The sequence below is a fragment of the Gavia stellata genome, chromosome 19, assembly GCF_030936135.1.
Source record: "Gavia stellata isolate bGavSte3 chromosome 19, bGavSte3.hap2, whole genome shotgun sequence".
Classification (NCBI taxonomy): domain Eukaryota; kingdom Metazoa; phylum Chordata; class Aves; order Gaviiformes; family Gaviidae; genus Gavia; species Gavia stellata.
Window position 1 is genome coordinate 16,372,140 of NC_082612.1, and position 144,179 is coordinate 16,516,318.

General features: G+C 36.7%; 1 protein-coding gene across 1 annotated transcript; it reads right to left on the minus strand.

The window, feature by feature from the left end:
* Positions 1-17,530: 17,530 nt before the first annotated feature.
* TTC29 (tetratricopeptide repeat domain 29) lies at positions 17,531-106,502 on the minus strand. The gene is made up of 11 exons (XM_059826738.1): positions 106,493-106,502; positions 97,436-97,532; positions 93,526-93,609; positions 79,071-79,294; positions 67,532-67,717; positions 48,667-48,879; positions 43,831-43,916; positions 29,200-29,291; positions 23,521-23,644; positions 18,613-18,844; positions 17,531-17,610 (listed from the first exon to the last, which is right to left on the minus strand). Exons 1-11 carry the CDS (start codon positions 106,500-106,502, stop codon positions 17,531-17,533), a joined length of 1,428 nt encoding a protein of 475 aa, XP_059682721.1.
* Positions 106,503-144,179: the final 37,677 nt, after the last annotated feature.

Here is a 144,179-nt window from a genome sequence, read left to right on the forward strand (position 1 = left end):
ATTATTCATATGGGCAGGGATTACTCACATGAGTAAGAATCACAAACGTATTTCCTAGTACATTTACTCCACAAAAAATTGGATCAATTTTTCTGCATGTTTCATGGATGCAATATGAAACAATGAAGAAAAGGCTTCAAAAGTCATCTTATTTCTGTTTATCTCAAGTTGGAAAGAAAACAAATTAATAATTTGCAAACCAACAGGAATTCAACCTTGAAATGCCTCTGGTCATCAATTGTTGCAAGAAAGGAAAAAGAAAATGCAAAAGAAAACTGAGGATTACATTTTAAAATAAAGAAAAGCACAGCTTCTGTACAGAAGAAATGTTTGCTTTATACTCTGCACAGATGCTGTACAAGCAAAATTCTCAGTATATTAATATAAACTGTCTGAAAACATTCGACCCGATTTCATAACACCAGCAAAAACAAAACAAAGGGAAGCATGACGTTTATAGGCTTTTTCCTCTAGCACAACCATGCAAGCTGAGCTGTGAAACTGTGATGGAAATATTAGAGCTGTTGTGCCTGAAAAAACGCAGTGATCATTTCATTCTTCCTGTCTTTTAATGCTCCAGGGTTTTGGAGACGAATAGGAGCAATAAGTTCACTTTGCAGAATTAATGCTGTAATTCTTTATCATAAGAGCGGAGCATTACCTCAATCTGATTTTTCTACAAAATGGTTCAAAGTCTATTTTTAATGATGGCCCTAATTTGTTAACACCTTTTAAATTATTAATCCCCTTTATATTCAAGTAGTTATTGCATGTCATAACAATGTATCTATGCAGGGAAATTTAATAGTATTTTCTGCATGTCAAGAAAAGGCTTGTTCTGCAAAATGCTATTAAAACTGATAATGAGCTAAATATTTGCCATAGCAAACACTGAAATTACTATATCAATCAACTTTGGGTTCTCTTATTCAATAAACAAAATTTAACCTATTAACTTTGCCTAATTTTAGGCAGGAAAATGCTTGTTTTCAGGCATATCTTGCCCTTGACTTCATATCTTTATCATCTGATAACTACATTTTCCTGGCCAATTAAGCCATTGTTTTGAATCAGATGTAGTAATATAAGCCTTTTATTCTGTCTTGAATGCAACTATATTACTAGATCCTGAATGCGTTTTTCTCTGAGCAAATTTAGGCTACATTTTAAAGCACACATGTATCACAGGAAAATGATAAGCTATGTTCCTGAAGACACCTTTCACATTAAAGGGAAAAAAAAAGGATTTATAAGGAAGTCAAAGGGTGAAATAAAACCTTATATTGCAAATCTCTTAACTCTTCAGATTTCAGTATCTCCACAGATTTGTCTACATGGCAGGATGTTTGTGTTAATATTTTAAGAAAATAACTCCAAAAATATAAAACCTGCATGCAAGCATCACCACTGACAGGCACATGAAGGAAAGCATCCTCTTTCGTGAGCGTCTCAAGCATAAATCTGAATGCTGATTGAATACCTAACACCCAATTCAGTGAAAAAAGAGGCAGGTTCCCTCTCTGAAGAACCAGATAAGCTGAAGTGGCTTATTGCGTAAGATGAGAGCCTTGCCTCAACAGTGTCTGCTGGTGTGTGATGTTGCTGTTCATGCGTGAGTGGCTATGTTCACCCGCTCACACTTGCTTTTGTCACAGCAAATTGTTGTGTGACCAAGAGGGGTCAAAGGGCACCCTCTCAAGGCTAATCCCAACTCCTGGCACCATGGCAAGCCACCCACTCACCTCGGCCCCCTACCTCAGCATTGTATTTGGTCCTAGGTCACCTCTTGCAAACAAAACGACCATAGATGGTCATAAAAGAGGTATTAAAAATACCAGTTTTGCATTAGTGTCTTGATGTAAAATGCTAGAAAGGAGTGTTTTTTGCAAGTGCATCCTGCATAGCATTGCTGTCCAGGGTAGTATGGGTGCACAAACAAAATGAAGAATAAGATTTTGTTAGCCCTGCCGGCAGTAAGGGCCACGTCTTGCTCACGCTGGACTCCATCACGGAGCTCGTAATAACTTCAGAGAAAAACGTACCCTATGCTTGTGTATCGCAGGGGAAGCAAAGCGCAGTCAAAAGGCATGCTCCCTCAGTTTTGAGGAAAAAAGGTGTATATACTGATTCAGTAACCTGGGTTCTTTCTCAAAGACAATTCCTTAACACAAAATATTTCCAATGAAATGATGCAGAGCCAATACCGAATGGAAATTAACTGTGCTGTGTCATTTAGGTAAGACAAGGCTACATGTAAAGGCTCATGCTTGTGGACCTTGTTCCTCAGCTTACAATGAACTTACTTCTTCTTTTCTCATATTTCACATCCTGCTATACCTCACTGCTGCTAAATAAAGCACCTGTGTGAAAGAACACCGATGTCATTTAATTAGGGGCAACAACAGTATTAAGCTATTTTTTCTACAGAAATTACATGAAGAGTTGACCTAAAAGTACCAAAATTCCCCTCAGAACAACGTCGTGTTAAATCTCTTACACTTTGCTCTCCAAGACAGTACTCTGTTCATTAAGAAACAATTTTCTATTAAGGATCTTATTTTTCATAATGATTAATAAAAATGGTGATTTTCAAAAGGATACCATGGATTGGTCATAAGTACATGTAATGTCTTAAACTGCTTCATAGTTTTCTCTGGTTATCAAGATAGACCCAATTTTCAGGTACAAGTTTGCAATCATTCATGTATAAAACTGCAGTCGATGTAATCAAGGCTGAGTTCGTATCAGGAATTTGTGTGTAAAAACAGTTAAATGATAACAGCAATTATCCCCCCCAGTGAGCATAATAAAGCCAGGAAATTCAGAATTACCTTAAAGTTAAATTTAAAAGAATCTCAAATTTACAGAAAGATTGCTGTTGAAGGTTCTCAGTTTCCTTGTAGTGACATGCAATACATAAAAAAATTACCATTAGTGGCTGCAGTTTCAGTTAAAACTGATTTAAAAAAACATACTTTGTAGTTTCAAGTATTTCTGCCTACAATACCACTAATACGACGGGAAAATGAGGAAGAAAGAGTGACTTTGCAACAGGGGAGTGTTGCTCACTTTATCTCATACCGTGCCAACACAGAAGTACACCATCGGAAGTACGCCATGCAGAGACACGCACCATCAGCCAGCCAAACCCAACCCTTCCAGGCAGCTACTGAGGCTGAGCCACTGTGGCTTAACTGGAGATTGTTCTAAGGGCCAATTTCTTTAGGTGATTACATTAACATGATTTGATAATCTTACTTTTAGCATATAAAAAGTTGGCTAGAATCTCAAACTAGAGAAATAAAATTGTGCATAGCAAAGCAAACATGAAGGAACCTGATGGGTCTCAGGTAGGTATGAAAAACAGGAAGATTACCACATAGACAATTACCAAACATACATACATACATATATATATGGTGCAGTCTGGAGGCACAGCCTGGAGAACTGCACCAAAATCAGCCAATGGAGAAAATTTTGGAATAAGGAAAAAACTATGAAGAGTTAGGATTAATCCAAAAACCAAACTGAAGTTATTGGGGGGGAATGAATAATCCATTTTTTAATCAAAACTGTCATTTAAAATACTAAATAAAAAAATAACGTTTTAGCTAACTTTTGCAGCAACCAAACACTTATCAACCGCTAACACCTCAGAATCACAATCAAAACAACACTGATGGAGGGAAACTTTTTTCACTGTTTCCAAGAAGCTGTACAGCACAATCCTTCAGTCTTCTTAGTAATGATTACTTCAGAAGCTTTTAAGCCCTTGTTCTATCCATGGAGACTGAGATTCTCAGGCACATAGGAAACCTCAGTCTAGGCTAAATAAAATGCAACAGCCTCCTTAATATCTAGACCACAAAGTTCTGTGTGCACAGAAATTACAAGGTCAGGAAAAAAATGTTCTCCCCTTAACTAAATGTGACTGTATATGTTGGACATTAGCAGGTCCCACACATGCATCCTTAGAGACAAATACTTGAAAATGTTTACAGCTAGAGAGGCACTGAAGACTCAATGATTATGCGAACTTGAACACAAAGCTCAAGTTTATGGAAATCAATAATGAACAACGTATCTCATTTTAAGTCTGACAACAGGCAGTGTTCATAGAAAATTTTCTTCTTTCTTTCCACTTGGAACATCCCTCTCAAACACCCGCAAACACAGTGGCATCTTACAATATAAAAGACAAACCAGTATGTGTCTCTGCAGTGCTTGGCGTACACGTAAGTAGGGGAAAGAACAATCCTTGTTCTCCAGTGAGGCTCCATCTATCAATCTGGAGCCTTCACAGCAGAGTGAGATGACTGAAATTGGCAGAAGAAAATCAAACACACCTCCATTTCACATGGAGTGAAAGAATGTGTGGAAGACCAGCTAACTGCCTGGCCGTAACTGCTTCCACAGGATGCCCTTTCTGTTCAACTATGATGAAGCCATTTTCCTGAAGCAGTGTCTCCTGGAGCAGAATGCTTGCTGGATGCAATTTGAGTGGGTTTTATTGATCATTTGATCTATTTGAAGATGGATGCTTTTTGTACTCTCTTCCCTTAGTTATAACTTCTGCAGAAGACAAATGTAGCCTCAGACTTTTTTTCATAAGTCCTATGCAAACAAAAGCTTTGCCAGCTTCTAACTTTGGGAGAAGCTTTTCTGTAGGAAGCTCTTACTAACAGAGGTCCCTATGGTTAAATCTTAGAATAGAAAGAGAAGTGACATTTAGAAAAGAATTTGACTCGAGAACCTGGAGCTAGGGAACTACTGCAGGTAAGACTATTGGAAGGGGCTCCAAGATCAGAAAAAACCTGCTTTAATTAAGTTGCCATGGGAGGAAAAAAAAAGAATTGATGAAAAGGGAATAAAAGCATTTGATAAGGACTCAAAATATGAGCCATTTGGCTTGTAAATATTTTGATTTCTCTTTACAAAACACTGGCAAAACAGGACTCAGTACAGCTTTATGAGAATTGAGAGCTGTGAAGGCACACAGCAGTACTGTAATTTTATTTATTCGAGGATATGGATTCAATTACTGAACTCTGAACCTGGAGAAGAATCAGAGTCTGGTTTTTGAAGTATCAAAACACACAGTCTAGAATGGATAAAGAGACTGTTCAGATCTCACATCTGGGTTTCCAGAAGAAACATCCTCAATCATAAATAAGGATCTAAAGCCTCAAACTCTCATTTGAGTTCAGTTACATCTCTACTAAGAGTTGAAGTATGAGTGGATTAACTCAGACAGATGAATTCAGAAATCTAGCTGCTTTCCTGCTTTAGAAACTTATGTAAGGAGAAGAGTCCTGAATTATGCAAGAGACTTTGAATAACAAAGCTTCCCAGCACTTAGAAAGACCATTTAAGAATTAGCAGCAACCCCTACCTCTGCATTGGTCCATTTCCTGCTGGTGAAGCCCTTATTCTTCCTGCCCTTTTGAAGCGGATACCAATCTATTGTGCTTAGCTAAGTGATATGGACTAGTCCTACTGGACAATATAACTGGAAAATAAATAAAAGCAGGATCCTTGCATCTTCTTTCTACCTCCTTCCACCAGTCGTGTCATAAGAAGGAATTACATTCCATCATATCTAATTAATACTTAGACTAAGTAATCTTTATAACCACCCTTTTCAGAAATCACTATAAAATTTTATTCTAAACTCCAGCATGTGTCAGATAATTCCTTTCTCCAAGGTTACTGCAAAGATGGAAGGAATGGATTTGAAGTCCTCATTGGACAGAATAGATACAGAGTTTGAATTACAGACAACCTTAGACATAAAGGAAAAACTTCCTAGTTTTTTCCTTTTCCTGCATCATTTTACCCTTTAGAACAGATTGTCCATGGATGCTGTGGAAGGCCCATTGCCAGGTATTTTTTCAAAACAAGACAAACTTCTCTTAGAAATTATATAAATAGAGTTGCTCCTACATTGGGGCTGGAGAAGATTATTTCTTAAAGTCCCTTCCATTACTATTTTTCTATGATCCTATGTTTATTGTCCTGGCTCATTAAATTCCACAGTTCTGGAAAAGACTAGAGATGATGCTGCCAAGGTGATTTGGGTATCTTCAAATTAACCCCACAGGCTTTGGCACTGGGAAACAGAAAGACTGCCAACTGCTCTTCACGCTTTCCCTAGCCTGCCTCTGATCCTTCTAACTGGCATCTAGTCAAAGTAAGACTGAACTTGTACACTTCTGTGTTTAAATGAATCAAAGTCCCATAGTTTACAGAAACAATTGTTAGAACCAGGTTATTTTAAAAAGCAGATTGTACCTACGTGGAATCTAAATGTAGCTTTGATTGTCCTGGCCAAGTATCTCTAAGTAAATAAAACCTCTGTCTCCATGCCTTATCATATTCAACTCCTATGTCCTGGGTACTTGCATCTTCACAAGTGGTGAAGATTCCAGCTTTCTCCATCAGAAGATGATTCTTTCGTCTTTACAGACTGTACTGAGGGCAAATCTTCTATGATTGCCAGTAACATATATCAAAAAGAAACCCAGGGAGCATACACAAAGAGGGTGGCTGAGAGGTACTTTACGATATTGGGAAACAAATGAATTGAGTGAAAATTCATGATAATTACACTAATAAGCTTAAGATATTATCATACAACTGGAAAGAGGCAACAAAGTAGAAGTATGTTGTTATTTGGCTTACAATTTCAAAAGATGCAAAACATTTGCTACTGTGTCAGCCTTATTGACTATACTCTGCTTTAACTGTCCTTACTCAGATATAGATAAGCTGTGAAATGGCGAGAGCCTCAAGTAGTAGGCTAACTTATTGCACATACATAATGCCTAACTCAAGGGTTCAAGGCTCAGTTAGGCAAGTTAACAGCACGTTATACAATTATGTACGTAAGAAGTACTTTAGCAAACAGCATCTGAAAAAATGCCATACTGCAAATGCCACAATATTATTATGACAATGAAGAGCACACATGACGGTAGTCTCTTTCTGCAAATATCAGATGTCACAGTACGCAATTTATCTGCATCGAAAAGATGGTTTCAAACTTGGACTCTAAGGAATCTAAGTTCCCGAATTGATACTCAGTTCACTTCGGAATGGAAAGGGATGGAGAGATGTCATGTGTTGCATTGGCACCTCCTTCCAGCACTTCCAAAAGACTTACACTGATGTCTTCTTCAGTCTAACCAAGGAGGGAGAGTAACAGTGTCCTGCTGTTTTGATTCTGTGGTGACAAAACTGGCATGAAGAAGGAATTATACTGCAGTCTGCATGGTATTACTTTACGCTGCAGATTGTGCATAGTATTACGAACTCCAGATGGCTCAGGGAACAAGGGATTTAATTGGGAAAAAAAAGGTGCAAGAATCTAAATGTAGAACTTAAATGTAAGATCCTAATGATCGAAATGTAAGATCCTGGACCTGCTGCACAATGTACTGTTGTGGACCAAACTGTACATTTTAAGGTAACCCCTAAAAATCATAGTAGGACTTAAAATGAAATAAAAAAACCAGCCTGAGTATATGTAGCCTACAAAACTGGGGGGGGGGGGCGGGGGGGGGGGGAAGGCAAGCAGCTGTAAACACTTTTAAAAGGTTAGGGCTGCCTCAAAGCCTGTGAGATGTATTGATACAGAGATGTATTGTTGCAGGTACATAATGATGCGCATATGTATTCTGTAGGTATAACCAAGGATCAGAGTTCAAAATGCCCTGGAAAATCTAAACATCTGGGTGCAAAAACCCTAGACCTCTTACACAAATGGGAAAAAACGCTCTGAAAATAAACACTTATTGTCTCTTCAATCAAAGGTTAAAATGGATTTATTGCTGACTTCGTCCATTTGCCAATTGTTGACAGCTGTCAATATAGGGATTTGATTTCTTTATCCAAGCATCTCAAACACTACATGAGTATCTTCAGAGAAAGATCTTGACTGTGAGCTGCAGTTTCCCTGCCCCAACTCAATTACTGCATTCTTGAACTGCAATGTATTCATTTGTGGGCAGTGGGGCAGCCGGTGGGAGGGTATTGATTGGAGTATAATGTCATGTGTAGCAGCCAGAGTAAGATGAAAAGTGTTTTCTGCTTAATGGGTTGGTATTAAGTAGGTGGGAATGGCTTCTAATTAGCCAACAATTGCTGTGTTTCTCAGTTTCCCTCCTTTCCCTCCTCTTGTCGGTCACCAGCTGCCAATCTCTCTCTCCTCTTCCCTTTTTGTGTGGAGTTCATTGCTCACTGCAGTGAAAGCCTTTGTTTAAAAAAGAGGGCTCCCAGGGTCTCATCTGCCAGGGTACAGCTTGCTGCCTGCGATGAGTAGCAACTGTCAGTTTATTTTATCTCAACCTTTTCATCATTCTGCTGAAACTGGTCGAGTGAAACCACCTGAGAGACCTGAGGATTCAGTACCTACAAGTCATTAGCCAGGACTGCTCAGTCTCTCCCCACACAGCAAGTCAACTGAACACTGCTTAAAATATAGTCCACTTTAACCCCATATTTTCCTATGGACGTATTAGAACTCTTCCTACATCTTCTGGATTTTAGTTTCACGATCATTTCTTAAACATAGTACAACTATGATTAGCGAGTAATATATTTTCCAGTGCTTCTCAACACAAATGCTCAAGCAACACTCTTTAGAAATACAAAATATAATATACTAAAATCTATTTATTAGAATATCTTCCATCAGAACCTCCCGCTTATCTAGGTTATGTTCCCCTGCACGAATATCATACCTAGCAGTTCCCCCAATTATTTGAACCTCTGCTTACCTAGAAGTTTTTGATAATGCATCTCAGATAAAAGGGACAAATTCTGCTGATAGTTACGCTTGTGCAACCTGCCTCAAATTAACAAGATTTTATGGGCATAACAAAAAGCAGTATTTGGTCCATAATTTTTAGCATATTTGCAACATTGTCCTCTCTTTGCCATATAGTTTCTCTCTCTGTATGCATGTATATATACACATATACTCCACATGCATATCCACCTTCCAAACAGCTAATATAATTGCAGTATAGTCATTAAAAACTTATCAAAGTATGTCAGAGAAAGAAATATTTTATTTTGAACTAAAACCAAATTTCAAAGTCATTAGCCTGAAAAATCTTTTTCTGGTAATCACAGCTAACTTGTTGCAGTTGTTACTATCAGTTTTAATACAGCAACTGAACTATTGCTTTCCCCTATGTAAACAGTGAGCCATTTCAAGATGCATAAGAGATGACAAGAGCAGAAACCCAGTTATCCTCCAATATATCAGTTGATTTCCTAATGTTTAAAATCGTCAAAGTTTCATCTCAATTCTCTTCTTACTGCAGTGTAAGTGTGCATACTCGTATGAATATCAACAAAATAAAATATAATTTGCTTTGTTATCATTCTCAAAACTGAGCCAAAGGTACCAGTGAGGATAAGCTCACTCTCAGGGAATTACACATCTCAAGATGCTGTTCAGCAGATTGAAAGGTTCTGGAGTCAAAGGACTGGACTCCACAGCACCCTGCAGTGACATTTTCCACCAGGAGAACAAACGTGCAAGGTAAACAGAGGGCTGCAGTCAATGGATAGCCCAGAACTATCAACACCATGCAGCATGCATCCCTCTCCCCTCCTGTTTCTTACCAACTATAACTTTCTGATTTTCCTTGACACCAGCTACTGGGGCATGATCTGGAGTTCCTATTCCTCAGATTCCTTGGGTGCACATGAGCTGAGCAAGGCTACTATATGGCATACTCATCCTCCATTTTTCAGGTTCAATTTTATATCAGCCACGAGTTGAATGCACAGCGCTATCACTTAGATGCCCATTTGAGATGTGTAGACACAATCAGATGGCTTGATGTCTATGTTCACATGATCTGTTAATATCAGACAGTATGAAATACACCTTCACAAAAAAGACATTGTTTGAGTATCGGCTTTCACAGACATTATCATTAGCATATGAATAAGCATAAGGTTTAGAGATGAGAGGTGCTGGGCACTTGCAGTTTCCATTTCAAAAACTGCTGCAGAAGATTAATTCCCCACAGGAGCTGACACCAGCTACATTGTTTTTGACTAACATCCGTAGCAGCTACATGTCGAAAATTAAAAAATATGCCAGAATTTTTAGGAAAAGAAATTGTACTAAAACACTGTAGCAACCATGGAAAAATATGAAAAAAACCTTTGATTCAGAACAATTTCAAATTGGCCTCCCCTGATCAGTTACTCTATCTGATACTTAATAACATCTGTATTATAGGACAATAGCTACATGTTCATAATGATGTACTTGTATGACACACTATGGAAAATACTGTATAATTACTCGGGTCTGTGGCAAGACTTGTATGAGCCCTTGAATGGGAATATTCTGTATTACAGATAATATTGGATGCTTAACTGAGTGAGTAGAAACAAGTGGATGAGCCTGGGGGCATGGTCATCTACTTAAGCATGCATTTGAATCTTCAAGCTAATTAATCACCTAGTTGTATACTTAAACTTAGTCAATCCATTCACACAGGTGATTAAGATCTCTTTAAAGGCTATTTTGATACTTCACAAGTTTCTATTAACCAACTTAGCAAGATACTCAATATGAAGTGTGATTCTTTCCAGTGTATTCTGTGATCACAACGTAACAAAAACACAGAGCATGAAGAACAGTGCCAAAACGGTAAGTATGAAAAAACTGAAACACCACTCTTAAAAACCCCCTATTGATTCTACTACAAGCACAAAAGATATACCTAATTAGGTGTAGGTTGAGATGCTAGCTACTGGGTATAGAGGTAACTGACTTACGCTCCTTAAACATTGACTGGAAACATACATAAATTGGGGTTTGGAATGAAGATGTGGGGCCGAAAAAGGAAAAAGAATAATTTGCAATATAAAAGTGAAGAACAGGAGAGAAAACAAAAGAGAAGCAGGGCACAGAACAGACAAGGAAGGAGGAGAAACAAAAAGAGAATAACTGTTTCAGAAACGTTCAAAAAATCAAAATATTCCTGATGATTACAGAAAAGAATAAAAAGAGAGGTGGATTTCTGGGCAAAAGAAATATGGTTTCATAAATACGTTAATAGTAGAGATATGACACTTCACTTTTTAAAATAGATTGGCTCATTCTAAATGCACATCATTTAAATCTTGACTATCTTCAGACCACAGAGTCTTAATAAAAACAGCAATTTGTTACTCAAACATAAGAGGAATGTAAAAGGCTATGTCTAGGCAGTGGAAGGCATCTCAGAAAAAAAACCCTCAAAGATGCAGAAAAGGAAGCTGGCTTGGGAGACCAAGGAGAAGGAAGGTGTTTGATACACTGACTGTGACTCCTGAGATGACCTAAGGGTTCTGTTACAGAAAATATTCACTGGGTACAGATTCCTTGTCTTGTCTTTGATTTTCTGTGTCCAAAGATTGTTGAGGAGCTTTTGGTAAGGAAGGGTTTGCAGCAGAGAACTGTTTTCATGTTGGCCTGAAGTCAATCTCTCTCAGCTGGCATGTTTGTAAACAGCACCAATAAAAGGTTCTTTATGAAGTCTAGATGACAACAACATTCTCAATATTAAACCAAAACAGAAAAGTCTGCTCTTCGGTTCTTTCTGAGGATCAATTTTCCCTTTTGAGAACACGAGCATAAAACCACCAGAGACATCTCCGCTTGTGTATGCAGCAAAGGGGCTTATGATGGGCACGTGTGGAGAAGCCCTAGGGCCAATTCAAGGTATGCCAACTGGTTATTCCTCCTTTGGCCCTGCAACCATCAGGGGACTGCCAGAGCACAGCAGCTGCCAGCTGTTCTGCTTTATGACTCTCCTCTTTGTCAAAGCATTTCTCATGCTCTGGACTGCAGGCAAATGCAAACCTTCTAGGTGTCTCCAAATCAAGGATTCCTCCAGAAGTGACCTAATGTTGGGCAAGAGCTTCAATTTCTCTTACATCGTTCAAGTGTCCTACAGAATCAGAGCAGGACAGAGCTTCTGCCCTGAGAATTTTCACTTTTTAAACTGGTAAGGAACTCCACTTTTGGTAGTACTGACAGTGCAGTGCATGAAGCTACACTAGTTCAGTGCATAAAGCTACACTAAAGGGTCTGTCTGACAATATACTGTGGTTTGAACACCACTTCCAACTTTTTTTTTCCACAAGGAAGAACAATTCATCTTATTTAGGGAATCATTTTCTGCTGATCTAGAAAGCTTGTCTGAGAAAACACAGCTGGATGCCAACAATGTTTAGCACAGGATGTGTCTAAAGCAAATGCATGGTGATATTTAGACATTTCCATAGGAAGTATCAGATGGAAGAAAAATCTAGATGAGATCCAAATTCTCCTCTGGTTAAGGTGTTTTTATATAACTGTAGATGACAAGAACACCCACAATCACATTAGACAAGATGATAGTGAACTTTTTTGAAGTTATAACACCACTTAGACATACAAGAACTGCCAACTCTTGGCAAAGACTATGAAGAAACTTCTCCTAACACATTATTCCACAGTTAAACATTAAAATATTCTGCAAACTCTCCTCTCAAATCTGGTACTGCCAATCCACAGACCTGGCCTAGATCTGATCCTGTCTAGCAATTCCCAATTATTTAAGGCAGTATTTAAAAAGAAATCACAGGAAAAAAACCTGGATAGTGCATTTGTACAAAGCACAAGGACACTGAATATCAGCACTCCCCTGCCATGTCTTTTCAGACAAACTTCAGCCATCAGCAGAAAACAGAACAAGCTACTGCACTCGTGGCAAAACTGACAGGGATGTTTAAACGGTGTTCTCAGACTCTTCATTGAGAATCTGGTGTGTCCGCCACTGATCACAATGCGCCAAAAAACTTCCCTGTCGCCCTCAGGTCTTTTCTTCACGCTTGATTCTTTCTGTAGTCCAAGCAATAATCACTCTCACTTTCTAAAAACATCAGAGTATATCACTACGCAGACTTAATCAAATACTTAAAAAACAAACCCCAATTAATAATAAATAACATAAGATATGTGAACCACATAAGCTGATTTTCTGAAACACACCTGTTCCATGTCCTCAACATCCATATGTAAGCATGCTGGTTTTCAACATTTACTTAAGGTATTTTGCATTAATATCAAAGATACAGCAGTATAAGAAATGGCTGAGATTTTTTAAAATTAAAAGTGAGACAGCTAAAATTCAGCAACTAATGAGTGCTAGGTGATGCGAAGAGGCAATACAAGTTTAGAAAATTTTAAGGAAAAAAAAATGACGACAGAACCACCTCTAAACATTATTTTTTTTTTTGCTGATCGTTTTCTTGAATGTATATATTTTGGCATTTCTAACCACTGTATTTTTCCAGAAGTGAGCAAATTATTCTATTTGATAAAGCCCACAAAAATGCGCAGATGCCATCCTGTGGATTTCAGTAGGGACACTGAAGCATTTGAGCTACTTTTGAAACATGCTTATTAAGAAGTGAGCCTTTGTGCCTCTGGCACAGGGACAGCCTTGGAGTCTGTGCTTGGTCACACACCTCCTTTCTGTATTTTAAAATCATAGTTCTTATTTAACACTGTGAACAAGTGTATAATTCCCTCATTTCATGTTCAGTTGCATTTTCTGAGCAAACACCAAAATCTGTCTCTAAAATCCTTTCTCATTAGTTTTGGTCATATTAACAATATATTCTGAAAAATTAAATAAACTCTCAGTTTGTGTAACTTGCTATTGACATAAATCATAAGCATTTAGAGCTTGAAGCAGAGTCCATTACAGATCCTATCTCCAGACTCTTGCGCAGTGGACAGACTGGTGAGAGGGAGGAGGGGCCCAGAAGGTCTCTGGGAGGGGTGGGCATGCTCTCCCAAAACGAGGGTCTGAATCATTCCCATCTTCTTTACAGCAGTGATTGGGAAGAAAACCATAGTTCAGCCTGTTCAAATTCAGTCTAGCTACTTTGTCACTGACAGCATATACATTTAATGATCTTTACTCAACAAGTTTGTTACAAAATCCACTAACATACTATCAAAAAGAAACACAATAAAAGAAAATATTAAGACTGCATGCTAATTTCCATCACCATACCAGTCTATATATTTGCCTTCTGTACATGCTAACTGCAGAATAGACCTTATTAAGTAATAAATGAGCCAAACAATGTAACAGACACAAAAACAGTGGCGTTGAGGGAGCAAGCGCGTGCATGTGCTCAATTCCGGTAGTCCCAGATCAGTGTCATGGTAAGCCAAAATCTATGACAGAGCTTTAGATATGAAATATGCAGTGAAAGGAACCTGCTAAAACAAGCCTCTACCTTTCCACTGACATCATATAAGAACTATTTAATGGATGTATATCTGTGTAAGGTACAAAGACTTGCTATTTTTGTAGTTTTGATCAGTGCACCATATCTTTTCTTTCTCTTAAATGTTCTCAGATCAAAAACTCTGCTACCACGTATGAACATTTCCTGGGCAAATACAAAGTATAATTTATAATGCATATTCCTGACGAAGATTGGTTTTGATTTGCTAAAGTACAGTCAAGCATTTTTGGGTACAGTGCCATGGCATAGCAGTTTTATTTAGCATGCATTTGAGGTAACTAACATAATTTATTAATGGAGGAAAGACAAGATTTGTAATGTTAGAAGTTTTCCTGGAACTAGTGTACTTCAGCAAGAAGAGACAGTAAAAAAGCAGTTTATCACGTTATGAACCAGACTGTTCTACTCTTGGACTCTATTACCAAAATGGCCCATAAATTACATGGCTGTGGTAAATTACAGTAGAGAAATGTTAACAGAATTTGTTTAGTAATTTTTGTAATCTTTGATCCCATATCTCACTTCTGACTTTACCATTCTTTAGGGATAATCCTTTTATTAATGAATGACAAAGTCACACACAAGCTCAATCTAAAATGCACCTGGTAAGATCTCTGTTCTTCAGCACATTAACAATTCTGTGCTAGCCGCATCTTTCACAAAAAAATGACTATAAAACATCTTAAACAGCTTTTAAAAATGTGAATTGGTAGGATGACAATTTAACTTTTTACACAACAAAAAGCACACAATTCACATTATCAAATATACCTTTCCATACATCTATGAGAGGGAGGTGGAGAAAGAATATTGAGGGACTACATATTTGGGAGTAAGAACAAAAGCTCATTGGATTGTATTTTCCAAGCTATAGTTTTAGCTGGTGGATGCATTTTAAATCATGTTGAAGGCTGCTCGGGTGTGGAATGCTAGAAATAGTCCTGATCACGCTGGAGTTGATGGTACAAGATAACTCCATTGATCATAAGACTTCACAATTGATGATATGGGTAAGACAATAATTTATGCTGCATCTGTAGCTATTATAAAAAACCCAACAAAACAGACACAGAAAAGCTATGGTAAAATGTGTCAATTTTGAGAAGTTCTCCAAAGTCAAGAAACGTAAATCTAAATTTTGGTTAAAAGCACATAACATTTCTCAAGAAAATAACTGAAGACTTTTTAGTATGAGAAAACAACACATTTTAAGTCTACTCTTAAACATGTTTAGATGATTTCAAGCATCCAAGGTCTCTTGCTGAGGCACAGCCCTGCCAGATGCGATGACCTGGACTGAGAGTTGCCAGACTCACAGAAAACACAATTCCTGGTCAGCATTTCATGTAATCAATATCCAAAATCTGATCCAAAGTTTTCCTGCCTTCAGCACCTTTAATTATTCTCCTCCCTTCTAGAAGGTGGCAAGTCAGGAGATTATTTATTGAAAGACCTGTGAAATATTTTCTCATCGGACAATGTTAGTCATGCTGTAGGTTCCTTTTTAGGCTTTAACATGGAGTCACAAGCCTTTTAGCCTACTGATTCTGCTGATAATATTTTTTTTATACGTTTGACTAAACATAAAAAGATCAATAAAAACGTATTTGTTCTTGCAGTGGCATCTCACAATGGCATAAATAACTCTCTTGTAAGTGAATTCAGCTGACTGAGTCAAATGCAGCAGATATAAATGCAAAGGAATATGTGTTTCTAAACACTGTTTTCTGACAAGCCCATCCCTTTTGTCCATGACAACTTTGGTCAAAACATCCATTTTATTAATAAATGTTGAGGTAAATTGAGTAATTAATGGTTCTTCCTGCCTGGTTATTGAAATGATTGATTTAGAAAATAAGCCTTGGTTGAAAGACATAAGGTATATGGCAGTACTTGAATTTAAATGTCATTGTTCCTCCACTAGCCTAAGTATTTCTTTTGCCAGGAAGACAGAGACTACTCTTATTTTTTTGTCACAGAAAAATTATTCAGTCAGAACAGTTAGAAATAAAAACTTATTACCTTCCTTCTTCCTTTCATTAAATTCCCCTACGGATTAAGAACTACCATTGTATCTTGTCTTTAGCTGTTTTATCCTCAAAAAGACTGAGAAAAATCTAGTAGATTATCGATGTTGAGCTGTTTGAAAGAGCTAGAAATACTGTTCTATTATCACAGCAGGAATTTCCAAAGTGATGAGTTCATCACAGACATTCTCCTGGAAGGTAGAATAAAGGCTGTACCTGAAACTGAAAGCCAGTGAATCCTAATATTGAATTGGTGCCAGGTCATGTTTTGCCAGACAAAGATATTAAAAATGTAATGCCAGTACTAACGAGAGATTTGGCACACAAAACATGAAGAATGTTACAGATTGTGCTGACAGTGTGACACTATGTTTTCCTGGATGTAATCTGGGTATCATGAGAGTAAGCTGGGAGCACTAATGAGAAGAATGATATTGAACTGGAAGAGCTGCTAAATATGCAGTAGCCACAGGGTTCCGGGAGTTAACTGGAACTAAAACGAAAACTGTAATATTGAAAGTAACAGAGGGTAAACTAGGCAGAAATACAGAAGGAAGAGAATCTCAGCAGGCAAAACTTGTTTCTGGTATCATGCTTGCCAGGACATAAAGGGCTTTTCTAATCATACTCTTTTTATCCCTGAAGTACTGTTAAAGAGGAGCATGAAGCTCGAGCTTAAAGGGGCACATATCGTTTCAGGATATAAATGAGTTTCACAACTGGCTGGGGTAAGGATGTATAAAAATTGAACAGAAAACCTCTTTAGGTGCAAGAGGTAAAATACATGTTGAAGATACAAACATCATCCTATCTCTTCGAGGCTCCCGTGTTTTTGCTGTTGCCATTGTTGATTTTTGTTGGCCTCCTATTTACACCAGCTACAGCTAATGATTCGCATATGAAATGCATATAAAATTGCTTGACATTGGATTCTTCTGTGACCATCTCTGTTGGAATTCTTGGCATCTGCACTACAGGTCTAGAAACTTACTATCCCTTGCAGGAGACATTGCACCCAATTAACTCTGCCACCCAACAAAATCTGTGAGTATGCTGGATATTCACTTACTGAGGCAAAAATCATAAATATATGTAGTCATTGAAAGAGAAACACATTATCATCAAGAAAGAGCTGCCCTGTTACCATCACTGGAACTCTAAACAGAGTGCTATCTAATTTGTTATCTCTTCAGCATGCCAATGAATGTCCTTGTTCCACAGTTCTCAGTTGCTTCCAGTGTTGCCTCTGATATCTTGGCTCCTGTTAAACCGCTAACATGTTCAATTACCAGGCTATTAACCACTTATTTTATATATAAAATTCACAATTGCAGTTATACTTAATTGTTCCAATTCTATGAAAGGAAAAGATACACAAGAAAACAGCAGACAAGCAGTTCTTTGTCTTTGAGAGTATGATAACTAAGGGAATTTGGACACACTAACTCTGAAGCTTCATATTATGGCTTTGCCCCAGATGTCATTTATTTCCACTGTACTCCAGATTCACACTCCACTCTCCACAGGAATGCAGAGGAAAGCTTTAAGGTGGAGTAGACTTACCCCTTTTCCTTCCCTAGTACAATACAGTTTAATACTGTCAATACTTGGAGATAATGCATAATTCAGTTTGTCTTGTATTAACATATAGTACAGGGGGAAAAAAGTAAAGAAAATTTAACCCACGAAGAAAGAGGTCTATTCCACACAAAATCCTCCTCTACTCTTTATCTGAGACAAGGAAACACAGTGAAGAAATTATAGTGTTGCTTTTTTTTTTTTCCCCTTCACTGCCAAGTATAAGGATGCCAAAAATAAAACAGCATGTTCTTCTGAATTCAGAACTATGTCCATTATGTCAAGCAAAAATTACTTCTTACTTTTAGTAACAGGGAACTTATTTTTGGATGCACTTGAAAAAATGACTGCAAATTAAGATTATTATTTTTTTTTTCTTTACAGATTAAAATAATGATATTTGACTAAACGAATACACCACTGTTTGCCTGTAACTGTGATGCTTTGGAAAACAGCACTGAAAAAAGGAAGTTACCATCCATAGCATCTACTACTATCTGCTTCTCCCTGCTATATTGTATTTAAACCTATTTAATTCAGCCTTTAAGCACACAACGGAGTAAATCTAACCTCCATTCAGTACAAGGATTAAACCCAGGAAATAATTTAATAAAACTCTACACGAAAAACGACTTAACTGTTGAGGACAATGCAGCACTAATGTGTTTCATAACCAATGTCTTACCGACTGTAAGAGGGTCAGTGCACATGTCACTTCTGTTCTCCTTCCATGCCAGCAGGTACTTGAGGCTGACGGGATCTTCTGCTTCTATACGGCTGTTAAATGCCACCATCAGTTTATGAGCCTTCGCGATGCCACAGTAAGTCTTTGTTTCGTCCACTAAGGGCAAATTATTTAAAGTTTTTGCTGCCTCAGAAGCCTGACTGAAATATTCAAAAGCTTCATTATAGTTCCCCTAGTAAAGAAGAGAAAAAAAGAAAAGAATTGTAAAAACTACTTGTGGTCACCTGTATTTTGCCTTGACATTAGAGCCTGCTCCTCTGGCACCTCAGAGATGTTGCAGCTGAGAGGCCAGCCCACAGAATGACTCATGGCATGGTACTAAGCAAATCACTCTCCCTTGCTGTTTCCTAACCTCTAAAATCCAGGTAACACAGCTCATGACTTTCTCAGGAACTGAATTGGTTTTTGGTTGTCTGGGTAGTATTTTGAACACACGAATCTGAGTATATCAATGCTCAGTATTAATACTGATTCCAGCCAGGCCATTTAGAAATTATCGCTATTGTTTCATTAAGTTTAACATCTCTGTGGGAGGAAAGGTCCCAATTTACTACTGTGATACTAAATTTTAGAAAAGAAATTGTAAAAATGGAAATAGGAGGATACTGAAATGATGGACCTAAAGCACAGAAAAGAACAGAAATTAAAACCTACAGATTTATGGGAGAAGAAGGGGTATACCAAAACCCAGGGATATTCCTAATCACAAAAAGAGAAACAGTAGGAGAAATAGAAGCCAACTGTTGCTAAATAGAAACCCCAAATAATTTATCTCTTTATCCTGCAGAATACAGAAATCCAACATTCATGAATCCAGTAAAAAGGAGTACAAACTACAGCAGATAATACATTAAGAGGAAATAAAGAAAGTATAACAAGAACTATTTCTTATGTGAGCTATGGAAAGAAAACTCCTCAACTTCTTGACCAAAGAGGAATAAAGAGAAAACTAGGGAAAATCATGATAGGCTGAAGGATACTGCTGAAAAGCTAAAATATTTCTTGGTATATTTCTTCATCTTTTGCATATCTCTTCTTTGCCATGAAGCTACTTTGAGTTACCATCAGAGATGGAGTCAAAAGAAGAGTTGCAAGAGCAAGCTTCTAATTTAAAAAGTAGCATACCACCAGACCTAAACAGAGCATAAATAAAAGATTTGAAGAAATCTAAAGACAAAGAGATCGAATTGCTGGGAAATAAATGACATCTCTCATTGAAACTAGGTAGTATAATCCAGGCTTGAAAGGTAGTACATTTTGTGTTGGTATTACACGTGGCAGTGTGCAATACCTTCATGCTCTAGTATAAGTATGTCTAATGTTTAATTATTATAGTAAAAGAATCAGGTGACAATTTTGCCAAGATTGTTGAAAAAGGTAAAAAAGGAAGGTTTTTTCAAGGCTTTCAGGAATTTCAAAGGGACCTGATAATACTACCTGAGTGGTTAAGTGATAGCAAATGAAATTAATTCTTTAGAAAATGAGAGGTAATTCACACTGCCTGAACTATTTGTAACTTTTAGTGGGTTCTAATTAACTCAGGCTCAGGAAGGTGGCCTTGAAATAACATGGGCAGCTCTGCAGTGGCTTCTCCTAAATGCAAACCAGCTCTAATATCTAGTAAGGTCAAACAAAATATTAGGATGCATCAAGAATACAGTGGAGAAAGCTAGAGTAGATACTATCTATGTAAATAAACAGTATATTACTAAAACCAGACAAAGTAAACATATGCCAAACAGCAAATATAAACCAGGAACAGACTGAAAATTGCTACCAACTACAATAGAAGAATAGGGATGAATTGAATATAGCTGAAGAGCAAGAAATTTAAAAATAATTACAGATAGCTCTCGCTCTCTCCTCTTAATGGATTGTTTATGGCGACAATCTTGAGCACAAGCCTACTAAGAAGAAAGTTAAAAATCCTTGTGAAAAAAAAAAACCAGCAAACAAGACAAGGCAAAAAAAAGTCTTCCTGGGAGCAAGTGATTATGGAACTGTTCATCCTTTGCCTTACTCTGAAGGAATTAGTTCTGGCTATTGTCAGAGCTAGACAAACTTCTTTTGGCAGTTTCTATACGTCTATCATTAACACTAATTACAGCCTGCCTGCTCCTTGGAAGACGCCTTCCATTTCTCCTATTGGTGTGGAATTCTACTGCCCTGACGGCATAAACTTCCTGACTGAAAACATTTTCAGAGCTGTCTTACCCTTTCACTCTCAGCTTGATCTCAGTAAGATTGAAATTCCCTTCTGCATAGAGTATAGAATCCAGGAGGAGAGACTCCAATTGATACCTGTTGCACTTGCTACCACTTTGTGGGATCAAAATTTGTATAACTGCTAAAATGTGCCTGTAGTTAAAAAATGAGAAAAGAGTCACAGAAATTCAGGTAGTCTTTAGGCTTTGTTTAACACAGCAGGAGAGCAGAATTAGGCCGGTGATGACACAGCAATGAATAAAGAATGATAAGCAGTAAGATAAGAGATAAAAAGCAGAAACATCTACCTACCGTACTCATGAGAACTATAATAGGTTAAGTGATGCAATTAGTGAGAGAAATGCAGCAAATCAGACTAAGAAACTTGAGAAAAGTGAAATGAGAAATGACAGTGTGTCATGCTAACTCCATCAGAGTTTGCATATTAAGCGAGCAGCCTGCTTAACAAACTGGGAGAAATTAGACCTAGTACTCGCGTGTAACACAAACCCAGGCATTTTAGGAAACAAGAAACATATGGGTAAAACTATCATGACTAGAAAGCAGGAACTGAGTGTACAGCATTAAAGAAAGACAGTGATGGTGATGGAATAGTGAGATGACAGAACTGTAAAGATACAGCAACAGCATGGACAGAACAAAGTGAATTTGGTCGAAGTCTCTTGGAGAAAAACAGTTTACTAAATCCCCAAGGATAGATCTGGATATAAATAGAGATATTTTTAATTCGATGAGAAGGACAGTACTACTGCAAATTGTATCACTGGGGGAAGTACAGAGTTGAATAAAAATACCCTAATAATGACTTAGAGAACACTGGCGATGACAGCTGACACCAAGCAGGCAGTGATCCAAGAGAGGAAATGTTAATTTAGACTCAGTTTTGGTAAACATTGCTGACCTCACAGAAAAAATGGTATAGAAAATAGGGAATTATAAAACTTTAAGAGACTTTTTTTTTGGTATGTTTAAATTACATATTTTATGCAAGTTAATAAGAGTAAGTCACTACATTTCTTCCCTTCTACACCACCACCCCAGTTCAAGGCAGCACATTCTGAACTGAGAAAGAGAATTTAGAGAATAACCAAAAAGAGGTTAACTCTTAAAATATCAGTTCTCATAGAATTGATTATTAGCAATGGTGGCAGAAGCAGTGAAATATAAAAGTAGTTAAACAGAATTTAGTTAATTATTTTTCAAATTTGGAGTAGAATAATTAAACACAGTGTCACATCACCCTACTTTCTTCTAAGTTTCAGATCCATTTTAAAGTTACTTCAGCAAGTTCTCAAAGACTTTCAAACTTAGTTTTCAATGGGAAATTCGGCATTTATGTTAAGAACGTAAGTAAATAGGAAACTCTCAGGTTAATTTAGAGATTACAGAGTAAGAAATTTTTCTACCGCTTATGAAACAAAAATGGGCCAGCACCTTCAGTAGTGGGATTTCTCTGTAAGAGGAATCCAGAAAAAAAAAAAAATAAAAGGCATTTGGGGGTAGTGTAAGTGAAAAGGGGCAAGTAGCCTGTTCAATACATTACACATAGAAAAAAAATTCTGACCAAAAAACCAGGCAACAGAAGCTAGAAAGGGTGATTTTGAAAGTGTATTTCTATTTTCATTTTGTTCATAGTGAAAGTGTTTCCTACTTTTCACATTGTCCAGTCTGCAGAACGAATTCTTTTTATTACTTATTGCATCTAAATAATTTCATGTAGCATTTCAGCTCTAAAATAGGTGTTAAAGGGCTCAACATGAATCTTTCATGTCTGCAGCAATGTTTTTAACCCTTCTGATTTCAAAAACCAGGTGCTACTGCAGTGCAAGTGCTGCAGCTCTAGATGCGGTAAGGGACAGAGCAAGCATGGAAACTACTACCCAGACAGGCAGCCAACAGACCTGCTCACTTTGCAGGGTCCACCCCAGAGAAACAATTCAGAGACTGGCACATGGGTCAGAAAGAAGGACTTCAAAAGACCTTAGAAACTATGATAAAGGGAGCTTCTTAGTTATCTCTAGCGTAATACTGTCCGTCACTGCCTATTGATTGATTTAAACAGGCCACATCAAAGCCATCAGGCTGGATGGAGGAATATAGAAGAGAAAGCCCCTCCACTACCAACACAAACCTTTGCCAAACTATTTGCTGCTAGCACCCATTTCACAAATATGGCTGAGAGAATGTGAAGAAGAAATCAAGCTAAGATTAAAAACTGCTTATTAGTATGCAATATAGTATACATTCATTTTAAAAAAGCGCAAATTTCAATGTATAGTACAATAAAATTTCATTTGCATTAACTGATGACTCTTTATGGGCATATGCGACCCCAATGGTAATTTGGATGCAGGTTTTTCACAACACTGAAAGTTTGCCATGATCTGAATTTGGAGTTTTTATTCACCCATTCTAGAACAAAACCCTATGCATTAAATATGGTGTGAAATTTTCACCTTTCCCAAAAAATTAAGGCACATTTTATTTAGTCAAACAGTGTCTTCTCCTTTGGTAACTCTTGTAAGATACAATACCCGGATCAAATAATCTCATATGCAAAACCAGATTTTTACAATGAATTAATCCCAATTGTTTGATATCATTGCTACAAACAGTACTTACTCTTTCATTGTAAATATTCCCAAGTAACACACATGCATCCACCAGGCTTTGGCTTAGATGAGCATTCTCAGCAGCCTTCATAAACTCTCCCAGGTACTTAATGGTTTCAGCCACTTTTCCCTGACTGAAGCAAAGGACAGGGACAAAATTAAATATTTACTCAGATGGCTCCTCCAAATGATGAAGATCTATCCCCCTGTTCTGAAGTAACTTTACTTTGTGATGGCTCATCCACGACGGGACTTTATTTCCAAAAAGGTTGTCTAGGCACTACCTGTGCTGAGACCAGTGAGACTAGTCCACACAGAACCTCTGAGGGCAGAACTGGATCCTTTGAGTGAAATAAACCAAAATTCTTCTTTGGAATTATCATGCCAAGAATGAAAATGCAGGTGATGATTTTACAGGGGTTTTGGAGTTTCTGTTATTTTAATATTTTTTCTACTGAGCAGCTGATATAATTTTCAATACAGCTGGCCCTCACATCCTGACAAAATAGGGGAAGGAGGTAAGCAGGCTAGTTTTTCAGTAAGACTTTTTGTGCTCCTGCCATTCAGAGCTGCCATTTCTTGCTCTAGAACCCGGGTGGTGCAGCAGCAGCTCCATAACGGTGCCGTCTCTCAGTTCTGGGGATGACAGCCTCTGCCCGAGTGTAATACTGCACTTTGGCTGGGTGGATCAAAGGTTGCTGAAGTCACACAGGCAAAGCTATAAACTGTGGATTGCAGGTGTCACCCCCAAATCCCAGTGAGATCAGAGCAACCTGAGGTCACAGCTAACATCTAAGTTGAAAATTGGCTAAGGTACTTCGACAATAACATTTGCAGATTTCCTTTTTTTAATAAAGCCGGTCATATTAACAACATAAGATCTCTGCAGTATGATTACAAGATATAAGATAGACATCTGGGTTTGCTTGTGGGTAAGGCACTGCACTCTTTTTTCCTTTAAGGCTGAAGTGTTACTGCAGCTGACCTCAATATTAGCCATGAACTTGAGTCACTAATGTAGGAGTGTAGTGTGCTAAATGTCAAGCCACCAAGCAAGACAGAAAATCCAATCTTAATTAAGAAACTCACAGAAATAGAAGTTCCTGTAAGTGATAAAGAATTGTGATTTATTTTCTCACCATTTTAAAACACCTTCAAGTTATATTCCTGCAGCAAATGACTGACTGGGGTTTATTTACATTACGGTTTTTATTATAAACTATATTAGGGATCCGTGCTCTCAAAATCTGGCAGAAGTCCGCAATTCCCTGTCTTATGCTATCAGAGTGATTATAACAGGGTAGAGCCTGCCACGGAACAGGAAACACAGCAGAGCATGGCTGCAAATTTACAATATTGCAGTGATTATATGTATGTGACTGACATGAGCTAGATTGCTACAAAAGAATGCTAGAACACTGCAAACTGACATGCTTGAAATGTTCAAGTATATGCTACTGTAAAGCTTAGTTATCAGTAAGCAGAGTTGGATTTACTAGAGTTTCCTAATTTAAGTATTTTAATATCATGAGAATATTAAATATACTGTACTGTAAACATTTGCCAAATGTCAAAAGGCTTCTCAATTTTAGAATTAGAAACACATTTTTTTAAACCTTTTTTTTTTCCCAAGAAGAGAAAATCAAATGTTTCCCCACAGAAATACAGCATATGATTTATATAAGTTAAAGGACAAGGTTAAAGTGTTAGACAAATATTAATTCCAGTTTTTCTAGTTTTCTATATGCAGTGCACAGGTGCAACTTGAAGAGCATATTATATGGTATAATCATTAAATCCATTCAACCAGACCTTTGAGAGTTAAAAACATATATTCTGAGGAAAAGGACTCCTCGGTCCAAGGAATGAGAATGAAACAGTGCAGAATATTTGTGTATCAAGGTGATTCCAGTTTCCAATTGGGAAAACAGGACTGTTAACACCCACATCCCCTGACAACTGTCCAATTATGTATATCACACTTGGCCTACTGTTTGCAGTAGAAGTAATCAATAAAGGATGTGGTTGAGTGAACATAGATTTTGGTTGAACCAATGCATGAAAACTTAATCATTTACTCAGAGTGGAGAAATCAAATAGAGCAGAGATGAAACAGCCACTAAGGGGTTTGTTGATTGTGCCACCAAGTTTGTGGGCTAGAGGCTGAAAGTAATAAAGCAAATGGAATCAGTGACAGGAGAAAATGTAAAAAGGTTTTCTTAATTTCATGAATTAATAGAAATGTTTTGATGTATTTTTGGCCATTTTTTATATTTCACATAAAAAACCTATGCTCCACATATAAAAAATATGAAAATTGCTAGGGCATATAATATCTTTCAAGCAAACAGAAATCAATTTGATACATATCAGAAAGATATTTCTCACTGTGAGAACTTCACTTACGCCAACTAGCAATTGGTTGGTATGGTTTAACAATTTTTCAAAGGAAGTACTTTTAAAAGCACTACAGCTTGAGATATTTAAAGTATGCTAGAAGGATTACTGAAACACTTTATCCTGCACAAGACCTGGTAACATTATAAACAGGTCTTTCCTACTCAAAGGGCTAATATTTTATAGTTCCTTCAAAAATCTACATGTTATTTTATACAGCCATACACTTTCTATCTCCTTAGACATAACCTTCCTAAATGCATAAAATGTAATTTCCTAAAGATATAGTCATTCACGATCCCACAGAACAGTTATGATGACTTCAGCAGAAGAGATTACATATCTACAGCAACTAATTTTCCAGTTTCATGCTAAAATGCCCTATGAGATTTTTACCCCTATTAGACTTTTATGAAAATATGCACCTTTTATAGGATTGCTCATGTGATTGAATTGGATGTATAAATCATGTGTCCACAAGAAGTCATTACCATGGTGGACACTGGCAGAATAAGTCAAGAACATGATGCTATTATGTCAGATTTTTCCCTGGAAAATGACATGCCTAAATGCACATGATAGAGATTTTCAGTTTCCCATGGTCTGTGGAAACATCTGCAGCAAAGATTTCGCAAAACATTCCAAAGCCATAGACAAGTTCTTGAGCCATTCGGGAGGGCTCAGCCACTTTCTCCAACCTGTCACAAGGCAATCAGTGCAAATTCTCACAGGCATTATGGTTATCATGCATTATTTTAGGGAAATAGTCATCTTTTCTTTGTAAAAACATTATCCATCAAATTTAAAATGATTTGCACAAGTCTAGCCTAGATCAGGTAAAAACAGAAGTAAAGAAAAAGTGATCAAGCTGAGTGTGGAGATTCTGTCACCAACAGTAATTATTCATGCATTTAGCTAATACTTTCTAAACAAGGTTGCCAGAAATTTGCTTGTTTGCTATACATCAGAGAAGCAAATATCCAAAAAGTTTGGTGTGAGAGTAAACAGAAACTTACGATGTTTTTTTTAATGTCTCTCTTTACATTGGTGTTTCAAACCACTTTTCTATGCCCTTTCTTCCTCCAAGGAAGAACCAGCAGAGCTGGACCAGCATGATTTTGTTAATGAAAAATTCTGTTATTGAATTTTGAAAAGTAGGTTTGTCTGAAATATCCATCATACTGGCTTACAGAAAGTGTTCTATTAGAGAGCATTACATGGCAAAAGGGAATTTATCTAGAAGGACTGCTTAAGACAAAGATCAGAGAATCACAGTACAGTTAAGGTTGGAAGGGATCTCTGGAGATAAATCTCCATCTGCCTTGCTCAGAGTAGGGTCAAACAGAGGAGGCCTGCATCCCGTGGAGTTTTCAGTGACTTTTGAAGGATGGAGACTCCACAACCTGTTCCAGCATTCACCCTCACAGTAATTTTTTTCTTCTTCTTGTGTTTAAATGGAATCTCATGTATTTCAGTTTGTGCCCATTGCCTCTTGTCCTGTCACTGAGCACGACTGAGAAGAGCCTGGCTCCCTCTTCTTTACTGTTGCCTAAGAGGTACCGATAAGATTCGCCTTGAGCCTTCTCTTCTGTGGTCTGAACAGTCCCAGCTCCCTCAGCCTCTCCTCCTAGGACAGATGCTCCCAGTCCCTTAGTCAACACCCATTTCAAATGTTGCCTATGCTGTTTTCTCATGTCAGAGATACTTTATGGTCTACTCAGGTATTTTTGCTGCTTGTGATATAGTAAAAGTAATAATGGAATTTATCCATTTGTATCTAAAACAATAAATAAATGGGTTTTATGGAAAGGTGTCTCCTGATCTGTGAGTCCCCCTTGCAAAGTTGCCCCATGAAGACAATGGATGAAAACTTCTCAAGTCTCTATGACCCTCAGTCATAGAGTTCAAGCGTTCAAAAAGACGTAAGGGCCACAAACGGACCCTGAGACATTTTTAAGGTTTTGGAGCATAAATCCAGACCTGTGATCCTTTGAATTTTTGGTCAACTGAATGTCAGAATTCAGTTCTGACTCAACTCTAGTAGCCATTACTGAAACTTGGTGGGATGAATCCCATGACTGGAGTGTGGCTACCGATGGCTACAGGCTGTTCAGAAGGGACAGGCGAGGAAGGAGGGGTCGAGGGGTTGCCCTCTACATCAAGAAATGGATAGGGTGTGAAGAGCTTCTCTGAAGAATAGCCACGAGCAGGTTGAAAGCTTATGGGTAAGAATTAGAGACCAAGGCAACAAAGGGAACCTTGTGGTCGGTGTCTACTATAGGCCACCTGATCAAGGGGAGCCTATTGATGAAGCCTTCTTACTTAAGACAGTTTTGAAAATGGGGCCTGGTATTCTAAGTCTGTTCTGTGGCTTTTTGAACATCTTATCCCATGTGCTTATTTAGGATGCTCAGTACATGAGTAGCCATGAATTATGTATCAGAGAGCTGAAGAGAACTGTGATTGTGGCTGGTCCCTTTATGCTCTGAAAGGCCAAGAGACAAGGGGTCTAACTCAAACAAGAGAATTTGCTCCGCACACTGAAATAAACCTGGTGACAAGTCCTCCTCCATAAACAATTTGCCAACCTCTATCATGTGTCATATGCACTGAAGTCCCCAAACATGGGATGAATCAAGGACAAGCTGCAACCTTCACTTTAATTTCTTTTTTTCCTACTTCATATGATAAGTGCATTAGACTATGTCAAAATTATTTGTGTAAGAAGTTGAAGTAGTTTCAAACTAATTCACCTGGAAGAAGATTTTAATGCTAGATGCTGAAACGAAAACATTGAAGACAAGCATCTTATTTGCAGCAAATTTATATCTAGTTACACATGCACAAAGCAGAAATCTCTCCAAAGAAGAAGTGAGTGCAATAAATAGAAACTTACAGTTCAGAAAAGATTACACTGAGACACCTACTGAAGCTTGCTACATTCTTCAAGGTTTTCTGCCTTTTTTAACCTGGAAAATATGCCTGGATTTCTATTTTCCAGTAAGGTCCCTCCCCAACTTGTGAAAAGAAATAAATTTAAAAAGTCCCCAAAATGGGGGGGGGAAAAAAGGACATACTACAGTTTACAGGTAAAGAAAAGCTTAGATCATACACTTTAAAAAAATGTGTACCAGTTTAAAATAACTTTCGATGAAAGGGTCACTTACTGCAAGAAGGGCACTGCTTAAAATTTAAGCAGTCAGTAATAGGAAGCGACAGACCTCTAACAATTTAAGTCTTTCACAGCTGAATGAATCTGCACTGACAGTCAGGCAAGGATGTGCTAACCTACCTTACCAGGATCTCGGCTATAGCTGCATATGCTCTGCCTAGGCCAGCAGAATCACAAAGTGCTGTGAAGATTTTAACAGAGGTGTTCAAAATCTGTGAAACAGGAAAATACAACCCAATAAATACAATGCTAAGAATTTCCACCTTTTTTTTTTTTTTTTTGCAGTCACTGTCCATATGAAACACAAAATTAAAGTTTTCCCACTTGTACATTTCTTCTTTAATTAGCTGTAATGGGACCAGGTTTTTGATCATTATTTACAGTTGTTTGAAACTACTCAATAATTACAAATTACAAATACATAACTTGCATTTAAATCCCTGTATTTCAGCACTTTGCAAAACCAGCGAGGTATTACCTGATTTGCAATATAAATTTCCTTATCCATAATTCAAAAGATTTTAAAAGGCTGTGCTTTTATGAATTTCTGATACTATCTTAAAACGGTATCCTTTGCATTCATAGTGTTTTAGAATGATATGCTGAAATACAAGTTATTATTTTTCTTTCTTTAAACTGGCACTATGACAACTTTTCTTAGTACAATTCAGATGCCCAAAGAATGAATAAGTTATAGGTTAGACATTTAAACTATGTTGGCTTAAAATACCGTGGATAATGTTGTTATTTTTATGACTAATTATTCGCGCACACAAGCAATTTGTTAACATTCCTTTGGAACGTACTCTAGTATCATGACCCCTCCTATAACCGAAGGCTTACAGCTGATGCATAAAAACATATGATCGTAATTTAATTTAACACTGACATCACCTGTATTGCATAATTTCTCTTTTCATCTATTTTTTTTCCAATGGTGATGATGGGAGAGTGCATATAAAATTAAATCCTATTCTTTCCTCCCTCTTTGTTGCTTGACCCAACCTATTACACACATGAGAAAACAGGAAATCTCCAAAGACTATCTATGGAAATCCTTTTTGCACGTTTCCAAGAAAGGAGTAGTGACTGTCATTTACCAGCCCTAAAGGGGGATGGGAGATGCCCACGGACATACGACAGTATCCTGCATGCCCCAAGATGCCGATTTATATTGAGGTATAAGATAGGGCATTTTCTTTTAAGACTGCATCCCCTGTCATTGGCAAAGTGCCTGGTTCAAAAGATGACAACCCGTGTGTGCTCATGCTATGGATGGCACCATCTCTAGCACTGTCTCCACTACTCAGATTTCCTAGTTCTTGAAAGAGTTTTACTGCATGTCGGAGTATCCCTGAACAAGGCTCTTATTTTTTAGTTATATGAGCTCCGTGTGCACAAAAAGTAGCATTTATTAATGTGCATTGCACTGTTTATCATCCCTCAAGTACTTTCTTATCAGTTATGTTCTCATCCACATCAGCATTGCCTCCTATACTTGCAGGTCATTGTCAATTGAGTTATCAACGCATAAGATATGACAAAAAGAGTATAAAGGCACCTCAGTTAGGAAGTTGTCACATCAGTTCAGAACTCGCCCTAAACTGAATGCATACTCAAAATTGTTGAGGCCTGCAATGCATCCTTCTAATAATCCAGGATGGTAACAGAAACGCACACAAGCATCCAAGAAACAGTTCTTGGTTTTTCATTTAACTCAGAAGACCTACAACATTTGTTGTAATAATTGTGCCCATATCAGAAAACCTGCCATAAGAGTGTCAGGAGGTTTCCAAAATTTTATGTACTGGACTGAAATCACTCCTACATTAAACTGGCCTCTGCAATATTAAACCAGGACACAGGGTCTCTAGTGGTTACTATCTACCACAGAAAGGTTACTTAGGCACCTAAGGCTTAGGCTACTATACTTTTTTTTCTATCAAAGATATCACAAAGCCTCAAAAGGACAGATAAAACCAAGGAAGAACCATAGCCAGAGTAGCTAAAGTAAAAAGTTGGTTCACTGCGTCTCTACAACAGCTGCTAGAAAGAAATAAGTAAATACATAAAGCCACTCATTCATATCGATGAAAAGTGCTCATTTTGGTCCAAGGTTACTACTGCTCTACAAAAATCAGATGTTTCATTCCAAGTAATGGTGAAATAACAATAATTAAATCATCTACGTGAAAGGGAGGAAATCTTGATAAATTACAATAGAAAATATACTCTTTATGTCTGTATTTCAAACAAATCCTCCAGCTTCAGATACTATGTAGGGACACAGAGAGGGACACATTCTTGATGGAAAGGAGCTGTGTCGTGCCCCTGTATGCTACAATTGCTGAGTATCCATTTACATGGAGGAAGTGAAGATGGGCCTCCTCACCTACGGTGCATGCCTTACCTTCAGCATTCACGAAAGAAAAAGAAGAGGAGGTAGGGCTGGATAAAATGCTGGATTAACACGTAAGCATTAGAGGATTTCACCCAAAGTCTCTTGCAATTTCAGCACACTTTTAATTTTCATTTAAAAATTATAAAGCTTGCATGCTGGCAAATCAAGTGGAATTGACACAGTGATGTCTGCCAGAATCTGTAAGCAGCCTGAAAACAACAAATGGACATGAAAACTTTCCCGTTTATTATCATGGGATATGAAGTACCAGTCCATCTAAATGGGTTCCTATGAATACCACGTAAGAGAAGACATGCATGTGGCAACAGCGTATTGAGTGGGCCTGGCTGGGCCCATCATCTATCAGCTCTCTGACAAGTGGGTAAGTATTGGGAACACATATCATTTGGATCTAATGGAATTTCTAGGCTCCCATGAAAGTTTTTCTACCTTTAGAGAGAAGTATAGCCAGAAACAGGTCTTTTATATATATTTTGGCTAATCTGTGCAGAGGACAGTGACATCCAAGGAAGAGGTGGAATATGTCAATAGTTAGTGCTGAAAACTCCTACACAAATGTGCAGTTTTGCTGTATTTGTGGTCTTAGAGAATACAACTGTCATTACACAAACAAAAAGGATGGAAAAATTGTTTTAGACAACAAAACAAAAGTGTTCTGATTAAGGTAACATGCTTCTGCTTCAGTATTCTACGGTAAATATTGTGCATTAAAATGTCATCTTGGTAATTTTCTTCATGTTAAAGAGATGTAAATATAAATATATAACATTGCATAAAGAGATACCAAATAGGACTACATAAGAATCTATACTGGTAATGTACATTAAAAAGAGTGGGTTTGGGTATTATATGAATCTGGCTGACTTTCCTTCTCAAAACTCAGACAAAGTTTTCAGAGATTTAGAGTTACTGAAGGGGCAAAATGCCTTGGTGTTGGTTTTTTTTTTTTTTAATTTGCTATGTGCAAAGAGTTCTGAGGAAGGAAGCTCATGCAATAGATTTATCCTGATCATGCTACGCTCTATCATAAAATTTCCATACAGTTTCAAAGAGCATTTGATACTCCTAGCAACTAGTGGAAAAAGATTACTGTATATGCAGTTGAATAGATTCAAATAACATACAGTTCTTTCTACCTCTAAAAAGAAAATGTAAGGTAAGTTTAACAAAATAAAAATTATAAAACTGCACTGATTCTGGTCACAAATTAGTTTTTGGCTCCATGTGACCAAGCACACTGACTGTCTCAAACGTCCTACTTCTGTGGAAATACTGGTTAAAAAAAACGCAAAGAAAATTAAAATCAAAGCCTAATACAGAAATGAACAGTGCGTTTCAATCACCTGTTCTCATTTGTGCAGGATGTGGGAAGGTGGCAGGGTGAAGACTTCAACTTTGTCTTCCACATTACAGACAACTGTCCCACGTGCCATCCACTATTATTTTGGTGTATGCAGAAAAAAAAAAAAGAAGTAGCTTTTATGGCTCCAAAATAGAAATAAAATAAAAATCAGGATGCATAGTACAATTTCCCTTGTTGTCTTGCTTAGCACTAAAAGCTGGATGCAGGCACACCTGGAAGGAGGATAGCTACCACGGGAGCATCTATTTACAAAATCAGCTCTCTTCCTGGGCCTTTGTAAGTCTATTGTGGCTACAATTAGTTACAGCACAAAAATAAAGTAAAGTAACAAGCTCTGCTTAAATCCTTGAACTAGAGCCTATTTGTGGTATAGTTCTTGCACTAATTCTCTAGGTAGTGGTGAATTTCATGTTTACCTCCTTTGCAAAGAAAAATATTAGTCAGATCTCAGCCTGGGTTTGCTTCTTGGTTATCTCAGCATTATGCCAGCGTGACCCTCCTGGGGTTATTCCATTAATATAAAACAGATACACCAGCTCCTCCCCCAAGCCTCCCCCTCTCCAAAATCCCACCCTTGATTTTTTTTATTGTTGTCACCCCCGTACTTCTTTTAGACGTACATAAAAACATGCACACGCCTCATTGGCATACAGTGAGGACTCAGACAAAAGGACATAGGCTGTGCTAAACATTGATACATCCGGGTATGACGGACAAAAGAGTAAAAATCAAAGGTATGAATTTATGTTGAATAAAGAATGTCTATCCAACTCAACACAAGATTAATGTTACTACCAGAATTTCATTATTTTGGTAAAATACGTTACTCTGACAAAACCATGATGGGATAATATTGATTTATAATACTAACTTTAAAAAACACAAAACCATAGTTCTGCTCTCAGCTTTACACTTGATAGTGTTGTCAAACTTTATTGGAAACACATTTATTTTGATTTCTGAAAATCTAGCTGTGTTTAGCCATTTCACAGCTGGTGAGCAGTAAAGATGCTTCTGCCTCATTTACAGATCTTGAACATGAATCAGACAATCAACTGGAACATTAGTCAAAGAGATCACTAGCTAATGATTTCTGACAGGCACTGCAGTAAGAGGCTAAGGCCCAGCCTGGCTAGCAGCATCTGACAATATTTTTCTGGAGCCGACAATAGGTGTTGGTAGACAGACAATGCAATCAAGTGAGACTGCTGGCCTCATACCCCTTGGTACCTGTTAAATACTTTCAGAAAAAACACATAGCTCTGACAGTCACTAAATAATCACTTCCACACAGTCCAATGAAAATAAAAGACAACAGAACTGTATGCATAGGCATTTTGCAGTTCAGTGAACTCCTTCCCATTGCTCCCCAAGAAATGCGTATTTAAAAATGCCTAAAAAGTACAGTCTTTATTGCCATAATTTAAGTGGTTACACGCCTGTGGCCTTCCTGAGTAAGGTCAAAGAAGAGTTTCACAATACAAACCCAGACGTATTCTTATTTTGGCCAAAACACAGCGTGAGTGAGGTTGGACAGCAATAAGAAAATTGCATTGTTCATGTAACGTATTGATTACAATGAGCAGAGCTCATTGATGCCAGGAAAATAATACACCAATATCACCTGAATGGCAGGCTGCACCTTGTTAAATGCTAAATGTATTCAAGCATAGCAAGCATCCAGGGTAGCAGCAGTACAGCATTCTGTCTGCATGCTCACAATGAAGGGATACTGAAACTGCGTGCCATGCTGAGGAAAGAGGGAGTAGTCCCTGATTTGCCAGAATTGTTAGTTCTCCCTCTTTTCCCACAACTGAAATTCACCAACTCAGATTCTGTAAATGTGAATGCTAAGTCCTTGACCTTAGCCACATCCCATTACACTGGACTGTACTGTTTTGATAAATAAACAGAAAAAAATTAAACCAGAAATGTACAAACTTTGTCACTGTTCCTTCAGAGACAGAAGAATTTGCCTGGAATTGGCCAATCTGGTCTGTTCCAGAACTGGTATTCCAGGGACTCTAATGTGGGTATTTGGATAACCCACAGCATAAGCGTGCATCTTGGAGCAGGGAATGATGAGGGATGTAGAAGAATCCACTCAGATGTCTGGCCAAGTCAAACATCAAAGTAGAGCACCCTTGTTCAAGACCTTTCACAGGCTCTTGCTAGGACATGGCTATCACTAAGGCGTTGCTTGGGTGACTCTCTCCCTGAGGGGTAACAGCTCCGTCCAGTCCCCACTCTTCCTTCCCCTGTTATACCTGGCTATCAAGTGCAATGTTTACCTTGATGCTCTATAAACTTGCATGGCAATACATGCTTCAGGTTACTCGTGTCTGCATCTGTTTGAAGGATTAGAGAAGGGAAGACAGACATTTCACTCATTCTGTAACAGTCTATCGAGATAAAGACCTAGGGTTCTTTGCCTGTATCAAGTCTTACTTGTATGCTTTGCATAACATTCAGAGTATGTACGTTTTCTGCTTTGATACTGAATGGATGATATGTAAATACAAGTAACTAATTGCAAAATTCCATTCCCCAGAGTAATTTCAAATGTCTGTCGGCTTCCACGAGGTCAGTTCGCCCTATATGCTTCATTTTGCTGCACAGGAAACTTAAGAGATGGTATGTACAGATGATTGAATAAGCGTTAACTTTTGTTCCCATCCTTCTTATTTCTTCTGTATGAGCTTCTGTATTACTGTTCTTAATTCTGGCCTTCTGTGCCACTGAATTATATTAATTCTAGTTCGCTACACCTACAACTTTGTAGGAACGCAGTCATCATTTTATTATTTACTATACCTCATAAAGGGTTTTATCAAAATAAGTTAAAAATAATAAAAAAAACAGCCAGGTCCTTCAGTGCAAAAACCTATGCAAATGTTAAACCCAGGTATTTTAGTTTGTTATTACTGTAGAATTTGAAATCTTTACTGCACGAGACATTACTCTAAGTAAAGGTTGTTGCAATCTTTATTTAGTACGGGAATGTAATGTTTTCCAAAGCAGCCATTGTTGACATATTTCTTCAAAATAAAGCATGGCTTAACAGTCTGGAGTGAAGAAGCTTCATCTGTTACCCTTTAACAGCAATATAAGAGGAAAAAACAGTTTATGTATCCTTTCCATCCTGACAGATGTGACAATAGCTGGAAACACTGTGCCTGCCAAGAGCTTTTATCAAGTATGTTATAACAACTAGTAATAAGTGTAAATAATAAATGGCTACGATCTTATGGGAAACGGTGGCAATACTAAACAATTTTTGGTGCTTGCTGATGGGAGTCTGCTAGTCTTGGAATTCCCTGGCTTCCCAGTAGAGTTTTGGCCTGACAATAAACAACAGTTTAATACTTTATCTAATCCCAGCCAGGAGGTAAGTTCAACAGCAAGCTTTTGCAGATGTTCACATCCAATAATCTATTCATAATTGATGAAACAGGGAGGTCAGATGTAATGGTTGCTACTATTCCAGCAACAAATAAATGGTTATTGACAAAACAAGGCAGTGTGGCGCTGAGTGCTGAGCAGTGACAAGCATGAAACAGTGCTGAGACAGAAGTAGTGATGTGAATACAGCCCTTCATCTTGAGAATTCCTTAACGTGATGTGTGGCACGAGGGCCACTCTGACACATAAGCAGATGGAGGTGACTTGTAAAGGAAAAATGAGATTCCGCAAGTACATCAAAGACAAAGGCAGAGGCGGAGAAAGAAACAAGGAGAAAGGGGTGGACAAGACTGGAAATTTGGGTAAGTGCAACAATGTGAATTGTTCAGAAATGTTTTTGTATAGCAGCACTACAATCCAGATGCCTGGACTGCTTTTATCACACTGTTGTGTCTACATGAATGTACCTGGCTGTCAGATTGCTGTAGCCTCCTAAGACGTTAGTATCATACTATATGCATATGCATGCTTAAATGCCCATTACTTCTTAGACAAAGCACCTATATTCTGCTACATGCTTATTAATATCTTTAGTCCACCCACAAACAGATATTTTTAATTACACAAAGTTTTGCTACCTAAAAGCAAGCAAACAAACCCTTAAATTTGCATAACATAATGGAAAAAACTGCAGAGAGAAATTTTTTGTATACCTTCCTAGTTCAAGTCAGTTAAAAATCATTATTTTTCTGCATACCTATATGGAAGTTAAGGAAAAGTTCTCATTCAGCTGAAAACCTCATATTCTTTAAGTTTTAAGCCATGTAAGAAATGTAGTAAAAGGATTAATAGACTGTTTTTATTGACTGAATAAAACTTGAGTAATTTACATGCAAATAGACACTTAAAATCTTTTGCATCCATTTCAGTGCTAAAAGATAGTATTTTTACAATGTTTATTGTGTAATATTCTAATATGAAAAAGAGCAGAATGAAATGGTGGCCATTATTGCTATATGTAGTCATAAAAAGATTTCAGACAGAAATATTTTAAATATTAATATTACTAAAATCACTTAAAGCACCAAGGAATGTTAAATCGATTTATTTAGAAGTACAATTTATTTCACACTTTGCTACCAATCCTTTTGATCAGCTCTGAAATAATACATAAGCTGAAAGCAAAACAGCAAAACAAATTGCTTCTAGCAATGAAGCAGCAAGCTCTAGGTTTTATACTGGCACGCTTCAGTGTTTTAACTTCTCAGGTTATTTATCTATCAAAGGATAAATTTAAAATTCCTTAAGATCTGATGCCTGAATCAAGACCTCCTATTCTCCAATCTAGCCATCAATGGTTCTGATCAAGCAAAACTGTTAAGCATTTGCTTACACCTGAATATGAGTTGTTCCCTTGAAGTCAATGGGAATAACTGAATTGAAATTTAAACACGTATTTAATAACTAAATTGCTGTAGCTTGAACTATACCAATTTGAGAAACCAATCTAATTTTAAAAGCCTTACTTTATAGAAATTTTTTTTAAAGCCTGTTCATTTGAACTAAACTATACAAAGGAAAACAAAACCTCCCAGATTATATTTGCATTTAAGTACTGAAATTCCTGAGTTTGTACAGTGTGGGTACAAACGTTTCATTTCTCAAAACACATAAAAAGTCTGACTTCTTTAAGTATATTATCTAACAGAATTAGAAAATTTCTTATACAGTTTTTCAGCTATTTGCTACAGCCCTGGGTATACTATTTGCCATTTCACTAATGGACATACTACAGACAGTTCTTAAGATCTCTCATGCTATTGTTTCTCAGATAATATAAGCTACGAACTAAGGCATGCTGCAGCTATCTCTTTCCCTCAATTACATACAGCATTTAGGTTCCAAGGTTTAGCACACCTAAGCTAGAAATCCAATATAGTCTAAAGTCCATAAAGTAAATAACCTCTATAACATACAGATGTACTGCTTTGTCTTTTTTGTTTCTAGCCTGTGGGAATGAAATGAGTGGAAACTTGTATATCAGCAGTTATTTTTTAAAAAAAAAGTATATTTTATTAGCTGCTCTAAAAAAAGTTTCAATACAGTAAGTAGAAAATGCCTGCCTAAATCACATCTTTTAACTGACAAAGACAGTTATTAGAGTTTTAGAAACCTCAGTCAGGGCAAGTGGACTAATTATGACCTTATATCCCATAAAACAGAGACTGTTTAGCTGTGGTCACAATCTGGCTCCTACCTTGCCTGGGAAAGCATAAGGAAGAGCCATCTCCACCAGCCATACCTAGCAGAGAACACGCAGAGAATAGCAAAGATTGTTCCATCCCATCAGCTATATCAAAAAGGTAGGACCAGAGCAAAGGCTCCATGATTGCCAACTACTCTGCCCTCCATGCCTTGATAAAAAAATAGATGCAAAGATATTTTTATTCCCTTGCAGAGCAGTTTAAGGAGTTTTTATGGCTTTGTCCTCAATGTTTCAACATATTAGAGCTAAGCAAACCTCCAGTAAGGGACAATTTGCTTCAAAAGGAAAATGATACCATGTTCCAAGGCAATTGTAGCAGACACGGTATCATAAACGTGCAAATCTGTGTGGTATACAGAAAAGTACTGAAGGAACTCAGGCTACTCAGAACATTTTCCCTGCTTTTTTCAGGTTTTCAAGAAACAGGCTAAGATAGAAAAATGATTATCTAAATTAAACCAACAGAAGAAATCCTTCCTTCACGAAGAGACTATTAACTTTCATATCGAAATAAAAAGTTAGATCTTTCTTTCACTTTAAGAATTAAGCGCTAAATTAACAACAACCACAGAATTGAATGATCAGACAATCACCTCTTCCCTGAGGTTTCAGGTCTTCTTTAAGATTCTCAACACAAATAATTTCTAATTTCTTAATTCCATCAGTATTTAGGCCAATATATTTTGTCAAGGCGAAGTTCACTACCAGTATTAATTGTTCTCGCATAATTTTGTTTGTACTATCTTCACCAATGCCTAGCAGCAGTGGGACCTTTCAGAAACATGAAATTTAATCAGTTTCAGAATTGGCTCACTAATTCTAGACTTTCAAGAAGAAAATCTTTCTCTATACATAATCCATTGTCAGTGCCAACATCAGTCAGAAGTGTCTACCTTCAAAGATGACTTGGAGTTTTGTCTGGCTTTTTATTCCTCAGATATGAAAAATACAAAATTTCTATATGAGTACAGTTTTAAGAATGATTTAAATATTGCTTCAATAAAAGTGAAGACTCTAGGAATGATGAGACCTTTTCTTAAACTGGTATGCTAAAATGTTTTTTCAAGCACGTGATGCCATTTGCTAGGCTGAAAACATTACACTTCATTACTAATGGCTAAATATCACTTATACATGAATAAAGGACAATCTGGCTGATTTAAAAGAAGGAAGTTTGAAATAATTTCCATTGAATAGTACCTTTTGATGTGTTTTGCGAGTCTCCATTTCTTTTTGTAGTAACAGTAATGAAAGCTTAAACCTAAACTCAGTGGTCTACCCAGACACCACTGACAGAAAAGCGTCTTGAAGTTCAGCCTTCTAGCAAAGCACTAGAATAGTAAGCAAATCTCAAAAGGAATGATGCTCATTCTTCTCAACTACCTTTCACAATGTTTGGGAGAAAAGAAGATAACATTCAGTCTACCTTTTGGAGTTCTTTTACTTGCTAAGATCCTCCTCGATTGACCAAATCCATACATACATGTGGGCATAATCTATATAATTAGATATAGTTAGATAAAACACACCATGCATACTAACTTCAGAATAACTGCATCTCAGATACTTTTACTTATATTCTCTCTAGCTGCGTAAGTTGAGACAAAATTTTCAGTTGTTTTGACACAGGCTTTTTCAGAAATTAACTTTACGGTCATAAATCACCTCTGATTACTTTAATAGGGTCATTTTGAATGTGAAGATGTCTTTGTAAGTTCATAAATTTTCTTGATAATTTTATGCCTGTGGCTTGTATATTGTAATTCTGACAATTCATGCACATAGCATTATGTCATAAATTACCACATTTATTTTGGCATGAGTCTCAGTACTCATGAACACTGCCTCTATTATTTAAATATGCAACATATCTGAAACACAGGATTCAATATCCAAAATAAAGGAACACTTAGAAAAGAACTAATGCTCAGACAAGGACTGGAATTTTCCTGATGATTTGGGATGCAATTCTAATTGAAAGAGAACAAACCCTTGATGCCCAGCTCTTTGAAGCATTCTTGAAAGCCCAGTTTAAAAAAACCCTCCCACATCAAGCATTAGATTACAATACCTTATGCAAGATTTCTAACGACACAGAAGTGTTTCACTTAATACTTAGCTTGCTATACAAGTCTGAAGAAAAACAAGTAAACAGTAACTTTTATTTTAAAAACAGATGGAGAACTCTCCCTGACAAAATCTATAATGTTTAAGATAAAATCTATATAATGTGAACTATTAATATTTTGTGTCGTATTTTGTGGAAAAGCCATTAGGCTTGATTACAAACCAGGTGATAGGAAAAATATTATGAACATACCACACTGCTATTGAACATAATTAGTTCTCAGGCTTTTAAACTTGCACACACTTATGTTCTTACATCTGAGTAGGTCCACTGAAATCAATCATATCTATCAAATAAAATTAAATCAATTTATACAGATTATAACCCAAATCAAATTATGTTAGATTATACACCAAATGCCTAGCAAATAAAAAAAAACCTTCTCCAACAAACCCAGCCCATTTGATACAAAGTGACTGCGTATTTTTGATATAATAGGCTGCAGCTTAATCATTTCAACCTTTAATTACTGCATCAGATAATGAATATTTTGAACATATGCTTCTCCACTCTGCTAGAAGACATGAATGAAAGAGAAACAAGTCTATATGCATGCTACTGTGTGTGCGTGTTGGGGGAGGGAGTAGCATGCTGAACAGCAAAAGGAACCAAGGGGCAACAATTGGAGGAAATGGTATCTGTAACAGCTGCTCCTTTCAGATTCCCCTAGAAGGAGACTGCCTGAGGTGGACCACAGCACAAAAGGATAAAGAAGATGAGAACTGATGCAAAGCAGGAAAATAACTGCTGAGACCCCTGAGCCTACACCCGAATAGTCCCAAGCTGTGTGGCAAGACCTCTTTAGCATGCTACAGAAGCTGGTGATGAACTACATATTACCATGAGGCAAACTGGCTCCTAGCAGTATTGTCTGCATGTTATGTGTAATGATAACCGGTGGTCCTCTGGGAACAGGATGCAATGATTTCATCTCCGTAAGCATCTGAGCTCCCCTTGGATACAGAGACCATTAAATTGAGAACAGAAGGGTAAATTTTAGGCAATGATTTCTAATTGGAGAGTGAAGACAACTTGTGCTCAACAGTACTGTCAACCACTAATGTTTTACTGCTGTCTATATTGATCACTGTTAAGGACAAAAGGAACTAAAATTTTACCCCTTTTCCTTAGTCCTGTAACACACATTATAGTTTTGGAATGAAAGTACTTCACAGGTTTCTTATATAATATTATTGGAAATGCCACTATATTAGGAAATGCCACTATATTATAATACAATATTATATTATTTACACTGAAAAGTATTAGTATTTTAATTACTGTTAAAATAACATTTTATACTCTTAACATAATGTATCATTTATGTTTTGTACTACAGAGACTTTTTTTCCCTTTTAACAAAAATGCACATTGCTTTCCTTACCTGTCATGTGTTTTTGTAAGACTAAAAACAATAGGCACAACCTATTACATATATATTTTAAATTAATAGTAGTACATTACAAAATTCAAGATTTCAGAGTCTTCCTTAAAAAACTAATAATTCTGCATGTGACAAAAAGAAATGGAACTTCCAAATGATTGCTGTAACTTTTTTGCAGGAGGCATGGGGGAGCAACAAAGGGAAAGGAGTAGCTATAAAATGTAAGCAAAATGGATCCTGAGGAAACAATGCCAGGACATCTAATATTTTTGACACTTTCAATGGTAGTTTGATCCTTTGTATATCATGGAGACTGGGCAGTCTTGTTCATTAATTAATTTCTCCTGTGATGGAGAGATCAAATATGCACGAAGGCTTCTTTAGTTTAGCACATTTGTTTATCTTGCTGCTCTTCATCATTCACACAGCTTATTGTGACTCTCAGAAACTTAACAGAAAAGTTGATCAGGTAAGAATGCTGGCACACTTGTCAGTCAAAAAACAATGCAGATAAACTTCAGTACAAAAAATTCTAGTCTAATCTGTCATACTGTATTCTTGGAAAAGATCAAATATCCTCTTCTTATTGCTGTTGCAACTATTAGATATAATTTTATAAAATTATATGTAGCTTTTTAATTTTGAAATATTTTCACATTCAGCTACAGACTTTGACTGCAACCGATGTGAGAACAGGCTCCCGCTTTCCAGCATTCAGTTGATTTATACAGATGATAGGCCTAGCAGCACTAAAGAATTATGTATAAAGATGGTCAATAACTTTTGGAAAAATTGTATCACAAATTGTTAAAAGCATGTAAGAGGATATTTCAAGACAGAAGTCTAGAATCCCTCCTACACTGCAGAAGCCAAGCAAGCAATACTGAAACCCACGCTGAATTCACTTTATGACGTCTATTGGTCTATTTCTGAAAAAAATGAGCCACCACAAAAAATAACCACAAAGAATGACCTCTATAAAACACGTTCATTAATAAAATACCAAGTCACTCTGCAGTTAAAGGAACAAACAGAAATAAAAATTGTGATTATCCAGCTGACTAATTGCAATAATAATGATCAAAATATTCAAGTAAATTAATTTTCCACAGAACATTTTTAAGAGGATCATGGAGGACTGTGACTTCTCTGATGACTGGCACAGGCAAATCAAGTTGATGCTGACCTGTGATGAACTAGAGGAACCCTCCTTCCAGACTAGAATTCCACACGTACAATTCTCATTGTCTTAGAATTATTATGTATGGGAGTCTCAAGGGAAACATGAGAAGAGGAGCTTGAACTCAAGTATCAACAGAAGGGATTGCATCAGCACTATGGCTTTTCATACCAAAGCCAATTAATAATTCTTCTAAATTCCTGATGTTCTGAAAAGCTCAACACGGGAATTGACTGCTCACAAATATGCTGTATCAAACCAGTTTGCAAAACTGGTGTTTTATACAAAAGCCTGACTAAATAAAAACTGTTTTATATGTGTATGAATACAGGAAAAGGAAAGCCAGTCACATATAACCTGAATTGTCAATTCATATTATTTCTACAGATCCAAGCATGGAAACTTGGGCTCCGTCGGTTCTGGAATTTATTGGAACCATAATTACTTAAGCCACACGGATCCCTGTCTACAGAACTAGATACAGTTATAAAAGGTCCACGAGCCAAGTCTCTTCAAGTCTTTTCTGCTCTCCAAAATGCCTAAGAAGATGCCAAGGAGGCAGAGAAAGGCATTGGGAAAGCTAAAGCAACTTTAAAATAAACTTACTGATAATGCTGTCTGTTGTTCTCCAGCAAACTGATATGCTAAACTTAAGCAATACGCAGCTTCTCCTTCCATCTTCATATCACCTCCTAAAGAAAGGATTAAAGTTACAGTTACCAGCATAATCTGAACAAAATTACAGTAGTACAGACAGTTCTTGCAGGTTCTTAAATAACATACAGGTGTTTAAATACTGTGGTAAGTTTTTCCTTCTGTTTACCCTTGCCATTTATCTCTTTCCAAAAATATATAGTGCTAATTAAAAATAGAGGCTATGGATTTAAACAAAGTTCAACAAGGAAGTTCAACAAAGTCAGAGAAAGTATCTTCCAGTAAGTAATGCAGCACAATCAATTTAACATGCTGTGATGTCCTCTGTCACAAATTGTTTAATAATACTCACAGTGTCCTCACATTAGAAAATCATAGTAGCCTCTCTCTCTCTATTCATATATAAAATAAAAGGAGCTACAAATATATAATACACCTTAATACATAAACACAAAATATGTTGACCCACACACTTCACTAATGTGAATCTTAGTGAAACGCTGAGAGAGACTTATCAGTAGACCAGGTTCATATTTCTTATTCTCATGGCTATTTTGCAAGCTACTGTGGACTAGAATAGCTAAAAAAAGGGAGAACTTATGCTTGCAAGGAGTAGTTGTAGAAGATTCTGCACAGACAGTTGCTAACTGAGGTGCATCACACTTTCCCATCCCAGGTTTTATTTCACTAATACTGATCTAACAACCACTGCTTTGCTGGCCTTTTTCTATTGCTCCCTCAATAGAAAATCATCCATTCGATACTGAAAGTTATATAAATTAATTATATAAATGCCTACTGTGCCACACTATATTTAAAAATTTTCCTCCAGAACATAAGTATCCATAAAAAAAAATTGTAGATGAAATTATATTAAAAACAGCCCAAAATCCAGTCTTTCTGTTGCTCAGTATCCACCTGCTCAAACACAATAAAGAGGAGAAAACCAACCTGAAGCATAACTTCGTATCAAGATATTTTGTAAAATGCATAAATAAATACAGTTCCAATGAAATGGAGATTATCTACTTAAAATTGTCAGGCTAATAAATTCTTTATGTCCAAACACACAGAAGCCTACATCTAGTTCTGGACCTATCTGAATGTTATAATTGCTGAGGCCATAGCAATGCTCTATCTATAGCACTTAATACATTACACAAAATTACGAAAAGCCTGTAACTCAAAAACCTGTTGGTCTTTTCCAATATTCAATATCCCTTAAAAGGCTTAATGAGGCAAAAGGATACAGAAATACAGTTTCTCAGAGGAATAAGAAGTGAAAAGTTGCTAGGGATATAAAAAACTTACTTCCTCACTTAAGAACAGTCTGAGAGTCTGAAGTGGGTAATATCTAATCCTAATTCATAAAATACATAAACATAGATGATGGTCCAGAAGATCAGAATGGATATTACAGATGGCAGCCAGAGCCAGCATAGGTTTAACTAAATTGTCACATATGGGCTTCATAGATAGAGGCTACGGTTCTGGAACGGGGACTGCAGAACTTGTCTGAAAGGAGCTTCTAAAGCTTTTAAAGAGAACAATCGCAAGTATACTGTGCATAGTGATATTTACTGCATGTCTCAGGAAGCTATGGAAAGTGATTGATTTGAAGTAAGGGCACTGGAACATCTGCCTCATCAAAGTAAGTTTTGGAAAGGCATCAGATCAGTTTTGACAATCTCCATTCCCAGCAGTTTTCACTCGCAATAGGAAGAAGTTGATGAGAAACTCCATCAGCAGTCCTTCTAGTTACTGCAGTAAACATTTGTAGCAGCAGTTTTACTGTAGCTGTGACTCAAGCATGTATTATAGACAGCAGCTGCAAAAAAAGCTAAAAGCCTGTATTTGATCAACAGATTCATCAGGAAAAGATGGAGAAGTTTTTGGGTAAACTAACTGATTGTATTGGCATTCTCAGTATTTGGGTACACACTCCCAAGAGAAAAGATCTAAACTGGCAACTCACAAACCAGATCTACTAATGTAAATTGCAGATAAAAACAAAATAGGTTATTTAGTGGTTTAATTAAAAGAAAAAAATAGCCAAATACAATCATATACCCTCACAAATAAAACATTTGGAATGGAAAGAATTGAATTCTAGCCCCCAAAGTCCTGTTTGGTTTATTCCCCAAAAGTTACCACATAAAAGCGTTTAGATTTCAAATAGTCTTTTAGAATACTACTCTTCATGAGATAAAGCAAGATGAGAAATTAGAATTAATATAATCAAAGACAATCTAATAAAAAACCTGAAATAGAAATAATTTTCTGGCATTTTTAAAAATAATAAATGGCAAATTTCACATGGGCTTAGATGCCTGAAACCTGGTTACTTTTTTCCAAGAGTACCTGCTGCTCTAATAAAGATACTTCTTTTTACGAACTTGCCTTGGCTTCACTGAATACATTTTATACTTTTCTATAGATCGCTGTTGTATACTATCTACCTGTATAATCATATATTTATTTGTGGCAACCTTATTTTTAAAATTTGGAAAAGATTTTCAATTTTTTGGCCATTTTTTATAGTTTAATTCTACCTATCCTGACTACTACTCAAAGACCGGATAACAGATTAATGTTGGGCATACATTATTAAATTTTAAGAAAACTAATGTATCTGGTGATAAATATTGAATTAATATTATATATTAATTGTATGTGCAAGTCATATGCAAAATATACCCCTTAAGGAATACCATGAAAGGCTCTTGAATTGCTGTGCATGGAAAAAGATGATTATTTGAGATCTCCTATCCTACTTCTGAGAAGCACTCCAATAATCATCTAGGATAATCATCTAGGAAAAGTAAGTTTGTAGAAGTGGACATTTAACAGCAACTTTTGAGAAACAAGCGTTATAAAGATTTCTGAAAAATCTGGAAAATTATGTGTATTTTCATAAACTCAATTTGTAAGATTTGTCTTCTCTTTGCTGTTCCTGCTCATGCGTAAGATATACTCCAGAGCACGATATTTCTAGCTGATCAACAACTCACATTATATATAACATTCAAATGCTATTCTAATTTTCCCCCAATTATAAACCTATCCACACACAGACAAAGCTTCATACAGCCATTATCTAGAATAAGAATGCAATCAGGAGTAGTCAGCATGGACTGATGACAGGGAAATCGCGTTTCACCAACCTGATAGTCGTCTAGGATAAGATGACTGGTGTGGTGGATGAAGGAAAAGCAGTGGATGTTGTTTCAATTTTAGCAAGGCTTCTGACACCGTCTCCCATAACATCTTCCTACACAAGCTGATAAAGTACGGCTTAGATAAATAGACAGTGAGGTAGACTGAAAACTAGAGAGCTGCTGGCCTTCAAAGGGTTGTAAGCAGCAGCATGATGTCCAGTGGGAGGCCAGTCACTAGTGGTGTACTCAGGGATCAATACAGGCACCAATACTAATTCATATTTTCCTTAACGACCTGGATGGTGTGACCAAGCATACACTCAGCATGTTTGCAGGCAATACAAAATTGAGGAGGAATGGTCGATCCAGCAGGTAGGTGGCCGTGCTGCCATTCAGAGGGACCTCGGCAGGCTGGAGAAATGGGTCAATGGCAGACTCATGAAGCTCAGGAAAGGGAAATGCAAAGTCCTGCACCTGGGGAGGGATAACCAGGGCGGAAAGGAGCTCGGCAGAGAAAGACCCGAGTTTCCTGGTGGACAACAAGTTGCCCATAAGCCAGCGATACACACTCATGGCAAAGGCAACCAACGGGATCCTGGGCTGCATTAGGCAGAGCATTGTGAGCAGGTCGAGGCAGGTGATCCTTTGCCTCTACTCAGCACTGGTGAGGTCACCCCAGGAGTGCTGTGTCCCATTTTGGGCTTCCCAGTACAGGAGAGAGAGGGACATAGTGAGGTGAGTCCCGCAAAGGGCTGCAAAGATGACTGAGGGACTGGGAGCATCTGTCCTAAGAGGAAAGGCTGAGGGAGCTGGGACTGTTCAGACCACAGAAGAGAAGGCTCGGGGGGATCTTATCGGTACCTCTTAGGCAGCAGTAGAGGAAGCCAGGCTCTTCTCAGTCATGCTCAGTGACAGGACAAGAGGCAATGGGCACAAATTGAAATTCCACCTGAACTCAACAAAATACTTCTTTATTGTGAGGGTGTTTGAACAGTGGAAAATGTTTTCCAGGATGGTTATGGAGTCTCCACCTGTGGAGATACTAAAAGCTTGACTGGATGAAGTCCTGGGCAGCCTGCTCTACCCGACCCTTAATGATCTCCAGAAGTTTCTCTTCCTACCTCAGTTATTCTACAATTCCATAAGTTTTTACTTTAAGTTTCAAAGTATTTACATCTATTAAGATATACAGAAGAAAGCTTGTTTGCTTATGATAGAAAACTGGTTTTCGCAAGTATTAAATAACTACGTAGAGTGAAAAGGTAGTGATCCAGCAGATAATATCACTCAAAAATTGCCAAATCAACAGTGACTAGCCAATCAAAATCAGTGAGCTGAGCTTCCATCAGTGACCTCACTTTCTGATTATGGGTTCACTATTTTATACTATTATTCCCACAAGGCTGGTTTTTTTGGAGATAAAGCTTTCAGAAACCTAAAAGATTCTTTGTTGTCAGCAAGAAGGCATTTCTGCTTTAGTGAGATCTGGAAGTGTATTGATAGCATTTGTCTTTGAATTTCATAGGAAATAATCACCCAGTCAAACACTTGACAATTTCTACTTTACTCTTGGGAAAATCATAGCATGTACATCAAATAAAGGAATGTGAAAATGTTATTTTCCACCTACCTTCTTTTGCCATTTTTAAAGCTTTTATTAGCGTTTTGATGGCCTGTTGGTGTTCTTTATTTTCCAGCATTTTGTCTGCTAGTAATGTATAAATTCTCCAGAGATGCTCACATGCCAGTGAATTGTAAGTATGGCCTGTCTCATCCTTCCATGTCGAACCCTCTGTTAGCTGATAAAATGCTTCATAATGCTCAGCAGCTTTCATGACATGACCTGAAAAATGTCATTTGTAATTACCATCCCTGTAATCAACAGAATTTTAAAAGTTATTAGTCTGTAATAATGTTCTCATTAGAAAGTAAGTTGTAGCCAATCATTTCACAGATTTTTCAAGAATCTTCAATATATAACTTACAGATCACTGGAAAATACTGCCAAATCTCAGAGTTACCAGTGATGCTGTAATTTAAACTTATCACATTTTAAATTAGCTTTCCTTTGTAGATTCACAATGTTGGGGGTGTGTGATCCAAAGGATGCAAAGTCAGAATTTTCTAGAAAATACATCTATTATAGATGCATTAATATAACTTTTGTGGATCTCGTATTTCAAAATTACATCTATGCATAAATAATCACAATTCAAACTGTTCCTCAAGTTTCTTTTTCCATAATGAAAACCTGTGCTGAAAGATTTGAAATGTAGAGAATAGAGGTATAAAAATTGTGTGTGTGTGTGGGGGGGGGAATCTTTATTCAAATAAATTAATTGATGAAAAAAGAATTATTATGCAAAGTAATTTATTCAACAGTGATTACTAGGCCAACATTGGTAAGTTTATGTAGTAAATTTACTGGAAGAGCATTAACGACTAATAGATTAATTATTGAGTCTGAAGTAATACACTTTAAGGTGTTCAAATGTAAGTTACTCAACCATCTCTAAGGCAAAGGAAAGTCTGAAGATAAAGTTCAATTCATTTTAACATGCAAGTAGTTCCTCCCACCCCTCTACCTTCAGCTAGATTTATCTCCGTGTATACATGCAATCTAGGAGATTTCCACACTTTCTGGACAACGGAAATTCAAAGCCCCTTGAAAGAACAGAAAAACTTTTCCTTATACACAATGGGTACAGAAAACCTGTTGGGAAGCAGGTAAGATGAGACCATTTACATACAACAACAACAACAAAGCACATTCTGGTCACACTACCTGGTTTTACAAAGAATGTTCTATAGCAGGGAGAACTGTGAATGGGACCCTTCCTTCATAAGTTTGTGTGTGTGTGATGGAGGAATCTTGTCCCATAGATCATCAATATATCAATTGCTATTTCTATTTATAGCTGAAACAAACCATAAACTAAGTTTGTTTATATGTTTGCAGTATACACCTCTCCTGAAACATGATTTATAAGGAAAAATTACTGTTTTGCAGGCCGTTTTTACAGCACCGCATTCAAATTACAAGAACCAGGAAGGAGAAAAGTTGTTTCCCAACTGTAGGAAAGGAAGGGAGAGAAGCTTGGACAAGGACCTTCTTTAAGCATTCCAAGAGAAAATGAGGCTAGTTCACCCGGCCTCAAGCCAACCTAGAGGCAGCAGAACAGCGATGAGAGATTCCTCTTATTAACTTAATTTAGATTTGTCTTTTGCATATGTTACCCTTTTATAACCATGCTTTCAACTTTGCAATATAAAACGTAACTCTTATCTTTATTAGAATTAAATTTATTTTCATATTAAGCTTCTCTGATGGTTAAAACAAATTCAACTAAAAACGACAAGCACAAGAAACTTGTCTTTCAGAGAAGCAACTAATTAAATGAGTTTCACCAACAAATCATTTTAAGGCTCTACAACCTATGATTCATTTAAGAGTCCCAGAGGGCACAACAAAAAGTGCTGAAAAATGAAGTGCCAGATGAAAGGGGAGACAGCAAACTTTATTCAGTTCCACTCTAGCTAGGGACAGGTATCTGAGAGATGGTCCCAAACCTTGGGGGAAAAAAAACCTTATTGCCAGAATGGCTATCAGATCCTGTAAACAGATGGAAAAATATCTATACATGCTTTCCAAAATATCACATACTTGACATCAGACTGAACGAACAGAAATGAAAAGTGAAATTATCACGACCAGTACAAGTTGTTTAAGGATTCACTGACAATACATGTAAGAGGAAAGAGAGATGTAGTCTTGCTAAACCCAGATGAAAACTTTTGCCCGTTCTAAAGAGGCTTCCAATTTGAATTTGAGTTTCTGCCTATCTGGTCCAGCTAACTTCTTAGGGCAAGTCCAACTCAGATGTCAACAGAATTCCAGTTATCCAAGTTGCTAAATGCGGATTTAAGATATTAATTGAAGTAGCTGGTGTTGGCTTTGTGACAAATAATGGAAAGTTGAGTTGAAATTTAACGTTAATAGCTAGATCTAGCATTTTATCCCCTTAGATACTCATAAGCACATACAGACTCCTCCTTGGAATTTTCCCCAAAGTTTATTAATCAACTGATCATCCTTTTGAAAGGATATTGCCATACATTTAAGTGATCTAGTTTCACTACACATGTAATGGATTCTTTAGAATAAAGTAACTTGAACTTCTAGTAAGAATGGGAAGCAGCGAACAAATGAATGGTATCACCTGGATACGTAATTTGAAACTGAACAGTCTCTGAGTTTCTCACAAGACTTTGTAGCATAATCTCTTAACAGGACACATAATTTAGGTAAATAGTACATGTAACGTTCAGAATTATTGTTTAGATTGTTAGAACTATCAGGTACGCTAATTCTTACCCGTGCTCCCTCACTTGCAGTATCCCCTTGAGAAAGTTTCTGTCAAACTAGAAATTGAACTCATATATTCCATGTACCCCATAGTTCTTAAGAGCTGATCTGACCGTAAGAGCTGTGACCTGACATCCTTTTTGCCAGATTTCAGTGAAACCTCTTTAGAAACAATCCATCTACGTCAAGCTTCAAAATACAGAAGCAAAATAATCTTTTTGGTATTATTCAAATGGAACTAAATTACATTTGGCTTCACTGAACTACTAAGAAAGAATATGAAGTAAAAAGTAATGCAATCTGCTCACAGAAATACCAAAAAGAAGATGCTGAACAAAAAAAAAAAAACCAAACCTGCTCGTTTCATAAATGAGGGAGAGATGGAATGCCTGACTCTTTCAAGTAATACTAGCTATTTGGAGACCTCTCAAATTCATGCAAGGTAAAACATTTTAGACTTTGGAATTCATTCCTCCATCAAAATAATCTGAAATCCCTTGTTCTCATTGGCAAATGACATATCAGCCTATTTCTTTAACCCATAATGTTTATGTGAACCTCAAATGTTGTGGAAAAATAATGTTGTGGAAAAATAATGTTTTCAGGGGGGTGGCAAGTTTATTCACTGTCATGAGTCGGTTGAGTTGGAATCAATCTGGCCAGTGCATTCCAATTTTTAAACACTGAACTACTGGAACTGTTAGGCACAGACAGAGGTAGATGCTGTCTGAAAATCTTGAAAAACATTAAAAGAAAGTAATAAGCCAATTACAGAACGCTTCTGAGAGTAAACGTATTTTTATCTCACCTGAGCAGTGACAAGGCAGAGTTTTAAATTACTTTTATTATTGACTGAAAGAAAAAAGCAAAAAAAAAAAAGAAAGCAAAATGAGAGGAAAAACAATGAGTAGGAAAATCACTTGGAATAGTTTGTAGAAATGTACCTTTTATATCTCTAGGAATTCAAAGAGAAAATCCAGAAGTGTTTCTAGGAAATATATATTTGAAAAATCTATTTGCAAAACGTTACACAAAGCAGCATAGCTATTTTCAGATGGCAACATTGACAGCAATTGCATATTTCTTTTCCCACTGCCATGCAGAAATTAGCTCAGTGGATACTAAATGGAGTTTTAGAATCTCTGATGTCTCTTCCCTGTTTATAAAAGGAATCAAAAACCAGAAATGTAACTCTTGCAACATATATACTACCACTACTAAATTGTTATAGTTTTATGTAGCTCAATGTGGCTCAGGGCATAACAAAAGAAACTCTATCAGCAATAGTTTAATCTTAAATATAGGAGGTAAACATTGTCACAATATGATTTTGGGAGTAAAGAATCAGTTTTAAACAATTATATAAGACATTACTCTGCCACTAACAGTATCAAATTTTAGAAATTACTCTTATTTTCATAGCAACTACGTATGTATGCAAAAAGATTTGTGCTACAGTTTTCACTGAGTTGCTTAGAAGTCAAAAAAATAAATCTATTCATTCAAGCAAAAGAACTCAATGCAATTTTGTAAATACTGAAGAGAAACATTTTTACATTATCTAAAGCTTCCTTTATAATTCCCCCTCTTAAAACGCACCCCAAAAGTATATATTTGTTATATCAAAATAGATATCAAACCAAAAGGGGTATATATGGAGACTACTATTTTGCCTTTTTTTTTAAGTAGAAAGATTGACTAGATATTAACACAAATGGGTTTAAATGTGAAGCTGCCATAAAAGCAGGCACATAAATGTAATTCTCCCAGCCGCTATTTTGATGCACATTTTTGATTCCATGAATATTTTATGAAATGGCCCAAACTAAAGCCATATAACATTCCTGCATTACTGATGCTTGCGCCCGTAAGCTACAAACATTAGAGGCATGATTGAGTGCATTAAAATGAACTCATTCAGCAGTGCATTGATTACTTGAAGGAGAAAAAAAAAAAAAGTTACTCCCACTTAAGAAAACAGCACACAAATCTGAAGTTTTCAATACTGAAATTAAAGATAGTGAATTTGAATAATGCGGTATTTAATAAATAAAGGCAGTGCAAAACTATCTAGAATTCTCTATATACAGTCCTGACATTAATTAGGTGAGATGTTAATTAGGCCCACAGATTGCTTCCAGTAGTGTACAGGTAATTTAAAATGTCACAATCTGCAAAATGCAGTGACTGGCCTGTTCTAGCTCCATGCCTCAGCAATACTGAGAGCACCTAATGATTTCCTTTTCTATCAGCTTGTACATTTTCCAATGAAAATAATGCCACTAAAACAATCGCACAAAGAAGTGACAGGTCTGTTAGGTACATTTCTTCAGCAGCACTAGTATAAGCAGAAAGCACACTTAATTATAAATTGTAAACAGTTGTTGAGGACTTAAGAAAATATTCCACTTTAGCTTAAAACAACAACCTAAAGGAACAATAAAGCTTTATGTATATTATAGTATATTTTAACCTATAACATCTTTTGTGATCAGTTATTTCACTGCACAACTTGGACATAAAATCTGCTTGAAGCAACAGTTAATGGTAGCAAAAAAAAAGTGTTATTACTATTTTAAAAGATTAGGCTTACATTTTGGTTTAACTGCTTGAATTACTTGTATTATTTTTGGTTTCCTATGATCAATTATGATAATTATGGCAGCACTAGTCACACTGAAACAGTTAAGAATCTGTCACAGTTTCCAATGTGAGCCAGTATCTACAGAGGTTGTTACAAGTCTTTAGCAGAGATGTGTTGGGAGGTGGTACAAAAAGCTCACAAGAATAATAAAACAAGGCTCTCGTTTAGTAAATAGTTGAACAACCCTGGACTCCCGAGGTAAAATTAATTGTACAGAAGTCACTGTGACTGATCTCAGATGCAAGAACCTGAGTTTATGTGCCATCTGCAAAGGCAAGACAAAAATTGTGGAAGAGATTTAAGATAAATTTTGCAGTTCCCAAACTCCACAAGACTCTTCTGAAATACCATCAATTATCAAACAACAATCAAGGTGAGTATTTTTAAGATAAAAGGATAAAAAGTTATGTTCATTTACTATACAGGAACTGATAACCTTTTCCAGAAAGATTCCACAGGGAGTTTTAGCAAAATGACATAGTTCATTAGAATATTGTAATGAACATGCTGGCTCATCATGGGGTATTCTGACAATTTCCCCCACTTGACAACACACCAGTGGATCTCTCCCTAGAGTCTAAGCTGCTCAAGGTCAACTGAAAGCATGCCCGAGAAGCAGGAGGCTTGAGGACATAAAGAAGGAAGGAGATAAAAGCTGAGCATCACACAACCTGAGATACAGCATTGGTGGGCAGACTGCAGTGCAAAAAGATGGTATTTTATGTTCCCTTGTCTGGGTCAACAACTGCTAGGCTAATCCTTGGTATTGCAGGTTAGAGAATGAAATATTCTGCTGAGATTAGTTAAGCAAGTATCTGTTGTCCGAAAAGAAAAACATACCTATAGGAACCCAGTGAGCATTAGATCGTATATAGTCTTGTCCTCTGAAGACCTAAATTACTTGCCTTAAAGCTCAAATACTCAAAATATACCTATACAAACCTAAAGGGCAGTGCATATTGTAGTACCGACAGTAGGACTGTTCACAGTATGTTATATCGCATCATCAACACATAATGATATTAAAAATGCTCTAGAAAGATGTTGCTTAAAGGGTTCTTTATGAGGCACCTCACAAGCTAGGGATAATACTAGTTGCTCTGGTTGCTTGCATGTCTGCTCTCTAATCCCTTCCCCTGCTGCTGCCAACACTACTGAACTGCAAAGAAGGAAGGGTTTCCCACAGGCAGATGAAATGACATCTGCTTTGGGGATACTGTGGACCAGCAAGAGAAAAAACACTGTAATTAACTGAAGAGCACATTACCAGAAGAGGAACTGCTGTGAAAAAAATCTTGTTCTTACAAGAAAGCACAAAGAGTAAGTACAGGAGGAACAGGCACTGTTGTAGGGGAGACTGGAACAGGTATCTGCTCTTGCCTTTCTTCCAGTTACTGCACCAGCCACTGTACCCTCAAAATTCTGGGTTAACTCCAGGCCTTCTTAAGTTGCTTCTGGCTCTACATAAAATCTTTCAGATTTTCTGAGACATACAGCTACTCTCTAGACTGACTGCAACTACTCAGAGTAACTCTACAAAGAAAATCTGGTGTTAATTACATGATTTCCGCCAAAACTACATGCACACAAACCTCACATATACTTTACAGAGATTGGTACAAAATATAACATATGGACATACATGAAAGACAGTAATAAATCAAAGAGCTATTTCATACTAAGTGTAACCCTTAACTCTGAAAGTTAGAAACATACCTGTAATTAGTGTATTGCTATCTGAACCACATTATATCACAGATTTTTCCCTTTGCTTTAGGCTTAACTGTAGAAAAAACACTCATATTTCAAGCATTTTCAAAGAAGTTTAGGTCTGCGGTGGAATCTAGAATCTCTGAAGGCGTTGCAACACTGTAATTGCACAAACTGGTTTAGCAGCATTTTGCCCATATGCAAACTAGAATAAAAAAAATTATGTACTCTTCCAAGACCAGTGTCCAACTTCAGGAAAAAAACCTGACAACTAAACAGGTCCCATATGAAAATTCCACTAACTTGTTTGTCCTACATTCATATTCAAATGAACCAACACAGGAAATTTTGGTTTACAATTAAAACTCCTTTATCTTTTTAGGTTAACATATTTTATGAAAGCAACATTTGTCAGATGCTGCTTTCTGATTTGTTTGATTATACATAAACAAACACTTTTTGATATATGTCAATTTTAATCTAGAGCAGAACATTGCAAACAATGTTGAACATCAGCTGAATGACACCCATTTAAAGACAATGGAATTCTTGCTTCACGATAACATCCAAACCTTCTTCTTTCATGTTTGTAAAGCATCAAAGTGCTTTCTATATGCAAAGGCTACCTAAGATGCAAAATGTATTCAGGAAGCTCACAATGTAAGGCTCCAGGCTCTGAGTAAGAGCAGGCCTACACTCAGTGGGATGCTCACACTTCAGGTTTCACAAGTATTTCAGTGTTTATCGGCAGATACCCAAATGCAGAGAGGGGAGGAAGGTGAAAATGCAGTGATGAATATTGAAGAATGGCACACACTTTGCAGTTCTGTTTTTCAGGGCTTGAGGGTTTTCTGAGCTCAACAGAACCAAATGAAAACAAGTTATATTACTATTTAATCTCCAAGAGTAATATGATCATTATCTTTTAAATACAGAAAGTGACACTGAAGCAGATTAGTTTCACTAAATTACTGTTTTTGCTAACTCATGTCAAATGCTTGCCTGAGTTTAAATAATTTTTTTGCAGTGATTACATTTTGTTCAGATTCTACCCCATTCCCCTTACTTTTCACAGCTTCCAATAATAAATTTAGTATCAGATGCAACGCTCCAGCACTGGAGCTGTTCTGTTGTGCAGATAAGCTACCTCAGAAGGTTGCTTTGAGTAGCAGGTTGGACTAATGACCTGCTGAGGTCCCTTCCAACTTGAATTATCCTATGATCTTCTGAGGACTAAGATATATTTTTATTAATAGCTTCATAATGTTTGTTTCACCTATGACTTCTACAGATTATTGATAATGGCTGAGGACATGCAACCCCATCAGCTCTCAGTCCCACTGAGAAGGCACCTCTGGAAACAGTACCTCCTTCATCAATTACTAAAAGGAAGCACTACCTCCAAGGAAAGTTTATGATGACAACTGTGAGTTCAGCTGCAGTAGTCCAAGACCTTGCAAAGCTTTGAAGCAAAAAATCTGTTAGTGAGCGGGCAGCTTTGAATGAAGCTTCATCTCAGTACTACTCATTAAGCAGTAAATAATTAAAATACCCTGGAAAAGACAGGTAAAATACAAGCAGCAATGTCAGTAATAGACATGAAAGAGAAGAGAGGGAAAAAGAATTTAAAAAAGCAAAGAAATAATTCATTTGAAGTTTCAATAAAGTTTCATTTGCAGTCTTGTTTAAAGATATATCAGACTTTAGGGATGTAACCTAATTACATTTTTATTCTAAGTTCTATTCAAAGACCTTGGACTTTGAATCTTTAACACAGATCAAACATAGTGTAATTTACTCATGGCTATCAATACTTTAAAAAGATCTCTTCATTAATGTCATAGTCTTACGAACACGCACATGAAGCAAACAGAGCAACACTCAATACCAAAAACATAAGATTATGATTCTTACACAAGTGTGTATATAAACAATTCACTTGAGTGCTACACATTATATTCAAGTGTAGATAAAATGTTTTTCTCTAAAACATTTCTGATACGATATCTTTCATAGTTCAATGTAAACAACAGCAATACTTTTTCAGTAATTTTATGATATATTTGAAAATGAACTTTACAATCACCAAATACCTAAGAACAGAAACTCATTTAAGATTTTGGGGGTTTTGCATATGTCAAAACTTTTAAGGAAAATGCAAATTACAAAGTTTAGAATTAGCACTATTGCACTGCTGTGAATATTTTGAAGAGCTTCTCATTACAAAGTAAGAATACAGACCTCTCCCCAGGTGTCATATAAGAACGGAAAGATTCTCCATTTGAAGAATTAGGCTAGGAAAGTGGCAGTGATGGTGAAAGGATTAAGGAGGCTTTTGGCAAACCTGCTTACTTTCTCCTAGTGTAAAGAATATTATTACTTCCCTGTGCTTAATACTAAACCTTGCTTTAAATCAACTGAAGGAAAAGCATGAAGAAAGTTTTTCATTTTCACAGCATTTATTTTCAGAAGTGAAAATAAGAACCCTACAGAATTCCCCCTAAGTTCTCTTATTCAAAAGATCTTCATTGCCTACCAACACCTTTTAAAACATAAGACTAAGAAATAATTATATGAAGAGTATTTTTTATTAACTCAGCAGGCCCTTTTTGCTTCAATGCTGCATGTTCAGAAGCTTCTTTCAGACTTTCTTAAGAGTATATTAATTTGAACTGAAAACATACCTAATTTCTATAACATCAATTCAATACAGTACCTGCTAGTTCAATACCAGTAACAACCCTGTAATAATATGTCATTTATCTGGGAAATACATTCTGCACTTGCATGAGGATGAGCTCAATTATTTAATAAACCTTTTAAATCTGTCCTCCCCAAGAATCTATTTGGATTTATGGCTGCTTCTGCCTGCCACTAACTGACAGAGAAAGGCGCCATATCTGAAGACTTTATCTCCTAGCAATCTGCTGCTTAAACTTTTAAAATTATGCTCTACAACAAAGTTTTTCCCAACTAACTTATGTATTCAATTCTTAAGCAACCAGAAAAAAACCAATATAACTGCTTTGTGAAATAGCGTAAGTGCATAAGAACAAAGAAAAGTTAGCTTCATTTAATGTGATGAAAATCAATGACTGGATGTGTTTTAAATAGTCAAACTGGATATGCAAAATTCCACGTCCCATTAAGGAAAGGCTTCTTTCTGTCTCCAAAGTTCCTTGATGTGGAGACTCTTTTTAAGGATATGTCTCTACAGGAACTTAAAGACAAAATTTAGCAACAGGTATATGTAGCCAAAGATATAGGATTTGGAGACATTCTTTTTTCCAAAAAAGTTGTTTGGAATAAATAATCACAACTAGGAATAAACCTTAAAAGTTAGCAATCTGGGATATGCAACCTGGGGTGAGGGGGGGATATTATGATAAATCAATGATGTTTGGTTACTACTGGATATGGTCTGTCATATAAAGAAAAATTAAAAGAATCAAATGAAACATACTAGGTGTTCTCTCCAAACAATGAACAGTACAAAAAGACATTTCTAGGTTAGTTTCCAAAGGAGCCAAGCCTAGGTGATCATCCTGTCCTCCAACTAGATTTGGAGTGAACTTCAACCAAATCTGGTAAGAAGTGATAAGAAGTCCGTAAGACAACAAGTTCCCACCACATTTTTGAAAATTAGTAGCTTGAGGATATTGATCCAAATTCCAAACAGACCGAAAGACAGGCAGAACTCTGCTCTACGTATTCTAGAGGGCAGCACGCTGCTTGGCAAGCCAGCAACTAAGCACTGGCCAGTCAGCAGCACGTTCACATAGAGTTTTCAATTTATCACAGCACACACTGAACCTTACCAAGTGCAAGCATTATAGAAGCATATGGGAAATGGTATTGTATAAACACAGAACAAAATGGTGGTTCCTGCGTCCAAGGATATATAGCCTCTAAATCTCTAGAACTGCGAGTCTCCTTTAGACCACTGCCATATTTTGACTAGCACTCAGGCTTCCTATGAAAAAAATTACATAAGCATTTATATCTTTAAATCCCTCTTCTCTTTTTGGTCCACACTATAAAAAAAATACCATTATAAAAATAAAGAGAAAGGAAATTACGAGGCTAATCTTTTGTCAAAAAATCACAAACTTATCTGGGTATCATTTTAAACCAAAAGAAGTTGCTTACAAAAAGAAATCTCTAACACAAGGATAGATGAAACCAGAAAGGTCTTGGGTCACTATTAGCTGGTAATTTGAGGTGCTTTTGTTCATGAAGAGAGAGATGGGATCCACTTTAGGTTGCTTTCTTCCAGTGCCAGACCTGCACTTGTGAATACAACAATATGGAGACTTTTAGACACTGGCTATACACCTTATGGTGGAAGCAGGAGAACATTAAATAGGCAGGTCGGATAGTTCAAATGCAGCAATACTGTTCCCAGTAACAGTTCTGCACTCCACAGGTAGTAAGGAAGAAATTTATCACTCTTCACAAATGTTACCCCACTGGTTTGTTTTATTTACCAACTGTTTCTAATTTTGCAATCAGATTGTGAAGCAGAACTTTTCACTTCTACATTATACAGCACAATGAGGATTTGCTATTTAAGTGGGCTTGGCAGACTTGCAACACAGATAACAATATAAAGTTCTATTAATGTAGAAAGTGCATGTGGACCATCCATCCCACAGGTGAATTTTATTCCAGCTATACTTAGGAATCTCCTAGCAAAAGACACTACATGTTTAGGTAATTAAAGTTGAAAAACGCACACACAAAAAGCGTAAGAAATTTCATAAGCAATTTTAACTTCTGCCTTTTTAAACCTTTTTAGTACTTCATTTTGCAGTATTAACAGTATCTTTTTTTTATCTGAATATAAATTATTTCTGCCTGAAGGCAAACCAATTGGGGAAATTCTGCTTAAATGTGCATATTTCCTCTGCACAGATACTCATGAATGTATGCTGAATTTCTCTCAATTATTTATACACTACAGTTTCTAATTGAAAAACACTTGCCATAAACAATTAAAAATACAAAATCAACAATTTCTTAGCAATGGATTAAATAGGACCTGCTAAGAACAAGAAAATAATCAGTTTAGACTTTTTCTCTCCCAAAACAAAAAGATGATGTTTAGAACTATCTTTAAGTTGTTGTTTACCAAATATATCTAGTAATTAATACTTAAGCTTCAGAAGCTTGACTCAAATGCCCATTAAACTCAATAGAACTCTTTCCACCAACTTCTATAATGCCGTGATTAAAAACTTTAATTTCAACAGTACAGTAAAACAACAGATATAATCCTACTCCTCAGTCTTAATCCAAATTGTCAAAGCCTGTAAGAACCCTGTGGGGTTTTCTTCCCCACAACAAATTAATTAAAATTTACAAGTCCCTTGTGTTTGGTAGGCCTTTCAACCAGAAAAGTCTGTATCCAATTCTAACATATGAAATAGACTGTATTTTATCCGTGAGTAGAGATAGAGCAACTAATACCTTTCTCATAAATTAGGTCCAATTTATTAATATTTTTGGGGTGGATGCGGAGGGATCAGAAGCGATCAACTCTGGCATAACATTGCTCTGACTGAAAAGCAACAGGAGCTTAGCATTGCTTATAGTCAAGGCAGAACTGGATTAAGACTGAACACTTAAACCCCCTCCATTAATTTATAGAATATGGCAGATTTTATTGAAATATCTAAGCTTAATTCTAGAAAGGACTAAGGAGACCCTGATCAGGAATTCTTTAAGACTTGCAATCTAAAAAACATACAAAGACAGACAAAACTGGGTTTATGGATTAGCTGTATGTTATAGGAATCGGCACTGAGATATCCAACATGGCTATTTGCTTTGCATTCTGTCCCTTTCTCTTACTAGTTCTGCCTGCCTTTACTCTTTCTGGTCTGCAAGCATTTCAGAAAGAGTATTACCTTCACTTTTGTTGATCCTTATGTGCTAGCAGAATATAAATCTGATGACTAATTCAAAGTCACCACTGCATTGAGATTAACAGCATAATTTTCACACATCTCACAGATCTCACACCAGGGGATATGCAGTTTCTGGCATGGCACTGATTTACATTTGGAATTCATTACGAAAGTTTTATTCATTGGACTCTGTTGTGATACTTACATGCTTTCTCAAAACTAGTTATTTAAATGTATCCAGAAATGTTTCCAAGCACTGCAACCAACAGGTATGGAAAGGTGCATCTATCCTAGTAAACTCTCTTACCCTTCAAAACAGTGTGGCTGCTTGCAATCTGCCTGTTAGAAAGGGTCCCTGCAACACTCCTAATTACCAAGCTGCACCCATGAACAGTTGCAGGGCAGGAAAGTCTAAGTTAGCACAAGCTAAAAGCATGTGCAGGACTATTAACACCATTTTAGCACTAGCCTGTGCTCCAGCGCTCATAGACATGCCCATGCACCGCTTAATTTACTCATGGAGGAATGCAACCACAGCCTGGGCATGCCTGCCTTTGCTGCTAACGTCTGAAAGGTAAGCGTTGAGATCTTTGCATCATTCGAGGGTGGGAGGATGTGTATTTATAATAAGATTGTAGCAATGATGTCTTCGTTGCTTCCTCTAGAGTTCTCGATGTCAGTCACTCTTCCTGCTCCACCGTCCCACAGACAATGTGCCACTAACCTATCTTTTTGTAAGGGTGTGCCGTAAGGAAAGACCAGTCATGCAGTTATATTAGAAAAACACCATCAGATATGTTAATTAGTCATCTTTAAGCTTCTCTCACAAATGCAGAATTGCTTGACATTAAGATTGAAATGTTGGTATTTGGTGTACTGGCTTTAAAATTGTGGCTGTATTTGAATGTGTGTGTACATATATATGCATACATATGTCTGTATATAGATGTGTACGTATATTTATACACACACATATTTATACAAACACCTGTATTACTTGCAATGACCTTGATGGCTGCTTTTAGAACAAGTACACTTTCAGATATCTGTTTTTATTATGCCTTTGAATAATATAGAAATATATTATCTCTAATTTTGTTATAACCTATTTGAAGCAAATAGCTCCTACAGGTACAAATTCCTTGTTTACCCTGGACTGCTTTTGTTACTGATGTAAGTTACCTGAAACTTTGAGATGCGTATATTTAAGGTCTACATAATTTCGTGCACAATAGATGTTAACCATTTAATACAAAACAGAAAGCACTCAAATACTGTAATGATGAGCACAAGAAGCATAAGAACCTATACAAACTAGCACTAGCCATTATGTTTACAAGCCCACTCGGACTGTTTCTTCTGCAAGATACAACAGTGTAAACCTGAAGTTCAATATTAACTTTAGCAGAATTTATACTAATGTAATAGAACTATCACAGACTATGTTAATCATCTTATTCTGATATGCAGAAAAATGCACATATTTATAATGACTGATATTATTCCTGTGCTTTGAACATGTTTTTAGAAGTAAAAATATCTTTTTAAAATTAATTTTTCTTAACTGAGATTCTGTCACAAAGCCCGTATTTACTTGGATGACAAGTAATACTGGGTTTAATGTGAGGAAAAAAATTAAAATATGACATTGCTTGTTCAATGTGTATAAACTGACATAGGCATGTTTAATAGCTATATGAGAAAATGACTAGTAACCAAATTAATAAAACAATTTATTATCAGCCCCCTGAGAAAAGACAAACTATGGGGTGAGTACAGCTAATTGAACAGGATCATAACCTGAACACTCCTACAATAATCAATGAGTAGCATCTCATTTGGGTAACTTGTAAACAGAGACCTTATTTGACAACCAGAGTTTTTTAAAGAGGAGGTTAAAATCTCATTCTGCAAAGAACTGCCACTAAAACCATGTTTGCTCCAAGGAGAATGTTCCATTTGTGTCTGCAGCAGGCTACTCAATTATTTTTGTTTTCTTTCCCTTATGTACTGACAGCCATTATGTACTGAGAGCCACTTATCGCCTGCATCCAAATATCATGACCAAAGTCTACACTGCCGACACCTCAAATATTTAGCTTTGAAGATTAATGAACATCAGATTATATCCAGCCTTTAGGACAGGGACCAGGCTGAAAGTCAAAGAACTTTAAATTTGATTACACAAAAATTACCCAGCAAATTTATTGATTTGCTTCCAAGGCAAACAACAATCTTTACAAGTACATGTTTAACTTTATACTCCCAAGCAATCAGTCCTAAGCATATATAGACAGCTTCTGTGCACAAGTAATAAAAAATACACTATTGGGTGAAAGAACCAGTACAAGAAATTTACATCTAAAAGGACGCACACATGAACGCCTGCAAGACTAACTTCTCATTCTTGTAAATTCTCCTGGCTTCCTGGCTGCACTATTAATCAATGCAGTTAATATAAAGATGATGATTTAAATCAGATGAAAGTATCATGTAAATGTTAGGCATCATTCACACCCCCCTGTATTTATATAAGTATACATACATATTCCTGTATGTATACATTAATGCATACATGTCTATACATGTGTGTCTATTCCTGTATATATGTATACATCCCCATAAGAAGTGGGCATCTGACTCATTCAGTTCACATTCAAATTAGATTACAGCATATAAATAACTGAACAAAAAAGACTATTTAATTTATAAGCTGTAACTATCTGTTCTAATATCAAAAATAGCATGTTTAGAATTTTACTTATAACACCATTAATACTCATGCAATCTTATACCATGCCAACTTGACATCTGCTCTTACACTTTTTCTGCAGTCAGAACTCATGATTTAATTTTTCACCCGCTGAAAATAAAAAGTGCATGGAATACATCTGCTGTCTTTTTCTCAGTGGTCCCTCAAAGCAAATCCTACACTTACTCTCTCAGCTTCTTCATTTTTTCACCTCTCTCTATGGAAATAAAATATTTGCAAAAGACAGACCCTACAGATTCAGTGGAGCTTTACCCCAGGCAGTGAAAATGCACCTTGCTTTATCTCTCCTTACTAATGTTAATAAGAAGCCTCTCTTCTGGAAGTTTCTAATATTTTACAGCAGGAAAATGAAATCTCCCCTCCTCTGAGCATCTCAAAGTGTATTTCATAACTTAACTTATGTGCTTTTGTAACGGGCTTAAAGATATTTAAGTATTCAACAACTTTTGCTTAGCACATCATAAAATTAGGAAATGTTAAAATTTTTCTTTAGGCACTGGTTGGATAACAGCAGTGAGTCACACTCAATATGAGCCTTTGAAAAGCTACAAATAAGCAGGGATGTTTGCTTTTATTCACCTTCTTTAATTTTTTTTTTTTTTAGTAACTGAAGGACCAAGTGAAAAGATTGCAAAAAAAACCCCAGCATTTTCAATCATGTTATTCTACTGAGTATCAGACAGATAACCTAATTAAGCATTTTTCTCTCAAAATGATAATGACTTGGTTGTGACTGGCTGGGCTTTAAGCAAGTGCTATCTTGTCTACTGGGAAACTGGATTTAGCTTAACTTCAATTCCTGGAACAATACTGGAATAAATAACTAGTCAAACAGATTATTCCCAAGAATTTTGAGAAAATGTGAAAATATTATAGCCAACGCCAATACATCAAGAGCAAATGTCATCAAACCAACCTTCTATTTAAGTTAGTAAATCCTTTATTGCTGTCATATGACTTTCTTGTAAAGCATTAGGGAAGCACAGTTCACCTGCAACTATTGTTAGGTGAGTGCAAATTGGTTGGGAAATCCCATATAGACATTGGTTGTCAGTAGTTCACTGTCAGTATAGAAAAAGGTACTTGGTGAGATTCCACAGGTGCCTGTCCTAGGTCAAGTTTACTACTTTGTGTTTTCATTAAGGATATGAATTACAGGCTAGAAAAAATGGTTTTTAAATGTTCAAATGATAGCAAACTAGGAAGAAGAGAAAGCATGATGAAGGACAACTTCAGAATTCAAAACAATCTTGACAATTTCTAGAAACCGCCTACAGAACAACGCTACTCAGGGCAAAAAGAAAGCTACGTATTGCATTTAGGCAGAACTAACTGTTGATCCCAGAATGGGGAACAGTAGAGCTAGTTAACAGTTCTTCAGAAAAGAATTTAGAGATTACAGAAGATCACCAACTGAATATGAGTATGCAATTTATGCTGAAACAAAGAATGTAGATGTCATACCTAAAAGACACAAATAAAAATACAACAACTTGTAAGTAATCCTTCCATTTTATTGATCATCGGTATGAGCTCAAATTTTAAAACTGACTCCAGTTCTGGGTGTTGCAGGCAAGAAAGATATGGCAACAGTTCAGAGGAAAACAGTGTGAATGACCAGCAGTCTGGAAAATATGAGGAAATATTGAAAAAGGTATGATGTTCCAGCTTTAAGAGAACATGGGGAAAAAACAGGACAATAATCTTTCAATGAAAAAAAAGGCTTCAGGTTTTATGTTTTATGTCCAGGTTTTTTTCTGGGAAATTAGGCTGTCTTTCAAAACACACCCATTCTGTCAGACATTTACTGGAATTACACTATTTCCACAAAATATTTCAATTTCTGTGAATCTTCTTTTTTCTGAGAAAAGCCATTCTATTTGAGTAATCAGCCACAAGCTGAGCTCAAAGTTGGAATGGTTTCAACCCACAAAGTCAAACTTAAAAACAAAAACGTAATGACTATACAAATCACATATATTTGAAGCAATGGTTAGGCATCCAGTACACTTAGGAATTAAAACTGGAAGATAGGTTTTATTCAGTTACTTGAGGCTCACTCATTGCTTGTCTTCCCATAACATGAAAGGATTTTATACAAACATAGGACAGCACCTTCTTTATACCCAGACTGCTATACACACAAACCCCTTTGCCATGAAAGATAATGTATGTTTTTAAATATAGAAACAAGATTCATCTTTATATAAAGAAAGTAATTTTTTTTTTATAGTGAGAACAATCATTGACTGGGACAGCCTGCCCAGGGATGTGGTAGAGCCCCCATTGCTGGGGGTTTTCAAGATGTGGACAGGGTGCTAAAATAATCTCATCTAGGCTCCCTTTCCCATGAAAGGTTGAACCAGACGATCTTTTGAGGTCCCTTCCAGCCTGGGCTGTTCTACGATTCTAGTTACTTCTATTAATATCTTTTCTAATTTCAGAGACTCACAGTTTGAGGATACAGATACATGAATGGAGAAATGGAGCTTGTGGTAAGGTATAAATCTGAAGCAAACACCAACGTGGCAGTCATGTACAAACAAACAGGGTGTCAATTTTAGTCAAGAGAACAAGAAGGTAGTTTTCAAAAAGAACACAAAAATATAGGCTGTTTTATCTAAGTGTAAATTGGAGGCAGGATTAAACTGAATTACATGTTCATAACTCTTTTAAATCAACCCAGTTTGTGTAACTACAAATGCCATCTTACTCAAACACCCATGGCCTGAGACAGCATTACCAGCCTCTTGTCAAAAACACACAAAAGGAAATACAAGGTGAAACCCAAAGAACCTTTGCACTAAACAAATGCTTCCTTTAAACTTGTGTTTTGTTTTTCATCTGACTGAGTACTTTCAACCATAGATGGAATGCCAACAGAGGAAACAGGTCTGTGAATAATTACAGACTACTTTGTCTTCCTATTCGCTGCTCCAAAAATTAAAATTGCAACAGTTTTAAAACTTCTTTTAAATCATGGTTGCAAATAAATTTTACATTGAAATACCATGCCCTGTGATGAAACACAAATTGCCAAATATGACTGTCTCAGTGTTGATAAGATGTAGCTTTATCATCTCAGTGACTTACCTTGCTCCTCATTGATGAGGCCTATATTTGCATGTGCTTGTGCCTCTCTCTTCCCACCATCAATTTTTATTAGTTGAGCAGTGTTAAAGCATTGCTCATAAAAGTAATTACTTAACCATTTGTCCTCAGGGTCACTGAAACAGTAGGCCAAGTTAAGCTGGTTATCGTACACCTCCTCATAGTGCCCTTCAAAAACAAAAATTACAATCAAAATATTAGATTATCATCAGCTTTCAGAAATCTTACATATTACAGCAATAACCATACATTGAAAATGAAGAGCTATTTATATTTCCACCACTCAAATACCACCAAGTTCTCCTACATGTCCATTCAAAGAAATATGATAAGGGGAAAATTATAAACTTAGAAATCAGGCAGAATTGAAAAATTATTTTAGCAAAACCACAATAAATTGCTCTCATTTCTGTATGCAAAACCAAAATTCAGTCCAACAAAACATGCAAAACCTGGATAAGACATTGGCTAGTCAAAAGAGAGAAGCTAGAATGAGCAAAAAAAGGACAGAGTCACTGCTGGAGAAGCATTTGTCTGAGCCACTGAGACCTGAAAAGGCACGGAGAGCTGTCAGAACAGGTCTAAGGTAGCAACTGCCATGATGGAGATGAAGAACCAAACAAAACACTCTGCAAGCACAATCCATTAATTCACACCATTTAAAATGTTCAAAGTAATACTAACAAGAAAGGCTTTGAGTTTTCATGTATATTCCCATTTTTAGTACCTTATCACTCTTGGAAATTAAGGACAAATTGAAATTTTACACCTTGTCCTGAAAAAGACAGTTCACCAAGGTATTGCTCTCAGAACAAATGGGGAAAGCAGGGGAGACTCAAAGTCACAGATCTCCTTTATGATCTGAAGAAAAAAACCCCATGTTTAGTTCCTACTCTATCATCTCAGATAGCTAAATGAACACACACTATCCCTAAAATTTGTAAAAACCACTACAAGTCCCAAATCTAAGAAGCATTACAAAATTATCAACAAATATATTATTCACAATTTAAAAATCACAGAATGAGCGCTTCTATGGAATTAGAGTAATTTCTCTCAGAAAAGCACCTTTTAAGAAAAATCCACAAAAAATCCTCTTTGGATTATTCCAAAACTGTATTAATTTGGAGTAGAGATCTAAAACTTACCTGACAACTCTTATCACACTGCTTCTCCCTAAGGGGGATATGAAATATGTATTCCCTACATGATGCTGAAGAATCTATGAGATAATAAAGTACAGCATGAACCTATATGTTTCACAGCTATATTTATTGCTGGCTAAACTAAATGAATTTTCTTTCCAAACTCTGCTCATGTCAGACGTGAATGGGAATAATTAGCTAAAATTCCATTGCTGTTTTGGTTGGCTACTTACATTCATTTAACAGCCACAAACACAGTAAGCCAAACACCCAGTTCTTAAAAGAATTTTCATGTGGTTGGGTAAAGGAAGAGTTAAGAACCACAAGTCTTGCAGCAGGTAAGAGACTGTTTGGTTAAGCTAGAGGTATGAACAGAACTGCTTTGCTTTCGGGAGTTCTGCAATTTGTAAGCTTTGTTCAACAAAGAGAAAAAAGGGGGAAAAGAAAGAAAAAAAACCCCCTCTTACTCCTGAGTATGGAGCACCACACAAAAATCAACTGGGGAAAAAACCTGATTTCAATACAGGCAAGATCTCACTCAAAGTCCAGATATTTCCTAAGTGTTTTAAAACTATGATACCATATCAACATACTTTTTGATCCAAAGATGCAGTTAAATGCTCTTCTTTTGTTATCGGCAGGAAGAATGGGGGAAAATCCAACTTTCAAAAAGGACTAGTTTCTTGACTGTAAATTCTATCATCTGTGCAAGTCACTTGCATTGTTTGGAGCAAACAACAGCGATTACTCAAAAAAGTACTTTGAATGCATCACTAAACCACACAAGACAGTGCTTCCTCAGCCTCATCTTTAGTATGTAATTTTTAATTCTGAGACAGAACAAATTACGTATGGTCTAATAGGAAGTAATCTGAATCTCTCATTCTGTCTGTTGTCGTGACTAAATTCTTTGACTTGAGAACATCTTGATAAAGCTCTCCAGTGTGTTGCACAACACAGTAAGAACTTTATTCTGTCTTCTGAAAGAATCGTGTTACCACCTAATCATGTCTGCAGTCTTCAAGAGATTAATGGAGCATTTGTTTCTCCTCCATTTTTATCTATCTTGGCCATTTTGGAGAACACTGGCAGAATTTTCCCTGCTTAAAATTTTCTGAAATCAAGCTGAAATGTCTTTTCCTCATTCTTGAACACTCTCTGGTTTTGCCTTTTGATTTACAAATTAATTCATCTTCTTTAAGGGTAAACAATAATTTTTTTGTTGCTTTTGCTTTTTCATTTATTATCTTGCTTTCCTGTTCATTTTCTGAGTTTTCCCTCCATGAAGTGGTACCTCATATTTTTACCTTTTTAATAATTCCAATTAAAATATATAAAATTATGGGTTTTTTTAACCAGCTTGTATTACAGACATTTCCATTTCTAGTATTTTAAATAAGATAACATGCCTTTCAAGAAATGAGAATGTTTCACAATCTCTTTAGAATCACCAAAATAGAAATACCCCAGAAATTACAGCTAGATTATCATCTCATCATTTGTATCTATGGTTTGATACCAAAACATCAGCTTAAGTTTAGAAATCTGGCTTTGAGAGTAATAATTATCTATGTATTGACTTCATGTATTCCTAATCTTCATGGCTTCCATTCTTCATGGCTGTGTGTTTTCATGCCTTTTGTTCCCCCTCAAGGCTGAAAAAGTACCTCTTAGGTACCTCTTCTTCAGAATATCCAGGAGTGTACATCATATAAAACTTACTCACATTAGAAATTAAGACTATTTTGGTACAATAGCCTCATGAAAATCTCGGCAGATGATACTGGAATGGAAGTAACAGAACTGGTTTGGGCTTAATGTACATATATCTATCTCTGTGTGTGTGCGCACACACACACATATGTATGTAAGCACATCTATACATATGTATAGATAAAAAAGTTAAGACATAGTTGGGATTCATCCAAACTAACCAAATTTGATATAGATATGGGTTACCTAGGAGCCCTTTACTCTCAATGAAGGAAACCAGATACTTCTTGGCTGTGATTTATCTCATCCCAACTTAAACATCTATTGCAGCACAAGGGAGCACTTTTAAAGATTATCTCAAAAGTAAAAGGCAGAGGTTCCCATGATGATTACAAGTACATAAACAAATAACCGCATGAACAGAGAAATACAAAACCTAATTATAACCACTAACAAAAATAACAATACACATTATATATAGATTACAGCTAAGTGAAAGCTGTAGAAAGAAGATACCAGAGGATACATACAAACGGTTACAATAACACTGTAAGGGGAAAGATAATTGGATTGTCATTGGGGTAGAACACTAGATACAGATTTGCTGCCTTTGAAATCTTTGCTACAAAGTATCAAGGCACTAATGCTACATAAAATTACGCAAATAACTTCAGGTAGTGCCCTACAAATCTCAAGAGATGGAACTGACCCGAGGCGGACTATTGCTACTGCCACAGCTTTGATTGAATGAACTTTAATGTGACCCTCTGATGACTATCCTGCCGGTGAATAACAATGAGAAGTGCACAAAGACAACCATTTCTGTGTAATTGTCTTGGACAGTGGCTGACCAGATATGCTGGTCATACAATAAACCCCAAAAGATAGACTTTTAAAAGCCGTATTGTTTTCTGGGTTCAAAGTCTGATTTACAAATCAAGAAATTCATTGAGATTATTCTGACAGTGGTAAAGCTAGCATGTCAGACTTGGTAAAAGTGAACTTTTACCTCCCGAGGAGAAGAAAAATATTAGAATAAATAGCCTCTTCTACAAGATCTCCCATAGGTAGTTCAGTTGTTAAGGCTTTGACTACTCCGATTTTGTATAGTAGGTTTTCTACAACTGATAATGGAATACAGGCAGACAAGTCATCTTTATGTATCTGTTGATACGAAAAAAAAATTATCTGCACCACTCATCAGAGATGGAACGACGGCATTGGAACGTGGTATCAAATGAACAGAGAGAGAAGTTTGAATCACACAAGCAATTGTAAAACAGTTCCTGCAAGACAAATTGCTGTTTTTAAATAAGAAACAATCGAGAAAGCACACAGGTAAAGATTCAAAGGCTGATCCCATTAATCTTTCAAAAACTACATTAATTTTATAAAACATTGGAAGCTAAATTCAGGTCTTCCAGGACATTTAAGCCACAGGACTGTGAGAACACTGTAAAGATAAACATCTACCCAAAATGGCAGCTACACAGAACAAACAGAACTTGATGGAGCAGATGGTGAGGCCTGATAGTTTGCAGTTGTGGACTTAATTGAAGATCTGAAGCAGGGCTAAGAACACATCTTATGGGCAATTATCCAACAGAATGTTTTTTCAACGCCAAATTACCAAATTGAAGGCAGTAATATTTCAGAAAAATTAAGCAGAAAACAGATTAAAAGTAATGCTACGTTACAGTATTTGTTTTACAATATTTTAACATTTTTATGTTTTTGTCACAGAATATAAATTACAGAAAATGGACTTCTTTCATTTTGTTTGATCTGAACTTTTCAAAGTATTTTATTTTCATCGTCCTTTGCAATGGAAAACAACTTTGAAATTGCATGTCTATGCACAAAAAGAAAGCATCCCTATCAAATCTTGCTGAGATCTTTTTGTTAAACAGAGATTTAAAAAAAAAAAATCCCTTCGACTTGAGCTTAAACATTAAACCCCATATATTAAACACATATAGTATTTCCTGCTCTGCATCAGGATCTCTTCAGGTGCATCTCAACTGTCAAGCAGGATCTCCCCATTGTTATGCTCAAGCCATAGTCCCCGACTGGCCCACTGAACAATATCTTTGTTTGCTCTTGGGCTCTTCTTGGGAACTGTGCCCTGGGCAAGCAAAGGCATGCATGGGACGGAGGATCATTCAAATCCCTGGCCTGCGTGCTTACTGTGTTCAGCTAGACAACTACTAAGTAGTGCAATGCACAGGGATAGCAAGGTGGGGTTTGAGTACGACAATGCCAACAGAGCTAAGATGAGAGAAAAGAAATATATAGAAGATCTGCAAGCCATACTAGTGTGATTTAAGTACAACTGCTGCCACATCTGTATGATCTCTGTGACAGGATGTAGTGAAAGAAAGCAAAAGAAGTGCAGAAATGGTCTTTAGAGAACAGATGAAAACAACATCATGAAGAGATCCTGGCTTGGTATTTTCCTTGAAGAAGAAACGAAAGAGGCTGTTGTTCTTGTTAATGGAAAATAGAACTTGTACTCATTTTTAAAAATACAGGTATCAGAAAGAAATTTTTCAACATCCTTTTACGGCTCAGTATTTCCCACTCAAAAAAACACCAGTCAGTCATTTGTTCCTGCCAGATGAAGGCCTCAACAGCTGCTAACACTCATCTTTCAGTTCAGTTAGTTGTTTTCAGTGAATATGACTTGATTGTAACTGACCATTCACTCTTGAAGACATATAAAGGAGTGGTCCAAGATCAATTAAGTCACTAGGAATCATTTTTGATGTCAGAATGAGACACCATTAATACCTGAAGTTTCATTTTTCTTTTGCCAGAGAGATCAATACCAGAGACTTAGTAGCAAGACAGCTGATGCTGTGAAGAATTCACACACAGGAAGATCCAGGATGGAGGCTGTTAGGCCAAAAAGAAGCACAAAAGGTAATAGAACATGGTGCTGCAATCAGTTTATTTCCACCTGGATCCATACACAGCAAAGAATCAGTCCCATTTGCTTGCTCAGGACAATCATGCCTCTCCACCTAGAGGTGGAGGACCACCCAACCATTCCTTTTCCCAGAAAGTTTATCCATAAGCTAAACTCACACACAAACGAAGAAAGGTCGCTCTGGTATAGCATGCTGATCCCATGAAGTTTCAGGCAGCGCCTCCGTTTCCTAGACATCATGAGGCGGGGTGTACACAGAGCACACCCCTCCCAATAGTGCTAGGTACACAAGGGGAATATGTTCAATGAAAGTACAATCTATACAAAGATGCTAAGGAAATGGACAGTTTATAATTTTGCCAAGTAAGGATAAAGCTATCTAATGATAATTAGATAAGGCAATTAACTGGTAATAGGGGACGCTAAAGCAGGGCTCCATGCCATTGCAATGAAAACGTACTACAGACATTTTCTAAGAAATGCTGCTTCTGTTGAAGTCAACAGTAGTTCTACAATCGGCTATATTTTGAGAAGGCTTGGCTTCTTTCCCAGGCAGAATCACTTCACTTTTTGTAAGATAATTACAAAAATAACAAACTCCTCCATTGGTCTCTAGAAACTGCTGTGTTTTTTCCTGTGATGCAATATTAAGTAAAGAAGGACAAACCTGCTTCAAAAATAAAAGTGTTCCTTTTCCCATCCCCCCAAAACCAAATGAAACTACGCCTCCTCCAAGCACATATTAAAAGAGGTTTTGGTATGTTTATCCTTTTTCTTTTTTAATGCATAACCTCTTTCCATTTCTTTTCCAAAACAGCATGGGTAATATGGTTATTGCAATGTTTCTAGCTCAGCCTAAGGCGTAAGTGTGAAATCCTACGGAAAAGCTTTCCATTGTAAAATGCTAAACTCTGTTTTCAACCTTAAGTACCTCAGACAAAGAAAGATTTTCCAGTGCAAAACATCAAATACTCTGGCTTTCTTCATATACTTTATGAAAAGTCATCTTTTACAACAACAACAAATGATAACTCATACTGTCAAAAGTATTCTCTACACCAAAGCGAGGAAAAAAGAGCCAAGTTAGCACTTTCTTCTAATTCTGTGTGTCTGATAGTCTCTAGAACAAGGGTCAGCAGCCTGCAGCACATGCACAGATTCATCATTTAGCATGCAGTGTACCACAAAGGTTGCATGGGGTCAGGAACCAGGAGCACATGGAATCTGAGCAAGCCAACAGCTTCCACGTCTTCACTCCTACTCTCCACCAGCTGCCCCAATGATCAACTAATAAGCAGTGTCTTACCCCTCTGAAGGCATGTTCATACCAGAGTATAGGCTCCATGCATTGGCATTGGCACAGTGAACACAGTGACCTGCCCCTATAATGCTGACCACTCAATACATGTTGCAGCCACCGAACCGTGGCATTTTCCCTGGTTTTGCTCCCCTGCTCTGGCAGGGAAGCCAAAAGAGCCAATGGCTGAGACATCTCTCCCTTTAATTGTTCTTGAGCTGTAACTTGCCTTCCATCCCCTTCAACTTGTACAATACAAGTACACCACCTCACTCCAGCAAGCACTGATCATATGAGCTCTTCAAGGCCTTGGCTAGTCCTAAGTAAGGATTCAGTTAGGGTTTAAGCCTACATTTAATATGTAATTCAGATGTAATCTGAAGAGCAACACTTTTCAAGCCCTTCTGTAATAATACTGGGACAGGTGATCTCTACTTTGACAAAAAACAAATTTGGGACACTATCACTGAGAAGCTGGCCTCAGCCTAAAACACACGATTGATGCTTTACAGCTGGTAGGCTCAGTGCTAACTAACTAAATAAAAGTAGCTACACAATACTTACACAAGATGATTCAAAGCAGTGGCTTAGCCGAAAGAGCATACAGACCCAACAAGTAAATTAGCAATGCATTTTAAAACAATAAGACAGACTGTAGCAGCCAAGTAGTGATTTAAAGAATCAGTTACATTCGTACGGTAAACTCTGTGCAAATACCAGCTTCAGGTTTTAATTTAACTTTTAAATATTTTTATCTGAAGAACAGCAACATTGTCATTATAATGAATTGTTCTCCCAGGCATGCATTACACTGGATGCTGTTCAAAAATTCCAAGATACAAGTAAAAGACTTCTTAGTTGGATTTCCTTTGTTCCTACTTCTTCCTCATGACCCACCCAAACACACCAAGATACAGAGTCAAATTTTGCCTTGGTCTTCAACAAAATGGACAAAAAGAATTCTATTTAGTTGGTGCACATCTGTAGGGTATGGTCATGATTTGTTCACAGGGTGTCAGCAGCCAAAGGATATTTAGTTAGCAACCCTCAATGTCAGACAAGGATGGACTGCGGCTTCAAACTCTCCCTCCTGCTAACTTGCAGAACAGTACCAAGCAGAGGCTAGGGAGCTATGGTTCTTCAAAGGGATAGCAACAACAACCTGCCAGCACTGTACTATACCTTTCAAGGACAATTATACCTTTAAGTGAAATTACTCTGAGCAGTACAATCAGGCAGGCAATGGGGCAAGCCATTCCATGGCCTCAAAATATAACTTTCTCTTTGAAAAAAACCCCAACATTTTCATACATGTGCCAAGAAATAATTGTATACTTCAAATGCTGAGCTATATAGATACATTGCTTTGGCATTTATCCTGCATTCTTCTGTAAAATACCCTACAACTATACATATTGAAACAGCTAAACTATCTCCTTTTTTAAGCTACTGAGACCAGAACCAGTAAAAAGAAAGGTTAGTCCATGATAATGTAGGAAGATCAAGGAATAATTACAAACAACTCAATTTTGAAGTCAGAAACATTTACATTATTTGCACGAAAAAGACCAAATAGGAATGCAGTCAAGTAGTGCCAATATTTCTGCTAGCATTTTTGGGATAATGCTGTATCTAGGGCAAAATAACTCTATCAGCTATTTTTCTGAGAAGCTGCAAGGATTAGTGCTAGCTCTCGATTTTTAAATACTTGGGAAGTATTCAAATACAATGCCAATAAGATTAAGTTGGACAGAAAAAATAGATATTTTCTTTGCACGCAGTATAATATTGGTAGTAGCCAATTTAAAACAACAATGACTCCTGTATGATTCAAAGTTCAATCAAAATGTTCCACTAAAAATGAAAACAGAGAGAACATTCACTGGTGTATGTAAAGGTAAACAGTCTGTACAATGTAACGCTAGTAAACAAACCTAGCAGTAAAGAAAATAATTGCTTTTTGATATCAGCCTCCACATTGTGATGGATGGCGCTGATTCTGTTCAAGTGAACAATTTATGTCCAGCATTATAGTGTCCTATAACTACCAACCATCAAAAAAAGAGAAGATTAACATATTCCACCAATAAATATGGAAAGTGAATGAACACCTAGCCTTCTCTATGCACTATGGTAACAACCATAAAACTCTAAACTTAGGAGCAGCAGTTCTAAGTTATGTTCACAATTAAGACAGCAACACTACGATACAAAAACATCGGGTGAGAAAAATTAAGTAACAAATAAGAAAATTGTTCACTGACATAGCCTGTGAAGTTTTGTTTTCCACTTACCACTTCAAGTTCAAAACCAATCCCTTCATGAAGTTTAAATTTCATCAAAAAACTTACAAGTCATGACAATTTTTTTCCCACCCTATAATTTATACCTGTTATCTCTTCTTCAACACAACTGTTAGCCCAGGACAGCATACCTGAGACAAAGAAACTTTCAGCTAGCCTAATATTAGCATCATCAGCCACACTGTGAAACTCTCACAGTTTGCAGCCCCAAATATTACTTTCAGCCTTTTAAGCTTGAACTGTGGCAGCTGAAAAGCAAATGCAGGTCAGCTGCTGTTGTGACTGCTACATCATGGTAAGTTCCAGCCGAGGTGAACTGCCGAACACTTCTTAAATGGTGTCAACTAGAGTTGTCAGGAGATCATAAGCCAGAGCCCCAAGCAATTTGATTAGAATCAGAGAGTAACTGGATTAGCGGAACTACTGAATTAGTATTTGATGAGCTGTATAATTCATATGTTATCTTCACAGTACTACTAGCTCTAACACCTGCAACATGAATTAGCATCCACCCCTTCATGTGCCAGGTGGCTCAAGCCTCACTTAAAACAAACAAGAGATTTGTGCAAAGGTTTGCATTGAAACTGGTGAAAAAATCAAAACTCGATCTAGCAATTTGGTAAAGGTGCTTGGCAACTCTATTGGCACGTTCTTATTATTTTCCTTCTTTCATTTTAACCAACTTTAACATGCAAAGTTGGGTGATACTCTCTCCTAGAGGCAAGATACAATCAGTCAGACAATTGGTGGTATCTTGTCTCTGTGAGAGGTGAGAGACTTACAGAGCCCAGCACACAACAAATGCTGGGTTCAGTGAGAGAAAGGACCCCCGCCTTGCACAGGGGCAGAAACTGCACAGTCAGCAGCACCTTGACTCTCTGGGAGCGTGTTTGCCAACTCTTTTGTCACACATCAGTTTGTAACGCTGAAAAATATCATCAGCTGAAGGAAGGCGAAATGCTCTCCTCAAGCAGCTGCAGGAAGCAGGCCCATCAAGATAAGCCATATCTAGCACTTCTTGAACATCGAAGTGTTGACAGTATGCTTCTGTCAGGGCAGTCTGAGCGCAAAAATTCTCTCTTGTACTCCTGCAAGCTACCGGGTTGCCTATTCAGGTTTTAGTCACACTCCAGACAAATCTGAAGATTCCTTCCAATCATGCACTGGCTAGACTTCCTGCCTAGAATTACAGTGAATTAAATAAAGAAATACAACTTTTGGCTTTCGGAGTAAACATAAAATAAACATTTTAAATGAACATTTTTTTAAGTGCCAAAAGGGTTTTTTTGTTGTTCCATTCTTAAATCAAGTGGTCTGTTTCTAAATTTCAGTCAAAAAGCTTAGGTTCCAGAGTCACAAGCTTTATTGTACATTTTCATATTTGTAATGATCAAAATGCAACTTGAAAGAAGCCAACTATAGTGAAATCAGCTCAGCCATGAAACAGGATTGCAGTTAGAGCTTTATCTGCCTCCATCCCTACAATCATTCCAAAGGAGAAAGACAGAGTAAGTTATGCTACTATTTATAGTAAAAGGAAATGATAAATATGAGTGCTTAGTAAATAGGCAATAGAGAAAATACAGTAATTTGGAGTTATGTCTTCACTAATACCTAGTAATTCACAGGTGGCATGTTACATCTGTGTGCTGCATTTTATTTGACATGTTCACAATCCTTTTTAAGTCAGTCACAAATCCAAACACAGTTAGCAGACAGGGTATTTAATAAAATCAGATTTATAAAACTATTACTGTGTGAAACAGCATTTCACCTATTAAATTTTTCTAATACCAAACCAGCTACTCAAATCGATAGAGAAAGAAAAACAATAAATAATGAAAGTATGAGAAAATAATTGAGATGTTATCAAAGCTGTAAATACATCAAACATTTCTGATGATATAATGCACTCTACATGTTTCGCCCCCCTTTTTTTTTTCTTCACAAAGCCTCTCCCGATATCCGCAGTTCCTAATCATTTCTTCTATAAATACAGCTGAGTTGACTAAGGCTGCAATGTGCTAAGACGCAGTAACGTTTCAAATTCATACATGAAACAATTTGGAAGCTTCCCCCAGGCATTGGCGGCTGCGGCTCCCGCTGCTCTGCTACCCACAGCCCCCCTGTTTACCTGCTCGCTGGGCTGCCTCAGCCCTGGTCAGGAAGCAGTAAAGCTGATCCAGCTTATCAGGCTGCTCCTCCAGGGACTTCTGCTGCCATATGGCTGACCCAGGCCCTGCAGCCTCCCTCAAGGCATTCCACTTCTGTATCAGAGTGAAGAGCTGGGAGAAGGACTCGGGATAACCCTGTCGCAGCATGTCTATGCAGATGTTCTTCTTGTATGAATTCCTGTTACTGGGAATAAGAAAGATAGATTTTAAGCCTTTAAACCTGTATTCTCTTCTCCACCTTACCAAATAAGTACAGATAACTACAACAGCTTTCAAGAGGAGACCTCTGCAGTTCAGTGGTGGGGAAGGGGTATTTTTTCCTCCGCTCAAAAAGCCTTCTGCTAAAATACAATTACGAATGTCATACCCTAGGGAAGGAAATATGGCAATAATGACTAAATACCAATATATATATTGAAAACATGTTAAAAATATACTGGTATTCTTTAGTTGGTATTGGTAAAAAAGACTGACTGATGGGAACCCCCCCTCCATGTTTACATTAGTTCATGAAAACACAATGAACTCTTAGTTTGCTTTAAAACAGTGCACAGGGAAAAATGAGGCACATTCCGCATGTCAAAACAATGTACATGTTAAATAGTTTTGCTGTAGGACATGATGGCTTGGTTTAAAACGTCAAACAAATGCTATGCCAGAAACATAATCATTAGATATTATTTTGCTGCTGTTTAGCATATAACTTCAGCTGGGACTGGTTTACTGATGCAAAAATTTGACAATTTCTCCCTACTTTTAAAATCAAATGATGCAATGACAAATTTATATCCAAGTTATCTCATTCATAAACTCTGATAAAACATACATATCAAGAAGTTGTGTAATCAAATATTCTCAAGACGTACTATATCTTTTGAGGTATTATTTATGGAAATAATAAAAATATTTCTTTTATGTGGAATGAAACAATCACTGTATCCTATCCTGGAAAAAACTATGAGTCCAATGGGAGTGCCTGCAACACTAAAGTACAGATGTAAAGGTCTGCAGGCGTAGTTGTCTTGTGTGAGAAAACAAACCTTTGTCCCAGTAAAATGGCAAGGGCCCAGATGTGTTAATTTTATTTTGCATGTTCCATTAAGTTTCCAAACTGTTTTCAAGACTGTCTTTTTAGATTAAAATCCATTTAACTTCAAATTCTCAGCAGCTTTAAAATAAACATGGAATTCTGAAAACTGAGATTTATAGCGTATGTAATAAATTCAGATGACCTCATGCTAAACAATAGCCAAATGAAACTAATACTTCTAGCCTAAAAAGAGCTACTGCAGTTTTTTAACAATGTTAGTAAGGTAGAAGTGATGTAAAAAACTTCTTAGCTAGATGTCAATGAAACAGACAGTAATGTGAGATGTAAGAAGTAAACAATCTGCATTATTTCATATTTAATATGATTAAAATAAAATCTATTAATTACTACATAGATGCACGTTAATCCTTCACATGTGTATTTTACATTTCAGTTGCAGAACTGAACACAAAAATATTACAAAATCCTGATATGATTTAGACTAGACAGTACTGAGTTTATGTTTAACATATAAATAGATGGTTTTTGAGATTGAAAAGCACACATTGTTCACATAGACAAGGGAAAATATATAACTATTCTGAACCAAAAACCATATGCAACATTTATGTTAGAAAAGTAAGTATCTTTAAGCATTTAAATTTTAATTTGCCAGAATATGCTATATTTGTCATAAATCAGATGCACAGTATATAGCTTAAAAATACTGTAAAGATATTATGCTAATACCGTGCAATGTATTCTTTACTCTCTACATGGAATACTGTCTTTTTTCTGTCTTAAAATTCTAACTAAAAAAATTTGAAGAATATAGGTAAAAAATTCCTACCAACTTCCAAAGGCCTAGGACTGAATCCTACAGTAATATAACTCAGAGCAGTGGAATAACAATCCGCTTAGCAGGCACATATACATGCATGTTTATTTATGTAATGTGATCTATATATCTGTATATGTGTGCATGCATTAAATTGTTAGATGTATTGGAAGTAAACAAGAAAGTACTGCTAAAAGATCTTAACAGTGACTAAACAAAACGTCATTCAGTTAATTTTTAACACTCACTGCATACTCACTGAGCACAGTACCAATAGTCGTATAAATAGAAAAACTGTGTCCATGTAACCTGTTATTTCCTGTAGACTGATGCATTTTACTTGAAGTCAAAGCACATTTTCCCCACAAGACAGCGTAATTAGCAAACCGATAGAGAAAACCAAAACATACAGTAAAATAGGTCACTTTTAAAAATTCACGTCAATATTCTTTTAATAAATCCCATCCCAATTAATAAAGACATTGAAATAATGCTGAAGTAATCATACGATACAGAGCACATTTTTTTCTTAGGCAAAGCTAACTGATTTTAACTCCCAAGCAATGAAGCTATCTGCTGTGTAACCATTCCAATTTCAGAGGCATAAAGATAAAAGTTCTCTCTCGGTTATACTTAAAAATAGAAAATACACAAAGCACAAAATAGTAATACTATTGTTTGCTTAAGTTTCTGCAATATTTAAGCCACAAGTGACTGATCACACACAAACAATAAAATAGGGCTAGGAATGAATGATATTATGGGGATGAACGGTATTCGTCACACCTAAGAGAGCTTGACACTGCATCGAGTTCTGAAATTATTTTGGTTATCAAAGTGGTTCCAGATGAAAATGCCAGTGTCCTTTTTCCAACAAGCAATGCTTTCAAACAGAAGAGCAGTGTGGGTGACAGCAGTAAACTTTTCATGGTGTCTTGAGATAAACTATAAATCCTCAAAGTCCTTTTCATACTGCTTTTTATGTCATGCAGCATGTAAAATGAGAGGTTAAACAGAACATCTGTTTTACATAACTGAAGATTACTTTATTTCTAATATCAGTACCAAAACCTGATACCTAATTAAACATACATGATCTATTTTATAAAATCCAACTGTTAACAGTATGTTTCTACCACATTAATAAACCAGTTGACCCTAAACCTTTTGAACCTTACTACCTGATAAACTGTGATATATTATTAAAGAAGTAAGTTTGTTTTTCTGCACTGTTTCTACTACATTAATAAACCAGTTGACATTAAACCTTTTGAACCTTACTACCTGATAAATTGTGATACACTATTAAAGAAGTTTGTTTTTCTGCACTATGTTTCTACTACATTAATAAACCAGTTGACATTAAACCTTTTGAACCTTACTACCTGATAAATTGTGATACACTATTAAAGAAGTAAGTTTGTTTTTCTGCACTATGTTTCCTACTACATTAATAAACCAGTTGACACTAAACCTTTCGAACCCTACTACGTGATGAATTATGATATATTATTAAAGAAGTAAGTTTGTTTTTCTGCATTGCGTCCACGCTGCTTTTAGGTTTCCTTTGGGCCGTCACGTTACTTCGAGAAGCAGAATGAGAAAGGGCTGGCCTCTCGTTTAGTTGAAGTGGCGCCGTTCAAGAGGTTTAATGGTCTCTGGGGGCATCTACTGGAAATCGGGAAAAGTGCACGCAGGCCACGCTACCCGCGCCGCTCTCGGCACGGCGCGGCACGGCACGGCACGGCGGCAGAACAAAGGAAGGCAGCGGCGCGGATGAAACGCAGGGCGCGCATGGCTGCGAGCAGCGCGCAGGAGAACGGCGGGGCTGCGCTGCGCGGCGCTCCGCCTTGCGCGGCTCAGGAAAGCGCGGTGCCAGCAGCGGGCAAAGGCTGCCGGCGCAGTGCCGCGAGCCGTTCAGCCAGCCCCGTTAGAATGAGCAGACGGCTGGGCAACCTTAGCTGTGCTTAATTTTAAAACTGAGCCGTGATATGACTATAAACCTAAAGGCCTCTCTCCCCTTTGAACGGTGACACGGGCGTGCTAGGAGAAAAAGATTTCAGGTGGATTTTTTAAAAGCAAATTATTTTTTACAGGAAATCTGGAGCATCTAGGTATTTTATGGTTAAAACAAAGAGACCAATTAATCCGGTTTTACTTTAAAGCAGATTTATCTTTTTTTAATCCATGAAATTCAACAGACAAAACCATACTTAACAGAAACACGGACGATGCTGAGAATCCACTGCTCCTCATCTCTGCTGTTACCAAAACCCTGTTGATGTTGCTAGATGTTTGTTTACAGGGGCTGGGGAAAACACTGAAACTAGGTCCACTTCGGGCATCTGGTTGCTATCCTGCATTTGTCCTACATCAGCAGTTGCTGTGATGCAGTATTGTAGGCATGAGGTGCTGAAAAATTCTGTGCGCTTCTGCGTGTGTGTTGTGGGGAGGGGGTGGCATGTGTCAGAAAAATTTCCAGCACCAAAGAGATAACCACCAAAAGTTAAAGTTGCCATTTTAGTGGTATCACGTTACAGATGACGATTTCACGTAGTATAATATCACAGGGGTGGAAGCAGCTATTTATTGAATGTGGATCTGCAAGCTTGAAAAGGCACCGCTATTGTTAACACTGGGCTTTAAGCATACCTGCATAGTGCTACAGGCACTTCATTTTTCTTAAACTATACAGCTACTTACATAAATTTCTTATATGGATTTCTTTTATTATCGTCACTATTCTAAAATGACGTAGAGTCATGCTGAGGAATCACAGAAACCTGACTCTAATCTGCCGTTACCAGTGCAGAAATCAAAAATACTAATCTTCAGAGAGGCTAACGAAATCACACTGTTGTTGCAATCTCAAGGACCTTCCTATGTTATGGTCCTGTACTTTTATAAGACTCGTAAGCAATGCTGGGGGATCAGGACAGTACCCTTCTACATTCCCTTTGACTTAAAATCCTGCACAACAAGGCTATTTGTGTTCTACCCTTTACACTGAAAGAGAGAAAAGAAAAAAGAAATTAAGAGGCCAAGAGGCAGGTACTGGTGTTAGAAATAATCAAAATAGTCAGTATAGCATAATGGAATTATTTATCATGAGCTTAATACTCCATGTCTCCGGTCTGGTGCGGTCAATTACAGACATGAAAAGTAAGTGCAAAAGTCTATTTTCAGATGACAGATTTTTTTTTTATATCAGGGTTCATACCTTTAGATTTTGTAGGATTTAGTTAGTGCTATAGGTTAAAGCCAGTTGCTGATTACAATACAAGTGTACTGCAGCAATCCCATTTTGTAAAGCACAAAATGGCATGGATTAAACAACGATAGTATATAAAATATTAAAGTGTACTTCCAGTGTAAAATAATTACTCTACCAATTATTATAATGTTTAAAAACTGTATTCAAATAGGTTTCATCCACTTGGGATTTCCTTCTGCAGTTGGCAAGTCAATGACTGATATAAATGCCTTAGATAAGGATCACAAAATTACGAAAAAATAATCACGATATTTTTTCTTAAGTTTATTTAAACAAATACATTTTACTTCCCCCCCATTTCCTGTCTATAGAACTACAAGAAAATTAAAATTACATCAAGTATGTGAATACTTAGCTACTTTTGTGTTTAACCTATATGCAGACAAACACAGCATAAACAGGGAGACACCAGAATTTCCTCGCTAAAATTTGAAAAATATATGCATTAAGTGAAAACTTAATACTATACAAAAAACTAAAAAGCCAAGCATGCTGTAAGAGTGTATAACTTCAGGCTGCTCTGCCTAAGAATCGAAAGAGGAATTATTATTTAGTTATAGCTGGACAGCCAAAAACCGTAACAGTTTTGCAACACCGTTAGTGACCCACATCTAAAATACAGTTAAAGCTTCTGCAGGGCATTGTTGAAGACAAAAAGCACCTATGCAAATACTTGGTCAATATGGAAGCTGAAGATTTGACTATCGCATTCAGCGATGCTAAGATCCAGGTTACAGTGGTATAAAACCATGTACTCACACTGTTGAAATCTACATTGTCATGGGTCTGGGCTGCAATCCAGCGAAGTTAGGTACATAGCTGACTTGAAAATATACCTGGGTCCGCTGAGTATCTGCGTTCAGTGTGAAAACTTCCATATATAAGTACTTTGGTGAGTCAAACCCTCAGCTGGTTGAGGTCGTCAGCACATTTTCACCACATACTGCTACTGATACAAAGCTATTTAACTGAATCAGGGCACAGCCCTCTTTAATCCTAGTTTAAAGACTGTCCATTTAAATACTTTTCTTTTAATGAAATATTTACTGGATGGTAATATGTTAAATTGTAGACTATAGTAATCTCATTAAAGAAAGGTATGAAAGTACAGTAAATGCCATTAAGTAGTAACAGACAGCTTAAACATCAGAATGTTTGATTACTAAGGCTGAGAATTAAATTATTTTGGGGTGGGGTGCATGTTTTTTAATTCCAAATTATAAAGCTGAAATAGCTAACGTCCTAATACAAAAAGAATAAAATCTACCAAACCTCCAAATGTTATAAAAAGAATTCACTACTCTAAATAGTAAATAAAAAATATTGCCTGACAATTTGTACATATCATGAGAAGGAAGAACATCTACTTGAAATTGACTTTTGTACCAATTCAGATTTTTTTAAATAAGAAAAGGTTTATGGAGCTGCATATTCAGAACTATTAATAGAAAGATGAAAATAAAGTATGTCAGAAAATAAATATATAGGTACTTTATACCATATATATAGGTACAATAACTTTCAGCATAAGTAATGCAGTATTTTTCATCTACTACCTCACAGTCTCCGACTGTTGTCAAACCACACTTTAACCTAAATCATGCAATCAAAGGTGGATGCATAACCTGTCAGTAGGATCCCGCAAAGAACACATATATTGAACTCGCTTCCTTTTGTTCAAAGCTACACTGCCACTCTAACACTACACAAAATGAAAAATTAATCAATTATAAACATCAAAAGATGACACAGAAAAAGTATTTTAAAATGAATGTAAGCACTGTAATAATTAAAATACCTCATTAACCCAGAAAAACGGAAATACAAATTTAACAATGAACTTTTGGAACATTCTGTCCCTAAACATAAATGCAAAGAAAGCACTAAAAATAAAAGTGCTACCCTTATAAAAACGTTCTTCATAACAAGAGCACACACAGCTGTGATTGTCTCAAGCATAATCAGAAAAAAACATTATCTTCATTCATCTTTCTGCTTTTCTTTCTAAATTAATTTTGTTCATTAACAAAAAGTAATTCCAACCATATTTTATGGGCTATTATTTATCAAAATGAAGTATTTCTCAACTTTCCCCTTTTATTTCAGAGATGACCTAATGGACTGAAAGCCAGAAACTTCTGAGTTTGGAACCCTTTCCATTTGACTTGCATGATACTGGAGAAGTCTTTAAATTTCTCTGCTGATTTCTTTCACAGCGTGCAAAATTATCTTTAGAAAAAGATAATCATAATTATTTACTCTCTGTATCTTCTCAAGCTGATGCTATGAATTATCATAAAACCCTATACAAGGCTATGCATTTATTATACTATTGCTATGAACAATTCCCAGAGTATTTTTGCTTTTGTTTATGATATCTCATTCAAGTCCCCAACAGAACTTACTCAGTAGTCTAAGGACAAATAGACCACACAGAGATTAAGAGGAAAAGAAAAGAGAGGATTTTACACAATTCAGAAGGATTCACTGTGAGAATTATTAGGAAGTCATGATTGTACTGAGGCAAATTAGACTGTCTTTCTTTATTTCAGACTCTTTTTGTGTGTTAGAGATGCTTCACCTTTATGGAGTGTTTTAAAAATAGAAGTCAGTTGTGTATTGCTTTGACATTATCTTCAGTACTAAATATTGTTGAACTATTGAGAAATGAAAGCACTAGAAAACCGTAAGACCAAACTTAGTAAAAACAACAAGTTACATAAAAAAAGAAAAACTTCAGCTCACTGTGTTCTTCTTTATTAAAGTATGTCATGTATTTTATCTTTGCAAGAGTTTGATGAGTTTTTGCAAGTAAAATTCTGTTTCCTCTATACTTGCTAATAGTCATGAGAATCTGTAGTTTGCACCTTCCCATTAAAAATGTATTGTATTTTTTGAAATTATTCACCCCGCCTTTTATCCAGATCATGTCTTTGAAAGGAGGAAGTAGATAATAAATGGAATAATTCATGATTTCCCATTAAATATGAAACTTTCTTTTGCAGAGTTTAGAAAATGAAGTTCTACATAATGTACAGAAGTTGATTAGAACTTTTTTTAACCTTTTCAAGAAAAACCTTTCACATTACACAAATGCACAGAGAAGTTTCTTTAGGAGAAGCAAACCATTCACTTCCCACACAGCTCTGCTCTTTAGATCACTGCCTAATTACACTAAATAATATGTTTATCAGGCCCGAAATTCACAGAGATTATTCATTTGACCAAAAAGAATGCTTGCCTCTAAGTACTAAAATCTCTTTTTGAAAGTTGTTTAATAAACATTGAATCCTGGTCATGGCAAGCAAAATTGTTAGGAATTATTCAGACAGAAAAAAATACATATTTAAATGATATTGTGAAAGAAATTTAAAATTTATCATGTAGCTCAATAAGTAACTTGTGCCATCTCCCTTTCCACAAGCATCACATCAGCAGGGAGTTTGGGATAGAGTGCCTTAATTTAAAATTTCTTTTACTATGAAAGGATACATTTCTTTGGTTCCAATTTACCCTTTTCCATAGTTTTTAGTATTTAAAAGTGAAGAAATAACCTCATAAAATGTAAATGAGTTGGCACAACATTCCACCAGTTCTCAACCAGAGTAATGTGAACAAAGAGGGTCATAAGGTGCTCACAGGTCATATCCAAAGACTGACATCAGCAAGAACAGCAAAATCTTGCTAGGACTTGAATATGAAAGGGAAAGAACAGTTTACTACTTTCTCCTTTTGCTGCTATGTCCTCCTTTAGCTGCCTTGAGCTCTCCTCTCTCCCTCTGTCTTCATAGTGTTATACACAGAAGAAATGGAAGCAGCTCAAATCAGTGCATCACTAGAACCAGGTACTGTGCAGTCAAGGACTGAAATACCAGAGAAAAGCAGAATCTGCACCTACACATTATCTGTCTGTGTCTGAAATTACCTTTTGCAAGCTTTCTAGTAATAGCCGTTGCCCCTCCTCCTTCCTTGCCTTAACCCCACACTAGCAAGGTATTTTTCCTAACCCTTATTCTTGGCAGTGCCCCATCCCCGTCCCTTGAGAGCCTCACTCCGTAACACAAATCCACCTTACAGCACAAAATTCTCAAGCCTAAATGATGCATGTTCAAACGGGGAAGCCCCAGCAGAGATTTCAGGTTGTGAAAAAGAGAACAGGGCAATATGATAGGCTGTCAATGAAAAAAGGTCCCAATCTATTTGTTGAGTAAAAAATTTCATAGGTCATCTCTGAAGTCACCTTACTAATCTATTTGGTAGAGGTGACAGCTACTAAAGACTCTGGATTAATCAAAAACCCAATCACCTGTTTGTATTCAGCTTCCTTAAAGAACTGGTCCATCAACACAAAAGACTAGAATAAGGACAAACAGAAAAACAGTACCAAACCTCTCATGATTTAAATAACTTATAAACAGAGGACAAGATCAGAAGAAGCCCAGTCTAATAGTAGGGCTTCCTAGTCCGTCATGGCTATGATGAAAATAAAGAATAAAACAACCTTCAAGCTAGGCCTTCTCCTCTCCATCAGCCCACAAACCCCATTCTTCTCCCTCAGCGGACTCTCCAGATCATCCTGGCCTCTAATCAGGTGAGGAAGTTTCTTCCTCTTTAGTCTTGGAGGACAGATGGGGTTGAATATTCAGAGACCAACTGGTAGAAGAAGTAAGGATGTAGGAAAGAAATCTTTTATTTCCACAAACTTATCTTGAGCACTAACACTCAATCCCTCATTATATTTTCTGACATGTATTTTCCTTAACTTTTTCTTTTTTTCCTTTTTTCCAAGACTTCTACCTGATCCTTTTTACAGCTTTCAAAATTCAATAGTTCTCCAGTGTGGGATTCAGCTGTAAATGTACATGTCTGCATCTGAGCTGGTGACCCTAAGCTCTCTTTGTAAGCATTGGAGAGAAATAGGTACCTCAAAAGTATAATTCACCTTATTCTAAAGCAGTTTTCTGAATCCTAGGAAATGGGGCTCAACTAATCAAATTACTTATTCTTAATTATTTCCATTGATTATATTCCAGTTTTCAGTATACAATCTGCAAAGTAGTTTAATGACTGATCTTCCCAGTATTAGCTGAGATGGCTGGCAATTGCTCTGGGGGGTCACAGCCCGTCTGAGAACGAAAGCCTTTGCATTTTTTTGCTCCAGATAATCTTGAAGTGGACCAGCCTTCTAGTGAATTCTAAGCAGAACAATCCACTATATCTCAAAAACATCTGATCCAATGCATATGAGATAAACTTGTCTCCTGCCTGAAAAAGTCGTATGAGAGCATGTCTTTACTGACACAAACTTATCAAGGCAAGCTTTCCATAACACACTGATCTACCATTCACAAGACAGAAAACACGAATACAAATTTTCTGCATATCTAGGTCAGCCCATACCATCTCTGTATAATAATTTAGATGTCGTCTGACTACCAATGAGTCTTGAGTGAGGACACTAGAACTCCATCATCCAATTCACAGAAATACATCTAGTAAAATTGCTAATGTAGTATATTTTTGTTACTACTAAGCAAAGCTGTTCCTCTCATCAAAAAGATTTCAAAGTCTCTCTTTCTAGTCTTTAACTCTTTTTTGATGATATGGTCGTCTTTAGACAATTCTAATTTGTACGAAGAGAGGAGAACTGTTACTTGATCTTTCTGGCCCTGACAAAAAGATCAGGAAACAGGAATGACAATATCAAATTCTGGTCCGTTCTAGGCTCCAAACTAATTTGAAGATTCAACCCTGGAATCAATCTCTTGATGGAAAATGCCTTACTTCACAGTTAATCATGAACTTTTTGACTCTTAGATCAGCCATAAGGACAATTTTTAACTTTTATTGCAACCTGATTTTGAGCCATTAATGATTTGGTGAGTCAAGACCAAGAACAGAAAGTATCAGGGAAGGCACACTGAAGGCCAGTGGAGCCAGCCAGCCTCCTTATAAGCTTACAGAAGCCTAATCCTGTGGCAAGAAAGCAGTCACATTCTGCATTAATGGGAACCTTTACTTTTTTTTCTCTTTCCAGCTCCTTATACCTCATTCACTTCTTATTTCAAGTTCAAGTCTTAGAGAAGGAAAAAAACCAAAATCAATGAAAAAAACAAAGCACTATCCTGTTTTAATATAATTAAAGTACTGTCTTTCTTAAGCACTTTTTTATTCCTCTTCTATCATATCATCCTGAGACAAAAAATTATTACAATAAAAAAAAGAAAAGCATCTCCTCATTTTTCCACAGAAAAATGAGATTATAACATAAGCACACTTAATGGAATTCTTCTCATTTGCTGAAGTTTGAAACAGAGTACAATACTGTATAATAGAAGGATAACTGTAACCTTTTTTTTCCTTAAATTATGAAGAAACTAGCTTATCTTAATTTTAAAGAATGTTGTGAAGGATACAATTTTAGGCAACAGCTTAAAGAATGTTGCTGTTTCCAGAAATGTGATGCTACCTATACATTCCTTTGTTTAGGAGGTAATAAATTTGTTATCTGCCTAACACGCACCAAAAAAAATAAAGGGTGTTTAATATTAAGCAGGAGTGTGGCTACAATAATTTGTCTTGACAAAATAATGGCTGACTTACTAAGTTAACCTCCATATTAAACAAAAGTACAGGTGGCAAAAGAAAGATATCCTGTCCTTTTATAAAGAAGTGCAATAATCTACTTCTGGAATGGAAACTATTTAAAAAACTACCCAGCATATCATAAGCCATTTCTCACACTTTTTAAAATAAAAATGTCTGTTGTCTGCTGAGACATACAGAGCATAACATTGATTTCAGTACGATCATTTACAGATAGCATTGCCTTACTTTATAAATTTGTTTAAAATTACAGTTGATGCCTTTAGGTTTTTATAACTAGATTAGCCTAGTACTAGTATAACTGTATAGCTGCTAGTTTGTTACCATTTGTTTGCTCTCAAATGATTGTATCAGGTTTATGGAATAGAATTGCTAAATTACATACTATAGAAATTTTGTAACTGTGGAGCTATTACCTAAAGCTAAAATTCTGAGAATCATTAAATACACATAACATGAACGTAATCTCTTAGAAGATATACTTAAAAAATCTCCATAGAAATAAATCAGAATGCATATGATATTTCAGTTTAATCTTCTAAGAGGCTTTGATAACTTTGAAAAAGAGCATGGCACAAAAAGGTAAGGAAACACCCCACTTTGTGTAGGTATTGCAGAACAGATGATAAAATTCTTACTTTTTTGTGGATTTCCTTGCTGGTTTCCTTTTCCAGAACCTCCAGACTCAGGGTTTGGATATAAAAAGAAAAATCGTATAGGAGGGTTTTTTGGTTTTTGGTGGGTTTTTTTGTTTGTGGTTTTTTTTTTTTTTTTAATAGCAGTAAAAGGCTGACCTGATCAAATCAGAGCTGTAAAATGCACTTTGAAGCTCCAAGGCCTTCCTAAAATAGCAGTGACTCCCTGTGTAATCACAGAGAGAACACTTCTGTCCCTAGCTTGATGTGCGTACTGTGGAAATCCACTGGGGCTAAAGACTGAAACAGCTCACTGGGAAGGCAGGTCAGTCTGCAACGATTGTTGTAGTGTAATGACTACAGCAGCACTGCACAGCCGGTACGGAACTGGGGTGACAATAAGTGAATGTATTTACTTCTGTGCTTGCTCCCTGAGGTCTGATACTTCTACCCCCCTCACAGAGGAACTACGCTACCCTTAACTCGGGGGACAGGACCTCTGTCAACATAGCATTTGCTCGGGAAGGATCTGTTCCTTATGTTGGCCCAGCTCATGCAGAATATGACCGAGTCACAGACCAATCTTAGCTTCCTTCTCTTTAAGCAGGGAATATTTAAGCCAGCTATGACACCTAGCACTATTAGTGTGACAGCATGATGAAAGGTAACTGTCCCACATCAACCACGTGTACTCACAGAGCAGTAACATGGCGGTTCCCACTGCCTCACCTAACTCTCCTGTCACTGTCAGGCTGCTCTCTCCCACAGACTATGACCATGATAACAGTCACTCCTACAGAAACAAAACAATAAATTAAACTTTGCAAACCCTAGGATGATATATTAAGAAGGTCCTGCCCAATCCCATCATCAAACTAATCTTTAGTTCGTCGTCTTTGAACCTAGTCTTAATTCAAATAAAAAGAAGTGGGGTAGGAGTTTGCTTTAAACAGATTGCACTCCTAGATCATCAGACCAGATACATTACAATCTTTGTATTGACAGTCAGAACACTTACTAGCTTTATCATGTTACCAGTGTAAAAATAAAGGCGAATCGGACATGTGTCACAGGAAAGGAAAGTGTGTCTGCTGGCTGAGTATTATATGGTTTGGTTGTAGGACACTGCTAAAGCTATTACCCCTCAACTCAGATTTGGTAATTTTCTAGATTTTAATTTGAAAGTTTTCAGGGAAGGTTTGCAGGTACATTCTTAGGCTAGCAAGAAGAGAAGAGGCATGTTTTGCAAGCAACTAGCTGGTCGAACTCCTGTCTGATTGATAGAATGTTTTTACGCTGCAAGGGTGATCTTGCAATATTAAATGTTAAGGGGCCTAGAGCCCCTGTATATGCATCTTTTTATTATTTAAATATTGAAATAAAGAAATCATCTCACTGAAGCAACCAGCAATTCAGATTTCTTAGAATTCTTTCATTAATTTTGATGGTGCTGAACCCCAGGTCTGTTAAAAGACTCCAGAAGAATAAGTCAGTCGTAGTGTCTTGTAAATTCTAAATGTAAATACCTCAGCTGTAAGAAATCAAAAGTTATCTACATTTCTTTCATTCACTGGGTTTTTAAATAACTAATAGTGTATTAAATGCTTCACTGCAGAAGTCAGCACGTGGGCTTGGCTAAATAATAATTCAAAATTACAAGAATGTGTGTCAGTATACTAAGCTTCTACCCCAGAGGAGATACTTCACGGAAGCTCAGGGGAAAGAAAAAAAAAAAAAGCAGCACAATTTCAAATATAATTACTGACACAATCTTAACAATAATGTTACAAATGTGATATAATACTTTGGTAAATATACAAATTAGTAAAACCAAGGAGTTAAATGCTTTGATATATTTAAGATCAGGAGAAATGAACCATCATTATTTAATATCAACTTCAATTTTTAAATGCCAAGTTCCACTAAAAAGGGTAGGGCCTAGGGAACTTTAAATTTAAATGATTATGATGACTAGAAACGAAGGAAACAATAAACTTACGGATGTTAAAATGCCTTAAAAAAGTCAACTTACGCAGCAGCTTCTTGTTTTGACAACCCTTTGATATTCTTCGCCAAATAATCATCTATGCCATCTTTGTCTTTGATCAAATGAATCCTAAATTTAAATGAAAAAAATTAAAAGAAACACCGTGAGGTGCTAACATAGACTTCTGCAGCATGTATAATATATTAGCATTACCAAGTAGAGCTAAATACTGAAATATTGAAAAAGTAATATATCAGACATTCTATAAACACATACAAATATGTTTTTAATTTTTTGGTCTGTAGCTATTTCAAATCTTTATTCCTGAAAGAAAACAGAGTTGGTATTAGCTTTCAAGGAGCTGGTTATCTGATATTTCTGTCTAAACTAGAAGAAACTGTGTATTAGCTAAATCAATAATAATTGATTAAGCTATCCATATTTAAACTGTTTTCTAAACCAGAACCATTACATTTTTGCATTATCAGTATGGACCAGAGTGGTTCAATCTGTTTTGTTTAACTTTGTCAAAATTAAAAAAAAGAAAATCAACAAAAAAATCCCAAACCCAACTCAAAATGTTTTCCTTAGCTCAATGCAGACTTTTAATACTGCTCTCAGTGTTCCACAGTTTGAGCAGCATATTGCAAAAGGTGGTCCACTAAGGGGATAATCCAAAGGGCATTAAAATAAGCAGCAAATTTCAGAATGCATGGTTCTAATTTTAAAACTTGACCTGTACATCATTTCAACTTTCACTTGAGCCATCATCTCTTTGTGTCTCCCCCTGATACACAAGAGATGCCTTGAATTTTAGAGGATAATATGCACTTACTGACCATAGTGTATTTAAATAGATTCTGATATCCCAACAGTACAGGATATTATCTTTATAAAAGTAATGTGAATTTATTTTTATTCTTCTTTAAAAGACCATAAAGATTGTCTGGTTAATCACTCAAAGATAAAAGAAATTCAACATTAGTGTTCCACATAAATCTATTACTTTCTTCTTTCTCTGTCTGTATTACACTGCTGTCTTTCATTACAGGGATGAGAGTAAATTCTTTTCATAATGTTAGCTAATATAAGCGTCATGCTCCTTATTGCTCTGAGAATACCAAAGGCACTTCATGAAGTTCATTTAAATGAAAACAAAACAGCTAAGCAATGTAGAGATATTTTGACATGTCTGTATTTAAAACAATGTAATAGTGAAAACTTCCGGCACAAATAGGGCATTTAAATTTGTTCCAGAATTTACTACTACTGAGCTGCACCAACAGAGGCTTATGCTTTCAAGCTGCACATAACACAATACATATGAGTTGCTGCTGACCATGCAAAATGTACATCTTATGGATATTGCCATAAAAATTCCGTTATAATAAATATCAAAATTTAATCAATATAAAAGTTTTCACACTGAAAGAGTCACAATTTAGGAAGATACATAATGTCATTAGGATAATGAAAATAAGGTAATTATTGTGTATTTTAAACTGATGTAAAACGTATTTCAAGATACAATAGGTTTATGTGAGGTAATAGAAAAATTGAAAAATAGTATCTCTGGGTAATTAAATGTGAAGTATTCAGCAGACAACACAAAAAACCCTGGCTGACCTTTGTACTTTAATACAGCAAAAATGAGCTTTCTACATATTAGTAGCATATAGAGAACACACCAGATGGGGGTGGGTGTGTGCGTGTCCAAACCCCCAAACTGAAACAGTCAGCTACAACAAGCAAATTCCTAGGCATTACTATCAGCTTGCTGCAATTTATTCTACACTGCAGTGAAAAATCATATCAAACTGGAACAAAGGAAAGCCTGATGCCCTCTCATTATCTTCTCAAAGGTATTTTAATAAAAAACAATCAGGGGAAAAGCCCCTAGAATCATATACAATTTAAAATGTCACCTGCCTTATAGTCAAGGTATAAATTTCTGAGTTCTGATTGGTAACACCCTCTAACTTAAAGACAACTACAGCCAAGGGGAAAAAACCAAAAGCAACAACTTGCAAACCAATTCGTGTTTATATAAGTTCTGCAATACCCTGTATTGGAATGATACAACTGCAAACACGGTCATCCATCATAAAGAATTTAAGTTACTAAAAATAATAAATACTTATCTCATCCTGGCTGTTATTATCAATGATGTTAATGTAACAATAACAGGGAAAGACAGGCAGATGATACATAGGAAAGAATAAACAGTAGAAAATTCCATCAACTCAAATAAACATTATTTAAAATGGCTTGTTATATGCAACGAGAATGAAAACCGGTAAAAGTAATTAATGTGAAGGACTGAGACTGTGACTTGGAATGGACATTGTTTCTTAATAGAGAAATGAGGTGAGGATGGCATTGGCTAAGAGGCAGTTTCTTTTCTTCCAGAAGTTGTCAATTGCTTTTTCCAAACCATTTTAGCCTTATTTCTCCAGTGTTTCCAGGATGACCCACTGTATTTTATAAATAGTTTATTAAAAAGTCTGCTTCACCTGTAAATTGGCTCCTATTTATTTTTAAATCACTCACTTACTAAAGACAAATATATTTTAATCCAATGGACACCTATCCCAGAGTTAACATTTTACACCATGCATTCCTATAACTATTTCTGTTACCAGTCTACATAGCAAAAAAACAGGTACTGATTTTTTTCTGGAAATAAACTTCATGATAAATACACCTGGCTTTTTAATCAAAGTAGAGAACACAGTTGCATAAAGGACCAAACTGATTCTCACATAACTTTCTACCCCCACTCTCTATTCTGTTAGCTCAGACTCCAGTTTTCTCAAAATTTCCTAGCAAAGAAAAATGGCAGAGCTTGTCTTGCTCTAATCACTAGGCATCTACAGCATGGTCTAGACCATTACAGAATCACACATTTCTTTTCTGCAAATAGGAGGCACAACTTCTACAGGACTGCTGCAGAATGATCTTTTTGAACATGAAACTCCCCAAGAAAAGGGAAGAAACAAGCCTCCTACGTCTGGGGTGAGCTCTCCAGCAATGTAGTTACTGAAAAAAGTGATGGCTGCAGAACATGGCTCTAGCCATAAAAGATTTAAAAAAAAAAAAAAAAAAAAAATCTCCTGCACATCCTTATTCTATCAATGTGTGAGAGGACACCTATCAGTATGAGCCCCCCAGAAAGACTGGGCCCAAGGATACTGCTTTTAGACATGGACATGCAGCTGCTGAACTCTGAGATGCCCCAGACCTTTCAGCCAAAGGCTAGGATTGCGGGGGGAAAAAAAAAGTAAAAAAAAAAGGGAAAAAAAGAAAAAAAAAAGAAGAGGAAGAAGAAGAAAATAACCACAATTCTTTCTGAAATGGGGGCAATTCCAGGAAAAAGAGCATAGTGGGGCAGAGTAGTAACTGAGAGACCAGTACTCAGTGAGGGAGACAAAAATGTATGGATACAAGTAACTAAGAGGAGAAACGAATGCAATGGAAGGGAAAGCCATGTAGGCATGTGCAAGAAGAAGATGGTTTGAAAGTGTTAGGACACTGTTGTTAACTTTTTCAGTTATTAAGTACAGGATAAAGTTTTTCAAGCCAGTTTTATTCATTATATTTTGAGAGATGTGAAACCTGTGTTGTGCCTGAATGAAAAAAAAAAATTGTTTTTTCATCCAAATAAATACATTTTCAATGACCTACATTCGTATCAATGCTAAATGGAAATAACTTCCTATGGCTCTTGGAGTGGTTTTGAAAAATTAGGATGAAATATCTACCTTAAACAGAACACATTTCCTAGTTTGTTTTTTTTCCCTTTTAATTATGAACCTTTCCTAAGAGAGAATTTCCTTGCTTCTGATTTTTGCAGCTTTAAATATTGCAAAAAAGCAAACATAATTTGTCACCTTGGCATAGCTGATTGAAGCTATTCACTGTAAAAATGATAGTCTGACAGAAAAGAGGTACATACCTTGCAAAGTCTAATGAGGGGCAACCAGTCTGCTCTATGAACCTGGGATGCTCCCCTGGGCTTTGTAGGATTGCTTGAGGCAACACATTCATTTTAACTAAAACAAACAAACAAAACCTACAGTTACTTGAAACAATGTCTTCACAGTGATGCAGTTTCTTACCCTTCTTGTGCTGCTTCCCAGTCAACTCTCTTTTATTTCCAGTGCGTTATGTGTAAAACTGGACTCCAGTTCCACACAAATCTTTTCAGGCCTCAGCATTACTTCAGTAGGACATAATGCATAGGAATGGTCATGATCTTAGTTTCAATGGTTTTCTCTCTTTCACTGGAGTGCTTTTGATTTGCACAGGGACAATTGATTCAGGAACCTTATTTGCATGTGATTCCCTATGCTTCCTCAAGCTATCTAGGTCCAAGTATTCATATATTTTAAGCTAACACATAAGGTGGAGAAATGATTGAACATGCAGTATGCAATGCAACAACAGACACTGCATTAATGTTCAAAATAACACATAATCGTAATAGTAACAATCCTTTGAATATAAAATGTAAGTTATGTTATACTTACAACACAGGGTTTTACTTAAAACAAAAGCCGAAAGCCCCACAGTTATGTAGAATCGTCTAGCTCGTCATTTTGAAGTACATAAATGCTAATAGGACTTTTTTGTCATACCGAGCTACTGTGTTTTTTCCCCAAGTATTCAGCCTACACTTCCTACCATTAAAGTTTCAGCTGCCAGTTCCTTCATTTTGCATGTCTGTGATCTGAGGACGTTAGCAGCAGGAGCACCCTTACTTTTAAATTTGGTTTAATGTAGGTATTGCATGCCCTGCTGGTAGGCCTCAAGGCACAAACTTTTAATAGGGATGGGAAAACAGAATATAATAGGAGGGGGGGAAGAATTTAACTGTTTGCTACATTTAGTGAAAAGAAATTTATTTTACGGGAAATAAATATTAGATATGAATCAACTTGATACTGAATGATCAGCATCAGACTAGCAGATATTTTACATATTAGCCTTTCTGGGATCAAAAGCCATTTCATTGATGCAATATTTTGCTACAATTACAGTGAAGTAATTTTTTAAATTGTATTACTTAGAATGGAATAACAAAGACAATTACAGGTTGAAAAGATGACAGGATACAATATTTCCCCTAAGTCATTCTTTTAGGGCTTAGTACTAATGATTACATTTGTTACAGAAAGAAAAAAAAATATTATTTACAAATAAACTAATCTACAATCGGAGGCAGCAACATTTTACACAAGTGTGTCATGGAAAAAAAAAATCAATAGATTGAAAACATACGGGTAATTCATCACTATAAAAGATTTTACTTCTTATAGAGAATGACAGGTTTGTATCCAGAAGCAATATAGAAAGGAAAATCTCTTTTTAGGAAAATGCTGTTCGGTGAGAAATAGTAATCAAACTTTGGAACAACAATACTGTAGCCCAGAGAAGATGCAAAGCTTTCTACAAGCCCCTTAGTTTTGAGGTATCAGGTGAGAAAAAGCAAATAGACCATGTCTTAATGGCAGCTGTTGAATTTGGCAAGGCAGGAGAGCTGACCATCTGCAGCTATGGGGCAGAAAAGGCAGGGGTAAGCAGCTGAAAGGAGACCCTGAAAGCCCTGGTAGAGCAACTGCAACCATGAAAAACTATCGACGGGTAGGTCGCTTTGTGGCATGCCACAGGTCTCAGGCTCCGGGCTGCACCCACACGGGACCTGTCCAGAGTGTACAATAGCTCCTCGCTGGCCCACACGCTCCAGGTTCCCACCCCACAGAAATCAAGTATACGGTAAGACAGGCTGGCATGCACACAGGTCTCACAATAACGTGAGGCACACAGGCAGTCCATTCCTGCCTCACAAAGATTAAAATTATTGCCCTGACTCTTATTTCAAACTCAAAGCTTGAGAATGGAAAAAAAAAAAAATTCTGCTTCATAATAATGTCAATTTAATTTTTATTTTAGAGGTGGGAGGTTGCTTTCACAATGAAATGGATGGTGTTTTTTCCCTCATTTCCAAGGTAACTCTAATCTTCACAGGTAAATTACAACCACAGAGACACATGACAGAAGGTATCAGCAACACATCCTTCTGAAACGTGTGCTATTACATTCACATAAATTTTGTTGCCGATCATTTAAAGACTGCTAACCCTTTTACATCTTACTCCTTTGTTATAAGGCCCAAGCCACATCTCATTTACTTCCTCAAACACCCACAGAATTCAGCAAAAGACAAGGCAGTGCAGTTTGTTTCTGAAGAACTGCTACATTTAATCACTTAATCAGGGGAATCTCCCCACCGGCTGGAATTGCTCCGACATGCATTGGAGCTAAAGGTAAAATGCCAACTGATGTTAACGGCCTTTCCCGGCGCGTTTTAGGAAACCCGTTTGCCATCACCTAGCTCTTCCCATGCATTTTCTGAGGCGTGCACAAACCTAACTGGAGGCTGAGGATTCCCCAGAAAGGGAAGCAGCCTAGGAAGTAGGCATGGCTACATCCAGCTGCCTTTGCGGGCGTATTTGCTGCTACCTGGCACCTCATAAAATAAGAGGATGTCAGAGTGTGACAGGACAGACTTACAGCCACGCCGCTCTATTACACTACAAGTGCTGATATGATTGATTAAAAAACCCAATACATTTTTAAAATCTATAGCCAGCACAACAGATGTAATTTCTTCCAAGTAACCTGGACGAGGTCGCGGCCCCAACCAGCCCTTGGTTTTGCAGCACTCGACCCATACTGCGAACCTCCTCCGGCCTTGCGGCTATCCAGCCCCGGCTGTGGGGAGGCAGCCGCCCTCCGCTGCTTCCTGGCCTTCACCGACCACCAGCCAGCTACGCTTTTTCTTTTTCCCTTCAGCTGTTAACCAGCCCCATACCCTACATACCCTCAACCCTTGGCTCTGGTACTGTCTCAGCCTCTTAAAAAAAATAAAATACATATATATACATAAAATATGGGTTGAACTTTCCAGAGGAACGGACCTCTACTCATGGCGCGGCTGCAGGATGAGGCCTTCACCGTCGTGCCCACCGCACCCGGCGCTCAACGGCTCCCTCACTCCCCCGCCGCCGCCCAAGATGGCGGCTGCGCCCCGCGCGGGGTGGGGAGCAGAAGGGGGCCGCCAACGGCCGCGGCGTCCACGGCCCGGTTCCCCGCCCCGGCTCCCCGCCCCGGCTCGGCCCCGCTGCCGCCGCCTGCAGCCGGACGGCTCGGCGGGACGCCCGCGGCCTCGCCATGGCGACGGGGGAGGGCGGCGCTGAGGGCCGGCTTCCCGCCCCGCCGCCTTCCCCGCGCCCGGCGCCGTCAGGCCCCGCCGCCCCCTCGAGGCCGCCCCGGGGTGAGGCGCCGCTGCCCTGGGTCTCTGTGAGGCGGCCGGACGCCGCGGCCTGAGGAACAAGCCCAGCGATTCCCTTCTGCCAGAGGCCTGCAGGCCAGGTGAGCCGCAACAGTCCGATTTCGACCATGAAAAATGAGGAAGCTGTGAGAAATGGGCATAGAGGTGTGCGGCATTAACGGGTCCTCCGGCTAGCGGGAAGCGTTTGCGTGCTTTCTGGGAGCCCCGATGAGCTTACCTCAAACGAGAGCATCTCTCAAAGCTCAGTATGTTTCTGAAGTTGGCCAGCAAAGGGTCAGTGACAATATCATGTCGATACTTCACGGAAGGTCTGTGGGCAGGCTTTTGGATTACAGACGAACACTTGCAGTGAGCAGGGTTTTTTCTTTCAGGACCTCTGATCTTCCCCGACATCCTTCAGGACTTTTGAGCCACGGACAAGAGCAAGTGGAGAAGACTAGACTTAATCTCTAAGTAAGTGACATAACACGAAGGCTTTTGGTTTGTGGAAAATTTTGTCACTTTGTGTTGATGAAAGCCTGCTGCTTAATTTACTGTAACAAAGGAACTGATCGGCTAGGGAGTCTGGGAGCTTATAACAAATGGAAATAGTGAGAAGGAACCAATGAGCTTTTGGTAAGTGCAAATGCAAATGATAAGAGAAACCATAATCAGGATGCTAAAGGATACAAAGAGCAGAGATTTTTCAGTAGCCTCTTTTTTACTGTTGGAAACTTGACACCAGCAGAAGAGGTCATTTTTTAGCACAGATTTGACCTAGTTTTTATTGCTAAAACTGGTTGGAAAACTGGAATGTCAAAATCAATTGTTAGAATCTATTTTGGAAGGATCAAGTGGACGGAAAGCACTTCAAAAATGGCATTACCTGTTTCTGAGTTGATGGCAATCGGAAGCAAATGATCTTGAATGTTTATGGGTCAATGTTCTAACGGATAAGTCAGAAGTTGACAGGGTACTTAGCTGATATCAAATCACACTAGAGAACAGTATGACCTATGCCTTTCCCACCTACAACGTATAGGGGAACACTGCTGTACTCACTGCTGAATTTCAATCTGAGTGACATATGCTGGAGGTCTCATGCTGCCAGTGTTAAAAGGTACTTGGAATTTCAAAATATTTAAAATGTCAATTTCCTAACTCAAAAAGTGTTGCATCCAACACAGGGGAATTCTATATTAGACCTCATCTTGTCAGATGAAAAGGAATTGATCACAGAACTAAAAATTAGCCATAGCTTAGGTATAACTGATAATGATTTGATCACATTTGTTATGTGCAAACAGAATTAAGTCCAAACCAATAATATATATACTTAATGCTTCGAAAGGGCTGATTTTATAAAGGTGAATACTATTATAAGGTAAATCTGTTGGGAGAAAGAATTTAATCTGAAATGTGAGAATGATAATTGGAAACTGTTTAAGGATGTTAGCCCAGATACCCACAAAGCCGTAATCCCACAACTAAGGAATACATTTGCTGAAAAGCCGGGGTGGTTTACAAGGAAAACATCTCTGAAACAGAAGGAACGTGGTATTATACATGTACACTGGAAGCTAGGAATTGTAGAAAATTACTGCGGGAAGTAAAAGGTTATAAAGGAAATATACATATGGTCAACAGAATTCAAATGAGGAAAATGAAAAGTCTTTTTCAAGTTTAAAATATAGAAAATGATCTGAATGGTGAGAAGACCCTATTAAGGGATGAAGATGTTAGCTTTAACCATAATGAGCGACAAACTTGGAATGTTAAAACATATACATATTTCTTCTGTGCATTTGGGAAGATGGCAGCTGATGTAGTTATGTTGTATGGTATTGAAGAGTTGTTTTCTATTTAAATGATAATGTAGGAGGACGGTTCATCTTCAGTAACTAAAAGCAAATTGGCTTTAGAGAGTTTGGAATGAACATGTCAAGAAGTTGTATGCACTATCAATGTTCATATTCAGGAGGTCTTGGAACACTAAAACATTTACATAAAGAGGGTAAAGCTAGCATTATTCTAATACTTTAAAAGAATAGATGGGATAATAGTAGTTTATCAATGTGACATTGGTCACAGGCAAAATACGGAATAGCCAATATAAAACTCAGTTAACAAATAATTTAAAAGAAGACAGATAATTCCAATTAACATGGGCTTCTGCTAAAAAAACATATATCCTGTCAGAAAAACAGACACTGGCAAACAGACTTTATTTTCTTAATGAGGCTGCAGGTTTCACATATTGATATAATTTAATTAGACTTCAGTAAAGCATTTGACTTATTATCATATGGCTTTTTGGATGAAGCACTGCAATGACAATTATTTGTATCCTGTACGTAAACTTACAAAGAAAACTTGTAGAAACCGAAAAGATAAACCAGCAGATTTAAAATTACTGGTAGTATTCTGGAACGATATCTGAAGTACTTCACAAGCAGCCATTTTACACCATGGCTACATCTTCTGTGTTAAGCATATATAATTCATTTGACTTGGAAGCAAAGTAAGAATTTTTTTATGGAGATGTGTTCAAAGGATCCTGCATGCCAAAAAATATGTAACGCAGAGAGGGCACTCTTTAGCAAAGAATCAAAGGCAGTCTACATCTATATTGTAATATGAAGAGGCAGTAGTCTTTCTGTGGTTGAGGATGAAACCAACTCCTATTACAATGCCATGTTGTAGCACCAATATAATTGGTCTAGAAATGTTTGGCCTGCACGTCCTGAAGGGAAAGGGAGTCTGCCCATGGAAAAAAAATAAAATTTCAATTGCTAACGCTTCTTGTTCCTATCATTAGGGTAGGTCTTCTTCCAATGCTGTAAGCAATGATAATGTCCAAGGAAAGGTAATATTTTATAGCAGATCGACTTTGCAAAAACTGTGTGAAAAATTAATTTGTTTGAGCAAAACTTGGTGTTCAGATGTTGGCATATTCAAAAATGTAATCTAAAGAGGCAAAAAGTGCAATATATTGATAATTTTGAGTAGCTGGTACCCTTAGGAAATGTGTTTGTGCAGCTTTAACTGTTGTGTGAAAAAGGAATTGTCAACATACTGTCTGTGCTTAAATGCAGCAATGCCAAAAACTTACCAGAACATATCTGGATAGTCTTGAATACTGAATACTTGAATACTGCTCATAAAACTAGTTAAGAACCTGTGCATTATTACTTTAATTATATTTAAAAAAAAAAAAGTTTTTGACTCCTGCCTAGCTGTCCATCTTTGGTCTCTGGTAGTTTTGATTTTCCTATTACCTGTTAACATGCCCACTGCAAAAAAAACCAAAATTGAAGTGTACCCACTCCTCCACTCTAGAAGAGGGGAAAGAGAGAAAGACTTGGTGAAAACTAAAGTGATCATGGAGAAAAATATGAAAAAAAAAACAGGAGAAAAGGTCGAAGTGTCAAAAATACAAGACCAGGGAACTGGAGGGGGGCAACACCGAGCATGCTACCAGGGAACAATCAGTGTACAAAGATGTACAAAGTGCACAAAAAGTACAGAAGCTGGGCTGCAGGTGTGGTGACATGACAGGCTGATGGAACAGACATAATTGCTGAAGCTGTCAGGATTTCTTTAGTCAAACTTCCTCCTCCACCAGGGCCAGAGTCAAAAGGAGGTGAATGAGAAGATTCTACAACTCTTTGAGACCTTGAATGGCATACTAAGCTAGGTACTGATTTGGCACGAACTCCAACCAAAAGTTGGCTGTGGCACTACTGTGGTTTTTCATACCAAGTGAAATACACAAAAACTAAGAAACCCAGAGAATTTCTGGAGACAGATCCTGTAAGGTTTCTAACCTCAATTTTCTATGTTTTGTGTGAACTTTCTTTAAAGCCAAATAACAGGAAACCTGCCATGTCTCAAAATGGATTATCTTTCCGTAAAATGATTAATTTTTCCTATGCATCTTTTCCTTATAAATGAGAGGTAAACAACATTACTACCTTTCTGGTATTATGTGATGTTATGTTAGTGAGATGTGTAACTTGCTGTTCTAAGTAGTTATCATAGGCCAAGTACCACCAGAAATGGTTTTCTCTTACACACACACGAGACACTTCCCCAGGTACATTGTTTTTCTTTCACAGCAGACTCTTCAAAACCATATTTAGTTAGGTACCTTACTCGTAATCAATCACTCTGTACATGATAGCCCTCTGGTTTCTTTAGAGTTGAGCATGAGGATTTTGTGGACCAATCAGCAGACATGGAGCCCAGTTCTGCCACGTGTTGATCAGCTGCTTTGTTAGTAGGTACTGGCGATGCCACAAAACTTGCTGGTCAGGTACCAGCATGAAGTTAGCACTTGAAGAAGCAAGTGGGGTACATACAGAGCCCTCACAAATCGGGGTCCTGGTACAGGTAGTAATTAGCCAAGGAAGGCTGTGCCAGGCAAGACCTGGTACTGGCCTTTTTGACAGCAATAAAGTACTACTGAATATAAAAGTTACTTTTCCTACAAAAGCCATCTCTCTTAATTTCAGAGGCAGTTGGAATACACAACTAAATTGGAGGATTTGCCTCTGATTTTTTCTTTATGGCAAATAGATATTTCGATCTGAGTAAGCAGTATCATACTGACTAAAGATTTCCACTGTTTTTCTAATGCAGCACTTGCATGCTGTTTAATCAACCTCAGCAATGTCTCTGCATCACGTATCTCCTTTTTTAGCTTTCTATTTGAGTGATGAGATGGAGACAGCAGTGCTGATGAAGATCAAACAAACTTACAGTGTAAATATTACTATAAGGATCTCTAGTCTTGCTCTTCATTATATACATATTATGCATCGATATACTAGATCATTGTCAAGTTCCATTGCTGGCATAATAGGTTCAGGAAAGAGCCAAATATTTGACAGAGAACGCAAGTCTCCAAAATCTTTACTTCATGGTTCTTGTCATGTTTCATCTTGCTGTAGCTTGCAGCTAGTATTTAGATGGAAGTGTTCCACAGTAGCATTAGAGCAAAAGGATTAGACACCATAAGCTTTTGTTTTATCAGGATTTCCATTTCTCTTTGCTTCTGTCAGTTCAAACACTGTAATGGGAAACTAAGCAAAAATAGTACTGCATTAACACTACTCTAATGTGCTGGTGAGCATTTATTTATATAAATTGTTCCACTCACTTCAAATGGAACAACTCATATGACAAAAACTTGCTAACATAACTAGCAGCCCTTCCCAGTTTAGCTCTAAACAAATAGTCTAAGGGCTGATATAGTTAAAAGGAGGATAAATATAATTACGGTTTAGTAAAACAAGCTATGGTTATTTCAGTAACAATCTAGTCTGAGTGTTTATGAAAGTATGGAATGTACCTTGGTAGAAATAAGTACTAGGGAAGAGGATATGCCACAAAAAATAAGAAAATATATTTATTTATTTATTTTTTACAAAAGTAGCATTTCCTCGGTCATTAAAATAAGGGCTACAATGGGCAAAAAATTCTCCTCTTCAGGCCTTATTGTTCTGCATGCCTAGAAATTTGAGTTCTGCGTTGTTAAAAAGAGGGTAGAAACATTCATTTGTAGTCCCAGAAGGTCCAGAGATACTGCACTTTGATTTTGTGGCTATTACAAATGATAACTGGATTCATGGTAACCTAACACATCTCAGAAGTGTCTAAATCAGTATTTCTTTAAACTGGGAGACATGTATACGATAAATGAAGAGGTGGCATTGGACAAAGGTTTTATTAGCTTTTGCCTGAGATCACCTAATAAACTTATTCATGAATGATGGAGTCGCAAGTAATACTGCTTTCTAAAACTCATCCTGTTAAGTCTTTTGTATCACACTATTGTAGGCCCTATATTCTACATGCATTACAGAGAAAACTGCCCCAGCATGCACTTTATGTTTACTCCTGCTCCCTTTCCCACTCCCTCTCTTTACAATAAAATGAAATTTATCCCATTAATATCTCCTCCTGGTTCTGTGGTAATGTTTACTTATTTCAGGTATTAGTAGTCATAGATTTATAGCTATTCATCAGATAGATTTTCACCTACTGAAAGATTTGTAACATCAACTTACTTGTTTTGCCTTCTTTTGAAAGCTGTCTAGAAAGATTTATATAAAAAGTTAATCAAACTACATCACTGACTCGCCTCATCAGTACAACTTTTTCATCACCATAACAATATCTATGTGACATCTAGCTTATCATCATGAATTATGGGGGAAAGGATAAACAACCCATTAAGAAATTAAAGGCCCACAAAGGTGCAGTTTGATAAAGGATAAAAAAACCCCACGGGGTATGTATAATAAGATCTCTCTCCCCTGAAGAGTGATTGTTATCTTTCTTTCATGAGCGTCAAAGACCTGGAGCTTCTCAGTGCCTCAGGCAAGTGAGTTTGAAGGTCTCCTTCATGATTGAATGGAAAATAGTAATCAGAATTAGGTTAAGACTGTTTATCCTATAGAGCATTTTTAAAAAAATGTTTTATGTGTAGAACTGATACTAGTAACTGATAGAAACAGACACTGAAATTACATTTAGAAAACTTTACTGTGTTTTGTGTGTTCAGTGTGTCATTGTCTGTTTATTCTGGTATATGTTGGGACAAGCTTTGTTTCATGGAGAACTGAGCTAAATAGCTCTAATACATTAATTTGTGTAGTCTTCATTCTGTAATAAATGGAAGCCTGCGTAAAAGAACAGTGATTTACAGATAAAGATGTCTTTACAACCCCAAGAGAAATAAGTTATTCTTAAATAAGTTTTCATTTCCTGAGACAAATTATACAGCCAATATCCTTACTGTACTGTAATTAATTATGCCTTTCTTTATACTAATAGAAGACAGTCTTTCAGATTCCTCTGAGTGAATTTCATGATTCTGTACGTGCTATGACTTGTGGCTGAACGAGAATCTAACTAAATCAAAGGAGGTGCAATCAAAATGAATGACTTAAGTGATGACAATAGAATTATCCTGTACAGTTCTCTTCCTTGTCTGATAGATTGTGCTTAAATTGGTGAAAAAATCATTTGAGATAATCAGAAAGACTGCGCTCATATTAAGTTGCGTTGAAGGATGATTTTTTTCCTCAGTAAGTTGAAACTGAAGTTTTGCACTTGGTCCCTGAAGATTGTTTATTCTTAATTTCTATTAAACTCTTCTTCCATTATTGTTTTCTAGTTCTGGTCACACCTGTTGATTGCATCTCATTTTAAGCACTGATACAGACAAGTAACTACATATTATTTACAGATAACATTTCACTGATGGAGCCTAGCCCTGAGACCTTTGCGCACTACTGCAGTGTAAATGATAAATAACAGTGTGTTAACTACGTAGAGCTGATGCCTTTTGAGGTCAGGAGATCTGAAATTTTCTTTCTAGCTGACTTCTGGAACTCTCGGTGACAGCCAGCATTGCCTTTGACCTGTTCTCTGTTGGCTTGTGATTTATACAATGTATTCAGGTGGAAGAGTACCCAACAGAGGCTCACCTACATTTTCAATGCTTACCTGTTGACATTTATAACTTAAAGTAGCAGGGGTGAATAAGGCATGGAAAGGCCATGTCTGGGAAAATAATGTGTTGTTGTTACATAGTCCTAAGCCAACATTTAGCATATCATGCCAGAGACAGTTCAAATCCTTTGGGTTCAGTAGGTCTGGCGATTAATGGATGTTTTTGCTCCACTGTGTAAACTCTTTTGTATCCATAAGGCTAAGAAGTGTTGTTCTTTTTAGGTATAGCAGACATTTAAATTGAACTTTAGGGATGAAAAACACTTTGCAGGCGTACACTTCCACATTAAATACCTTCAGGTACGTACCTCCAAACTGAACTTAAACTTATGCATTGTGATAAAAACATTGCATTGTGTTAATGTAATTTTGTCTTAGTGTCCTTACCAAATTATTTTGTGGAAGTTTCTGATAGATTAGATTGTTGTTATCAACCAGCCACAAAAGTGATACTGAAATTCGAATGGAGGCCATTTTAACATTCCCTATCAGTGACATGAATATAGGCTTCATTTATTAATTGTAGCTGATTAGCCACAAGGCAAACATTTAATTAAACCTTGAGAGACAATAACATTGCACATAAATTATCCATTTAAGAGCACATAGGTCTTTATATTTCATTAAAAATTGTTTAACCAATAACCACACATCTTAAGCTCAATCTGTATTTGCACAGATTTGAAGTCAGAAAATCCCCTAGTGCATTGCTGTTTTTTTCAGACATTTATTTCTTGATGCATTTTGATTTGTATTTACTTACCACTTGTTCATGCTGCTTTGCCGATTAGTGAGACTGCCACTCAAATCATGGATTAACAATTGGTTAAAAAAGTCTTACCAAATTATTTACTTTTAAAATTATTTCATAATAGTCTAAAAGGTATGTTAGGTGTTCATGGGACTCAGAAAAGCAAAAATCAAAACAAATAGAATGTTACATTGTTACATATTGAAGGCTTCTGCTTTGGATTATTCTTGTCCCTATGCAGCTATTTTCTGTTCTTCTAGTACTGAGATTTTTCTTTCCTACAAGAATACATGCTTAGTTTTTATTATTTTTTTCTGAACACTGGCATTATATTAAATGCATGTTTGAGTACAAAATTCAGATGCCAGCAGCAGGATGACTGCTTAACAAAATACTATATGAATCGTAATACCCAATTTTACCTAAAAGCCCCCATACTTTACCTAAAAGCCCCCCCCCTACTGAGTTTGAACAGATCTGTGAAGTAATTTTAAGAAGTGGGAACACCCTTAAAACACTCGTGGTCAGCCATAAGCTTTGTGGCCAGCTCATTTTTCTTCAGTGTATGTTTACTACCCACTATATTTTCCGAATAATGTAGACTGAGGCAAAGACATCGGACAAGTAGGTGAGGAAAAAAAATTACCTGATAAAAAGAAAAATGATTTTGATAATGTAGTACACTGATTCTTATTTCATATGATTTCAGTCTTACAGCCCAACCTCAGAGTTATAAAAATTCGATACTAAATTCTATTTCACTATCCTGTGATTCTGTATAAGGAACATAGGGAAGGATGATGTGAGGTATACTTGATTTTCCTTCTGTGTGTTTATATTTATGTAAAAAAATTACACAAGTATCAAACACATTTATATGTATCAGACATTGCAAATATTTTCTGAAAATAAGTCAAAGGAGATTCATGTAAATATCAATGCCAGACCATATGCCTACCACCTTCTTTACCTGGCTGTTGTCTGTGTAGGCAATACTTTTAGAGCAGGCATCTTGCCTCTCTGTTTTCAAAGTGTCTTATTTTTAGGAGTACTGGGAAAACAGCTTCTACTTAATTGTGGGATGAAAGTGCTTCTGAAAATCAGAATTGTAGGGTACTACCAAAGATTTGCAAATAATTACTGCCACTACTAAGACATTAAAATCAGACAAGCTACTCTTTCTTGTAATAGAAATTGCCGAGCTTAAGTACGTGAACGCCACCAAGAAAGCCAGTCTGACTAAGCATCTTAGGTCAGATGGGCCCTCTAAGATCACAAGCTAGCCTCTTTCCCTTCAGGTTTAGGGACAGACTCTGTGACTTCTTTCCTCACCTTTTTTTTTTTTCCCTTTTCCCATTTTATTTTTGATTTGGAAAGCAGAGGAAAAACCAGCTAGAAATCAATTATCAAGTAAAAGCAAGCAGACAAAAAAGACCCCAAAACCCCAAAGCTGAAATATAGTAGATTTGCACAACTGTCTGTGAAGTTAAATGTAGGTTACTCCATTCATGTACAAAGATATTTAGATGGCAAATGGAAACTAGCTGCTGTGAAGCACGTCACATTCATATATAATTGAAGCACCCAAGAGTAAAATACTGAGGCACAATAGGTGACAACTGATAAAAACAGGAGAAGAAGTATAAAACAGGATACAAAACTCTGGGGAGCACAGAGAATATCTAACACAGGCTGAAGAACCTACAATAACTGTATCTAAATTACCAGATAATACAAAAATAATAACCGAACTGATGAAGCCAGAGAATTCAGTGAAGTACTGTCGAGGCACAGAGCTACTGTTGGAATGATACATGACTGGAATCAGTAACATTTGCCTGATTTTCTTCACTACCGTGCAAAGAGAAGGAAGATTTTTAATTTGTTTCAAGATATTCAGAACAGGGAAGCAGGAGTTCCCCAGCACAAGCCACTGTCCCTGTGTCCCTGGAAGAAGAGCTTCACTCATTCTTTATGGATCTGCCTCAAAACAAAGTGTTCGGAGATGGAGCTGACATTTATTGTCCCTCAATCTGCAGGGATGTCTAAGTGTAACTCAAGGTAATACTGGTCCAGTCTAGCCTTACCCTTTTTCTGCTTACTTACCTAGTGAAAGTAACATCTTTTGGAGAGTGAAATTGAAGACAGCGACTGGCAATGACAGTTTAGGACCATAAATCCTGAAAAAGACATATTGCTATGGTAATAACTGAACTTGGATCTATGTGCAGTTGCAGTAGGCTTTGACGTAAATGCCTTTGTCTTGTGGTGGCCACATGGTCAAAACTGTTGAGTCACATTCTTTTCTAAATGTGAAACAGAAGTTTGTATTAGACAGTTCCTATGAAATAGGCTTTGGGAGAGCAGACCGTTTATTGAAAATGGATGTTCTTGGCATTGATTCTTTTGTGGACAAACTTCACACTGTTGTAACTGTAGTACACATATACGTAGCATTTTTACACCACAATTTTCTCAGACACAGCGAATTCAGGCATATTGTCTACCTTGCTCTATCCTGACCGTCATTTTTCCACAAATATACAGGCTTTCTGAATTTTAAATCTTTCAACCCCAGAAAGAAGAGAGGATGATGATAAGGGCTTCTTTCCTTGGGACTTGACTGTGAATTCAAAACCTTTATAACAATTCATTACATTTATGTCATAATAACATCAGTCTTTAGCTTTGTCTTAAACGTTGCCAGATATATGTTCTTACAGGGTGATTAATGATAATGTAGTTGAACAATGTTATTTAAACAGTTTCAGCTAAGTATATAGTTTCTCTGTCTTGAAACAAGCTGAACTGAAATTGTAGTTCAGTAACATGCCTCAGCTGGGAGATGGATTACAGCAGTATTCAAGATAATAAATTGAGTTTACTGCAAGAAAGATTAGAAGCTAACACCCATAATGAAATTCAACATTATCTCCTGCTGGACGATACAATGTAATGCCTTTCGGTCTCTATATACAGCCTTAGCATGCAGTTTCCCTGTCTTGCACGCTCCTCTGAGAGCTGGGTCCCTGCTGGGACAACCAGGGAGGACTCATTACAAAGATTCCCCAAGAGCCTTCAGGATTTAGTATTTCTTTTCTCAGTTGCGAATTAATTGGCATAGGTTCTTAAAGTACCATAGCAGAGAAGTGTGACAACTGAAGAGTATGAAATACAGGCATTGCAGAGATCCTACACTTGTTTTTAATTTTAACAATATACAGAGCTGGACAAAAGTGTGTGACACACAGATAGTTATCTGGCTTGTTTTCAAGCAGATGTTTCTAAAGAGCTATTGATTCTCCTTCCTTGCACCTAGTGTTTTCCTTCAAGTACTGGTGTTTCTTTCTCTCATTTACAGCTAATTCTTGATTATTCCTTGAACTCATAGCAAAATGGGCCTTCTTCCTATAAGAGCAGTGCCTTGGTTTTGCCCAATTTATGTTAGTAAATTTTTCTCTGTATGTTTACATCGTCTCTTGAAGAGGGACAAAATTCTGTATCCATACAGACAGGGAGTAGGCAAGCAAGACTGCAGGGACATGCAGAAGCACCAGAAACTTAGTACTCAGCCAGGCATGCCGAGAAAAGCAGATCATACTGCTTATGGCACAGTCATATCCATGTGGAAGTTAAGTAAGAGTTATGTATTTCGTTCTTCCCAGGAAAGATGTAGTCAAGGTCCATTCATCTCAGATAACGTATTTATGTACATGAAAACACATCAAGACACCACTTACAGTGTCTAGTGCAGGTAGTGGTAAAGGTAGCATATCAACATAAGATTGTGGATGGCTTATAAAATAAAATGAAGCAAAACTCATTAAATAATTAATGAAATACAATGAAAATCATACATACGTTCGTTCTTATATAGCCACTGATTGCTTAATGGAACAATTTTGATTTAGACTTTTTGATTTTAATTCTTTGCAGAGTATCTGCTTCATTTGTAAGTGAAGAAGCTCTAATCCAACCTGCCATTCACTCTTAAGATTTGATTCCATTCAGTTAGATAGTTTCTTATCCAAAAATCTTGTATTTATTTTAAAAGGTGGAGTAATCTCTCATTATTATAAGGCCAGTAAGTGGCAGGTTAGAAAAGCAGTGAACTAAGTCTTTAGAAAAACTCACTTTCTGTTTATATTTTTGATGCTGTCAGCTGTATTTTCACTAATGGATAGTAATTGTATTGTAGAATAAATAGAAGAGTTATACTTTTGTATTTTTGCATAGTTGAAGCAGAGGATAAATATAGCTGATAATTGTATGTATGATTTGAAAGTTAAATTGACTAACTATTGTTAATTTTTGTGTGCATTAAAACAGTTTTGGGAATGCAAATTATATTTACCTGTACAAATCAAACATTTCTCCTTCTTTTTAAAATATTACTACAGGATTTCTGTAGCAATGATTTAAGACACTATAAGTAACAATAGCAATACTGCAGTTTACGGTAATTACTGTAGCATACTGTATTTTATAAAGGTGGCACTTCACATCATATTTCATCCAGTAAAACTCAGTTTTTCATGTTTTAAAATTAATGTGCTAAAAAGTGAACATGTAAATATTCAAGTGCACAGTTGCAATTATGCAGATAGAGAAACAAGTGTGAAAACCTGGACTTTCATGTCTGTGTTTATATATAATATATAACTTGCGCACAGCTGCAATTCAGCACGATGTTATTATAAAAGGGTGAGAAGCCCTCCAATTTTTTCTGGACATGCATCTTAGTAATAAGGCAGAGAGTGGTAGCTAATACTGAGAAATAGAAATCTATATTGGTAAGAATACATAGATCTAAACTGCTATATACAAAACATCAAGTAGAGTATTACAGAGTGGTTTTACTCTTTGATAGACATCTGAGTTATAATCCGTAATTACTAACCATCAATCTAATCACTTTTGCCTGGCTCACAAACACACGAGCATGCACAGCTTCCTATGCTTCCCCTGTTACTTGTAATTTCTATTACAACCATTATTGCAGTATTAGCTGTGTTGGTAGCAGCCAAGTTACTTCATATGGGGATACATTTTTCAAATGCCATTCTGGAAATAAAATACTGACCACACTGCATGTTTTTCCTCCCAAGATTAGCTGGTGTTTGTTCAAATTCCAATCCAAAATGAGAAATACGTATTCTCGTTGTAAGTTGGACTTGGTCATAATCTTTACAGAAGATAAAGCACTTGACTGCTTTAATGTTTCTTGATTGTTGTACCTGATTGTTTGCATCTTCAGAGTAAATCAGGTAGTAAAAACTGCAGCTGTGATTCATTTTTGAGTGCATGTGACCAGATTTAAGTTATCATACCATCATAGTTAAGGTTATGGACTGTAAGTTAGTCTAAAATAGTGTCCTACATGTCTTTTTATCTAAGAGCTTTGTATGCTGATGAGAGAATTCTTGAGCATACATTGCTTGCTTTTCCATACGATATTTTGTACTTTAAATCATTCTGCATCTTTCCTGCACATACATCCATGGTATTTTAGTCCTTATTTCCTTTTCAAGCATTAGCATCATAAGCGGAATAAAGAGCCGATGCCAGGTGTCCGTTGCATATCCTTTTTTGATTCCAGTCTTGTGCTCTGATTCGTGCGTTCCCACTGCTTATTCTAGTTACATCTTTTGAACTTCTGTTGCTGGACAGATAATTGGGTATCTTGCACAGTCTTTTTCTATACAGAGTAAACGTACCACTTCTGGGTTATAAGTACAATCTACGGTCAGTTCTTATACAGTATTTATGCATGTCTCTCCAGAAAGATTATTTTGACGCTAATTTAGGCCACTGAAGAGCAGTGAGCCATCACTAGTAAATTAAAACCTGTAGACAAATCAGATCTGTTATTTCATATTTTTCAAAATGATGACAACAGCTAAATGATGTGTGACTAACACATCTATTTCCCCGCCTCCCAAGCCCTTCTCAAATCCTGTGAGTGGCATAGAAGTTTGCAATTTTTATGGTTTCATTTCTGTGAACTTTCCCAGGGTTCTACTATTTATGAAGTGGCAGGTACTTCTGGAAAGCAGGGGTTGATGTAATATGTAAGAGAAAAGATCTCGAGACACACAACTTTTTCCATGTTGTTTCCCAGAAATTTGCAGACACAGCTGGTAGAAAATCCGAAACATTAGTGATTAAATATATTATTTGGCAAAGACCATTGTGTATAATATTTCAAAATTGCTCCAGCATTATGAATCAAAATATAATTTAAAATCGTCCCAGTGGAATAATAAAAAATTGTACGTTATACTATCACTGCAGAACTAGTAAGAGGAAGCAAACTGTGGCCGTGTAATAGAGCTTTAAAGTTCTGTGTTTGTTTGTTTTCTGAGGACATCATTGATACAATAATGCAAACAACTCAGGTAATGTGGCCATGCAAACCTCTCAATTTGTTTTACTTCTTTTATAGTTATGTATTATTCATGTTGCATGAGTATATGCACTGTTTATTTCCCTAATTGTAACAAGCACTTTATTAATTACACTATAACCTCTTGAATCTATAGGCCAACTGTTGCATCTTTAGTTAATATTTCAAAGTCTCATCTTTTTCCATTTTTCCCTGTGTCTTTGATGTTTTGTTTCTTACCCTTCTTGTTTGGGTTCTCTGTGGAATAGTCTCAGAATAATCCTGCAGTTCTCTTTTATGACTGAAACTTTGCATTTTAACAGTTGTCTGGAGATAGTTTCTTCCTTGTGAAATATCAGTTTTAATAACAAGAAAAGAAAAATGCCATAAATCTGCACTAACCACATAAAGCTGAAGTCTCTGAGAGACTGATTAACATTGAGACTCTACACAGGTTTTTCAATAATTAGAGGATGTGCTTGCATGGAGCCATGACTGCTCTGGCCTTGATGCCATTTCCCAGGGCAGATAGCAATTATTACAGCCCACAGTAAATTTCCTACATTCTCTGCCTCCAGCCACTGAAGATCTTTTTGGAGTAAAGGTCTCTTAATTTTCTACACTCTTGTCATCAGCTTGGATTAGCAATATGTTCTACTTGGTTTCTTCAGTTGGTTTAGAAACAATTGACAGCTGCTTTTCTGCTGTAGTATTTTCTTTGCACCTGAGGTTGAAGAGATCGTGATTGTAGCTTTGATTATATTAACGTAGTAGATAACAGTCGTGGCATTTTCAGCAGGGCAGCCAGAACCAAACTGTTTCCACTATTTTTGAGCTCAAGCTCAGCAGTCTCAAGCATTGTGGTGTAGATTATATTTATTTATTGTTCTCAGATTTTTATCACCTCCATGGTTCACAAATGAATTATTCATTGAGGTAGAGGGCTCTTTCTTCTATGATACAATGTCTTCACCTTGTATATGTGTTCTGTGGTTATTTTGACTGGAATTTTATTGTATTATAAAAACACAAATGATAAAACTGAGTCACCTAATTTAACATTAAAAACCAAAATATATACTCATGGCTAGTAAATTAAATGTTAAGTGGTTAAATTTAAAGTGGTTATATTGCTCTTTAACTATACAGATGAGATCCTGCTAGTTATTAGTAGGGAGAAAATGTCCAGATTGCTTTTGGAACATGACATTGGACTGGGCTGTGTAAGATATGGAGCCATTGCTATATCCTGCAGAGCTCAGACCTGACCAGAAGAATGGGCAGATTCACACAGTATGCCTTTAAGGGTAGGCAGTTTCAGCCCTCACCATCTGGCATACTTCACAATTTTGAAACAAGAAGGGACTTCAAACGCTCACAAGATCCACTGTAACAGACTGCACTTTCAGTGCAAATTTGTATACATTCATCAATGTTTTGAGCTGACCTGAAACTTATCGTGAGGTAGACCAAAAGATGTGGAAAGTGAGAGTCCTTAGCATCTCCTACTTGTTTTTCATTCCCAGCAGAGTCATAGCATGTAAATATACATAAACAGCTAAGTAAAACGGAGCGAACTCATTAGAAACCCTTTGGAAAAGGAAGTATGTGGAAACCAAGAATGACTTTTCAGAAAAATATAAAGATTGAAGTAAAGATTGTAATTGAGATAAAGACTGAAAGAGGAGGAGAGGGGGAATACACTTCTAACATGAAACAGGTAATTCAAAGAAATACAAATGGTTAGTGAAGAAAGATCAGGAAGTGTGGAGGAGGATGAAAGATTTAAAGATAGAATGTGAAGAAAAGAAGGCATAACTAATGTAGTGGAAGAAGGTAAGTTATTAAAAACCTGTTCGATAAACTTCTGGAGAGAAAATAGAGGAAAATCACTGTCAGGCTGGGTATTGGCTGAGAAAAAAGAGTGAAAATGCAGGTAAATACAACTGGATATCCAGTGGACTGATGTCAGTGTTGCCAAGTACAGCGCCTGGCAGTTTTGAAGAAAAGGTGAAATGTCCAGGGCAGATTTAACATGTAAACAGACTTTTTGTTCTCAGCTAGTTTCAGTAGGATAGGTTTGAGTTACGAGGTGGGAATATCCTGATGGAGGGAGTACCTTATTATTGCTCTATCTATTCCACATGTTAACAAGATCTTCAGTCAGGCACCATTTAAACAGAGTAACAATTTTATCTGGCATTTCTCTTAAGGGAGGGGAACATAAAGTGTCCTTTTAGCATATCATCTCAGCTGCAAAAAATATTAATAGTGGTGGCTTTGATTTATATATTTGAGTACCAGGGAAACTGTGCTGAGTTAGAAGAAGCTGCTGCTGTTTACGCTTCATCCTTTTCTAAATAAAAATGGAGGAAAGAAGCAGACTCTGAAATGGAGAAGAATGCTCTTCCTAAGCCGCTTCAGAAAGAAGAGAAACTAGCACTGTTGCATCCAACAGAGATGAGAAGAGATATCCACTACCGGGTAAAGAGAAGGCCACAAAGTAGTGTTGCTTGGAGCTGACCTTTTCTATACAGCATTGCGAGAGCTGAGATGAAGGAGTGACTGATGCTGGAAGAAGAAATTCTATCCGAGAAGGAAATTCCAGCAGAGCAGGTAGACTTAAAAGAGAAGAGAGGATTTCTGTTTAAGAATCCCCATGTAAGATTTTGGTGTGACAAATATTTTTATAAAAAATTTCATACCACTGTATGTTTCTAATAGGTTATTTGATATAGAATATGATCAGTTATGGCTGGCAAAGGAATTAAGCAGAAAATTTAAAATTATGACATTGATAAAGAACATTCCAGCAAACACTCAGACCCAGTAGCCAGATTTGTAGCTGCAAAGCAGTGGCTGCTCAGCCCAGTTCTTCAAACCTGTTTTGCCAGGGACAAAGATAAGTCAAAGCAAGCCCTACAAATCTCATGTCGTAGCATGGTATTAGCTGCCAGAGCACCAGAGAAAATCTGACAAGCTAGCAAATGCAGAAGTAGCCTGTTTCTTCCTGCCAGAGATGGGATTAGCTGAGCTGAAGGTGACTTAGAAAAGTGCCAATAATGTGACACTGATAAATGCCTTTTAGTCCAAGACCTCGAATGAAATGCCAGTCAGAACCCTGTTCCAAGTGGAAGGAATTTGCGCTCCTGCACCATGTGCCCTGGACTTCATGCCTCCAAAGCTGCCACTAAAAGGTGTCATTCCCATGTACTGCAACTTTAGCCTGTACTCCAGGCTTTAAGATATTTACGTAACAATAATTCTGAAAATGGAACCCACTCCGGAGTTCAACTTGATCTTGCAGAAACATTCTCCACATTTTGTCCCTAAGTACATTATTTTTTATTCCGTACTTCTAACTTTCTTGCCATTGAAATCAGTCCAGCCTTCAGAGTGATTTTCTTCTCTGGTTATTTGGATCCTTCTCTGTGTTTAAAACTTAATCTCAGCTTTGACTCATTTATTCCCAATTGCCAAGACCATTTACAAATGATTTATCCCCTCACCACTACTTTACAAATCCTATATATAGCCTCTTTTTTAGCTTGGTTATTTCTCCTTCAACATAGCATGTCACCATCTCCTCCTCTTCAGTGAATTCCCGACATACTTTCTTGTATAAATTCCACTGTAAAAAGTTACTCCCATGTAGCACTGAATTAGGCTCCGTTCTAAAGTGCAGATAGGAAAACTTTACATTTCTTTTGTCTGGAAAGGACACCGATTATCTTAGCAAAGACTAATATTAGGTATTAATCTGAAATTCAATTCTGTAATTACAGGAAGTATGCTTCACAGCTTTCTATGTATATATTCCAAATTCCATTGACATATAGTCTTTAAATTAAGATTCTTTAAAAATCTATTTTAAAATAGTAAATGAGAAATGTTTAGAAATGTGGGGCTAGATTCTGAGCTAGCATAAAGCATTCCTCTGTTAGCCATACCATTTTTTGCCAGCTGAGAACATGGCCTATGACCTCCTTTCACTTATTTTATCATGTAATGGAAATAGAAACAAATTAAATTAATGAGATTTTCAGTTTTAGTCTCTAAATAAATAAAGGCAGGAAAACAGATGTTTCAGTTTATGCCTGTTAAAGAATATTTTTAGGAAATACAATATTTTTACTTTCAGAATGGTTCATAGTGCATTGCTTTTTAGTTGTTTTGTAGTTATTGAGATTGTAATTAATAATACATTTCCTAAATAAGGGGTGTTCTAAAAGGATTAGCATATATAAATATATATGTGGTTTTATATGCACATAATACATCTAGCAGCTCATCACTGTACTGTATTCGAGATTTTAATAGAATTTTAAAATGGAATAAACATCTTTATTTAGGGACCAACAAGTAGTAAATTAAAAAAAAAAAAGCTTAGTATTCAACCATAGAACTCTATCTGGCTTTGAAAAGGGGTAGAGACTTCATATAACTGTTTCAGAGCGTAAACCAGGAGTAAGTGGAAGCGTGAGAAGGAAACATCCATAATTCTGCACTGAGATGTCATATGCTTTTTTTATAGGTCAGAGACATGTTATCACAAACGGAAGACATCTGTTTCTGCCTGATTTGGCAGGTGTTATGTTATGCTCTTGTGAGGATAAATAAGTGGTATTACATAAACAGTGCAGAAAATGTTTTAGTAAAAAATTATGGTACTGCAATGTGGTATTTTGGGATAAAAATAATTATTAACAAAGTATTTGACCATACAACTCCTGCTTTTGTTTCAGGACCGTGGGTGGGATCTGCAGTGGAAGAGACAGTGCATGTATTAAATACAATTAGGAAGAAAGAAGTTTTCAGACTAGAATACTGAATAAGCCTCCCCCCCCAGTTTTATGTGGTCAGATCAAGGGCTGTGCTGGCCTTCCACAACCAAAGTACAATGTTTCCAACTATCCTGGGAAAAGGATCCTGTGGACTCCTGCCTCACAAATCTCATGCTGCACCCTTCTTTGTGGGCTATTCTTTCCTGTGCTAGCTGGGTTTAGCTAACCAGGGATGCTGGCACATGATAATGAAGTTATGTCTTTATTTTACTAGGTAGACAGCTGCTCTGAAGTTAGGATGTTGTGGGATTCCAGGCAGTTTATTTTTTTTAAGGCAAAACAGGTAATGATAGAGTTTGATGTTAAAATTGATGAAACAGACTATCTAAATAGACTTGTTCAGAAATATGGGCAGGAAAGAAAACAATACACCGGGGTAAAGCAGCACTCAAGACAGATTGATCAGAGGGAGCAGAGAAAGATATAGTTAGAACTGAAGACTGAATAAATTCTCAAGCTGTTTAGTACTATTCTGGAAAAGTATGGCTGTCTGTGACAAGAGTGTTCTGAAGACTTAGCAGAAGAAGGGGTGATCAAGGTCACATTTGAGACACTAGAAAAACATTACATTGAAAGTAGTTGAGTTTTTGTCAACAGGAGAAGCAGATAAAAAGCCAAAAAGAAAGGGGAGGGGGAGATATTGTATCATAGAAACAGGCTAGTTATATTTTTCAGATTTGAGTTAAATTTTGAATTTACCCCAAAACATATACAGACAATTTAAAAATTATAAATAAAAGTTAATGGAAAAGTACATTAAATTTCTTCTACCCTAAGACATGCATTCTCTCAAAAATTTAATGTCTAGAAGTATAGTTTCTATAGATGTTTTCTCTTTAACTTCCATACTGTGTTTGCTCAGTTTACCAGCCAAAATAAGTTTTTCATCTTTTCAACATTGTAGATCCTGTCTAACAGATGCAAAGGTATATTCTTTTGGTTTTAGAAACCATTTTCAACAATAGAAAACAAAATTCAGATCCAAGAATGCTTTTTTTTTTTCAGTGATGCTGCCAAAAGCACAAATAATGCAGTCAGCCTCTTGAAAGCAAAGCAACTCCCAGGGCGCTGCTAGTCAACGCTCCTCATAGCATTCTCTTCTGTGGATTTTCAGGACTGGCTGTCCATTATTGACATTGCTGCCATTGCTCTGGAGCAGAGGAACTACTGGGGGTGTGCATCACACACACTTGGACCTTTGCTAACTCCATGCAAGTAACTTGCAGTGTCTTCTGCTTTACTTGTTTTTATGAGCAAAGTTACCCTCACAATTACAACCCGCGCTTTTGTTGCTCTTCACAGCAGAGATCGCTCTTTATGTCAGGCGCGCATAGTCTTTGTAGAACATAGACTTTTGAAGTACTTTTCTGAGCTGTCTAAAAAGGTCTGGGCATGTTGCTCGTGATTTGGTGCATGAGGGATTTTTGTTCCTAGTAATGCCAACTTGTATGTTTTGAAATAGAATTTTCATTTTATAAATACCTCTAAGTAATTTCCAGCATTCTTTCAGCGTGTCGACAAAATAACAAATTAAGAAGAAACAAATTACAATTTAATGCAACTTCTAAAATGCTCTCTCTAAAGTCCTTAATGTTAGGCTAGAACAAAAATACTCTTAGGATGATGAAGAGCAACAGGATGTAAAGAAATGGGCTGAAAATATAATCCCACTTCTTTAAAAGAAATATATCTTTACTTAGAATGCTACAGTCAGCGCCAACAAGCAAATCTGAGGAGGATACACAAGATAAAGAGGGACCCTTTGGAAAGCAGAGAAAATTGTGTCTTATTACTTGATTGTTTCCTACTGTAGTATCTAAACCCCTTCAAATTATTTAAAATTAAGACCATTGCTCATCATCTGTGGTATGTTAGAGAAAGAGTTTATTTTTTCTTCCTTAGATATGCTCTGTGTTGCTAATTTTATTGCTAATTCCCATAATTGTATTGAGTCTCATTTATGTTTACTTGTTAAATATACTAAGGATTAAATAGAAAATTATCTGAAGTTTAAATTTTATTAATTTTATTAACTTTAAAAATAATTTCATTTTAAAATTCTTAGCTATGTGAAAGGTTTTTCTCCAAGACTCCTTTGTTGGAGTTTTATGACTGTGTGAACTTTACAACTTTACTTAAGGAAGGGTCTCTAACTTCATGCTTTCCAAAAAAAATCACCCCTGAAAATTTTGTTGCTAGTTCACTAAAGAAAAAAAAAGACAACTAGCAAGAGGCTGTAATGATGTATATGTATTAATATGTATGTATATATAATTATAGTTTTAATTGAATATTTCTCTACTGCTTAGATTTATGATATTGTCTTCATGAGAGAGAGTGAGTTTTTCTAAAGGAATGCTCCAACAGAAAGAAGAGAGAATAATTTTACTGAATCCAGTGAGATTCAGTATTTATTTCTGTTGCTTGTGACATTAATTTCCTAACATATCTATGTATATGTGGTGGGGACTCAACCCTTTCTTTTGATTAAGAGCCCCATAATTTTAAGGGTAACAGTTATTGGTGAGATTATTATCGTAGAAAAAAGGAGATTTTCCTTAGTAGCTATAGCCATTCACATGAAGCTGAGTTCCACTTCAGGATATGGCAGCCTCCACTATTTTGATAAATGCCATTTGGCCACGTGCAGGCATGTTCTAATTAACTTGAAATTATTTACACTAAGTTTCTTAATAATGTTCTGTCACTAGCTGCTGTGCAACTACTTTCTTTCTAGTTTCCAAACTATAAGGACTCTTACCTCTAACTGGCCATCCAGGTCACGCATCTTATTGTTCCCTGAGTGGATGAGTGTAATCTCTTGAACCAGCTATCTTTGATTCTGTTCTCTGCTCTAAGCTTAAATTAGATTGTTTTTAAGATAGTTAAAAGAATGTTTCTTCTTGCCTAGACCCTTTTTTGATTTTGGTATCAGGAACATTCTGAACCTTCCTTCTTAAAATAATACCTGAAGAAAATCCCTTTTGTCTTGCTAAAGAAAATTGCACAGGCTCTGTAATGTGTCATGCTGTGCTTTAGTTTCTGGACCAGTGCATTTATGAAACTTCACATTTTTATATTCCTAAGAGCAGGACGGATTGGACAGACATACTGGGCATTCACCATTTTTCAGGGGACTAGTACTGTGTATATTGCCCTCCTGTTCTCTGTGACATTCCCCCTGGAAGTCCGTCCTTGGATCTGCACATAATCATCTAGACAATTGAAGGTAGGGAATAGTTTCTGTAAGAGAAAGGCTTACATAAACAAGAAAGAGTTGACTAAAAGAGGAGTAGCTGGAGGCCTATATCATCATTACTAGTATGAAGAAAGTGGTCAAGGAATGATTGCTCATTGTCTCTTTCAGAACAAAAATTTGGGAAAGAAGAATTTCTTGTAAATATTAGATGTAATCTAATCTGCTAAAAAGATTAAGAAATCACCCTCATTCATTTAAAAAAATCTCATAAATTTGGGCATATTTTTTGAACTTTCCTTTTTGGCCATACTGCAGTTCCCATTCAGAAATTTATTTTGAAAGGATCCATAAAGATGACCCCTGACAAATTCCACTGTACCCATCATTGCGTGTTGTTCCATAGCACAGTATCACCTTGTTTTCTTTTTTTTTCCCACATGATTTGAGTGATAAGAATATAAAGTGTGCATAAAATCAGTACCCCATCTTTCTTAAGGGAATCATATATCCATAAATATTGTGTGCAATTTTTCTCTGCTATTTCTGGAGCACCCCAACTTTATATGAGCTTAATTGCATTATTTTAATATTTGCATTCTGTTATTTAGTAAGCTCCTAGTTGGCATGCGAAATAATGAGAAGGCTTTCAGAATGCACATTAATGCAGGAGTTTTTTTCTCTGGCTGACATTTCCTATAGACCTACTGTACAAGTGTCATCTGGGAAAATAATATTTGTCACAAATGTATTAGCATGAGGAGTAAAGTAGAAAAAGATTTTAAACAAAACTAAGTTGTTGTGTGTTTCTCTGTTTTGTTTTTTTTTTTTTTAAATGGAAAAGCTGTATTTCTCACCCCATTGCTAATATTGCAGAAATCACCGTAGAGATCACTTCATCACTGACCACTTGGGCAGTACGCAGCCAAAGCTTTGACAGAACAGTCAGTGCTGAGGGTCACATAATATTATGCAATTCTGTTTGAGCCTGGAGATTTGAAAAGAGGATCAGCCATGAAATAGGAGGTCTTTTCCCATGCTCCATCATCTCACTGAGATTTAACTAAAGCATTGGGAAGTGAAACAAGTTGAGAGTTCTTTGGAAGAATGTAAGGAACAAACCAAGTAAGCAAAGAATCACTGCTTTGGCAAACAACTTCCTGCAAAACAACTGGTAGGCAATACAGTCATCCTTACGGCAAGATACTCTTAAGAAGTAACTTTAAAATGTTTAGTTTTGTACCTGGCATTTTGTATATCTCTGTAAATTGCCACAACACTGCTAAACACAAAATCCACCAGCTACGATCTCTTCAAATTCCCACCTCAGTCATCAGCTGTTGCTCTATCATCAGTGGAGGAAAACTGTCTAGAAATCAAGTCGCTATCCCCAGTCCAGCTCTTTCTACGGAGGCTATCAGAGGTAGAACTTTTCTTATATCAGACATCTTTTGTGGTGAATCTGACAGAAATTGTCAGCTTAGCATGAAACAAATACTGCTGCATCCAAAGTCATAACAGAATCAGGATTTTACAATGATTAAGATTTCTACAGCCAAAAGAGAAATGCCCCAGCTTCTGGGTGTCTTTCTATTCAAAATGAACACAAATTGTTATATTTTGAACAGAGATGATCCAAATTGCACGCAAGTAATTCTGCTTTCAAAATCTCCAAATCAGACACCACCAAGCCAGCTCTGTTGCCAAGAAAATAGCTTTCTTTTCTCTCATCTCTTTCTCTTGCTTTTAGTCTACTCTCTTTTCTTTCCTCTGCTCAGCTTTTGATCCGAGAAGTCCCTCAGCTCAAAGGAACTAGCCTTCAGTTTGATGTTTTGAAACCTTGTCTGGCCTCAGACAAGCAGGTGTAACAGCTCAGCCCCTTGTAGGGGTTAGATATGAAACGATGTCCAGTGGAGCCCAGATTTCCTCCAATCCCCTTCTATCCAAACAGAGTGCTTATCCTATACAGTCACCTGAATGACAAGGCCCTTTATGTTTAGTACCTTCTCTGGGTAGTTTAACATGAAGTAATTCCATTAATGTTTCATACTCTTGTTTCATTAATTTTTTGAAGGAAGAATGTATTATTAAATGTTCAGTCCCTTCTGTCTTATCAGTGCAATTAAGGTACAGGAGGTACATCCACAAAGATGTCCTCCAGCAAAACCAGAATTAACATCTGGTATTTTGAGGATCAAGAAGGCTGGAAAAAACACAAAAACCCAAAAGGTGTTCAAGCTCCTCTTATATATAACACACAATGGAAAAAAAAAAAAAGTGCAGTTACTCTTCTTTTATTAAAGAAAAATGTTTCAGCTTGTTGTAATTGTCAATTGTAAATGTGACATAAAATCCCCTCTTTAAAATAAGTATCCTTCTTGATTAGGGCCTTTCCCAAGGGTATTCAGCCTTTGCTTCCCATGAAAACCTTTGTCTCTGTTCTCAAAGCATAAACCCTTCTCTCCACTTCTTGCTAGTTTTCTTTGTCCCCTTCACATTTCCACCTAACTATATTAAAATTCCAGTGTTGCTACCTAATTGTTCCATTTCAGTCATTTTTAATGCTGCTTATTACCACTATTTATTTACTTAAGACATCCTATGACTGACTTAACTGCATGAACGTTGTTTCCAACAAACACTATGTCTATTTATTTCTAAATTTTTGTGTGTGCTATAGTTCATTCTACTCACCATAATTCAGTTGACTTTATAGTTAGATACAGTTAGAATGAACAGCCCACTTCAGCATGAGAATGCAGTTTTAAAACATTGATAGTTCTGTAAAAAGATAATCTACTGCATATGGTAGTTATGGTAGATAATTCTGTCCCAACAAACCCTCACATCAGTCTCCTGCACAAAAGTAGCTGCACTCGGCGTTGTGCCGTCTACAACCTTTCACCAAAGCTATAAAGCAGGTTGTCAGAGTTCCCCAGAATTGATTCCTTCTGTTTGTGCCGGGACTCCAGAAACTGCAAATTCTCTCCAGTCACCCCCACTTCCCTACACATTATGCGTGGTTCTTTTCTCTATCGATCCTTCATCCTATATAGCGCAGGCAAAGATGTAGAGTATTTTGGTTTGGGTTTTTTTAATATGCTGTGCCTAATGAGAGCCTATATTCCTGTGTGTATGTTACGGAGTGTTCTGTGTAATGCCAGTCATTCCTTTGACTTTATTGCCATAGTCGGGGAAAAAGTTTCTGATTAATGAGTCTTTTTACCCATGTGAGCAGAAAACGAAGAGATACCATTTAAACCCAGTGAGTTGTGGAGGCAGGCAGAGGGATCAGCATAATGTTGTTTATGTGTTTGACTGACTTACAGCTTGTTACACAAATAAAATAGTCAAGGAATCTTCTTGCTTTACCTTTTAATAGAGCACTCTGCTGTACAGTATTTTCATCTACTGAAGACGCTTTTTATAAAGTATGGATAAAGCAAGTATAGTTAAAAAAAAAAATCCCACTTGTGTAAGCCTGTACATCAATGACATAGTTGGAAGCACTTCATGAAACAAAATATTAACTCAGTAAAATACAAATGAAAACTGTATATTAATTGTTTTATATGCTCTCCTGTACTTGTGTTTTATTAACTTTTTAATATTACCATGTATCACGCTAGCATGTAATACTCTTCCAAATAAGGTACTATTTTTACTTGGTTTATGAAAATAAATGAGCATTTCAGATTAGCATTTTCCATGAAAGCACATAATGTTTTTTCTTGTATTCCCTGATTGTTTCAAGGGCATTGTATCATACCATAAAGCTGAAGACTCTTTCATCTTTCTTCAGATAAAGTTGCTAAATAGTTTTAACTTTACGTGATATTTAAAGACTTTAAAATTTCTTATTACTATCAGTACCAAATCCTAACACCATTCAGAGTAGTAAGACACTCAATAACTTTTTTTTTTTTTAATGTTTCTGTTATGAAGTACAGTGATGAAATACTCCACTGCCGCCTCATTCCCTTCCCTGACTAGAATTTTATCAGAGTACAAATGTTAGGAAGCTCAGTGAAAATACAGTTTAATGCAGCCAGTTAAATTGCCTGAGAGGAAACAGTGAATACAGCTTTTTTAAAGCCTTTCGCCTCAGGCCATTAACTAAGAAACTGGTCACTAACTGCTGGTAACAAACCATTTTGGAGGGATTATTGTTATTATCAATATTCAGTGGTTTATGGCTACATTTTGTTAGAGAGATTAGAAATTGTAACATGGATGGCCCCACAGTATTGGAAAAATCATTCTTTCCCTTGTGATTAACAACAGTTTTTCTTCCAGTCTAGATGTCTCAAATAGTGGGTTCATTATTTGTCATATCTCTCAATGCTGCAAAAAAGGCTTTTCATTATGGCCAGGATTCAAATGAAAAGAGTGAAACTGTAATACTGACTTCTGGGAAAGTATGACTCATGTAGAAACCACCACACGTTGACTAGATTTCAACTGTTTCCAAGAATTTTAGCTGCCACTGAGAACTGGTTGACAGAGCAACCAGCAATACAGTAGCTTTCCCTTCTTGTGATCAGCTGTTTCTTGGTGAAGGCATCAGCACTGCTGAAGAAATAAACAAGGTTATATATTCATTTTATATAACACTGTAGTGTAAGTTTAGGTGTAAGAAAGGGGTTTTGATCAGTATGTTTCTAGCACTCTACAGTTAGTTCTGTTTCCTAATTGTTACAATTTACATAATCTATAGTATTAGCAAAGATGGGTCAGCCTTAGTTGTAACGGAAAGTGCAGAATCGTAGGAAGTTCAGCGCTTAATTAGGAAAAGTTCTGTAGAGCTCCAAAAACCTTTCTTTTGTTCTTTTTTTAAGGAACTCCATCTGAGAAGATATTTTGACAGCTTAGTTGTATAAATGGTATTGTTGAGTTAGAATACATATTACAAACACATTATTTGCATGGGAAATGTGTTTTTCACTCTATTCTATCCCCCTCCATCTTTTAATTTTTTTAAAAAAACATAGATCAGAACATATCATTAGCTATGCTTCTTAGTGAACCTGACTTTTCTCGAGAAATTTACATCTTTCTCTCATTTTCTGTTAAGGTTTCTTACCCTGTTTTCTCACCTAAAGAATTATAATGAGGTAGAGTGAATGAGATCTATGGGGAAAGCAGTGGACCTAGAGACTAAAGGTAAAAGGATGATTGATGGTATGAAATTACCATAAAAGTACAATCAGGATCAGATTTTAAAATGAATTTTTAAGCAGCCTAAGAGATACTCTTTGATTTGTAGTCTGGTGGAATGGATAATGTCTCATTCAGTGGATAAAGTTTCTCACTGTGTGACTTGAGCTTTTTCTGATCTTTCTGACTGGGAGTAAAATGGAACCAAAGCATAAAGTGGTTTTTAATGCTGAAAATATCAAACACAATATTCTTAATGTCAAAACCTAGGCATAGCAGGTGAGAAAAGAAAAAATAAATATAAGAAAATTATAGTGTTGGTGTTATTGCATTAGATAAAGACACTATCTTCTTAAGTACCCTCTTGATCTACAGAAATATTTTAAACATAAGTAAGGAAAGGGTCAGATCTTTAAGTTGATATGAAAAAAACCCCAAATCTTTAAACAGCTTAAGATGTAAGTATTTGTGAATTTTTTAAAAAAATCAGTAAAGTCTACCAAAATATTGAAATAGAAGACAAATACTATAATTTATGTCTATTTGAGCAACGCATGACATAGGTCTTGTGATGTCTATATAACTAACAACAATTAACAGTGCATTCAGTGGGTCAATCAAAACAGAGTTTAGTGAGTATTTAAGAGTGTAAACTATTCTGTGAAATTATTCCTATATAATTGCATTAAATAGTAAAATAAATTTTGGGAAGTTTTACATTGAAACTAGGACATTTTTATCTTTCTAATTTAGTACATTCACATGAAACAACTAATTGGCTCTGTAGGATTGATATTAGAAACGATTATGTTGTCGACAGGCTTTTCCTTTTAAAAAAATTCTTGCAACTGTGAATCCTTGTTTTTTTGTCCCCCCAACTCTCTGGTTTTATTTATTTAATTTAGAGGATTTAAATAAGCTAATTCACTCCTTTTTCATGTAAAAGGAAATTTATGATTAATTTCCTTTCTACTATATATGTAATAAAGAAGGACATGCATACCATTCATGGCATAACCTCAAAGGATTTCTTTTATTATATGGATTCTTATTATATGGCTAGATATTGTGATATTAAAATTACAGACAATATTTTTAAATAGTTTAGCATTATAAAAAAATCCTAAGATTTCCAACAGTTGCTTCTTATGACAGTTTTCATTTTTTTCCCTCCTACTGACAGTTCCCATAATGACTTTAATCATATAGTCTGGAAATGGAGCAGGTTACTGAACAGCAACAAACTCACTGGTCAATGTCGGTGTCACTTTTCTGGGAGCAGGACTTTTTGAGCATCAAGGAACTAATTTTAACAGCCTGCTGGAAAAGTGTTAAGTGCATTAACTCCCTGTCAATCACATTTTTAGCACGCTGGCCAAATTATTATTATTTGGCTCGAGACATTCTATTGAAACTTATTTGTATGGTATTCTTATCTGTGTACCTTATGTGACTAATGATGATTGTTTATGGAGAGGTGCCTGTCCAATTATTTTTGAAGGAACACAAGAATGCAGAATGACTGGAAGCATCAGGTTTTTGCCAGAGAATGCCTCAGGTAAGAGGAGAATGGCTAGAGGCTATAAGGAATCACAAGAGACAAGTCAGAGCCGTAAATTGGGAAACTGACATATCTCATCTAATATACTTGCTAACTAGGCCTTTAAAAACCTTGACATTTAACTAAGTTTGTGGAAAAGTTATAGATTTTGTCCTTTTCTGTTGGCTATAACTCATTAATATGATGAACTGAGGTGTTTATAATCATTACCACCATTAGCAGACTAGCATATGGGATCATTTAGAGATCCAGTTAAGCACCTAACAACTGCTCAGTTGTTTATGTAGGTTGTGCCTTTTTCAAAGCCAAGTCAGTCAAATATGATATTGCAAGTTATTTACCCTTTTGGTACTTCAGTGTGTGAAATGGGATGAAAGAATGCTGGTATTCAGCTGAGGCATTTAAATAATGCTTTGGAAGTCCTGGCCTGCTTAGAACAGACTGCAATCTTTACTGTAAAACGGAAATTTCTGATGGTTTCAAGAAAAAAAAGGTAGTATAAAAACAAACTTTGCAGTGAATGCTGCCTATTAACTCAAATCGATTTAAATACATTAGGGACTTAACTTCTTTTTGTGAAAATAAACTTTGTCTTTACCTGTTAACGTTTCAAGGATAAGACATACTGTGTAATTAAATACATACCCTGCCCTGGTTCTGATCCTGTGCATACAGATTTTTATACAGGTGAAAAAAAATCTGATTTCTTTATGAAAAATAAACCAACAAAAAATCAAGCCATAGAATTCTGTGAAATAAAGAACAAAAGGAACTCATTGCAGTATGAAAAGTGGAGAGGATCACAAAAAAAGCAGGAGGAGGCACTATAGCACAATAGCTAGAAAACAGTACGTTTGAATTTCTGAATAGCTCTCCAGTCTGAAGAATTAATTTAAAACAATATACTTTGCAAGCAAGCATTTTTATGCTTAGGAATTGCTATAATTACTCCAAAAAGCAGGGGAAATGTGAAGGGAGCTAGTCAATGGGGGCGGGGGAAAGCTATTAGCGATTGTTTTCCCAGGGCAGGAAACTGAAATTCAGTAGGAAACGGCATTTTGACAAGCACTTTGTATTTCCAACCAAAATGGAATCTTACTCATTTAGTTCAACTGGAAAAGAGTTAATTGAGGCAAAACCCTCACCTTAATCTTACACGTGAGAAACTGTATAGACTTTTACAGGATTTCAGTTAACTCTTCCAGCACTAAGAATTCATTAGTTTTACCTAACGTACTTTGGAACATGAATAAATTATACTGTAACATATTACAGTAGGAGAGACAATGACTACTACTGTTCAGGTTGTGTGACGTTTTCCATGCTACCCTCATTTTCCACAGCTCGTAACTTTCTGAAAACTTCTGCCTGCCGGGTGAAATTTTTACAGTTTAGGTCTCTGTTGGATGAAAATGATTTTTGAAAGTTTGAGGGACTCATTCGATTGTTTCTGGATACGTGTGAATAAAAACATATAGACCATCAGGCAAACATTCTTTTTTCTTCTGCACTATCCTGTCGTCCAAATAGAGAGTGAAAAAGGGATCATTTTATGTGAATTTCTGGACTGCAAGTGAATAATTTCACCTTTGCATTTGAGTAGCCTAGCTACTTTTCAAAACAATTAAAATCTTAGAGGTATTTCCATTTTTGTCCAGTGTGCTGCTGAATTCCCTAAGCTCTTTGTCCTCAGCACATTTCTCGCGTGTTAATCACACAAACTTGTTAAATATTAGTGTTCTTTAACTGGTCACTTATGATCAACAATTACTTGGGAGTATTTTGACTGGTCTGAGATTGCTGAAGACTGTATGTTGGGTTATACTCAAGTAAGACTTCAGATGTAGTGAAATGAAATCACAGTGTTCCAGTAGGTGTAGGCTCCTTGAAAAGCTACAGATCTACCCAGAAATTCCATCATGAATCTAATCTTTCAGAGGAACATGTTCAGATGGCATGTTAATTTTCTTCCAATTACAAAGGTAGGCATTATCCAGTTAGTTAAAGAACTAAGTGTAAGCAACTTTGAAAAGACATTTATTCTTGCAAAAAATAAAACCTGACTGTTCCAACTGTTTGTCCCACCCTCTTCAGCTGAGGAATTCAGTTCCACAGGTGTTCTGGTAGGAACTTTCACAGAGGTAGCAGTATTTACACCAGAAACTTGGCTACAAATTATTCCCAGCCAGTGAAGAAATAGTAAGCATATGATCTCACTCAATGTCCACAGAAAAACAGTAAAATACTTTAACAAACTGCCTCCAGGTTTGTTAAACCTGCAGGCCTGCACAAGAATGATTGTAAAAGTGATGTGGTATATAAATGCTTTAGGTAAGAAAGGAAATAATTCCTATCTCAAGAGGCTGCAAATTAGGCAAGCAGTCAAGGCAAAAGACGGGCAAACACGCATAAACATATATGTAAGTGTTTGCCTGTGCTACTGTTCCCTTTAAAGTTCCCTTACCCTTTTTGTGAACAGAACATGAGAGGTGTGTGAAGACAGTTGTGAACCCTTCAGGCACTATGTTCCCCAATCGACAGATATTGTGTTTAAAGAACAAGAATTTTACTATGAAGAGCAATGTATAGAAGTAAATACACAATATATAAGCCTCTTATTTCTGCCGTACTGGTCTCTATCACTGAATACTCTGAAAAGACCTTGGCAGATCTCACAACTTGTTCCCACTTTCTCCTGTCAGAGAATATTTTTCTTATTACTAGTAACTCAACTAGTAACTCAACATGAGGAACCCTTAGTTCTTGTTCAGTATAATTCCTCCATCTTTTTCTAGGTCATGTGGGCAGGAGAAGACAGGAAATGACACATATCCCAGCCATACTTTGCTGTGCTGTTTCCATCATTACAATAACGTATCATCATTCTTCATAGACCTCCCCTAATTCTTGGTTAGATCTTCTCCAGACATCATTCTCATTCACTAGCCTGAAATTAATCTTATTATTCTATTTTGGTGTCATTCCGTTGGTGTTCTATTTTATCCTTGCTAATAAGTTCTTCTGGTGTCACTTCCATATAAATCAGCAGGCATTATAAAGTGTTGTTAGCATTGTCTTTTGGTAGCTGTTCAGAATCAAAAACCCCTCTGAAAACAAAAAGTCTAAGCATTGTCATTCTGTCTGCCATGATCTTCCGTTTCTCGTTGGTAGAATAATTGTCTTTGCCAGTAGAGACGTGACTGCCATAATCAGCCCCTCCCTGAGAACCTTTAGGGCATGCAGGTACCACCGGTATTCTTGGAGGGGCTCTAACAGATAACCTATGGCAAATTAGACTGTGATGGGCTGCCCCTTCTTGTTCTTTTAGCTTTCTGCTCTTGGTTTAATACTTCAGCAAATGGGTAGCAGAATAGAACCTTTTGGTGGGCATCAGTTCACAGGTCAACATCTTAGCATAAGCATTTTCACATCAGCCTTTTAAGATAATATGCTCATCTAGGAAACTAGGCAGCTGAGAAGCAGTCACAGACCCTGAGCTGCTGCCCCAGCAAGGCGTGCAACTGAACAGAGGGATGAAATGCTGCAGATTGCACCAGAGCTTGTAGGACAAGTGACATACACTTGGGTTGTCTTAGTTCCAAGTGCAGCGAGACTGCTTTATCCTGCAAACTTAATGACACTTCTGTGATATTCAGCTCTGGAGATGGGGTCATTAATTGAAATAAAATGACTAAATAAAGGTGTGTAAGGGAAATATCGACTACAATCACTAGAAATAAACCCTTCTGAAGAGACAACCTGGAATGGAGGACATCTTTCCTCCAGAATGAAAAAAAGGATGAGAAAGAGTTGCTTTCTTTCCTCCTTAACAGAATTAAGTGTCTTAACAGATGACACTTACTTGACAAATTTGGACAAGAGATTGGGCAAATGGTTTAATTTAAAATTTTGAATGTAATCTCCCTTTCTGCATTTACAAAGCAAATGTATAAACAGAAAAGAGGAAAAACAGTATTCCCGTTCCTGTCAATTCTTTGCATTTGGATTAATTCTGTAAAATACGTCTCCATAAATGACAACGGATTGTTACACCTTTCCCTGGGAAGTCATGTCAACCACACTATGCCAAGTTTTTATGCTGGGTCTAAACTTCCAGTTAGCCTTCTCTGTAGTGCTGCAGACTAAAACCTCAGTCCCCAACTTGACCAAAATTCTAGCTCCAGACCCAAGCTTCATTGCTTAGATAATAGATCTTGTTTCAGTATTATTTTAGACCTCTTATATCCTGCTTTCTATTGGTTAATTGATAGGAATAAGCGAGTAGAAGTTAATTATTTGGAGTAATAGCAGCAGTAAGTTAAAAAAAGAGATATGAAATGTTTTTGCTTCAGTATGAGGTACTGTCTGTGAAGGTCAGTGAAGTTAGCAAAGAAAGTTAATACAAGATGCATACAGTATATGGGCTATATTTGTAAGAGCATTTTCTGGAAAGGTGCATGTATGTCTTCCATTAGAAAGTATTGTTAATAAGAGAGCAGCTCAGTACGTTCAAACCCTGCGAGTGTCTAAGTGCTCCAAATGCATTGGGCTGCCCGTGTTGTTTTCAGATTGGCTGTTCTGTTCAGCATGCAGGCTTAGCACCGTGCGCGTAACAGCTGCTGACTTCAGTGGGGCCTTTAATCCTCCACATGAGTATATCTCTTTCTGCTTTACAATTCCAAAATTTATTTAATCAGATCCGAGACATGTGCATCACTGGACATGAATGGAATAAATATAGAGAAGGGACTGGAAAAGTACATGGAACATTCATATTTTTAGCAAAACAACGCTTCCAGATACACTTTATAACTAGCACTTACACTTACATTTTCTTGCCTTATTAGGGTGTATGAGAAGAGAACAACAAAATGTAACCTGTTCTGTGTAAGTCTTCCTTAATTCTGTCGTATATGAACATTTAAGAGTGAGGAATGGAGAATCGGCAGCCATGGCACCCCTTTTGGTGTTATGACTGCCTCTCCAACCTCCATGCATACAAAAGTAGAGCTGTGGGTTGATGTTCTGGCATGGGAGAATAGAAAGACAGTGCTGGAAGCTGGATTAAGCTCTATGCCTCCCATCCCCTTTCCCAACAAAGCCTCTTTTGTACCGCTGTGCTATGTCTTTCAGTATTTTAGGTAGGGAAAGAGGGAGAATCCTGTGGAGCCTCAGAACTCTGAATCTGGTGCAGGGAGAAGTATATGATGACACAGACAGGAGGTTCAAGACGAACTACAGCTGAGATGAAAGGTGAGAAGTGAAGGCATTGAGGAAGAGAAGGCAAAGCCTTTGGACCTGCTAACAAAAAGAAAAAAAAGGAACCTCTTTTGTAGTAGAGAGTAATAACTAGGCAGGAGGCAACGGATAACCCAATATGTCTTTCCTCACAGCAAATTTCTGTGATCTGAGGTCCCAGATATTTTGTTTTGATACACGATACATATGTTAGTTACTATTATATGGCTTGATCTTGACCCACTTGAGTCAGTGAGCACTTTTGCTCACTTTTGTTCTACATATCCAAAACATAAACCAGTATTTCTATTAAGCAGCTAATCCCATAAATTAAAAAAAAAAATGGTATTTGACTTATCTTATATACACAGTCCTCGCCTAAGGGGAACCAACATAACCCAGGGGCAGTAGCATCAGGTTTGGTTCCATTCCTGACTCTGGTGGACTCTGTCACTAGTTTGCAGGACAAGCTTATTCTGATCACATAACATTCAGTGTCTTAGTTTCCTCATCTGTAGGACTTAGATAATAGCTTTCATTTTATTTGTAAATATATAAGAACACTTTACAGAAATAGATGTTATTATTTTTAATTGCATCAATTATGCCTGAATCCCAAGGTGTTTAGTGATTCTGTGATTCTGTGTTTACTAAGTCTAGGCAACACCTTTCACAGGCTCAGATGGAACATGTAAGTCCACGTGAATGAAACCATTAACTTAATTTACCTTCCCCCCCCCCCCCCCCCCCCTTCTTCTATAATAGTACACCTGGTACTGTTGTGCTTGAGAAATCTAGGCTCGGCCATTTAAAATAACTACGTTGAACGTAACTGTTTATAAATAACACACAAGCATCTTTGCAGTATCCAAGAAACATCCAACTCCCCTTATTCTGTTCCGGTGAATTCCTTATCTCAGTGCATTCTTGGCACATGTACAAGTAATCTGTCTGGTTTACGAGAGGGTACATCATCTGATTTTATTGGTGAAAACAGTTTTAATAGCCTTCCTTTCTGAAAATAACTCTGGAACTCTGACATCTCCCTTAGATTCATGTCCATTTTACTGAATTGATGTTCTTCCAACAGCCTGTTATGTTTTCCCTCCTTTCATTCCTTTATTGCTAATAAAGCAACCCAAGAGTCACTTTAGCTGTGTCCCAAATTATCTTTAGTTGCATCAACAGTATTATTTAGATCAGAGTAATACTTAATTACTTGTGCAATTTTATTTTTATCAACACTTAAGTGATTCTTTAAAAGGCAGTTGTTATATCTTCAAAACTTTCTGTCAGTGTTTCTGTCTGCTGTCTTTGAGATACAGTTGCCTGGTACTCAGTATACCTGGCTGTAGGAAGTAGCATTTATTTTCACTATTGATTAAGAGTAAATGATTTCTCAGAAAAGAATTGCAAGGAGCATACATCACTTTTTTCCCCTAGCAGGGGTTGCTTGCAGCAGTATCAGGGAAAGGGTACCATTTACTATCTTTAAAAATTGCTTACCTATTGCAGGTTTAATTGCAACAATCTTCTGGTAATTGAAACCTTCTCTTACAGCTAACCTAATCTGAATTCAGGTAGGTTAGCATAAACTGCTCAAACCAATGTGTAGTTGATATTAAAAATCACAGATTAATTTTAGGAAAGCAGCTGGCCTCAGTTTTCCTTTAAACGATTATATTTACCATTCACTCTTTAATATCTATTGTTTTCATAAGTCTTATTTGCAGCTTAGAATCTCCCCTGCCCCCAAGTTTACATTTTTCTAAAACTCTTTCAAAAAGAAAAAAAAAAAAAAAAGACATTCCCACCTCCATATTATCAAGAAATCATCTGTTACTTACACATTTCTCAGGATGATCAACACTAGGGAAGAAGGATGACGGTTTTTAAAGCACATGCTTTTAGCCTGTGAGTATCAAGCTTATCAGTAAATTTTCACCAACGTCCGTCTGTCATGAAATGCACTGTTATCCCCATTTATCAATGGAGAACTGAAGCAGAAGAAAACAATTTACTCCATCTCATACTGAAAGGTTATGATAGAGCTAGGATGGAGCCTGAATTTCCTGATCTTGGTAGAAGGCTTTAACCACTTACCACACAAAATTGCTAACTGAAAAGATAGAAATTTCGACAATTGAATTAATAATGCCTCTATAATTATATGAGGCGGGAAAGAACAATTTGTCTTACTTTAATATTACACTTCTTGTTTTACATGTCTATAAAAGTCTCTCTTAAATGGCATATGTTTGGGGGTGACTGATTTCATTGGGGTTGATTTTGGGGGGGACAGGCAATTACTGGAATACTTAGGGACTGATGGAAGAGTGATTTTCAATTGAACAGTTTTAAGAGTGGCAGTGTGTCTCTGCTTTACATAGCCTGTTTGCAACTATCACTAAGGGTTTGTAGATCTATTGGAAGGACCGAGATGGAGAAGTAGTAATTGATGGCTGCAAAGCAATTTGCATTGGATTATTTGTGTGTAGAAAGAGGCTTCTCTTGTCTAGTACCCTTCACTGGATTCTGGAGATAGTGACTAATTAAAATAAGAAACAGGTAGTCATTTTTCAAAACAAGTAGTAAGTCTATAAATAAAACATAACCTGACTGCAAAGTCATTATTTTAGGGAATTACTGTGTTGCCATATTCATTACAGCATACGATAATATCTACATGTTCATAAATTTATCTTATTAGTTCATTGGCATGGTTGTCCTCCCAGGCAAATTTTAAGACTTTGTAGGTACTGTGGTTTTGTCCTAAGTCTTCAAATTATAATCCAGATTTTAATATAGACCATTAAACTGCTGATGCATTGCCTATGGTAAATATAAACAAATTTACTGGAAAATGAACACCAGCTTATTTAAGGGTATCTGGCAGATTAATGAAATATCACTATTATTATCTTAGTGGAGGGCAGAACATTTAAGTCAATATTTTGTGAAGACTTTTGGGCTGAATTCTCTTGTGTCACTATTGACAGGTAGATGAGCACTGTAACACACCTATGATGAGAACCAACCTATCATCTTTTGGTGGTCTAGATTTTATGCTGTGTAATTTTTATGTCATACGAGATGTTCTGATTGTTAGACAGGGTCGCTTGGAGTAGACCTTTTGTCTGGTTCTTAGAAAGATACAAACAGCTCTCAATGAAAGCATTTTTGATGTCTGGGCTTCACTCTTCCATGTTTTTCTGACTGTTGTTCTTATTGTGAGGCCAGTTTTTGAGGGTAGTTGAGAAAAGCCACTGACAACAGCAAATTCTTTAATCATTTTGGTCTTTCTATCCCCTGACAAGGTAAACAGTCCTCAACTGAATATGCAGTGGCTCTAAATCTTGTGAAATGATTAGCCAAAGGCTGTCATAATTCATACACTCCTAAAGATTGAGAAGTGTTCTGTGTAGCTGGGGTGCCTTTCCTAATTCAAGTTACTCTTTGAGTTAGCTTAACTGAAATAGCACAGCCACTTTGCAAATGAAAAAAACCCAACTCTGATATGTGTGTCTTTTTTTTATGTTTGTAGGCCTATACCTACTGAAAGCTTAACTTTGAAGATCAGAAAGGTTCAGAATATATAAACATCACCTTTATAATAAATGTTAATAAAAACGTAGAAAAAAAAGTGAACTGCAACTCCTGTATCCCCTATTGCTTTTTGCTCAATCTAAATAATTTTTTTTCTTGTCTTTGTAGAGCCAGATGATTAAAAAGCTGCAACAAGTTTCTTTTCTTTCCCACTAAAATGGAGCAGTTATCTTTAGCAACAGGTAACTACAGTCAAATAACTGTAGTTTTCCTTAGCATGCACTATACAGTTGGAAAGAAAGGCAACAAGTAACTTTCTATAGCCATGTGTAATACTGTACAGCTTTGGTACTTTGACAGTTTCCTTTTGCTATCTGACTTACGAAGTATTTAAAAGATTTTTTTGGTGTTCATTGCCATGAGACCAAGCACACTGAAAATTTCTGTGCAGAATGAACATGTAATGTTCTAGTGTTACACAGCAACAGAATCAAGTTAACACTTCTGGCTTCTGCATCGAAAAGCTGTAATACCAAACAAGTGTAGAATTTGACTCTTCAGAGCATATTTTTATCTCCCTTGTACTGGAGTAAAGCAAGCATTTCCATGAATTATTGTGTGAGAATTCTCCTGTGTTTTCTTTGTACACGTGGGGTAATTGGGGGAAAGCAGGAGAAAGGAACTGGAACTCCAGTAGAGCTACTCTGCAGCCATACTATTGAATAGTATGATGTGTTCGCTGAAATTCTGGCAAGCATCTTTCTGATGGCTATTTGGAGTGAGAAGGGCCTCTGACTGCCTTTTTTTTTTCCCCACTGAAATGTATGCTAGAAACTTATGTTGCGACAATATTTAAGAAATTGTGTGAAACTTTTTAATGAAAACACACAAAATGGACTTAAATTACATGATTTGGAGATCATTTTGCCTAGGCTATGTGTTACCCTCACATCAATTGCCATCGATGAATCCTTGGGGAAGGCAAAGAGATACAAACCCAGAGCACTGAGAGCTCTGATAGTCCTGTAGTCATTCAGCGCACTGCCCCATGAGGCTTTTGTGACCTGAGATCAGAAGTGTCATTTAAAATCATTAGGCACAGGTAGGTGTGTGAGTGTCACTAGGCCAGATCCATTTCAGGAATCATTTTACTGCAGTCAGTGAACAGACAAGGATGCTGGACATTGATAATTAATTGCAGTTTAGACTTCAATGCAATTAACACGTTTTCATGTGAATGAGTAACATTTTTAATGTGAAGAGGTTACTGTGTAATCCCATTTTTATTTCATACTTATTGTCATATGCTGTATGTTTTGTTCTTTTAAATAGTGTTAATATTCTCTTTGCATTATATACAATAGCGCATCTCCCTTTTGATTTATAAAATATGCTTATGAGACTAAAAGCACGTACGGTATTAAAATACATTAGACTAATAGAGCCACTGTCAATTAAAAGACTCCTCCAAAAAGGCAGTTTATGGGCTCAACAAAGTCTCTTCAAAAAGATCAGCCCTGAAGCTTCTGAGGGAACAATCTGGGGCTTTTTCAGTCAGCAGGGAGCTGAACTCTGAGCTCTCACTGCTCGGCACAATTCATAGCTGCCTAAATAGCTTTATAATTCAAGAATTTCATCTCATCTGAAGCGTCAAAGTAGAATACAAATAGAGAAGTGACCTTTCATCAGTAACTCAAAGCATAAAACTCATGTATTTGGAAACAATCTGGAAGCAACTGCAAGCTTCCCCGTGAGCAATTCCACCACAGCAAGCAACCAAGCACATCCTGTACTCCATGAAGAGACATCAGATTTAGCTTGGCTTGAATGCATTACAGGGTGGAGATGAATCTCCGAAAGGAAAATTTGGGTTTTTCTTTGCCAAATAAATGTATGAAGAAAACCCTCTTGGCTCCTGATACTATTATTTGTCCATCAAAATTAGCCAAAATCCTAGTTTGCACGCATTTCCAGAAAAAATACGTCTTTTCCATCAGGTATATTTTACCAGAAGCCATGTCCTCATAATAAAAAGCAAAAACTCTAGAAACCATTAGAGTGTTTGTTGTCTGTCTAAAATGCACTTGGCAGCAATAGCTTTGACATGGGTTTTATTGATTTTCATTTCAATAAAAGATACTTTTTTAAAATAAAATTTTTGATGAAGAAAGCAAATTCTTTTAATGAAAAGATTGAAAAAGATCCCATTCAACTAATGCAACACAAAGTACTTCAAAATTATAATAATAAGAGAAGAGAAAATTTTCTATTCATTTTTCAGACACAGTTCTCACAAACCAGATATACACAAAATAGTCCTTTGTAGCGGTTGCTTAAAGATACCCCGGCTGCAAAAAATTTCTGTATATTGGACCAAAGTATGCATGCAGTGTCTGGTAGCTTTATTATACTTAAAAAGAAAGAAAACTACAGAAGGATGCGCAGTGTAGTACGACTAGGAGAAAAGAGATTTTTAGATTTTTCTGCGTTTTCTCTGCGAGGCTGTGTTGGCGGTGTTCATATTAATTTAATTCTGTGACTATGTTTCTTCAGTAAATATTCAGTCCTGCTGTAACAGATGATTTGGGATTGCGTTGGCAGAAGAAGCTTTAGCTTTCATTTTTACATTCTGCTGTTGGTCATTTCAGGCAGCGTTCAAGGAATGTGCATATTAAAAGAAAAGGCACTTCAAGCACATTGCTGCTCTTGCTTCTTGCTGCTGCGTGAGGGGCGCCTTCATTTACATCACTGGGATGCAGAACCAGTTTCAGAAGAGTAAGACGAGGCCCATGAGGCCCGAGTCCTCGCAGGCTCACAGCCGCGTCTAGTGATTCATCAACGCCAACGGGTTCTGTATGCACAGAGAGGCTCAGAGAGGACACACTTCCACTGTGCAGACCCGGGGAAGAGACAGCTACACAGGAAGACTCGTATCGTGCCAGTAAGGGTAGAATAAATAAAAAGAGCTGATCTGTAAAACACACCTCCATTTGGACATTTCTAATTGGGTACTATGTTCACCAAGCATCTTTTGAGTAGCAGATACTTTTGTTTAAAGAAGGGAAGCCTGCACGCTGTAAGAGCAACTGCTGACTGCTGTACTGCTATAGATAAACAAATGCTGTCTACTGGCTAGAAGTATCGAAAGTTCTTGCTGAACACAAGTGCTGCCCACAAGATCCAGACTCACAAAACTGTACTTGAGAAAGAATACACAGCCTCAGCTCAGGTTGATGTCAGCACTCGGCTGAATTAGAAGATAGGATATTTGCCCAAGAGAAAATTCTGGCATTTCTGAATTTTTGTCTTGAATCAGAACAAGAAGGCAACGTTTCTAAACTTGCTACTAAGTTCCCCAAACCTCAGGGAGAAAAGATTTTGAACAATTTAACATAACAATGCAGAAGCAATCTATAGAAATAAAACATGATAATGCAAATAATTAACTTTTTTTTAATTATCAACACTTGAAGGTAATTACTGGAACTGTGAGTATATCGACATCAAGAAGGACTGTGGAAGGTAGTTCTGAGCAAAGGGAAGTAGAGATATATCTGAGTAGCACTTAAAATAAAGCCTTATTACCTACAGCTGTTCTTCCACTGGAAGTAGAAACAAAGCAGAACTCATCTTTTCCTTATGACATTTCTTTTAATGTCAGTTAAATGGAGGAGACTCCAAAGTTTCTCAATGGAGTTTCTTCTGCCAAAACACACACTCAATCCCCATAAAAATCAATATTAAAAAGTGAGGAACCAATCATAAAATACCCCTACAAAAAACATGGATGCCCAGTTCTGTGTTTTATTGCATGGTAAACTGCTGCTAGAATTTCTCAGCAGGAATCATCAGTATAGCCCTAAGAGACCAAACGACATCTTTGTGACTGGCTATTTATCTCTATCTCACGTCAGGAAAATTTGTACTAAAAGCATAACAAATGATTCTTGAATTTGTAATATCTAATTCATGTGATATAACTAACTGCTCAGTGATATATTAATGTCAATCTCAGTTAAACTGGTCCAATTTTGTTTCAGTTGCTACCAGAAATTAATGTCACCCTTATAAACTGTATTCATTTTGAATGCATTGGGTATAATGCAGTACAATGTTACCTTCCAAAACCAATTTACAATGGTTTTAGTATATATACCTGTTAGTATGTTAACCGGTACCAGCCCTTTAGCCAGTGAGGAATTGAATCACCACGATTAACAAAAGCAGATTTTAAAAGCTTTTCTCTTCAGCTATACCAGTGTAAGAACAGAGGATGAAGCTATGAACCCTTTTTTAAGTGGGGGTAGTTGCTAATACAATGCAGTAAAATAGAGAACACTGCAGTTTGAGAAAGAAAGGAGAGGAAAAATGGTCAAAGCAAATTTCATTGAAGAATAAGCCAGAAAAGGCCTGAAACAGCTATATTCTTGCTGACCCTTTTATGTCATTCTGGTTCCTATGTGTTACAGAGTTGTGTCATAAAATGAATAAAGAACACATACTTAGAAGAGTAAAGTTACTTTCTGAGGGAAGGGCGAGGGAAATGTATCCTGTGCAGGAGGTGCAGGGGAAATGTACGTAGGCAAGGAATGAGGAACACCTGTGGAGAAGCAAGTGGGAGCCATGAAGAAGAACTCAAAGGCTTGAAAAGAGACTGTAAGACATGCAGCATGAAAGAGGGTAAAAGAAATCTTGGGGCAACAGGACAGGCCAAAGAATGAAGGACGTGGTTTAGCAGGAGAAATGAAGCATAACCAAAGGCTATTTTGGTCATATGAAAAAGAAAATGAAATATGTTGCAAATAGGATGAATGAAATTCTTAAAAATATTAACATTCAAAGGATGCCATGACAGTTTTTTAATCAAGATTCTCATACAGAGCATGGCTCTGACTGCAAGCGCAAACTGTGGGCTGCCTGCAGGACGCCCTGTTGCAAATAACTGTCCCACCACACAGAAGCTCTCTTAAGCAGCCTTTGTGTGCTCTGGTTTAGAACTACCATTTCTAAATAAAAGAATTTCCCAGTCGTGAGGTTGATAAGTTACAGGTGTAAATGAAAGAAAAGCTTATCTCTTTTATGGGATTTAGAAGCTGTAGGCCAATTTCCATAAGATTTTGGATTTGCTCTGGCTTACGGATAGATGGAAACTATTAAACAGCAGTGT

Bases quoted from the DNA above. Each gene is read 5' to 3' on its own strand.
- TTC29 (XM_059826738.1), bottom strand. The intron at 23,645-29,199 runs GTAGGTTAGCAC...CCTTTGCTTCAG, and splicing joins ATAGCCGAGATCCTGGTAAG to TCAGGGAAAAGTGGCTGAAA. The intron at 17,611-18,612 runs GTAAGACATTGG...GCGGTTTAACAG, and splicing joins CACTGACCCTCTTACAGTCG to GAGCCAAGATATCAGAGGCA.